The 144,179-nt window shown below is 48.6% G+C and overlaps 2 protein-coding genes and 1 pseudogene across 3 annotated transcripts; all 3 read left to right on the top strand.

The window, feature by feature from the left end:
* Window positions 1–14,768: 14,768 nt before the first annotated feature.
* On the top strand, window positions 14,769–16,316 carry LOC147083932 (uncharacterized; annotated as a pseudogene).
* Window positions 16,317–41,420: 25,104 nt separating this feature from the next.
* LOC147083933 (uncharacterized) lies at window positions 41,421–95,767 on the top strand. 2 transcript variants are annotated; one of them, XM_085980023.1, is made up of 2 exons: window positions 41,421–41,724; window positions 92,631–95,767. In XM_085980023.1, exon 2 carries the CDS (start codon window positions 92,720–92,722, stop codon window positions 93,224–93,226), a length of 507 nt encoding a protein of 168 aa, XP_085836149.1. In that variant the 5' UTR covers window positions 41,421–41,724; window positions 92,631–92,719; the 3' UTR covers window positions 93,227–95,767. The 2 variants fall into 2 exon arrangements, with proteins under 2 accessions (XP_085836149.1, XP_085836148.1); XM_085980022.1 differs by lacking the exon at window positions 92,631–95,767 and adding an exon at window positions 61,746–63,230.
* A 14,824-nt stretch (window positions 95,768–110,591) lies between these two features.
* On the top strand, window positions 110,592–111,579 carry LOC147083934 (uncharacterized). The gene has a single exon (XM_085980011.1). It carries the CDS (start codon window positions 110,679–110,681, stop codon window positions 111,384–111,386), a length of 708 nt encoding a protein of 235 aa, XP_085836137.1. The 5' UTR covers window positions 110,592–110,678; the 3' UTR covers window positions 111,387–111,579.
* The last annotated feature ends 32,600 nt before the right edge of the window (window positions 111,580–144,179 follow it).

A 144,179-nucleotide genomic window follows, 5' to 3' on the forward strand; every position in this document is an offset into this window, starting at 1 on the left:
AACCATGGGTTCGACCCTTGCTCTTGATTCTACCAGTTGATCCGCATGACGCCTTATCACATTGTTACCAATATCTACTGTGTACATCAGAGGTCCTTGTCTGGCCTGAATTGTTCCGGACTGCCATTTTTCGTTTCCATAGCCCCTTGCCAACACTGGTTGTCCTACTTCGAAACTTCGAGTGGACTTGTTATTAATATGCCGGAACTGTTTGTTTTCCACTTCCCTCCGCACATTTGGTTTTAACAAGTCCAACCTGGACCGCAACCTCCTGTTATAAAACATCATGGCAGGACTTTGGTTAGTCACTGCATGAGCGGCATTTCGATATGCCATTAGGAAATTGTCCACCTTGTGTTGTAACGGAATCTGATCATCGTTCATGGCCTTTATTGCCTTTTTGAATGTTTGGACAAATCTCTCGGCCAACCCGTTTGTCGCCGGATGATATGGGGCAGAGGTATAATGTTTCACCCCATTCTTCTTTAAGAATTTTTGGAATTCTTCCGACACGAACTGTGGTCCGTTCTCCGAACATATCTGTTCTGGCAATCCGTTCCTTGCGAATATTATTCTTAACACCGCAATTGTCTTTTCTGAAGTAGTGGTATTCATCTTGATCACTTCTGGCCATTTGGAATGTGCGTCCATCGCAATTAGGAACATGGAGTCCATGAATGGACCAGCAAAGTCAATATGTACGCGTTGCCATGGGGCTGAAGGCCATTCCCATGGGTGTAGCGGTGCGATCGGAGGTGCATTTTGCACTTTTTGGCACCCAGCGCAGCTTTTTGTCAACTCCTCTATCTGTTGGTCAATGCCCGGCCACCATACATAAGCCCTAGCAAGACTTTTCATCTTAACTCCCCCCAGATGACCTTCATGCAGTTCCTTTAGAACTCTTTCCCGTAACTTGGGAGGAATAATCACTCTTGTCCCGTACATCAAAGTACCATGGCAGACAGACAGCTGGTCTCGCCTTGCCGAGAATGCCGGTAACAGAGGATCACCATGTGTTGGCCATCCCTTCACTGTCACCTCGTAAACTCGGGACAGTGTCGGGTCATTCCTGGTTTCTCTTTCAATACTTGCATTGGTGACTGGTAAACATTCGATGATGGTCGAATGAAATAACTCCACAGGGTCAACTTTCGTCGTCTCTTCTGCTTCAGGTAGTGGCAGGTACGACAGGCCATCAGCATTGCCATGCTGCTTTGTACCTTTGAATTCTATTTGATATTGATGTGCCCCTAGGAAAAGGGACCATCTCTGGAGTCGCTGTGCTGTCATCACCGAAACACCTTTCTTAGGGTTAAAAATGGATACCAATGGCTGATGGTCTGTTAGAAGTGTGAATTTTTGGCCCTGCAGGTAATGATTAAACTTCTTCACTCCCCATACAAGGCTGAGAGCCTCCCTATCGATCTGCGCATAGTTGCGCTCAGCGGAGGTCAATGACCTGGATGCAAACGCGACTGGCCTTTCCGTGCCATTTGGCAACTTGTGTGAGAGTACCGCCCCAATACCATATGGAGAAGCATCACAAGCCAACCGAATAGGCAGTGTCGGGTTGAAGTGAGCCAACACTTCCTCTGAGGTGATCAATTCTTTGCTTTTGCGAAATGCCTTCTTACAGTTTTCGCTCCATTCCCATGGTACCCCCTTCTGTAAAAGAGCGTTCAGCGGGTGCAGTACCGTGGATAGATTCGGTAGAAACTTATGGTAATAGTTAATCAATCCCAGAAACGACCTCAACTGAGAGACATTATCCGGAGCGGGAGCCTTTACAACTGCCTCTATCTTGTCAGGAGACTTATGAAGCCCCTCCCGGTCAATGACATGACCACAGTACGAGATCCGCTTCTGAAAGAACTCACATTTCTGCCGATTAACTCTAAGTCCATACTCTTTCAGTCTGTTGAGCACCAGTTCCAAGTTTGCGAGGTGTTCTTCATCACCATCACCTGTAATCAGAATATCGTCCAGGTAACATTGTGTGCCTGGAATTCCCTGTAATACCTGCTCCATGGCCCTCTGCCAAATTGCCGGAGCCGATGCCACTCCAAAAACCAGCCTATTATACCGGTACAAACCTCTATGCATGTTGATCGTGAGGTACTGGCGTGACTCTTCATCAACCTCCATCTGCAAGTACGCCTGCGCCAGGTCTATCTTGGTGAAGTGTTTCCCGCCAGACAACGAAGCAAAAATATCCTCAATCCGCGGAAGCGGATACTGCACTGTGTGAAGCACCTGATTAACGGTGATCTTGAAATCTCCACAGATGCGAACCTTCCCTGGTTCTCCTGGCTTGTTGCTCGAAGGACGTTTCATAACGGGAACAATGGGCGTAGCCCACTCACTCCAATCTACCTTAGACAGTACACCTGAATGTTCTAGCGCTTCCAGTTCCGCTTCTACAGTAGGTCGTATTGCGTAGGGTACCGGTCTGGCTTTGAAAAATTTTGGTTGTGCATGTTCATCAATCTTGATGTTTGCCGTAATTCCTTTCAGTGTTCCCAGTCCTTGCTGGAACACCTCTTTAGCATCATCCAATATTTTGGACAATCGTTTAGGTTTGACATCTGTTTCCCCGGAATCTACCGTTAGTGCTTTTAAGGAGTGCCAGTCCATATTCATTTCCTAATCCACTCCCGTCCCAGTAGTGGTGGACCTCCTTCAGGTAGCACATATAAGTCCATTACTTGGCTTTCTTCGCCCTTGTGGACCACTTTTACCTCTATCTTTCCGATGGGGTACACTCTTTGCCCCGTGTATATTTTCAATATAATCTCCGTATCCCGTAGGGGAATATGTTGGAATAACCTTTTGTAATCTTTCTTATTCATGACCATCAATGCCGATCCAGTGTCCAATTCCATCTTTACTTGGACTCCTGCTATCTGAAGAGTGACCCAAATTGTCTGGAGATCTGCATCCTTACCAACGTTGTGTACTCTTAAGCTACCCAGTTCATTACTGCTAGCGTCTGAATCTGACTTCTGTTCATTCGAACTGGTCTTTGTCACCTTGTGCACCTTTATGTATTTTCCTTGCGGTGACTTTTTGTTGCTGGTCTTCTTTCCTGACCGGCATACTTTAGCTATGTGGCCAAGCCTGCCACACGTTCTGCATTCTTGGTTTTTAAACCAACACTGGTTCTGACGCAAATCAATATCTCTAAGGATATGGTGTTAAGGAAGCTAAAGGGATTGAAGGTGGACAAATCCCCAGGGCCTGATAACATGCATCCTAGGGTACTGAAGGAGGTGGCCCTAGAGATAGCGGATGCACTAAGGATGATTTTTCAGAATTCATTAGACTCGGGAACAGTGCCGATGGATTGGAGGGTAGCTAACGTTACCCCACTATTCAAAAAGGGGGGTAGGGAAAAAGCAGGTAATTACAGACCTGTAAGCCTTACATCAGTTGTGGGCAAAATGCTGGAGTCCATCATTAAGGATGAAATAGCGGAGCACTTAGCAAATGGGGACAGGATAGGACAGAGTCAACATGGATTTACAAAGGGTAAATCGTGCTTGACTAATCTATTGGAATTTTTTGAGGGAGTAACTGGTAGAATAGATGGGGGAGAGCCAGTAGATGTGGTGTACCTGGACTTCCAAAAGGCCTTCGATAAGGTCCCACATAAAAGATTAGCATGGAAAATTGAGGCTCATGGGATAAAGGGGAAAGTTTTGGCGTGGATAGGGAACTGGCTGTCAGATAGAAAACAGAGAGTTGGAATAAACGGCTCATTTTCTGAATGGCAGGCAGTAACAAGTGGGGTACCACAGGGATCTGTCCTGGGCCCCCAGCTGTTCACAATTTACATTAATGACCTGGATCAGGGAGTCGGATGCAGCATTTCCAAATTTGCAGACGACACTAAACTAGGAGGGGGGGTGGGCTCAGAGGAAGAGACCAGGAAGCTCCAGAGCGATTTGGACAGACTGGGCGATTGGGCGGATAAATGGCAGATGCACTATAATGTGGACAAGTGCGAAGTTATCCACCTTGGGTGCAGGAACGGGAGGGCAAATTATTATTTAAATGGCAATAGATTGGGAGAGGGGGAAGTACAGAGAGACCTGGGTGTTCTTGTACACCAGTCACTGAAGGCGAGCATGCAGGTGCAACAGGCGGTCAAGAAGGCAAACGGTATGCTGGCCTTCATAGCAAAAGGGTTAGAATACAGGAACAGGGATACCTTGCTGCAGCTGTACAGGGCACTGGTGAGACCACACCTCGAGTACTGTGTACAGTTTTGGTCGCCTCATCTGAGGAAGGATGTTCTTGCCATGGAGGGGGTGCAGCGGCGATTCACCAGGCTGATACCAGGAATGGCGGGAATGACCTATGAGGAGAGACTATGTAGTTTAGGGATGTACACACTGGAGTTTAGAAGATTGAGAGGGGACCTCATAGAAGTGTATAAAATTCTGACAGGTCTAGACAGACTGGATGCAGAAGGAATGTTTCCCTTGGCGGGTGAGAACAGAACTAGAGGACATAATTTAAGGATAAGGGCTAAACCATTTAGGACAGAGATGAGGGGGAATTTCTTCACTCAGAGAGTGGTGAACCTGTGGAACTCATTGCCACAGAGGGCAGTGTACGCCAGCTCATTAAATATATTTAAGAGGGAATTAGATATATTTCTACGGGCAAAAGGGGTTAAGGGTTACGGAGAGAAGGCGGGGACGGGATACTGAATTAAAGGATCAGCCATGATCTCATCGAATGGCGGAGCAGGCACGAAGGGCCGAATGGCCTACTCCTGCTCCTATCTTCTATGTATCTATGTATCTATGATCGTGTGTTGTCTTTCCACAATGATAACATTTTTCAGTACTCAAACCCAATTTATTTGTACTGTGTTCCGGTGACCGTAGCTGCATTACTGCCGTGCCTCTCGCTGCGGCTTCGTGTGCTGCTACCATAGTGACCGCTTTCTCAAGCGTCAGCTCATTCTCCTCGAGCAGTCGCTTTTGTGTATCTTCTTTTACTAATCCACACACAAATTTATCTCTTAGCGCATCTGTTAGTCCCGTTCCAAACTGACAGTACTTTGCTAGCTTACGCAATTCCATTAAATATTCAGCATTGCTTTCATCCTTCAGCTGCCTTCTGCTGTAAAATTTAAATCGTTCCGCTAGCATCAGCGGCATGGGGTTTAGATGATTTTTCAGGACAGTAACAATCTCCTCGAACGTCTTATCCGCCGGTTCATCTGGTGATAAAAGGTGTTTCAATTGCCCGTATGTCTTCGCACCCATTAAGTTCAATAAAGTTAGTGCTTTCTCTGCATCTGGGATTTTATTTGCTTTACAATAATTTTGTATGCGTTCTACATACATGGCCCAATCTTCGATGTCGCCATCAAAGGTACCAATGTTCCCATGTTTAGGCATCGTTGCAATTTATTTTATCCCAAGATGGCGGCTTCCCGCTCTTGTCTTCGTCCTCCACCTACAAAATGGTGGTTTTCCCGCGCTTGGCTGCAATGGCGTTTGGCGTGCCGCTGCTGCTCCCCTTTCCCAGCGGTTAGTAACTCCCCCGACGCTGTCTCCGCTTCACCGCGGCTCCCTCGGGCATTCGTGCTTCCCCGATGTCGCGCCTCGCAGCCCCTCTTGCAGCCCGGTTATTAGCACCGGCTGCGTTCGCCTTCACCGCGTCTCTCGCGCCTTCAGTCGCCCCAGACGCTGCGCCTTTTTGGCCCGAAAGCGGCCCGGCCCTTATCACCAGCCGCGATCGATGTTCCCGCGCTGCGCCTTTCGGCCCGAATGCAGCCCGGCCCTTATCTCCGGTCGCGATCGATCTCACCGCCCTTATTCCTCTGTCTTCCTCCCCCCATCTGTACAGCCAACGCGGCCGACTTTCTGTTCACGTCGCTGACCGGCTTACCCACTACCGAGGTAGAAAGAAGATAGCTGACTGCCGCTGATGGAGGTTTCGAGTTCAGGATGTCTTCTGCACTCCGGGTTCTCGATGCCTGCCGTGCGACGTGTCTTCCAGCAGGGTGATGAGGGTGGATGCCTCTCTTCAATGCCCGTTCTGTGGACGAAGCCGCCGTGGATGTAAACTGCTGCAGGGTAAGAATCGGACTTGTCGCCACTGTTAAGTCTGTGTGTTCCAGTTGTATTAAGATTAATTACTGACACAGACTACAAGAATAAAGTTCAACAGGTCTTTACTAGTTGGAGGTCAGGACTATACTAAATACAATATCACTACACAATACTTATATACCGGTGGTCACCACCGGTATTACGTATACAGCAGCCAGAGAAAGTAGTACATCTCTTAAGGTGGAACAGGCTTAAGTTCTCTTAAGGTGGAACAGGTTACATACACCACAATTGTTCCAATGTTTCCATTAGTCCCGGATCCATCCACTATTATGGCTTCTACTCCCCCGAAGGTTGAAAGATATACGGTTATTGATCTAAAAAATGCTTTTTACGCGATTCCAATCCATGTGGATTCACAGTACTTGTTCGCCTTCTCTTTTGAAGGCCGACAGTAAACTTGGACACAATTACCACAAGGTTTCGTTGATTCTCCGACCGTCTTTTCAAGGGAACTGCACAAATGTTTGGCCCCTTTGCAACTACCGGGAGGTTCAACTCTTGTACAATACGTGGACGACTTGCGTATTGCATCACCCACAGAGATGGATTGTCAAATGGATACAAATGTAGTATCAAAGGCAAAGATCCAATTTTGCAAAAAGCGTGTCACGTATTTAGGGCACATTCTGACACCAGATGAAAAAGTCCTGCTCTCAGAAAGGACCCAAACAATATCCCAATATCCAGAACCTACCACTAAAAGAGGGATACGAGCATTTTTAGGATTAATAAATTTCTGCAGGCAATGGATACCAAAAACCACCCATGGAAGAATAAATCAAAATTATGTACTCCAAGGCCAGTAGGAACGGCGGGAGGTTTTCCATTGATGGCAGTCACATCTGATGACTGTCTGATATGCGACTTAATGCATAAACAAGCCAAACTTACATACGCTTCTGATAAAAGGTGCAACTTGACAAGGCACAGAATACGACCCTGGTCCAAAGAACATTGCACCGGAACCGATAAATGCAAGAAATGTACCGAAGTAGAAGGTATACCAATAACAATCGTACCGCATTTCGAATGGTGTATAGAATCAAAAATTGGTGAAGTGGAGGTAGGGGCGCTTTTCCCCACATTTTGTGACACCATCATCTCCATAAATGGAAAGAGAGAGGGACAACACAATGAAACTATGTGGCCTACCAAACCCCATGATAAATCAAAAGGAACTACTAAATGTCTACAAACTTCAGAATGGAACCTAGAGAACCTAGCCAGACGATCATACCAGTGTTCTCCAACAGCACTTGAAGGGACTATGTGGGTGTGCAATCATACTGGGTACCCATATTTACCAAATAACTTTAAGGGAAGATGTGCTATAGCATTTATCATCCCAGCCTTCAGACTTGAAGATGAGATTCCGAGTGAAGACCCAACCTACAGTCAATGGAAAAAAAAGAAATTATGGAACTAATTTCGCCATGCGCAAACTCTTGGGCTCGGATCCTTTCAAAACACACCACCAAACCTGGTGGAACCGACTCCTAGGAGCTTTAATACCATCTTATGGAGTAATGATGGCATTAGATGAAATAAGAAATTTAGCACAGGATGTGGAAGATATTGCCAATGACATCGCCATGGCTTTGAAATTGATCAATAAGGAATTGGGCCAAATAAGAATGTTTGCCCTACAAAACAGAATGGCACTAGATTATGTTTTACATGCTCAAGGAGGAGCATGTGCAGTTATCGGAGCAGAATGTTGTACGGACATTAGTGATTTCTCAAAGCAAATCCAAAACGAAATTGATGAAATTGACAGAAAGGGAAAGGAGGCTGGAGACATTGACCACACAACGGGAAATTGTGGATGGGGAGCCGTTGTGTCTACTAGATGGACTATTTGGAGGACTGTTTAGAACAATATTGGAATGGGTCATTTGTCTGGTTGTCTCATACGTACTCGTCTCGGTGATAATTAACAGACTGATTAAGTGTGGATCAGGAGGTGAAAAGCAGATGGTTATAATCAATAAACCTCAAGGAAGTGTCAATGTCACACAGGATTGGACTAGGATTAATGTGGAAGAACTGCAAGAATTAGAGGAAGGTGATAGCATTTGCGAAGATTCGGCGTAGTACTAGGAAGAAATGAGACAAGAATGACGCATGCGTTTGGGCAAAGGAGGGCAAGAAACAGAAACTACAAGGGAGGACCCAACCCCTGGACATTGATATCGGGCTACCTTTGCCTGATTGTATGCTCATATTGTATATTGAAAATTACCCTGTCCAGTATGTAGAGAACAAAGTTGAGGTTATCATGTAATGATAAAAGGAGGGAAGGTTAAGTTAAATTAATCACACACTGCCGTACAAATGCCTTGCAAAGCATGATGGACTAGTTGACATGGGTTAAAAGTTTAAATGTTGAAAAAACTGATGCAAGGCTATTAAGATGCAGTAGGAGTAGATAAGAAGGAACAGAAGGAGCAGAATGTTCTACTCCCTAACCACACTCAAGGCGCATCCTGTAGATAAAAAAGAAAAAAAAGAACTGAACAATGTAGGAGGAATCGAAATATGCTTGACATAAGATAACTGGTGTAGCAATGTGAAACTCAAGCAAAACTTTGTAAAAAACAAGTGACTCACAGAACGCGTGATCGTCTAGTTTAATGTTTTCCCATGACTTGCAGTATATGAAAATGTATAAATGTTGCAGCTCCGTGGGTCTCGGGGCTCACTCTTGGGGAGGCATACACAAAGGGTTTCTCAGAGTGAGTCCAGGTACCGGATTACCTTAATCAAACTTTACTTATTTTACATGTTCTGACTTTGTGTATTAGTAAGAAAGTGATAGACTGACCGGCGTGTTTAGTCTCCTAAAGCAGCGAACCTTGATCCCCCATGGGAGGGGTAGATCCTCCTCAATGACTGCGAGGAGTTAACAGGTGAACCAATTTAGAGAGAGCTTTCCTCTGTATCTAACCTGTGCTGTTCCTGCCCTGGGAGTGTTTGATGGGACAGTGTAGAGGGAGCTTTACTCTGTATCTAACCTGTGCTGTACCTGCCCTGGGAGTGTTTGACAGGACAGTGCAGCGGGAGCTTTACTCTGTATCTAACCCGTGATGTACCTGCCCTGGGAGTGTTTGATGGGACAGTGAAGAGGGAGCTTTACTCTGTATCTAACCTGTGCTGTACCTGCCCTGGGGGTGTTTGATGGGACAGTGTAGAGGGAGCTTTACTCTGTATCTAACCCGTGATGTTCCTGCCCTGGGAGTGTTTGATGGGACAGTGCAGAGGGAGCTTTAATCTATATCTAACCCGTGCTGTACCTGCCCTGGGAGTGTTTGACGGGACAGTATAGAGGGAGCTTTACTCTATATCTAACCCGTGCTGTACCTGCCCTGGGAGTGTTTGACAGGACAGTGTAGAGGGAGCTTTACTCTGTATCTAACCCGTGCTGTACCTGCCCTGGGAGTGTTTGACAGGACAGTGTAGAGGGAGCTTTACTCTGTATCTAACCCGTGCTGCACCTGCCCTGGGAGTGTTTGACAGGACAGTGTAGAGAGAGCTTTACTCTGTATCTAACCTGTGCTGTACCTGCCCTGGGAGTGTTTGATGGGACAGTGTAGCGAGAGCTTTACTCTGTATCTAACCTGTGCTGTACCTGCCCTGGGAGTGTTTGATGGGACAGTGTAAAGGGAGCTTTACTCTGTATCTAACCCGTGATGTTCCTGCCCTGGGAGTGTTTGATGGGACAGTGTAGAGGGAGCTTTAATCTATATCTAACCCGTGCTGTACCTGCCCTGGGAGCGTTTGACGGGACAGTGTAGAGGAAGCTTTACTCTATATCTAACCCGGTCTGTTCCTGCCCTGGGAGTGTTTGACAGGACAGTGTCGAGGGAGCTTTACTCTGTATCTAACCCGTGCTGTACCCGCCCTGGGAGTGTTTGACAGGACAGTGTAGAGGGAGCTTTACTCTGTATCTAACCCGTGCTGTACCTGCCCTGGGAGTGTTTGATGGGACAGTGTAGAGGGAGCTTCACTCTGTATCTAACCCGTGCAATCAAATCAAATCAACTTTTATTGTCATTGTTAGTGCACAAGTGCAGTACAACGAAATGTAGGCTTGCGGCTCCCGAGAGTGTACATTTGGATTAAGACATTTAAACATTCAACATACATTTGGCTTGCAGTATATTAACATAAATATAACCATAATAAAGTGCATTGGCAGATGTGCAGGCTTTAGAGTTTATTTGTGGAGTTCAGTAGGATGACAGCCCTGGGAAAAAAGCTGTTCCTAAATCTGGTCATACGGGTGCGAATGCATCAGTAGCGTCTCCCAGATGGCAGGAGGGTGAATAGACTGTGGCTGGGGTGGGTAGGGTCTTTGATGATGGACCGTGACCTCCGTAGACAGCGTTTCTGGTATATGTGCTCTATGGTCGGTAGCTGGGTGCCGGTAATGCGTTGGGCAGTTTTGACTACCCGCTGCAGGGCTTTCCGGTCATCGTAGCTACAGCTGCCATACCATACTGTGATACAGTTTGTCAGGATGCTCTCTATAGTGCAGCGGTAAAAGTTAGAGAGGATCAGGGGTGACAGATTATATCCCTTCAGCCTCCTTAGGAAATATAGGCGCTGCTGGGCCTTCTTCACCAGAGAGGAGGTGTTGAGGGACCAGGAGAGGTCTTCCGTGATGTGGACTCCGAGTAACTTAAAGCTGTCCACCCTTTCCACCACAGCCCATTGATGTGGATGGGGGTGTGACTTCCACCTTTGGACTTCCTGAAGTCCACAATGATTTCTTTTGTTTTCTTGGTGTTAAGGGCCAGGTTGTTATCGGCGCACCACTTCACGAGATGCTGGACCTCCTCCCTGTAGGCTGACTCATCGTTGTTGGTGATCTGGCCTACTACCGTGGTGTCATCCGCAAACTTGATGATAGTATTGGAACCATTAACAGCCACACAGTCGTGTGCCTGCCCTGGGAGTGTTTGATGGGACAGTGTAGAGGGAGCTTTCCTCTGTATCTAACCTGTGCTGTTCCTGCCCTGGGAGTGTTTGACAGGACAGTGCAGAGGGAGGTTTACTCTGTATCTAACCCGTGCTGCAACTGCCCTGGGAGTGTTTGATGGGAAAGTGTAGAGGGAGCTTCACTCTGTATCTAACCCGTGCTGTACCTGCCCTGGCAGTGTTTGATGGGACAGTGTAGAGTAGAGCTTTATGCTGTTTCTAACCCGTGCTGTACCTGCCCCGCGAGTGTTTGATGGAACAGTGTAGAGGGAGCTTTACTCTGTACCTAACCCGTGCTGTACCTGCCCTGGGTGTGTTTGATGGGACAGTGTAGAGGGAGCTTTAGTCTGTATCTAACCCGTGCTGTACCTGCCCTGGGAGTGTTTGATGGGATAATACAGAGGGAGCCTATTGCCCATGATGCACGCTCCAATTACTTATCCGATGGTCCCAGCACTTGATCCCCCTGAAGATCCCTCCAATTATTGCCTCTGGCGCCCTTCCTGTTACAGGGAGTAGACTTGTTTCAGAGCACAAAGGAGGGAGATGGAATATCCTTGCCATATCCCAAACACCATTCCCACTAACCTTCTCTCTTTGCCAAAGCAGGATGGAGACACACTGAAATAAAGTGAGGGGAGACTTTCTGGAGTATAAAGCAAAAGGTAGAAATGGGGGCCTTTGAATCGTGGGACCTCACATTCAGAGGATGGGAGGGAGAATTTATCAGTGGTAATTTTGGGAGCCAGTGCTCCCTGCCTGGAGTCTCAGTACGCGGGAGCAGGGTTGGAGATGGGACTGATTGTACAACCTGCGTTCATGCCCAGTGAGACTGCACACCAGGAGCAGAGCCTGGTCATGTGACTCTGTAATACCTAGAGTGGGAGGGGTTTGGGCTGCTTTGTGACATGGTCCCTGGTTCCTTTCTGATGTCACCTGTAGACGGTTTACGCCCCTGGTTACACAGCATCAGTGGGAGTCAGTGTGGGTGGAGCTGGACATGGCAGCTGACACTGCCGGTGAGTCTAGTCCATATAAATAGGGGAAAGGAAAGAACAATTTAATATTAAGGTAAGTAATTCAACCTAATGTCATTAATTACAAATATATTCAAATTAAATCTAATCATAGTCACAAAAATTGTATTCAAATTACAGATTCTAGAATTAATAATAATCAGTTTTATGTTAAAGGATTCTTGGACTGAACAGTATCTGTGAAAAGTGGAGAGAGGAGTCGAATCATCGTCACACTAACTGGGACTGGATGGAGGTGGCTGGATTCACAGAGCCGATCAGGTGGGACTAAGACCCCTCCAGAGGTGAGAGTCTAACCAGCCACAGGGAGCTGTCTGACAGCTGCCAGAAGACTCGGCCTTTGATGCGACAAGTTGACCCGAGCTTAACTCGTGTGTGAAGCTACCTGGGAGTGCTTGACACTTACATGCAGAGGGATTTTTATTCTGCATTCTTACTATGCATTACCTGAGCTGGTGTACATCATTGGATAGTATCAGAGGAGCAGTACGCTGCATTTAACACATGCTGGATGTGGGTTGGCTGTGGTTGGTGAACCAATTTAGAGAGAGCTTTACTCTGTTTCTAAACCGTGCTGTACCTGCCCTGGGAGTGTTTGATGGGGCAGTGTAGAGGGAGTTTTACTCTGTATCTAACCCGTGCTGTACCAGCCCTGGGAGTGGTTGATGGGACAGTGTAGAGGGAGCTTTACTCTGTATCTAACCCGTGCTGTACCAGCCCTGGGAGTGGTTGATGAGACAGTGTAGAGGGAGCTTTACTCTGTATCTAACCCGTGCTGTACCTGCCCTGGGAGTGTTTGATGGGACAGTGTAGAGGGAGCTTTACTCTGTATCTAACCCGTGCTGTACCTGCTCTGGGAGTGTTTGATGGGACAGTGTAGATGGAGCTTTACTCTGTATTTAACCCGTGCTGCACCTGCCCTGGGAGTGTTTGATGGGACAGTGTAGAGGGGGCTTTACTCTGTATCTAACCCATGCTGTACCTGCCCTGGGAGTGTTTGATGGGCAGTGTAGAGTGAGCTTTACTCTATACCTAACCCTTGCTGTACCTGCCCTGGGAGGTTAATGGGGACAGTGTAGAGGGAGCTTTACTCTGTATCTAACCCGTGCTGGACCCCAGCTATTCACAATATATATTAATGACCTGGACGAGGGAACTAGATGTAATATCTCCAAGTTTGCAGATGACACAAAGCTGGGTGGGCGTGTGTGCTGTGAGGAAGATGCCGAGAAACTCCAGTATGATTTGTACAGGTTGGGTGATTTGGCAGAAGCATGGCAGATGCAATATAACATTGATAAATGCAAGGTTATCCATTTTGGTGTCAAAAACAGGAAGGCAGATTATTATCTGAATGGCAATAGATTGGGAGAAGGGGAAGTGCAATGAGACCTGGGCGTCCTTGTGCACCAGTCACTGAAAGTAAGCATGCAGGTGCAGCAGGCGGTTAAGGCAAATTTATGTTGGCCTTCGTACTGTGAGGGTTTGAGTACAGGAACAAGAATGTCTTGCTGCAGTTGTATAGGGCCTTGGCGAGACCACATCTTGAGTATTGTGTGCAGTTTTGGTCGCCTTATCTGAGGAAGGATGTTCTTGCCATGGAAGGAGTGCAGCGAAGATTCACCAGGCTGATACCTGGGATGGCAGGAATGATGTATGAGGAGAGATTGGGTCGATTAGGCTTGTACTCGTTGGAGTTTAGAAGAATGAGAGGGGATCTCATCAAAGCTTATAAAATTCTAACAGGACTAGACAGACTCAATGCTGGGAGGAAGTTCCCGATGGTCGGGGAGTCTAGAACCAGGGGTCACAGTCTAAGGATAAGGGGTAAGCCATTTAGGACAGAGATGAGGAGGAATTTCTTCACCCAGAGAGTGGTGAACCTGTGGAATTCTCTACCAAAGAAGGCAGTAGAGGCCAATTCATTAAATATATTCAAGAAGGAGTTGGATATGTTTCTTAAGGCTAAAGGTATCAAGGGCTATGGAGAGAAGGCAGGGACAGGTTACTGAATTTGGATGATCAGCCATGATCTCATTGAATGGCAGAGCAGGCTCGAGGGGCCGAATGGCCAACTCCTGCTCCTATCTTCTATGTTTCTATGTTTTCCTCACTGATTGCAGCTCTTAACCAACACCAACTTTACAAAGAAAGCCCCGTGTGGCAGCCTGGAGCTCAGGGGCCCAGCGCGCAGGCACGGGGGGAGGATGATTGACAGGGGCCCAGGGTGTGTGCTGAGCATGCGCGGTGCGGGCCGGGCGCTTGTGGAGCAGGAGAGGGTGGGGCCATGGGGCGCATGCGCGGTGTCAGCCACAACTCAATGCTGCGGCCGGAGTGCTTTCTGGAGCGCGGGGGTTTGTGGGTATTGCAGCCGCCATTACTGTTGATCCTTTCAACCAACCTGTGCAGAAGCTGGGGCCTGAAAATCAGCTTCACTGCCCCTGGGCTGGGAAAGGGGGACATGAGACAACATTCTCCCTCTTACACCTTTCTAAACTCCTTTTACAGAGTTTTAGAAGTGGAGCATTTACAGACAGGAAGCTCAGACCAAACATCATGTCAGGATCAGACAGAGTCGCTCGATTCATCAGGACCTGAATATCATCGGCCTTTGCACATGGAAGGAGAGAGCAGCGATCGCAGCGCAGACAAACCACACACGTGTTCTGTGTGTGGACTCGGATTCAGCCGATCGCCTGACCTGGCGAGACACGTGCACTGTCACACCGGGGAGAAACCGGGTAAAGGTGGGGATGGTGGGAATGGATTCAGTTCCCCGTCTACATCAGAAGTTCATCAGCACTGTCACACTGGGGACAGTCTGTTCACCTGCTCCATGTGTGGGAAGGGATTTGTTTATTCATTCCACCTGCTGAGACACCAGCTTGTTCACACTGATGAGAAACCATTTAAATGTTCTGACTGTGGGAAGAGCTTTAAATGCTCCGGGGACCTGAAGCAACACCAGCAACTTCACACTGATGAGAGACCGTTTACATGTTCTGACTGTGGGAAGAGCTTTAAATGCTCCAGGGTCCTGAAGCAACACCAGCAACTTCACACTGATGAGAGACCGTTTACATGTTCTGACTGTGGGAAGAGCTTTAAAAGCTCCAGGGCTCTGACCAGACACCAGCGAGTTCACACTGGGGAGAGGCCATTCACCTGTTCCATGTGTGGAAAGGGATTCTTGCAGTCCACCAAACTGCTGGCACACAAGCTTGTTCACACTGGGGAGAGGCCATTTCCCTGCTCTGTGTGTGGGAAGGGATTCACTCAGTCATCCAACCTGCTGATACACCAGCTTGTTCACACTGATGAGAGACCATTTAAATGTTCTGACTGTGGGAAGAGCTTTAAATGCTCCAGGGGCCTGAAGCAACACCAGCAACTTCACACTGATGAGAGACCATTTACATGTTCTGACTGTGGGAAGAGCTTTAAAAGCTCCAGGGCTCTGACCAGACACCAGCGAGTTCACACTGGGGAGAGGACATTCACCTGTTCCGTGTGTGGAAAGGGATTCTTGCAGTCCACCAACCTGCTGGTACACCAGCTTGTTCACACTGGGGAGAGGCCACTTCCCTGCTCCATGTGTGGGAAGGGATTCACTGATTCATCCAACCTGCTGATACACCAGCTTGTTCACACTGATGAGAGAGCGTTTAAATGTTCTGTCTGTCAGAAGAGCTTTAAAAGCTCCACAGACTTGAAGCAACACCATCTTGTTCATACTGATGAGAGACCCTTTAAATGTTCTGACTGTGGGAAGAGCTTTAAACGCTCCAATGACCTGCTGAGACACCAGCAAGTTCACACTGGGGAGAGGCCATTTCCCTGCTCTGTGTGTGGGAAGGGATTCTTGCAGTCCAACAACCTGCTGGCACACCAGCTTGTTCACACTGATGTGAAACCATTTACATGTTCTGACTGTGGGAAGAGCTTTAAAAGCTCTGGGGCTCTGACCAGACACCAGTGAGTTCACACTGGGGAGAGACCAATTCCCTGCTCTGTGTGTGGGAAGGGATTCTTGCAGTCCAACAACCTGCTGGCACACCAGCTTGTTCACACTGATGAGAGACCATTTATATGTTCTGACTGTGGGAAGAGCTTTAAAAGCTCCAATGACCTGCTGAGACACCAGCGAGTTCACACTGTTCTGTAGCGCAGGGCCCTGCAGACAGCTGGGGAGACATGAACGTGGAATGGATGAATGTTTTATAAATTCTTGTACTATTGTTTAATCTTTCAATCTGTTGTGCTGATGATTCCCTTGATTTGACTGTTCATGTTATTTTTGTTTTTCTCCTTATCACAGGCAATTGCCTATTAAAAGTCAACCATCACAACCAATAAAACCTGTAACATAACAAAAAAAGTTTAAAGGAAACTTAAATTAAATAAAAATTCTATTTTCGGTGGTGATGATGCACGCCAGTCCCTCCGGTACCCACTGGTCACGGAAGGCCTCGAGCGCGCCGGTGGACTGTTCATGTTATTACATTGAATGTACAGCACAGAAACAGGCCATTCGGCCCAACTGGTCCATGCCGGGGTTTATGCTCCACGCGAGCCTCCTCCGACATATCCTCCTATGTTTATCTGGCTTCTCCTTAAATACATCTATGTCGTTCACCTCAACTACTCCTTGTGGGAGTGAGTTCCACATTCTCATCACTCTCTGGGTAAAGAAGTTTCTCCTGAATTCCCTCCTGGATTTATTAGTGACTTTTATATTTATGGCCCCATAAAAATGATGAGATTCTGTTAAGCTGACCAGTATGTTGTTGTACTTTGTCTTTTTCTGATGAATGAAACATTACTGAGCCCCTGTACCCGTGTTATGGGATGAAGTGCCAGACAAGTGAAGGCACAACGTCTGGGTGTGAATCTGATAATAACCTCACGGACCGTATAGGAGTGATAACCAGATGGGCTTGTGGTTATAGTCTGGTCACAGATGGACTAAATTCCCTGAATTAGCAGGAGTTCAGGAGGCGGTCAACAGACGGGTCCAAACAATCCCATTTCCTGAGCGGTAACCAAGCTTGTGTATAAGAACAGGCCACATAAGCCGTTGTCAGTTGGAACAGACTCGAGAAGGTCGCGCGCGAATCCACTGTACTTCTATTCTCCAGATTGAGGGAATTATCACCCGATCTGTGTTATGCAGCGCTCTTAATAAAGCCTGGAGAGACAATTTGTGTTCTTGTGAGCTTGATTATCGGGTATCCGAAACCCTGGGACTCCCGATCATTAGAGTCAACCTCAGTGTGTGGAAAGGGATTCCCTGGTGTATCCCACCCGCTGACACACCAGAGTGTCCACATTGTGACTGTGGTGGGTCGATTCCACTGTTTCCAATGCCTTTAATCACATCCAGGACTGAAACGTGTTAATTCAGGCAACTGGGGCATGTTAATGTTAAAACCCCAATAACTGGGCTGGATTTAAAGATTATTCCCTGTTCTCTCAGTACCCGTGAGCAGAGAGAAGCTGATGTTATACAATCATAGAGCACAGTAGGATGCCTTTCGGCCCATCATGCTGGTGCTGGCTCTCTGAAAGAGCGATGCCCTGCTCTTTCATAAGAACATAAGAAATAGGAGCAGGAGTAGGCCATACGGCCCCTCGGGCCTGCTCCGCCATTCAATAGGATCATGGCTGCTCTGAATCTAGACTTACGTCCACTTCCCTGCCCTCTCCCCGTAACCCCTAATTCCCTTATCTGCTAGGAAAATGTCTATCTCCATTTTAAACTTATTTAATGTTGCAGCTTCCACAACTCTCTGGGGTAGCAAATTCCATAGATTTACTACCCTCTGAGTGAAGAAGTTTCTCCTCATCTCAGTTTTGAAATGGCAGCCCCTTATTCTAAGATTATGCCCCCTAGTTCTAATCTCACCCATCAGTGGAAACATCCTCACCGCATCCACCCGATCAAGCCCCCTCACAATCTTATATGTTTCGATAAGATCGCCTCTCATTCTTCTGAACTCCAATGAGTAGAGTCCCAACCTACTCAACCTTTCCTCATACGTCAACCCCCTCATCTCCGGAATCAACCGAGTGAACCTTCTCTGAACCGCCTCGAGAGCAAGTATATCTTTTCTTAAATATGGAAACCAAAACTGCACGCAGTATTCCAGGTGTGGCCTCACCAGTACCCTATATAACTGCAGCAAGACTTCCCTGTTTTTATACTCCATCCCCCTTGCAATAAAAGCCAAGATTCCATTGGCCTTCCTGATCACCTGCTGCACCTGCATACTAACTTTTTGTGTTTCACGCACCAAGACCCCCAGATCCCTTTGTACTGTAGCACTTCGCAGTTTCTCTCCATTTAGATAATAACTTGCTCTTTGATTTTTTCTGCCAAAGTGCATAACCTCACACTTTCCAGCATTACATTGCATCTGCCAAATCTCTGCCCACTCACTTAGCCTGTCTATGTCCTTTTGCAGGTTTTTTATGTCCTCCTCACTCACTGCTTTCCCTCCCATCTTTGTATCATCGGCAAACTTGGATATGTTGCACTCGGTCCCTTCCTCCAAATCGTTAATATAGATTGTAAAGAGTTGGGGTCCCAGCACTGACCCCTGCGGAACACCACTAGTTACTGATTGCCAGCCCGAGAACGAACCATTTATCCCAACAGCCCTGCAAATTTCTGCCTTTAATATATATCCAATTCCCTTTTGACTGCTACTATTGAATCTGCTTCTACCTCCCATTCAGGCAGTGCATTCCAGATCATCACAATTCGCCGTGTAAAAAAGTCTCCTCATTTCCTCTCTAGATTCTTTTGCCAATGATCTGAAATCTGTGTCCTCTCGTTACCGACCCTCCTGCCAGTGACAACAGCTTCTCCTTGTTTGCTCGATCAAAACCCCTCATAATTTTGAGCACCTCGATCAGAGCTCCACTTAACCGTCTCTGCTCCAAGTTATATTGCCATTGTTTTGTGAATTGTTGCTGTGATCAAGGTGCTGGATGTCCGTGCCTGGGGAATGGGACATTCTATCCTCGTGAGCACCGAGTGTCAGCATCCAGCAATCTCTGGTCAGGGACTGTCTTTTTAAACTGCCTCACCTGAGCTTTTTGACTCCCAGATTTCATTATTAATCATTTCAGAGTTTTTGCAGAGTGACCAAGGCTGAACAGATAAACGTGAGGTATTACATTTTGGTAGGAAGAATGGGGAGCTCACTTATCACTTGGAGGGTGCGAGTCTAGGTGGGGCAGAGGAACAAAGGGATCTCGGAGTACAAATACACAAATTACTAAAAGTTGCGACACAGGTTAGCAAGGCCATAAAAAAAGCAAACCAAGCACTAGGGTTTATTTCTAGTGGGATAGAATTGAAAAGTAGTGAAGTTATGCTAAACCTGTATCGAAACTTGGTTAGACCACACTTAGAGTACTGCGTACAGTTCTGGTCGCCATATTATAAAAAGGATATAGAGGCACTGGAGAGGGTGCAGAGAAGATTTATGAGTATCATACCAGAAATGCGAGGGTATACATATCACAGAATCACAGAAACCCCACAGTGCAGATAGAGGCCATTTCGGCCCATCGAGCCTGCACTGACACATATCCCACCCGATCCCCGTAACCCCACGTATTTAATCCCCCTAACACTAAGGGTCAATTTATCATAGCCAATCAACCTAACCCGCACATCTTTGGACTATCAGGAAAGGATGAACAGGCTGGGTCTCTTTTCTCTTGAAAACAGAAGGCTGAGGGGTGACCTAATAGAGGTCTTTAAAATTATGAAAAATGTTGATAGAGTGGATACAGAGAGAATGTTTCCACTTGTGGGGAAGAGCATAACTAGAGGCCTCAATATAAGATAGTCACCAAGAAATCCAATAGGGAATTCAGCAGAAACTTCTTTACCCAGAGAGTGGTGAGAATGTGGAACTCGCTGCCACAGGGAGTGGTTGAAGCGAATAGTATCGATGCATTTAAGGGGAGGCTAGACAAGCATATGAGGGAGAAGGGAATCGAGGGTTATGCTGATAGATTTAGATGAGGAAAGACGGGAGGAGGCTCGAGTGGAGCATAAACACCGGCATGGACTGGTTGGGCCGAATGGCCTGTTTCTGTGCCGTATATCTGATGTAATCCTATGTCAAGTATCCCAGCTGGCTTAGCTCCAGGCACTTTAGCTCAGTGGGCAGCACTCTCACCTCTGAGTCAGAAGGTCGTGGGTTCAAGTCCCAGTCCAGAGACTTGAGCATAAAAATCTAGGCTGACACTCCAGTACTGAGAGAGTGCTGCACTGTCAGAGGTGCCGTCTTTCGGATAAGATGTTAAACCGAGGCCCCCGTCTGCTCTTTCAGGTGGATGTAAAAGATCCCATGGCACTACATTGAAGAAGAGCAGGGGAGTTCTCCCCGGTGTCCTGGGGCCAATATTTATCCCTCAATCAACATCACTGAAATAGATTATCTGGTCATTGTCACATTGCTGTTTGTGGGAGCTTGCTGTGCACCAATTGGCTACCGTGTTTCCTACATTACAACAGTGACTACACTTCAGTGGTTCTTCATTGGATGTAAAGCACTCTGGGACGTCCTGAGGTTGAGGCGCTATATAAATGCAAGTCTTTCTTTCTCAGCAAGCGGGCGAGTGTCAGTGGTTGGAGGGAGGAGCTCAGTGTTGTCACTGAGTGGACACAGACAGATTGAAGCTAAAAGACAGAGAATGTTGAAGTTTGGAATGTTAACACCCAAAGTCAGGAGTTGGGCCCTTTGCCTAGATAAGGGAGGTGGTTGCTAAGAGACCCACAGACCTAATAACACTGCAAACTGCTCAGGCAGCAGACTTGTAACGTGTGAGGTCACGAGTGAGTTGATGCCCAGACAACAGAGGCTTGCGCATTCCTGAGGGAGACAAACTGGTTCTGTAACCGGGAGAACAGGTTGAGGGACCACGATAGGGTTCCCCTTGTCCTCACCTTTCACCCCACCCGCCTCCACATTCAACGGACTATCCTCCGCCATTTTCGCTGCCTCCAAAGTGATCCCACCACCAAACGCATCTTCCCCTCCCCTCCCCTTTCAGGATTCCATAGGGACCGCTCTCTCCAAGACACCCTAGTCCACTCCTCTATCACCCCCAGCACCCCTTCCCCTTCGCCTGGCACCTTCCCGTGCAAGCACAGGAGATGTAACACCTGCCCCTATACCTCCCCCCTTCCCACTGTCCGGGGCTGCAAACACCCCTTCCAGGTGAAACAGTGATTTACTTGTACTTCTTGCAATCTAGTATACTGTATTCGCTGCTCACGATGCAGTTTCCTCTACATTGGGGAGACCAAACGCAGATTGGGTGACCGCTTTGCGGAACACCTCTGTTCAGTCCGTAAGGGTGACCCCGAGCTTCCGGTCGCCTGTCATTTTAATTCACCGCTCCATTCCCACTCGGACCTCACCGTCCTTGGCCTCTTGTATTGTTCCACGGAAGCTCAACGTAAACTCGAGGAACAGCAGCTCATCTTCCGATTAGGCACTTTGCAGTCTTCCGGACTCAATATCGAGTTCAACAATTTCAGATCATAACCTCGGCCCCTATTACATTTTTACTTATATTTTTTATCCACCACTTTGCGGTTTCTCCCTTCCCCCCCCCCCTTTTTTCTCTCTCTCCCACATGGCAGCTGCCTCTCATTCTGCCAGAACATTTCACACCTAATCTGAGCCGTCTTTTGTCTCCACCATCACGTCTCGTCTTCAATACCTCTTAATGTCTCTTCACTTCTTTTGTTCTGTCCCAGCCCTGCCTTTCAATCTATTTCATTTCCTTTACAGTTTTGAAAAAGGGTTTGACCCGAAACATCGACTCTCATTTCTCTCCACGGATGTTGCCTGGCCTGCTGAGTTTTTCCAGCATTTTCTGTTGTTATTTTGGATTTCCAGCATCTGCAGTATTTTGCTATCGAACAGTTTGAGGGAGTCACCCTACGTGGGACGGCTCGTCCGAGGTGTTAACACAGAGGCAGCTGGGGAATGGGATGAGCAATGAATCATAGAATCATAGAAATTTACAGCACAGACAAGATCTAGGCCCCTCATAATTTTATACACCTCAGTTAAGTCTCCCCTCAGCCTCCTCTGTTCCAAAGAAAACAACCCCAGCCTCTCCAATCTTTCCTCATAGCTAAAATTCCCCAGCCCAGGCCACATCCTCGTAAATCTCCTCTGCACCCACTCTAGTGCAATCACATCCTTCCTGTAATGTGGTGACCAGAACTACACGCAGTATTCTAGCTGCGGCCTAACTAGTGTTTTATACAGTTTAAGCATAACCTCCCTGCTCTTATATTCTATGCCTCGGCTAATAAAGGCAAGTATCCTGTGTGCCTTCTTAACCACCTTATCTACCTGTCCTGCTACCTTCAGGGATCTGTGGACATGCACTCCAAGGTCCCTCTGATCTTCTGCATTGCTCAGTGTCCTACCATTTATAGTCTATTCCCTTGCCTTGTTAGCCCTCCCCAAATGCATTACCTCACACTTCTCCAGATTGAATTCCATTTGCCACTGTTCTGCCCACCTGACCAGTCCATTGATATCTTCCTGCAGTCTGCAGCTTTCTTCTTCATTATCAACCGCACGGCCAACTTTTGCATCATCTGCAAACTTCTTAATCATACTTCCTACATTCAAGTCCAAATCATTGATTTATACCACAAAAAGCAAAGAACCCAGTACTGAGCCCTGCGGACCCCCACCGGAAACGGCCTTCCAGTCACAAAAACACCCTTCGACCTAGGCCCAACCATCATCAGCTGTTTCATGAATGACCTTCCCTCCATCATAAGGTCAGAAGTGGGGATGTTCGCTGATGATTGCACACTGTTCAGCACCATTCAAGACTCGTCAGATACTGACGCAGTCTGTGTCCATATGCAGCAAGACCTGGACAACATTCAGACTTGGGCTGACAAGTGGCAAGTAACATTCGCACCACACAAGTGCCAGGCAATGACCATCTCCAACAAGCGAGACTCTAACCATCTCCCCTTGACATTCAATGGCATTACCATCGCTGAATCCCCCACCATCAACATCCTGGGGGTTACCATTGATCAGAAACTGAACTGGACCAGCCATATAAATACTGTGGCTACAAGAGCAGGCCAGAGGCTGGGAATTCTGCGGCGAGTGTCTCACCTCCTGACTCCCCAAAGCCTTTCCTCCATCTACAAGGCACAAGTCAGGAGTGTGATGGAATACTCTCCACTTGCCTGGATGAATGCAGCTCCAACAACACTCAAGAAGCTCGACACCATTCAGGATAAAGCAGCCCGCTTGATTGGCACGCCATCCACCACCTTCAACATTCACTCCCTCCACCACCGGCGCACTGTGGCTGCAGTGTGTACCATCTACAAGATGCACTGCAGCAACTCGCCAGAGCTCCTTCAACAGCACCTTCCAAACCCGCGACCTCTACCAGTTAGAAGGACAAGGGCAGCAGACGCATGGGAACATCACCACCTACAAGTTCCCCTCCAAGCCACACACCATCCTGACTTGGACCTGTATCGCCGTTCCTTCACTGTCCCTGGGCCAAAATCCTGGAACTCCCTTCCTAACAGCATTGTGGGTGTACCTACACCATATGGACTGCAGCGGTTCAAGAAGGCGGCTCACCACCATCTTCTCAAGGGCAATTAGGGATGGGCACTAAATGCAGGTCTAGCCAGCGACGCCCACATCCCATCAATGAATTTAAAAAAAAATGTTTTTAATTACCTTTTGTTTCTTGCCTTTGAGCCAAGTTTGGATCCAACTTGTCACTTTGCCTTGGGTCCCATGGGCTTTTACTGTCGTCACCAGTCTGCCATGTAGGAGCTTATCAAAAGCCTTGCTAAAATCCATATAGACTACATCAAACGCACGACCCTCATCGATCCTCCTTCTTACCTCCTCAAAAAATGCAATCAGGTTAATCATACTTCCTACATTCAAGTCCAAATCAGTGATTTATACCACAAAAAGCAAAGGACCTTGGAGTGCATGTCCACAGATCTCTGAGGGTAGCAGGCCAGGCACAAGGTGGTTAAGAAGGCATACGGAATGCTTGCCTTTATTAGCCGTGGCATAGAATACAAGAGCAGGGAGGTTATGCTTCAACTGTATAAAACACTAGTTAGGCCTCAGCTAGAGAACAGCTTGCAGTTCTGATCACCACATTACAGGAAGGATGTGATTGCACTAGAGAGGGTGCAGAGGAGATTTACAAGGATGTTGCCAGGAGTGGAGAATCTTAGCTCTGAGGAAAGACTGGATAGGCTGGGTTTGTTTTCCTTGGAACAGAGGAGGGTGAGGGGAGACCTTATTGAGGTGTATAAATTTATGAGGGGCACAGATAAAGTGGATAGAAAGGACCTATTTCCCTTAGCAGAGGGGTCAGAAACCAGGGGCACAGATTTAAAGTAATTGGTGGAAGGTTTAGAGGGGATTTGAGGGGAAATGTCTTCACCCAGAGGGTTGTGGGGGTCTGGAACTCACTGCCTGAAAGGGTGGTAGAGGCAGGAACCCTAACCACATTTAAAAAGTACTTGGATGTGCACTTGGGATGCTGTAACCTGCAGGGCTACGGACCAAGAGCTGGGAAGTGGGAATAGGCTGGATCGCTCTTTGTTGGCCGGGGCGGACACGATGGGCCGAAATGGCCTCCTTCCGTGCTGTAGCCTTCTATGATTCTATGAAACGGCCCTCAAAATAAGTCACGAATTACATCCTCCGTGGCGGTAACCGGTGGACTATCTCTCTTCATCCTTCTCTACCTGTCTGCGAGCTTCCCCACGGTTGATCACACCATCCTCCTCCAACGCCTCTCCTCCATTGTTCAGCCCAGTGGGACTTGTTGGTGTGATTACAGGATAGTCGCTGAGCCAGACCCCCGAAACAAGCTCGTGGAACAGGAAACATTGAGACGTCTGATTGATAGACTTTGTTTCACAAATCAATGGTAAAAGGTTGCTGTTGACAGTGGCAGGTGGGTGGTGGTGTTCCACAAGGATCAGTGCTGGGTCCACTGTTGTTCACAAGTTATATTAACGATTTAGACTTTGGAATCAAAAACACCATTTCTAAATTTGCGGATGACACCAACTTTGGGGAATAATCAGTACTGATGGGGACTGCAACACATTACAGGAGGACATTAATAAACTTGCAGAATGGGTATATAATTGGCAAATGAAGTTCAACACAGATAAACGTGAGGTATTACATTTTGGTAGGAAGAATGGGGAGGTCACTTATCACTTGGAGGGTGCGAGTCTAGGTGGGGTAGAGGAACAAAGGTATCTCGGAGTACAAATACACAAATCACTAAAAGTTGCGACACAGGTTAGCAAGGCCATAAAAAAAGCAGACCAAACACTAGGGTTTATTTCTAGAGGGATAGAATTGAAAAGTAGTAAAGTTATGCTAAACCTGTATCGAACCTTGGTTAGACCACACTTAGAGTACTGCGTACAGTTCTGGTCGCCATATTAGAAAAAGGATATAGAGGCACTGGAGAGGGTGCAGAGAAGATTTACAAGGATGATACCAGAAATACGAGGGTATACATATCAGGAAAAGATGAACAGGCTGGGTCTCTTTCCTCTTGAAAATAGAAGGCTGTGGGGTGACCTAATAGAGGTGGATAACGAATGTTCCCACTTGTGGGGAAGAGTATAACTAGAGGCCATCGATAGAAGATAGTCACCAAGAAATCCAATAGGGAATTCAGAAGGAACTCCTTTACCCAAAGAGTGGTGAGAATGTGGAACTCGCTACCACAGGGAGTGGTTGAAGCGAATAGTACAGATGAATTTAAGGGGATTACAACAGAAAATGCTGGAAATACTCAGCAGGCCAGACAGCATCCGTGGAGAGAGAAACAGAGTTAACGTTTCAGGTCTGGGACCCTTGATCAGTTCTGTTGTTATTTCAGATTTCCAGCATCCACAGTATTTTGTTATTGAATTTAAGGGGAGGCTGGACAAGCATATGAGGGAGAATGGAATAGAGGGTTATGCTGATAGATTTAGATGAGGAATGACGGGAGGAGGCTCGAGTGGAGCTTGGACTGGTTGGGCCGAATGGCCTGTTTCTGTGCCGTATGTCCTATGTAATCCAATGTAACATAGTAAAAACGTCCCAATCAGTTCACAGGAGCACCATCAGACCAAATTTAACACTGACTCACAAAAGAGATATTAGGACAGGTGACCAAAAGCTTGGTGAAAGAGGTAAGTGGTTGGGAACCTGTGCAGGGAGACAGAGGAAAGGGAAGCAAGGATAGAAGCAAAAGACAGGAAGGAGAAAAGCAAAAGTGGAAGTCGGAGAAATCAAGGGTGTAAATCAAACAGAGCCACAGTAAATAATAATTCTAAAAGGACTAAGAGTGTTAAAAAAATCAAGCCTGAAGGCTTTGTGTCTTAGTGCGAGGAGCATTCGTAATAAGGTGGATGAATTAGCTGCGCAAATAGATGTAAACGGATATGATATAATTGGGATTACGGAGACATAGCTCCAGGATGACCAAGTCTGGGAATTCAACATCCAGGGGTCTTCAATAATCAGGAAGGCGTTGCTGGTTAAAGAGGAGATTAACACAATAGTAAGGAAGGATATTAGCTCTGATGATGTGGAATCTGTATGGGTAGAGCTGAGAAATACCAAGGGGCAGAAAACGTTAGTGAGAGTTGTATACAGACCCCCAAACAGTAATGCTGAGCTTGGGGATGGTATTAAACGGGAAATTAGAGATGCGTGCAATAAGGGCACAGCAGTTATCGTGGGTGACTTTAATCTACATATAGATTGGGCTAACCAAATTAGTAACAATACTGTGGAGGAGGAATTCCTAGAGTGTATACGGGATGGTTTCCTGGACCAATATGTCGAGGAACCAACTAGAGATCAGGCCATCTTAGATTGGGTATTACATAACGAGAAAGGATTAATTAGCAATCTTGTTGTGCGAGACCCCTTGGGGAGGAGCGATCATAATGATAGAATTCTTCATTAAAATGGAGAGTGAAGTACTTGACTCAGAGACTAGGATCCTGAATTTAAATAAAGGAAACTACGATGGTATGAGGCGCGAGTTGGGTAGGATTGATTGGGGAATGTTATTCAAAGGGTTGATGGTGGATAGGCAATGGCAAACATTTAAAGATCGCATGAATGAACTACAGAATTTGTTCATCCCTGTGTGGCATAAAAATAAAACAAAAAAGGTGACTCAACCGTGGCTAACAAGGGAAATTAGGGATAGCATAAGATTCAAGGAGAGGCCATATAATTTGGCCAGAAAAAGCAGCAACCCTGAGGATTGGGGGCAGTTTAGGATTCAACAAAGGAGGACAAAGGGATTAATTAAGAGGGGGAAAATAGATTATGAGAGTAAGCTTGCAGGGATCATAAAAACTGACTGTAAAAGCTTCTATAGATATGTGAAGAGAAAAAGATTGGTGAAGTCCAGTGTAGGTCCCTTGCAGTCAGAATCAAGGGAACAAAGAAATGGCAGAACAATTAAATACATACTTTGGTTCTGTCTTAAAAAGGACACAAATAATGTCCCAGAGGTGTCGGGGAACATAGGGTCTAATGAGAGGGAGGAATTGAATGAAACCAGTATTTGTAGGGAAATGGTGTTAGGGAAATTGACGGCATTGAAGGCTGATAAATCCCCAGGCCCTGATAATCTACATCCTAGGGTACTTAAGGAAGTGGCCCTAGAAATAGTAGATGCATTGCTGGTCATCTTCCAAAATTCTATAGACTCTGGAACAGTTCCCATGGATTGGAGGGTAGCTAATGTTACCCCACTATTTAAAAAAGGTGGTAGAGAGAAAATGGGGAATTATAGACCGGTAAGTCTGACATCGGTAGTGGGGAAAATGCAAGAGTCCATTATAAAAGATGTAATAGCAGAGCACTTGGAAAACAGTGACAGGATTGGACAAAGTCAACATGGATGTACAAAAGGTAAATCATGCTTGACTAATCTACTGGAATTTTTCGAGGATGTAACTGGTAGAATAGATAAGGGAGAACCAGTGGATGTGGTGTAGTTGGACTTTCAGAAGGCTTTCGATAAGGTCCCGCATAAGAGATTAGCGTGCAATGTAAAAGCCCACGGGATTGGGGGTAAGGTACTGTCTTGGATAGAGAACTGGCTTGCAGACAGGAAGCTAAGAGTTGGAATAAACGGGTCTTTTTCCGAGTGGCAGGCAGTGACTAGTGGGGTACTGCAGGGATCGGTGCTAGGACCCCAGCTATTCACAATATATATAAATGATCTAGACGAGGGAACTAGATGTAATATCTCCAAGTTTGCAGATGACACAAAGCTGGGTGGGCGTGTGTGCTGTGAGGAGGATTCAGAGAAACTCCAGTATGATTTGGACAGCTTGGGTGATTGGGCAGATGCATGGCAGATGCAGTATAATGTGGATAAATGCGAGGTTATCCACTTTGGTGGCAAAAACAGGAAGACAGATTATTATCTGAACTGCAATAGATTGGGAGAAGGGGAAGTGCAACAAGACCTGGATGTCCTTGTGCACCAGTCGCTGAAGGTAAGCATGCAGGTGCAGCAGGCGGTTAAGGAGGCAAATAGTATGGCACCTCTGAAAGAGCAGCTCTCCCTCAGTACTTCCCTGGCGCATCAGCCTAGATTACGTGCTCAAGTCTCCAGAGCGGGACTCAAACCCATGACCTTCTGACTCTAGAGGTGAGAGTGTCACCCACTGAGCCGAGGCTGACCCCTCTTAAACTCCAGCCTAGTTACTGGGGTTATAATCAGCATCTTCAAACTGCCCCCTGCCCCCCCAACCCCGTAATTGCCTTTATTTACACAGAATAGTCCTTCAAGCGTCGATGCCTCTTGAGGTCCTTGGAGCTTTTGAAACACTTGTCACAGTCGGAACATTTAAACGGCCTCTCGTCAGTGTGAACCAGCTGGTGATCCCAGAGCGGAGGGACGAATAAATCCTTTCCCGCACTCGGAGCAGGTCAACGGCCACTCGCCAGTGTGAATTCGCTGGTGTTCCCGCAGAGAGGAGGGAAGAGTGAATCCTTTCCCGCACTCGGAGCACGAGAATGGCCTCTCGTCAGTGTGAACCAGCTGGTGTATCAGCAGGGTGGAGGAGACAGTGAATCCCTTCCCACACACGGAGCAGGTGAATGGTCTCTCCCCGGTGTGAACTCGCTGGTGTACCCGCAGGGTGCTTGATTGAGTGAATCCCTTCCCACACACGGAGCAGGTGAATGGCCTCTCCCCGCTGTGAACTCGCTGGTGTATTCGCAGGGAGACTGAATAACTGAATCCCTTCCCGCACTCGGAGCAGGTGAACAGCCTCTCCCCGGTGTGAACTCGCTGGTGTGCCCGCAGGGAGCCTGAATGAGTGAATCCCTTCCCACACACGGAGCAGGTGAACGGCCATTTCACGGAGTGACTGCGTTGATGAGTCTCCAGCTCGGAGAGGCAACTGAATCCTATCCCGCATTCCTGACATTTGCACGGACTCTCCTCGTTTTGGTTACACTTGTGCCTCCCCAGGCTGCACCTTCAGTTGAATCCACGTCCACACACAAGACACGTGTGCAGTTTGCCTGCATTCTGATTGCTGCTTTCCGCTTCCATATGTTGATGATATTCAGGTCCTGATGAATCGAGTGACTCTGTCAGATCTTCGTGTGAAGTTTGCGTTAAGCTGCCCGTCTGCAATTCCTCCCCTTGCAAGGGACAGTAAAAGAGATTTATATAAATAATTCATGTAAATACAGGAGAGAAAATAAAGAAAGACTGGCCTTTACACAGCACCTTTCACGACCAACGGTTTTACAGCCAATGAAGTACTTTTTGAAGTGTAATCGCTGTTGTAATGTGGGAAACACTGCAGCCAATTTGCATGATAAATAATGGCCAGGACACCGGGGATAACTCTGCTGCCCTTCTTCGAAATAATGGGATCTTTTATGTCCACCTGAACGTCTCTTCCGAAAGACAGCCCTCCGACAGTGCGGCGCTCCCTCAGTACTGCCGCTCCGACAGTGCAGCGCTCCCTCAGTACTGCCCCTCTGTCAGTGCGGCGCTCCCTCAGTACTGCCCCTCCGTCAGTGCAGCGCTCTCTCAGTACCGTCCCTCCGACGGTGCGGCGCTCCCTCGGCACTGCCCCAGAGCATCAGCCAAGATTTATGTGCTGAAGTCCCTGGAGTGGGGACTTCGAATCCACAACTTTCTGACTCAGGGTGCTACCAACTGGCTGGCTCGCAAGGTCTTTCACATCATTGCTAAAGTGCGGTGGCCGGGGGAATTGTCACTGTCCCTTTAATCAGAAGAACACACGAGAGTGGGGAGGGAGTCCCTTTAAATGTGGAGAGGGTGGGGTGTCCCTTTAAATGTGTAGAGGCGGGGCCGCGCATGCTCATTCGGCCCCCTCACCACAACACGAGGCTGCCACTGCGCCTGCGCGGGTCCTCTGGGGAGCAGAGGGAAGGCCTGGCCCGGGGAAGAGGCGGAATAAGCGGCCGGGGTAAAGTCACGTGTTTGGGGAATCGATTTAAATCGAGGTGAGGGGGGGAGCGGAGAGCGAGATTATAAAGTAAAATACAAGAAAAACCAAACCTGAGAGTCGGGCGGGCGGGACCTCCGCGGACGCCGAACGGAGTGGATTGAGCCACGCGGGGTGGCGGAGTGAGCCGGGGCAATGTGATTCTGACTGACGGGAGCTCTGACCAATAGGAAGAGGGCTGAGCTGGGAGGACTGAACTGCGCGGCCTGGTCCTCCAACCAATGGCGGCGCGGCTAGGGGGCGGGACCTGGGTCTCCAGCTCAGGTGCGCTGGGTCCGATTGTGACGCGCTGTCCCCAGGTGAGAGCAGCTCAGTCAGCACAGAGCTGGGGCTGGAATCTGGGAGAGGGGCCGCAGGCAGCGGGCCTGGCAAAGGGGCACAAGCTTCACAATACAAGCTGCTTTCAAATGCACAATTGTTTCCTACACACAGCCTTGGTCACTCTGCAAAGAATACTGTTTAACAATTCATCATAACTCCCCTGCTTTAGGAGAGGCGTAGAGTGCAAAAGCAAGGAAGTTATGATGAAACTGTGTAAAAGACTGGAGTCAGCTGTGGCTCAGTGGATAGCAGAGTCAGAAGGTTGTGGGTTCAAATCCCGCTCCAGGGACTTGAGCATATAAAGCGAGGCTGACACTCCCGTGCGGTGCTGAGGGCGCGCCGCACTGTCGGAGGGGCAGTACTGAGGGCGCGCCGCACTGTCGGAGGGGCAGTACTGAGGGAGCACTGCACTGTCAGAGGGGCAGTACTGAGGGAGCGCCGCACTGTCAGAGGGGCAGTACTGAGGGAGCACTGCACTGTCAGAGGGGCAGTACTGAGGGAGCGCCGCACTGTCGGAGGGGCAGTACTGAGGGAGCACTGCACTGTCGGAGGGGCAGCGCTGAGGGAGCGCTGCAGTGTCGGAGGTGCCGTCCTACGGATGAGATGTTAAACCAAGGCCCTCGTCTGCCCCCTCCGGTGGATGTAAAAGATCCCGTGGTGCTATTTCGAAGAAGTTATCCCCGGTGTTTTGAGCCCAATATTTATCCCTCAATTAACATGACGAAAAAACAGATTATCTGGTCATTATCACATTGCTGTTTGTGGGAGCTTGCTGTGTGCAAATTGGCTGCCGTGTTTCCCACATTACAACAGTGACTACACTTCAAAAGTACTTCATTGGCTGTAAAGCGCTTTGGGACGTCCGGTGGTTGTGAAAGGCAGTTAAGAAGGCAAATGGTATGCTGGCCTTCATTACAAGAGGATTTGAGTACAGGAGTAAAGAAGTCTTACTCCAATTATATCTTCTTCTTTCTTCTTAGGCAGTCCCTCGGAACCGAGGATGACTTGCTTCCACATTAAAAATGAGTTCTCAGGTGTAAGGGTAAACCGGGAGAGCTTCTTCTCCCCGAGACGGACCCTCTGATATAAAGGGTCAACTGGATCCATGTTTATCTGTAATTTAAACAGAGGTCTGGTCGTCTTCCGAGCTCTTTCCCCTAGAGGAGAGGGTAGAATGGGGTTCTTTAGTGTTAAATGGTTTCACCTGGGTCCATTGCTTCCATCGCATACCCATCGGTTCCTGTAGACAAACACACGTATCACTTGTCATTAATACAGTACATGGCCCCATCCAACGGGCCCCATTCCCTTTCTTCCGATAACTTGCGTCATTACTTGTTGACCTATTCTGGGCAACTCGTCTGGTTTAAGTCCAGCATTCTGCCTTTCTAGATCTTTAATCTGTTGTTGGTTCCTTACTACTTTATTTAGTGCTTGTACCTCCTGATTTAGTTGTACTAAGTATCGCCTTAATCTATCTTGCACTGGTCCTGGTCTTAAATACATATTTTGGTTCTGTCTTCACAAAGGAGGACACAAATAACCTCCCAGAGATGTCGGGAACATAGGGTCTGATGAAAGGGAGGAACTGATAGAAATCAGTATTTGTAGGGAAATGGTGTTAGGGAAATTGATGGGATTGAAGGCCGATAAATCCCCAGGGCCTAATAATCTACATCCTAGGGTACTTAAGGAAGTGGCCCTAGAAATAGTAGATGCATTGCTGGTCATCTTCCAAAATTCGATAGACTCTGGAACAGTTCCCATGGATTGGAGGGTAGCTAATGTTACCCCACTGTTCAAAAAAGGTGGTAGAGAGAAAACGGGGAATTACAGACCGGTAAGCCTGACATCGGTAGTGGGGAAAATGCTAGAGTCCATTATAAAGGATGTAATAGCAGAGCACTTGGAAAAAAGTGACCGGATCGGACAAAGTCAACATGGATTTACAAAAGGTAAATCATGCTTGACTAATCTACTGGAATTTTTTGAGGATGTAACTGGTAGAATAGATAAGGGAGAACCAGTGGATGTGGTGTATTTGGACTTTCAAAAGGCTTTCGATAAGGTCCCGCATAAGAGATTAGCGTGTAAAGTTAAGGCACATGGGATTGGGGGCAAGGTATTGACTTGGATAGAGAACTGGTTGGCAGACAGGAAGCAAAGAGTTGGAATAAACAGCTCTTTTTCCGAGTGGCAGGCAGTGACTAGTGGGATACCGCAGGGATCGGTCCTTGGACCCCTGCTATGCACAATATATATTAATGATCTGGACGAGGGAACTAGATGTAATACCTCCAAGTTTGCAGACGACACAAAGCTGGGTGGGCGTGTGTGTTGTGAGGAGGATGCTGAAAAACTCCAGGATGATTTGGACAGGTTGGGTGATTGGGCAGAAGCATGTCAGAGCAGTATAACATGGATAAATGCGAGTTTATCCACTTTGGTGTCAAAAACAGGAAGGCAAATTATTATCTGAATGGCAATAGATTGGGAGAAGGGGAAGTGTACCGAGACCTGGGTGTCCTTGTGCACCAGTCGCTGAAGGTAAGCATGCAGGTGAGGAAGGATGTTCTTTCCATGGAGGGAGTGCAGCGAAGATTCACCAGACTGATACCTGGGATGGCAGGAATGACGAATGAGGAGAGATTGGGTCGATTGGGCTTATACTCGCTGGAGTTTAGAAGAATGAGAGGGGATCTCATTGAAACTTATACATTTCTGACATGACTGGATAGACTGGATGCAGGAAGGATGTTCCCGATGGTTTCGGAGTCCAGAACCAGGGGTCACAGTCTAAAGATAAGGGGTAAGCCATTTAGGACAGAGATGAGGGGGAATTTCTTCACCCAGAGAGTGGTGAACCTGTGGAATTCTCTACCACAGAAGGCAGTGGAGGCCAATTCATTAAATATATTCAAGAAGGAGTTGGATATATTTCTTAAGGCTAAAGGGATCAAGGGATATGGGGAGAAGGCAGGGACAGGGTACTGAATTTGGATGATCAGCCATGATCTCATTGAATGGCGGAGCGGGCTCGAGGGGCCGAATAGCCTACTCCTGCTCCTATCTTCTATGTTTCTGTGAACTCCATGACCAGGCCCCTATAGGGAATAGGTATGCAGATCTAGCCGCAAAACTAGCTGCGGAAGAAATGCAACCAGAGGACGCGTTCAAAAACAAAATAAATATGGTCATGATAGTCAGTGGGGTACAGGAAGTGAACATAATGGAGCTCCAAGAAAATATTCGTAAAGAGCAAAAGGAGAAATGGAGACAAGCTGGCGCACAATTACAAGATGGAATTTGGAAATGGGGCCCCCGTAACCAGGTGGTGGCACCGGAATGTTGTAGACAACAACTGATTGGCGCTATACCATGGTGTAACACATACTGGCAGAAGTAACATGTTGCACCTACTGACACAGTACTGGTGGTGGCCAAAGATAGGTCGGGAAGTAGCGAAATATTGGCACCGCTGTATAATATGCACAAGAATAATGTAGGACAGAGATGTAGAGTTAGAGTAGCAAACCAACCCAGGCCCCAAGGATCCTGGGAAAACTTACAAATTGACTTTACCGGCCCCTTAGCGCAGGACCGGGGGAAGAAATATTGCCTGGTAATAATTGACCAATTTACCAGGTGGGTGGAAGCCTTTGCCACCCGAGACTGCTCTGCAAAAACAGTTGCACTAATATTGGCTACCGAGGTTATACCCCGTTGGGGAGTGCCTCTGCAAATTGACTCAGACAACGGCACTCATTTCACCGGCAAAATAATGAAAGAAATCTGTAAGCTGCTACATGTGACACAAAAATATCACAAACCATATCATCCCCAGAGCTCGGGGATGGTAGAAAGAATGAATAGGACACTGAAAAACGCGCTGACAAGAGTCATCCAAGAAACAGGGAAGGGATGGTCGGAATTATTACCCAGCATACTAATGAGGCTGCGAGCCACCCCAGGACGAACGACCGGACTGACCCCCTATGAACTAATGACAGGACGAGCTATGAGACTACCAGAGGATTTGGCTGGAGGGGTGGGAGAAGCAGGACCAGTACAAGATAGATTAAGGCGAAACTTAGTACAACTAAATCAGGAGGTACAAGCACAAAATAAAGAAGTGAGGAACCAACAACAGATTAAAGATCTAGAAAGGCAGAATGCAGGACTTAAACCAGACGAGTGGCCCAGAATGGGTCAACAAGTAATGACGCAAGTTATCGGAAGAAAGGGAATGGGGCCCGTTGGACGGGGCCATGTACTGTATTAATGACAAGTGATACGTGTGTTTGTCTACAGGAACCGATGGGTATGCGATGGAAGCAATGGACCCAGGTGAAACCATTTAACACTAAAGAACCCCATTCTACCCTCTCCTCTAGGGGAAAGAGCTCGGAAGATGACCAGCCCTCTGTTTAATTTACAGATAAACATGGATCCCGTCGACCCTTTATATCAGAGGGTCCGTCTCGGGGAGAAGAAGCTCTCCCGGTTTACCCTTACACCCGAGAACTCATTTTTAATGTGGAAGCAAGTCATCCTCGGTTCCGAGGGACTGCCTAAGAAGAAAGAAGAAGATATAATTGGAGTAAGACTTCTTTACTCCTGTACTCAAATCCTCTTGTATGAAGGCCAGCATACCATTTGCCTTCTTAACTGCCTTTCACGACCACCGGACGTCCCAAAGCGCTTTACAGCCAATGAAGTACTTTTGAAGTGTAGTCACTGTTGTAATGTGGGAAACGCGGCAGCCAATTTGCGCACAGCAAGCTCCCACAAACAGCAGTGTGATAATGACCAGATAATCTGTTTTATCGTCATGTTGATTGAGGGATAAATATTGGGCTGAAAACACCGGGGACAACTTCTTCGAAATAGCACCACGGGATCTTTTACATCCACCTGAGGGGGCAGACGGGGGCCTCGGTTTAACGTCTCATCAGTAGGACGGCACCTCCGACACTGCAGCGCTCCTTCATTACTGCCCCTCCGACAATGCGGCTCTCCCGCAGCACTGCCCCTCCGACAGTGCAGCACTCCCTCAGTACTGCCCCTCCGATGGAGCAGCGTTCCCTCAGCACCGCCCCTCCGACAGTGCGGCGCTCCCTCAGTACTGCCCCTCCGACATTGTGGCGCTCCCTCAGTACTGCCCCTCCGACAGTGCGGCACTTCCTCAGTACTGCCCCTCCAACAGTGCGGAGCTCCCTCAGTAATGCCCCTCCGACAGTGCGGCACTCCCTTAGTACTGCCCCTCCAACAGTGCGGAGCTCCCTCAGCACTGCCCCTCCGACAGTGCGGCTCTCCCTCAGCACTGCCCCTCCGACAGCGCAGCGCTGCCTCAGCACCACACTGGTGTGTCAGCCTCGCCTTATATGCTCAAGTCCCTGGAGCGGGATTTGAACACACAACCTTCTGACTCTGCTATTCACTGAGTCACAGCTGACTCCAGTCTTTTACACAGTTTCATCATAACTTTCTTGCTTTTGCACTCTACGCCTCTCCTAAAGCAGGGGAGTTATGATGAATTGTTAAACAGTATTTTTTGCAGAGTGACCCAGGCTGTGTGTAGGAAACAATTGTGCATTTGAAAGAAGCTTGTATTGTGAAGCTTGTGCCCCTTTGCCAGGTCCGCTGCCTGCGGCCCCTCTCCCAGATTCCAGCCCCAGCTCTGTGCTGACTGAGCTGCTCTCACCTGGGGACAGCGCGTCACAATCGGCCCCAGTGCACCTGAGCTGGAGAGGAGGCCCCGCCCCGCCCCCTTGCCGCACCGCCATTGGTTGGAGGACCAGGCCACCCAGTTCAGTCCTCCCATCTCAGCCCTCGTCCTATTGGTCAGAGCTCCCGTCAGTCACAGGCCGGGCCGGCCTCCATCCACCTGATTGGGCCTCTTCCTCTGATGACATCACAATCGGGCCCCAGCCCACCAGAAATAACTGGCAGTTAGAAAGATTACCTGTAATCATCTGACATTATTCTCTGACTATATAAGCTGTGACTTTATGCATCTCTTCACTTCACCTGATGAAGGAGCAGCGCTCCGAAAGCTTGAGATTTCAAATAAAACTGTTGGACTATAACCTGGTGTTGTGTGACTTCTTACAATCCTTTACTAGGACATTTTTTATTAATCCTGTCTCATTACACAGGACCAGATCTAAGATTGCCTGCCCCCTGGTTGGTTCAGTAACATACTGCTCAAGGAACCCGTCCCTAATGCACTCTATGAACTCTTCCTCAAGGCTGCCCTGCCCAATTTGATTTGTCCAGTCAATATGAAAGTTAAAATCTCCCATGATTATAGCTGTTCCCTTATTACAAGCCCCAACTATTTCCTGATTTATACTCCGACCAATAGAGTTGCAACTGTTAGGAGGCCTATAGACTACGCCCACTAGTGACTTTTTCCCCTTATTATTCCTTATTTCCACCCAAACCATTTCACTATCCTGATCCTTTGACCCAATATCATTTCTCACTATTGCAGTGATTCCATCCTTTAACACAGCCACCCCACCTCCTTTTCCTTCCTGTCTGTCCTTCCTAATAGTCAAATACCCCTGGATGTTTAGTTCCCAGTCATGGTCACCCTGCAGCCATGTCTCCGCAATGGCCACCAGATCATACCCATGTGTAGTTATTTGTACCGTCAACTCGTCTATTTTGTTACGAATGCTGCGTGCATTCAGATAAAGAACTTTTAAATATGTTTTGTGACAATTTATTCCTGCTTTTACCCCCTTTACTACTTTACCTTTATCTTGATATATTCTGTCCCTTCCTGACACGCTCTGGTTTTTAATTCCCCCACTGCTACCTTGCTCTATTGCCTTCTCCGCTGACATTTTTATTTTTCGCTCTCTTGAAACCTCCCCCCGACTAATTAGTTTAAAGCCCTCTCTACAGCCCTAGTTATTCGATTCGCCAGGATTCTAGTCCCAGCACTGGCCAAGTGAAGTCCGTCCCAATGGAACAGCACTCTCCTGTCCCAGTACTGGTGCCAGTGTCCCAAGAAGCAAAACCCATTTCTCCCACACCAGTCTTTGAGCCACGCATTTAACTCTCTGATTTTATTTACCCTAGCCAAATTTGCTCCTGAGGGCAGGTACATAAAAACATAAGAACATAAGAAGTAGGAGCAGGAGTAGGCCATACGGCCCCTCGGGCCTGCTCCGCCATTCAATAGGATCATGGCTGATCTGAATCGAGACTCACGTCCACTTCCCTGCCTTCTCCCCGTAACCCCTAATTCCCTTGTCTGCTAGGAAACTGTCTATCTCCATTTTAAATTTATTTAATGTTGCAGCTTCCACAGCTCTCTGGGGTAGCAAATTCCATAGATTTACTACCCTCTGAGTGAAGAAGTTTCTCCTCATCTCAGTTTGGAAAGGGCAGCCCCTTATTCTTAGATTATGCCCCCTAGTTCTACTCTCACCCATCAGTGGAAACATCCTCACCGCATCCACCCGATCAAGCCCCCTCACAATCTTATATGTTTCGATAAGTTCGCCTCTCATTCTTCTGAACTCCAATGAGTAGAGGCCCAACCTACTCAACCTTTCCTCATAAGTCAAACCCCTCATCTCCGGAATCAACCGAGTGAACCTTCTCTGAACTGCCTCGAGAGCAAGTATATCTTTTCTTAAATATGGAAACCAAAACTGCACACAGTATTCCAGGTGTGGCCTCGCCAGTACCCTGTATAACTGCAGCAAGACTTCCCTGTTTTTATACTCCATCCCCCTCACAATAAAAGCCAAGATTCCATTGGCCTTCCTGATCACCTGCTGCACCTGCATACTAACTTTTTGTGTTTCATGCACCAAGACCCCCAGATCCCTTTGTACTGTAGCACTTCGCAGTTTCTCTCCATTTAGATAATAACTTGCTCTTTGATTTTTTCTGCCAAAGTGCATAACCTCACACTTTCCAGCATTATATTGCATCTGCCAAATCTCTGCCCACTCACTTAGCCTGTCTATGTCCTTTTGCAGGTTTTTTATGTCCTCCTCACTCACTGCTTTCCCTCCCATCTTTGTATCGTCGGCAAACTTGGATATGTTGCACTCGGCCCCTTCCTCCAAATCGTTAATATAGATTGTAAAGAGTTGGGGTCCCAGCACTGACCCCTGCGGAACACCACTAGTTACTGATTGCCAGCCCGAGAATGAACCATTTATCCCAACTCTTTGTTTTCTGTTAGATAGGCAATCTTCCACCCATGCCAGTATATTACCCCCAATCCCGTGATTTCTTATCTTGATCAGTAATCTTTTGTGTGGAACCTTGTCAAATGCCTTTTGGAAGTCCAAATATACTACATCCACTGGTTCCCCTTTATCCACCCTGTATGTTACATCCTCAAAGAATTCGAGCAAATTTGTCAAACATGACTTCCCCTTCATAAAACCATGCTGACTCTGTCCTATTAAATTATGTTTATCCAAATGCTCTGTTACGGTTTCCTTAATAATGGACTCCAACATTTTGCCAACCACAGATGTTAGGCTAACTGCTCTATAGTTTCCAGCTTTTTGTCTACTTCCCTTCTTAAATAAGGGTGTTACATTAGCAGTTTTCCAATCTGCCGGGACCTTTCCTGAGTCCAGGGAGTTCTGGAAAATAATCACCAATGCATCCACAATCCCTACCGCCACATCTCTCAAGACCCTAGGATGTAGGCCATCAGGTCCGGGGGATTTATCCGCCTTAAGTCCCATTATTTTACTGAGTACCATCTCCTTAGTGATTTTAATTGTCTTTAGCTCCTCCCCCCCCATTGCCCCCTATACAGCACGGGTTAGATACAGAGTAAAACTCCCTCTACACTGCCCCATCAAACACTCCCAGGGCAGGTACAGCACGGGTTAGATACAGAGTAAAGCTCCCTCGACACTGTCCCATCAAACACTCCCAGGGCAGGTACAGCATGGGTTAGATGCAGAGTAAAGCTCCCTCTACACTGTCCCATCAAACACTCCCAGGGCAGGTACAGCACAGGTTTGATACAAAGTAAAGCTCCCTCTACACTGTCCCATCAAACACTCCCAGGGCAGGTACAGCACAGGTTAGATACAGAATGTCAGCCGTGGCTCAGGCGGCAGCACTCTCCCCTCTGAGTCAGAAGGTTGTGGGTTGAAGTCCCACTCCAGAGACTGGAGTCTAAAACTCTGTGCTGCCCCTCCAGTGCAGTGCTGAGGGAGTAAAGCCCAGTGCAGAGTAAAGTTCCCTCTGCACTGCTCCACGAACAGGCCTGAGCCCCAAACTCAGAAGAGCGCCCTCTGCTGCATTCCACTTGTCTCAGCAGCGAGAGAAGCAGGCGGCGGAAGTCCCGCCCCTCGGGCACCCTGATTGGTTGGAGGACCCACCGCCACCTCAGTCCTCCGAATTCCGCCCGCTCTCTCCCTATTGGTCGGAGCTCCCGTCAGTCACTGCCGTGGCGTTGATGACGTGCCCCAGTCCGGCTCCCTGCAGAAGACAAGAGGCTGCGGCCGCTCAATTCGCTCCGCTCGGTGCCGGGACGGTGCGGTTTGCAATTTCTTTTTATTTATCTCCCCGCCCGCGCTTCTCTCCGCTATATTAAAAAAAACCCTGATAAAACTCACTTTCCGCCGGTGACCCGTTCTCTCGCGGTTGCCCGGGCCTTCCCCAGAATCCGAGGCCCTGCGCAGGCGCGGTAGCGGCTCAACTTCGGGAGCGGGGCCCGGCGGCGCATGCGGCGTAGTGGGAGGGGGCGGGGCCTGTTCAGAGGGGGAGATTGATTGACAGGGGCCCAGGGGGGGGTGTTTGAGCATGCGCGGTGCGGGCCGGGCGCCTGTGGAGCAGGAGAGGGCGGGGCCATGGGGCGCATGCGCGGGGTCAGCTGCAACTTTAGAGTCACAAAGCGACCGAGTGTCTTCAAATCTCTCCCCTCCTCTTCTAATTTCCTGTAAAACCAGTTTATAAAAGTCATCACTGAAAGTACATAGAAGATAGGACCCTGGCCCAGGGCCTGATTGACGGGAGCTTCCGACCAATAGGGAGCGAGCGGGGCGGGGCTGGAGGAGCGAGCCGGCGGCGGGTCCTCCAACCAATCGGGGAGCCAGAGGGGCGGGACTTGCGCCGGCTGATTGGGACAGAAGAGGCTGACGGGAGATTTAATTTAAATTGATTTAATGTCCCGCCTGCTCCAACTGCCCGCTCTGGAACGTCACGACGTCGCCGGCGTGCACTGACTGACACTGAGCTCTCCACCAATGAGCGAGAGGAGGCGGAGCCTGGAGCACCGACCCAGGGGCTTTGGTCCTCCAACCAATCACGGCGAAGGAGGAGGCGGGACCTGCGATCGGTCCGCCGCCATTTTGTAAATTTCTCTCCACGGATGTTGCCTGACCTGCTGAGTTTTTCCAGCATTCTCTGTTGTTATTTTGGCCTGGTTAGAATCTGTGATCCTGGGAAAGTTTATTTTTTATGTTCCTTTTACAGCTCAAACTAATTTTATTTTACAGAAGATACTTGTTTTAAACATTGAAGATAGGAGCAGGAGTCGGCCATTCGGCCCCTCGAGCCTGCTCCGCCATTCAATGCGATCATGGCTGATCGTAAAAAAAGCAGTTTGATTTTAAATTGATGAAACAGAAACAAGAAACGCTGTGGAGCAAATGTGAGTAAAAATATTTTTTCTCCCTGAATTAATTTTTTTAATATAAATTTTCTGCGTTTTTAATTATTAATTTCAAGCCCTTTATTAAGAGAAATATGGACGTGGTGGGGGTTCTCTTAAAGGGACAGGCGCTCTCTTTTTCTATGAGATTTTCATTAAAGGGACCGCGTCCCCGTGGATGACCGATTTTAAAGGGACAGCATCTCCCTTTTTATAATAATGTATATTTAAGAGACTGACATTTAAATGAGAGCAAATCCCCTGCTCCCGTGAGTGCTTGGCGAGAAATCAGGTGCTGTTTGCACTCGCCCCCTCCCAATTCTCTGCCAAGGGAATCGTCGCTAAGCAAAAGGAAAAATAGCTGTCATATTGGGCAGAAACAACAAAAACCCAAAACAAACTCGATTGCTACTTGGCCCTAAACAGACAATACAACATGGCTGATTAACTGACCATGGTAAAGGATAGCAAACTGAGAAAAACCTTGACAATGTACAGACTTAGTGAACATAGCCTGGCGATCGAAAAAGGTAGACACAGGCAGACCCGGCTACCAAGAGAGGACAGGATATGCTCTCACTGCAGTCAGGGAGTGGTGGAGACAGAGATGCACTTCCTCACAGCTTGTAGAAAATATCAGGGCATAAGGGAGAATTTCTACCCAAAATTCACAAAAATATGCCCGGAATTCAGAAATTTGAATGACGACCAAAAACTCCCATGCCTACTAGGGGAAGAGAGAAATTGTGTAACCTTAGCGGCACACTATGTTACAGCTTGCCATAAACAGAGGGACAACCACTAAATATAAAAAAAAGAGTATATACAAATTATATGAATGTATATTTATACACTCAGGGATATATCTGTTTATACACTGTATGGATAGATCTGTATTTTTGTGTACAACCATGAATGTTTTTCGATGCTTTGGCAACATAAGATGTACCTTGTCATCATGCCAATAAAGCGATTTGAATTGAATTGACAGAAAGCAGAGAGTAGTGGTGAACGGTTGCTTTTCAGACTGGAGGGAGGTAAACAGTGATGTTCCCCAGGGGTCGGTATTAGGATCAATGTTCCCTCTTTTTTGAGGTGCGTGGCCCCTTTAACGGGCTGCACGGCCCATTCAAATTTCCGCGCATGCGCGTTTATTCCATTTATAGGGCGGTGAGCCGGCTGCGCGGGACCTCCAGACCGCTGCGTGGCCGTGCAACTTAACGTGAACATTGATTCGGACCACTGCTTTTTTTGATATATATCAATGACCTGGACTTGGGGATCCAGGGCAAAATTTACAGACGACACGAAACTCAGAAATGTAGCAAACAATGAGGATAGTAACAGACTTCAGGAGGATGTAGCCAGACTGGTGAAATGGGCAGAAACGTGGCAGATTAAATTTAATGTAGAGAAGTGTGAAGTGATTCATTTTGGTAGGAAGAATGAGGAGAGGCAATATAAACTAAATGGCCCAGTTTTAAAGAGGCTGCAGGAACAGAGAGGCCTCGGGGTGTATGTACACAAATCTTAGAAGGTGGCAGGACAAGTTGAGAAGGCTGTTAAAAAAAGCATACAGGATCCTTGACTTTATTAATAGAGGAATAGAGTACAAAAGCAAGCAGGTTATGCTAAGCCTTTATAAAACACTGGCTAGGCTTCCGCTGGGCACCACACTTTAGGAAGGATGTCAAGGCCTAAGAGAGGGTGCAGAAGAAATTTACGAGAATGGGACCAGGGATGAGGGACTTGAGTTACGTGGAGAGACGGGAGAAGCTGGGGTTGTTCTCCTTAAGCAAAGAAGATTAAGAGGAGATTTGACAGAGTTGTTCAAAATCAGGATGGATTTTGAGAGAGTAAATAAGGAGAAACCGTTTCCAATGGCTGAAGGGACAGAAACCAGATTTAAGGCGATTGGCAAAAGAACCAGAGGTGACATGAGGAAACAGATTTTTACACCAAGTTGTTGTGATCTGGAATGCGCTGCCTGAAAGGGCGGTGGAAGCAGATTCGATATTATAATTCAAAAGAGATTGAGATAAATACTTGAAGGGAAAACATTTACAGGGCTTTGGGGAAAGAGCAAGGGGAGTGGGATTAATTGGATCGCTCTTTCAAAGAGCCGGCACAGGCACGATGGGCCGAATGGCCTCCTTCTGTGCTGTATCATTCTATGATGCTATTCTACACAGACACACACACACATACAGTCAGACAGACACACAGACACAGATACTCACTAAAATACAGTCAGACACACACACACACATTTTTTCTGCATGAACTTTTATTATTAATTTCAAAGACTTTACGAAAAAGGCGGGAGTGGTGGGCGGAGGGCTCTTAAAGGGACAGGGACTCTCCTTTTCAATGTGATTTTAATTAAAGGGTCCGAGTCCCTCCTTGCCTGTGGAGGACCAATTTTAAAAGGACAGCGTCTCGAAATCAGGTGCTGTCTGCGTGTGAACCACCTCCTCCCAATTTCCTGCCAAGCGATCCCTGCGGGCACCACTCCACTCTAGGACTGGCTCATAGAATCATACAGCACAGAAGGAGGCCATTCAGCCCATCGTGCCTGTGCCGGCTCTTTGAAAGAGCTCTCCATTTAGTCCCACTCCCCTGCTCTTTCCCCATAGCCCTGAAAATGTTTCCCCTTCAAGTATTTATCCAATTCCCCAGTGAACGTTATTATTGACTCTGCTTCCACCGCCCTTTCAGGCAGCGCATTCCAGATCACAACAACTCGCTGCGTCAATAAAATTCTCCTCACCTCGCCTCTGGTTCTTTTGTCAATGACCTTATATCTGTGTCCTCTGGTTACCGACCCTCCTGCCACTGGAAACAGTTTCTCCTTATAAGCTACAGCTATACAAAGCCCTGGTTAGACCCCAGAGAGTCATAACGGCACAGAAGGCCATTCGGCCCATCGAGTCCGAGCCGGCTCTCTGTAGAACAATCCAGTCAGTCCCATTCCCCCGCTCTATCCCCGTAGCCCTGCAAGTTTATTTCCCTCAAGTGCCTATCCAGTCTCCCCTTGAAAACATTGAGTGTCTCCGCTTCCACCACTTCCGTCGGCAGCGAGTTCCAGGTCATCACCACTCGCTGCGTAAAAAAGTTTTTCCTCACATCCCCCCTGTATCTCTTGCCCAAAACCTTAAATCTGTGTCCCCTAGTCCTTGTACCATCAACTAGTGGGAACAGCCTTTCCCCGTCTAGCCTATCCAAACCCGTCATAATCTTGTACACCTCTATCAAACCAGCCCCCAACCTCCTTTGCTCTAATGAAAACAAATCCAGCTTCTCCAACCTGTCCTTGTAGCTAAGATCCCCCATTCCCGGAACCATTCTGGTAAATCTCCTCTGCACCCTCTCAAGGGCCTTCACATCCTTCCTAAAGTGTGGTGACCAGAACTGGACGCAATACTCCAGTTGTGGCCTAACCAGCGCTTTATAAAGGTTCAGCATAACTTCTCTACTTTTGTACTCAATACCTCTATTTATGAAGCCCAAGATCCCACATGCTTTGTTAACCACTCTCTCAATATGTCCCACCACCTTCAGGGAGCTACGCACATTAACTCCCAGGAACTCCCTGGAGCACTGTGTACAGTTCTGGGCACCGCACCTCAGAAAGGATATATTGGCCTTGGAAGGAGTGCAGCACAGATTGACCAGAATGTTACCCGGGCTTCAAGGGTTAGATTATGAGGAGAGATTACATAAACTAGGCTTGTGTTCCCTGGAATCTAGAAGGTTAAGGAGTGATTGAGGATTTTAGGATTTTGAAAGGAATTGGTAGAGTAGACAGAGAGAAACTTTTTCCGCCAGTGGGGCAGTCGAGGACAAGGGGACATCACCTTAAAACCAGAGCCAGGCCACTCAGGAGAGAAGTTGGGAAACACTTCTTCACACAAAGGGTGGTAGAAGTGTGGAACCCTCTCCCACAGAAAGCAGTCGATGCCAGCTCAATTAATCATTTTAAATCCCAGAGCGATAGATTTTTGCTAGACAAGGGAGCAAAGGGATATGGAGCCAAGGCAGGTGGGTGGAGTTAAGACACAGATCGGCCATGATCTCATTGAATGGCGGAACAGGCCGGAGGGGCTGAATGGCCTCCTCCTGTTCCCATGCTCCTATTTACTCTATCAAAACCCTTCATGTTTTGAACACCTCTATTAAATCTCCGCTGCACCTTCTCTGCTCCAAGGAGAACAATCCCAGCTTCTCCAGCCTCTCCACGTAACTGAAATCCTCTGTGTATTTGTCATGGGGCAGCAGGCTATAGCAAACAGCTTTTTTAAGATCATAAAAACAAAAAGGGGGCAAGAACTTTGCTGGGAGTGTACTATAGGCCCCCAAACAGTCAGGGGGAGATAGAGGAACAGATATGTAGGCAAATCTCAGAGAAATGTGCAAATAATAGGGTAATAATAGTGGGGGATTTCAACTTCCCCAATATTAACTGGGATAGTCAGAGTGTGAAACGCTTAGAGGGTGCAGAATTCTTAAAGTGCATCCAGGAGAGCTTTTTGAGCCAGCATGTAGAAAGTCCTACAAGAGAGGGGGCGGTACTGGACCTAATTCTAGGGAATGTGGCCGGGCAAGTGGTAGAAGTGTTAGTAGGTGAGCACTTTGGTGACAGTGACCATAATTCAGTGAGATTTAAGGTAGTCATGGAAAAGGACAGAGATGGACCGGAAATAAAGGTTCTAAATTGGGGGAAGGCCGATTTTAATATGATAAGGCAGGATCTGGCCAAAGTGGACTGGGATCAGCTACTTGTAGGAAAATCCACATCAGAGCAGTGGGAGTCTTTCAGAAAGGAAATAGAGAGAGTACAATGGCAACATGTTCCCGTAAAGGTCAAGGGTGGGACCAACAAGCCCAGGGAACCCTGGATGTCAAGGGATATATGAGAATGGATTAGGAAAAAAAGGGGGACTTTTGGCAGATACAAAGGACTAAAGACAGAGGAAGCCCTAGAGGAGTTTAAAAAGTGCAGGGGGAATACTTAAAAAAGAAATTAGGAGAGCGAGGAGGGGCCATGAAATAACACTGGCGAGCAAAATAAAGAAAAATCCTAAGGCATTTTATAAGTATATTAAGGGCAAGAGGATAACTAGGGAAAGAGTAGGGCCCATTAGGGACCAAAGTGGCAATCTGTGTGGAGCCAGAAGATGTAGGTGGGGTTTTAAATGAATTTTTTGCATCTGTGTTCACTATGGAGAAGGACGATGTAGACATAGTAATCGGGCAGGGGGACTGTGATATACTTGAACATATTAGCATCGAGAGGGAGGAGGTACGAGCGGTTTTAGCAGGCTTTAAACTGGATAAATCCCCAGGCCCGGATGAAATGTATCCCAGGCTGCTGTGTGAGGCAAAGGAGATTGCAGGGGCTCTGACACAAATTTTCAAAACCTCTCTGGCCACAGGGGATGAGCCAGAGGACTGGAGAACAGCTAACGTAGTACCATTATTCAAGAAGGGTAGCAGGGATAAACCAGGGAATTACAGGCCAGTGAGCCTAACATCAATGGTTGGGAAATTATTAGAAAAAATTCTGAGGGACAGAATTAGTCTCCACTTGGAGAGGCAAGGATTAATCAGGGATAGTCAGCATGGCTTTGTCAAGGGAAGATCATGTCTAACCAATTTGATTGAATTTTTCGAGGGGGTGACTAGGTGTGTGGATGAGGGTAGTGCAGTGGATGTGGTATACATGGATTTTAGTAAGGCTTTCGATAAAGTCCCACACAGGAGACTGGTCAAGAAGGTAAGAGCCCATGGGATCCAGGGTGCCTTGGCACATTGGATCCAAAACTGGCTTAGTGGCAGAAGGCAGAGGGTGATGGTCGAAGGTTGTTTTTGTGACTGGAAGCCTGTGTCCAGTGGGGTACCGCAGGGATCGGTGCTGGGTCCCTTGCTGTTTGTGGTCTACATTAATGATTTGGATGTGAATGTAAAAGGTATGATCAGTAAGTTTGCAGATGACACGAAAATTGGTGGGGTGGTAAATAGCGAGGAGGGTAGCCTCAGTCTGCAGGACGATATAGATGGGTTGGTCAGATGGGCGGAACAGTGGCAAATGGAATTTAACCCTGAAAAGTGTGAGGTGATGCATTTTGGAGGGACTAACAAGGCAAGGGAATACACAATGAATGGTAAGACCCTAGGAAAGACAGAGGATCAGAGGGACCTTGGTGTGCATGTACATAGATCCCTGAAGGCAGCACAATAGGTGGATAAGGTGGTTAAAAAGGCATATGGGATACTTGCCTTCATTAGCCGAGGCATAGAATATAAGAGCAGGGAGGTTATGATGGAGCTGTACAAAATGCTGGTTAGGCCACAGCTGGAATACTGTGTGCAGTTCTGGTCGCCACACTATAGGAAGGATGTGATTGCATTGGAGAGGGTGCAGAGGAGATTCACCAGGATGTTACCTGGGCTGGAGCGCTTCAGCTATGAAGAGAGACTGGACAGGCTGGGGTTGTTTTACTTGGAGCAGAGAAGGCTGAGGGGGGACCTGATTGAGGTGTACAAAATTATGAGGGGCATAGATAGGGTAAATAGAAAGGAACTTTTCCCCTTAGTAGAGGGGTCAATAACCAGGGGGATAGTTTCAAGATAAGGGGCAGGAGGTTTAGAGGGGATTTGAGGAAAGACTTTTTCACCCAGAGGGTGGTTGGAATCTGGGACTCACTGCCTGAAAGGGTGGTAGAGGCAGGAACCCTCTCAACATTCAAGAAGCATTTAGATGAGCACTTGAACCGCCATAGCATACAAGGCTACGGACCCAGTGCTGGAAAATGGGATTAGAATAGACAGGGCTGGATGGCCGGCGCAGACGCGATGGGCCGAAGGGCCTCTTTCTGTGCTGTATAACTCTATAAGAAGCAGGAGCACGCCATTCGGCCCTTCGAGCCTGCTCCGCCATTCAATAAGATCATGGCTGATCTTCTACCTCATCTCCACCTTCCCGCCCGATCCCCATACCCCTCGATTTCCCCATGAGTCCAAAAATCTATCGATCTCAGCCTTGATTATACTCAATGACTGAGCCTCCACAGCCCTCTGGGGCAGAGAATTCCAAAGATTCACCACCCACCAGGAGGACACCGGGGCTGAGAAGGTCTCATTATGGGGACGGAACCATCGAATGAAACAGCACAGAAGGAGGCCATTCGGCCCACCGTGCCTGTGCCGGCTCTTTGGTCGAGCTCTGCGATTAGTCCCACTCCCCCCTGCTCTTTCCCCCTCGCCCTGTAAATGTCTCCCCTTCAAGTATTTACCCACTTCTTTATGAAAGTTACGATTGAATCTGCTTACACCGCCCTTCCAGGCAGCGCGTTCCAGATCATAACTGGCTGTGTTTACAATCTGTTTCCTCATGTCGCCTCTGGTTCTTTTGCCTGAAATCTGTGTCCTCTGGTTACCGACCCTCCAGCCACTGGAAACAGTTTCTCCTTATTTACTCGATCCAAACCCTTCCTGGTTTTGACCCCCTCTATCAGATCTCCCCTTAACCTTAGCCGGGCAGGTGGAAGGGGTATCAGTGGGAGAGCATTGTGGGGGTAGTGATCATAAAAACATAGAAGATAGGAACAGGAGTAGGCCATTCAGCCCTTTAATGAGATCATGGCTGATCATCCAAATTCAGTACCCGGTCCCTGCCTTCTCCCCATATCCCTTGATCCCTTTAGCCTTCAGAAATATATCCAACTCCTTCTTGAATATATTTAATGAATTGGCCTCAACTGCCTTGTGTGGCAGAGAATTCCACAGGTTCACCACTCTCTGGGTGAAGAAATTCCTCCTCATCTCAGTCCTAAATGGCTTACCCCTTATCCTTAGACTGTGACCCCTGGTTCTGGACTCCCTGACCATCGGGAACACCCTTCCTGCATCTAGTCTGTCCAGTCCTGTTAGAATTTTATAAGTTTCAGTAAGATCCCCTCTCATTCTTCTAAACTCCAGCGAATATAAGCCCAATCGACCCAATCTCTCCTCATACGTCATTCCTGCCATCCCAGGTATCAGTCTGGTGAATCTTCGCTGCACTCCCTCCATGGCAAGAACATCCTTCCTCAGATAAAGCGACCAAAACTGCACACAATACTCAAGGTGTGGTCTCACCAAGGCCCTGTACAACTGCAGCGAGACTTCCTTGTTCCTGTACTTGAACCCTCTCGCTACGAAGGCCAACACACACGCCCACCCAGCTTTGTGTTGTCTGCAAACTTGGAGATATTACATCTAGTTCCCTCGTCTAGATCATTAATATATACTGTGAATAGCTGGGGTCCGAGCACCGATCAGCGATATCGCTCTAGAATTCTTTAAAATAGGCTTTGCAGACTCAGCAAACCTTATTTGCTTTGCTGTTTTTTGGCTGACGAAATAAAAGTTATTTTTTGGGCTGCAGGTATTTAATTGAGTTAGTTCCTGCTTGCTGTCAGTCCTGGCCCCTGGTTCTGCCCATTCCTGCACCTCATTGGCTGACACGCCGCGGTCAGTCGACACCACGAGGGGATCTCGATGGTCGGGGAGTCCAAAACCAGGGCTCACAGTCTAAGGATAAGGGGTAAGCCATTTAGGACAGAGATGAGAAGGAATTTCTTCACCCAGAGAGTGATGTGCTGTGAGGAGGATGCCGAGAAACTCCAGTATGATTTGGACAGGTTGGGTGATTGGGCAGAAGCATGGCAGATGCAGTATAATATGGATAAATGTGAGGTTATCCACTTTGGTGGCAAAAAGAGGAAGGCAGATTATTATCTGAATAGCAATAGATTGGGAGAAGGGGAAGTACAATGAGACCTGGGTGTCCTTGTGCACCAGTCGCTGAAGGTAAGCATGCAGGTGCAGCAGGCGGTTAAGAAGGCAAATGGTATGTTGGCCTTTGTAGCGAGAGGGTTTGAGTACAGGAACAAGGATGTCTCGCTGCAGTTGTACAGGGCCTTGGTGAGACCACAGCTTGAGTATTGTGTGCAGTTTTGGTCACCTTATCTGAGGAAGGATGTTCTTGCCATGGAGGGAGTGCAGCGAAGATTCACCAGGCTGATACCTGGGATGGCAGGAATGATGTATGAGGAGAGATTGGGTTGATTGGGCTTATACTCGCTGGAGTTTAGAAGAATGAGAGGGGATCTCATTGAAACTTATGAAATTCTAACAGGACTAGACAGATTAGATGCAGAAAGGATGTTCCCGATGGTGGGGGAGTGCAGAACCAGGGGTCACAGTCTAAGGATAAGGAGTAAGCCATTTAGGACAGAGATGAGGAGGAATTTCTTCACCCAGAGTAGTGGTGAACCTGTGGAATTCACTACATAGAAACATAGAAGATAGGAGCAGGAGTAGGCCATTCGGCCCCTCGAGCCTGCTCCGCCATTCAATGCGATCATGGCTGATCATCCAAATTCAGTACCCTGTCCCTGCTTTCTCCCCATACCCCTTGATCCCTTTAGCCTTAAGAAATATATCCAACTCCCTCTTGAATATATTTAATGAACTGGCCTCCACCGCCTTCTGTGGTAGAGAATGCCACAGGTTCACCACTCTCTGGGTGAAGAAATTCCTCCTCATTTCTGTCCTAAATGGCCTACCCTTTATCCTGAGACTGTTTCCCCTGGTTCTGGACTCCCCGACCATCGGGAACATCCTTCCTGCATCTAGTCTGTCGAGTCCTGTTAGAATTTTATAAGTTTCAATGAGATCACCTCTCATTCTTCTAAACTCCAGCGAGTACAAGTCCAATCGACCCAATCTTTTTTTTAAATTCATTGATGGGATGTGGGCGTCGCTGGCTAGGCCTGCATTTAGTGCCCATCCCTAATTGTCCTTGAGAAGATGGTGGTGAGCCGCCTTCTTGAACCGCTGCAGTCCATATGGTGTAAGTACACCCACAATGCTGTTAGGAAGGGAGTTCCAGGATTTTGTCCCAGCGACAGTGAAGGAACGGCGATACAGGTCCAAGTCAGGATGGTGTGTGGCTTGGAGGGGAACTTGTAGGTGGTGATGTTCCCATGTGTCTGCTGCCCTTGTCCTTCGAAGTGGTAGAGGTCGCGAGTTTGGAAGGTGCTGTTAAAGGAGCTTTGGCGAGTTGCTGCAGTGCATCTTGTAGATGGTACACACTGCAGCCACAGTGCGCCGGTGGTGGAGGGAGTGAATGTTGAAGGTGGTGGACGAAGTGCCAATCAAGCGGGCTGCTTTATCCTGAATGGTGTCGAGCTTCTTGAGTGTTGTTGGAGCTGCACTCAACCAGGCAAGTGGAGAGTATTCCATCACACTCCTGACTTGTGCCTTGTAGATGGTGGAAAGGCTTTGTGGAGTCAGGAGGTGAGACACTCGCTGCAGAATTCCCAGCCTCTGGCCTGCTCTTGTTGCCACAGTATTTATATGGCTGGTCCAGTTCAGTTTCTGATCAATGGTAACCCCCAGGATGTTGATAGTGGGGGATTCAGCGATGGTAATGCCATTGAATGTCAAGGGGAGATGGTTAGTCTCGCTTGTTGGAGATGGTCATTGCCTGGCTCTTGTGTGGTGCGAATGTCACTTGCCACTTGTCAGCCCAAGTCTGAATGTTGTCCAGGTCTTGCTGCATATGGACACGGACTGCGTCAGTATCTGACGAGTCTCGAATGGTGCTGAACAGTGTGCAATCATCAGCGAACATCCCCACTTCTGACCTTATGATGGAGGGAAGGTCATTGATGAAACAGCTGAAGATGGTTGGGCCTAGGACACTGCCCTGAGGAACTCCTGCAGTGATGTCATGTGATTGAGATGAATGAACTCCAACAACCACAGCCAACTTCCTTTGTGCTAGGTATGATTCCAACCAATGGAGAGTTTTTCCCTTGATTCCCATTGACTTCAGTTTTGCTAGGGCTCCTTGATGCCACACTCGATCAAATGCTGCCTTGTTGTCAAGGGCAGTCACTCTCATCTCACCTCTTGAGTTCAGCTCTTTTGTCCATGTTTGGACCAAGGCTGTAATGAGGTCAGGAGCTGAGTGGCCCTGGCGGAACCCAAACTGGGCGTCAGTTAGCAGGTTATTGCTGAGTAAGTGCCGCTTGATAGCACTGTCGACGACACCTTCCATCACTTTGCTGATGATTGAGAGTAGACTGATGGGACGGTAATTGGCCGGGTCGGATTTGTCCTGCTTTTTGTAGACAGTACATACTTGGGCAATTTTCCACATTGCCGGGTAGATGCCAGTGTTGTAGCTGTACTGGAACAGCTTGGCTAGGGGCGCAGCTAGTTCTGGAGCACAAGTCTTCAGTACTATTGCCAGAATGTTGTCAGGGCCCATAGCCTTTGCAGTATCCAGTGTCTTCAGCCGTTTCTTGACATCACGTGGAGTGAATTGAATGGGCTGAAGACTGGCATCTGTGATGCTGGGGACCTCAGGAGGAGGCCGAGATGGATCATCCACTCTGCACTTCTGGCTGAAGATAGTTGCAAATGCTTCAGCCTTGTCTTTTGCACTCACGTGCTGGGCTCCACCATCATTGAGGATGGGGATATTTTTGGAGCCTCCTCCTGTTAACTGTTTAATTGTCCACCACCACTCACGACTGGATGTGGCAGGACTGCAGAGCTTTGATTTGATCCGATGGTTGTGAGATCGCTTAGCTCTGTCTATCGCATGTTGCTTCCGTTGTTTGGCATGCAAGTAGTCCTTGCTTTTGCACTCTACGCCTCTCCTAAAGCAGGGGAGTTATGATGAATTGTTACAGTTTTTTTTGCAGAGTGACCAAGGCTGTCTGTAGGAAACAATTGTGCATTTGAAAGCAGCTTGTATTGTGAAGCTTGTGCCCCTTTGCCAGGCCCGCTGCCTGCGGCCCCTCTCCCAGATTCCAGCCCCAGCTCTGTGCTGACTGAGCTGCTCTCACCTGGGGACAGCGCGTCACAATCGGCCCCAGCGCACCTGAGCTGGAGAGGAGGCCCCGCCCCCTTGCCGCGCTGCCATTGGTTGGAGGACCAGGCCGTCCAGTTCAGTCCTCCCAGCTCAGCCCTGTTGCTATTGGTCAGCGCTCCTGTCAGTCAGAATCACATTGCTCTGGCTCACTCAGCCATCCCGCGCGGTTCAATCGGCTCCGTTCGGCGTCTGCGGAGATCCGGCCCGCCCGAGTCTCAGGTTTGGTTTTTCTCATATTTTACTTTATAATCTCGCTCTCCGCTCCCCCCCCTCACCTCGATTTAAATCGATTCCCCAACACTTTACTTTACCCGGCCGCTGATTCCGCCTCTTCCCCAGATCCGGGCTTCCGTCTGCTCCCCGGAGGCCCCGGCAGGCGCACTGGCAGCTTCGTGTTGTGGTGAGGGGGCCGAATGAGCATGCGCGGCCCCGCCTCTCCACATTTAAAGGGACACCCACCCCCTCCACATTTAAAGGGACACCCACCGCCTCCACATTTAAAGGGACTCCCTTCCCCCCCCCCCTCATGTCCTCTACTGTGGAGGAGGAATTCCTGGAGTGTTTACGGGATGGTTTCCTGGACCAATATGTCGAGGAACCAACCAGAGATCAGGCCATCTTAGACTGGGTATTATGTAACGAGAAAGGATTAATTAGCAATCTTGTTGTACGAGGCCCCTTGGGTCGGAGTGATCATAATATGATCGAATTCTTCATTAAGATGGAGAATGAAGTTGTTGACTCAGAGACTAGGGTCCTAAATTTAAATAAAGGAAACTACGATGGTCTGAGGAGCGAGTTGGGTAGGATTGATTGGGGAATGTCACAAAAAGGGTTGACGGTGGATCGGCAATGGCAAACATTCAAAGACCGCATGGATGAACTACAGAATTTGTTCATCCCAGTTTGGCATAAAAATAAAACAAAAAAGGTGACTCAACCGTGGCTAACAAGGGAAATTAGGGATAGCATAAGATCCAAGGAGAGGACATATAAATTGGCCAGAAAAAGCAGTAAACCTGAGGATTGGGAGCAGTTTAGGATTCACCAAAGGAGGACAAAGGGATTAATTAAGAAGGGGAAAATAGAATATGAGAGTAAGCTTTCAGGGAACATAAAAACTGACTGTAAAAGATTTTACAGATATGTGAAGAGAAAAAGAACATAAGAAGTAGGAGCAGGAGTAGGCCATACGGCCCCTCGGGCCTGCTCCGCCATTCAATAGGATCTTGGCTGATCTGAACCTAGACTCACGTCCACTTCCCTGCCCGCTCCCCGTAACCCCTAATTCCCTTATCAGCTAGGAAACTGTCTATCTGTGTTTTAAATTTATTTAATGTTGCAGCTTCCACAGCTATCTGAGGTAGCAAATTCCATAGATTTACCACCCTCTGAGTGAAGAAGTTTCTCCTCATCTCAGTTTTGAAACGGCAGCCCCTTATTCTAAGATTATGCCCCCTAGTTCTAGTCTCACCCATCAGTGGAAACATCCTCCCCGCATCCACCCGATCAAGCCCCCTCACAATCTTATATGTTTCGACAAGATCGCCTCTCATTCTTCTGAATTCCAATGAGTAGAGGCCCAACCTACTCAACCTTTCCTCATAAGTCAACCCCCTCATCTCCGGAATCAACCGAGTGAACCTTCTCTGAACTGCCTCGAGAGCAAGTATATCTTTTCTTAAATATGGAAACCAAAACTGTACGCAATATTCCAGGTGTGGCCTCACCAGTACCCTGTATAACTGAAGCAAGACTTCCCTGCTTTTATACTCCATCCCCCTTGCAATAAAAGCCAAGATTCCATTGGCCTTCCTGATCACCTGCTGTACCTGCATACTAACCTTCTGTGTTTCATGCACCAGGATCCCCAGATCCCTTTGTACTGTAGCACTTTGCAGTTTCTCTCCATTTAGATAATAACTTGCTCTTTGATTTTTTCTTCCAAAGTGCATAACTTCACACTTTCCAACATTATATTCCACCTGCCAAATTTCTGCCCACTCACTTAGCCTGTCTGTGTCCTTTTGCAGGTTTTTTATGTCCTCCTCACTCGCTGCTTTCCCTCTCATCTTTGTATCGTCGGCAAACTTGGATACGTTGCACTCGGTCCCCTCCTCCAAATCGTTAATATAGATTGTAAAGAGTTGGGGTCCCAGCACTGACCCCTGCGGAACACCACCAGTTACTGATTGCCAACCCGAGAATGAACCATTTATCCCAACTCTCTGTTTTCTGTTAGATAGCCAATCTTCCACCCATGCCAGTATATCACCCCCAATCCCGTGACTTTTTATCTTGTGCAGTAATCTTTTGTGTGGCACCTTGTCAAATGCCTTTTGGAAGTCCAAATACACCACATCCACTGGTTCCCCTTTATCCACCCTGTTTGTTACATCCTCAAAGAATTCGAGCAAATTTGTCAAACATGACTTCCCCTTTATAAAACCATGCTGACTCGGTCCGATTAAATTATGCTTATCCAAATATCCTGTTACTGCTTCCTTAATAATGGACTCCAACATTTTACCAACCACAGATGTTAGGCTAACTGGTCAATAGTTTCCAACCTTTTGTCTACCTCCCTTTATAAATAAGGGTGTTACATTAGCAGTTTTCCAACCTGCTGGGACCTTGCCTGAATCCAGGGAGTTTTGGAAAATTACCACCAATGCATCCACAATCCCCACCGCTACCCCTCTCAAGACCCTAGGATGTAAACCATCAGGTCCAGGGGATTTATCCGCCTTAAGTCCCATTATCTTACCGAGTACCATCTCCTTAGTGATTTTAATCGTGTTTAGCTCCTCCCCCCCCCCCCATAGCCCCCAGTTTGTCCAGTGTTGGGATATTTTTAGTGTCCTCTACTGTAAAGACTGATACAAAATATTTGTTCAGCGTTTTTGCCATCTCCATGTTCCCCACTACTACTTTCCCGGTCTCGTCCTCTAAGGGACCAACATTCATTTTAGCCACCCTTTTTCTTTTTATATACTCCCAGGGCAGGTACAGCACAGGTTAGATACAGAGTAAAGCTTCCTGTACACTGTCCCATCAAACAATCCCAGGGCAGGTACAGCACGGGTTAGATACAGAGTAAAGCTTCCTGTACACTGTCCCATCAAACAATCCCAGGGCAGGTACAGCACGGGTTAGATACAGAGTAAAGCTTCCTGTACACTGTCCCTTCAATCACTCCCGATTGGTTGGAGGACCCGTCGCCACCTCAGTCCTCCAAGCTCCGCCCGCTCTCTCCCTATTGGTCGGAACTCCCGTCAGTCACCGCCGTGGAGTTGATCACGTGCCCCAGTCCGGCTCCCTGCAGAAGACAAGGGGCTGCGGCCGCTCAATCCGCTCCGCTCGGTGCCGGGACGGTCCGGTTTGTATTTTCTTTTTATTTTTCTCCCCGCCCGCGCTTCTCTCCGCTATATATAAAAAAAACCTCATAAAACCCACTTTCCGCTGGTGATCCAGACTCTCGCGGTTGCCCCGGCCGACCCAGAATGCGAGGCCCTGCGCAGGCGCGGTAGCGGCTCATCTTCGGGAGCGGGGCCCTGTGGCGCATGCGGAGTAGGGGGAGGGGGGCGGGGCCTGTTCAGAGCCTGTGCTCACCTTGGAGCGGCGCATGCGGAGTAGTGGGAGGGGGCGGGGCCTGTTCAGAGCCCTCGCTCACCTTGGAGCGGCGCATGCGGAGTTGTGGGAGGGGGCGGGGCCTGTTCAGAGCCTGCGCTCACCTTGGAGCGGCGCATGCGGAGTAGGGGGAGGGGGGCGGGGCCTGTTCCGAGCCCACCTCCAACAATGAGAACAATAACAACTTGTATTTCTATAGCACCTTTAACGTAGGAAAACATCCCAAGGCGCTGCACAGGAGTATTGTAAGACATTGAAAAATGTGACCCCGAGCCACAGAAGGAGAAATTAGGGCAGATGGCCAAAAGCTTGGTCACAGAGGTGGGTTTTGAACAGCCATGATCTCATTGAATGGCGGAGCAGGCTCGAGGGGCCGAATGGCCGACTCCTGCTCCTATTTTCTACGAAAGAGAGGCGGAGAGGTTCAGGGAGGGAATTCCAGAGCTCAGGGCCGAGGCAACAGAAGACACGGCCACTGATGGTGCAGCGATTATAATCAGGGATGCTCAAGAGGGCAGAATTGGAGGAACGCAGATGTCTGGGGGGGGGGGGGGGGGGAGGTTGATTTCTTTGGAACCGAGGAGGCTGAGGGGAGACCTGATTGAGGTGTAGAAAATTATGAGGGGCCGAGATAGGAAGGACCTATTTCCCTTGGCAGAGGGGTCCACAACCAGGGGGCATAGATTTAAAGTAATTGGTCGGAGGTTTAGAGGGGAGTTGAGGAGAAATGTTTTCACCCAGTGGGTGGTGGGGGTCTGGAACTCACTGCCTGACAGGGTGGTAGAGGCAGAAACTCTCATCACATTTAAAAAGTACTTGGATATGCACTTGAAGTGCCGTAACCTACAAGGCTACGGACCAAGTGCTGGAAAGTGGGATTAGTGTGGATAGCACATAATCGGCCGGCACGGACAAGGTGGGCTGAATGGCCTCCTTCTGTGCTGTAATTTTTCTGTGATTCTATCGCGGGGGGCGGGTGGTTGTGAGGCTGAAGGGAATAACTAAGATAGGGAGGGGCGAGGCCATGGAGGGATTTGAAAACAAGGATGAGAATTTTGAAATCGAAGCATTGCTTAACCGGGAGCCAATGTAGGTCAGTGAGCACAGGGGTGATGGGTGAACGGGACTTGGCGTTGAGTTACGACACGGGTAGTTTTGGATCACCTCAAGTTTACATAGGGTAGAATGTGGGAGGCCAGCCAGGAGTGCGTTGGAATAGTCGAGTCTTGAGGTAACAAAGGCCCGGGTGAGGGTTTCAGCAGCGGATGAGTTAGGCAGGGCTGGAGACGGGCCATGTTACCGAGGTGGAAATAGGCGGTCTTTGTTATGCTGCGGATATGTGTTCGGAAGCTCATTTCAGGGTCAAATATGACACCAAGGTTGTGAACAGTGTGGTTCAGCCTCAGAGAGATGTTAGGGAGAGGGATGGAGTCAATGGCTAGGGAACAGAGTTTGTGGCAGGGACTGAAAACAATTGCTTTAGTCTTCCCAATATTTAATTGGAGAAAATTTCTGCTCACCCAGAACCGGATTTGAGATCGTGGAGGGGTCGAGAGAAGTGGTGGTGAGGTAGAGCTGGGTGTCATCAGCGTACATGTGGAAACTGAAGCTGTGTTTTCAGATGATGTCGCCAAGGGGCAGCATTTAGATGAGCAGGTAAGAGCCCATGGGATCCAGGGCAATTTGGCACATTGGATCCAAAATTGGCTTAGTGGCAGGAGGCAGAGGGTGATGGTCGAAGTTTGTTTTTGTGACTGGAAGCCTGTGTCCAGTGGTGTACCGCAGGGATCGGTGCTGGGTCCCTTGCTGTTTGTAGTGTACATTAATGATTTAGATATCAATGTAGGAGGTATGATCAGTAAGTTTGCTGATGACACGAAAATTGGTGGAGTGGTAAATAGCGAGGAGGGAAGCCTCAGGCTACAGGACGATATAGACGGATTGGTCAGATGGGCAGAACAGTGGCAAATGGAATTTAACCCTGATAAGTGTGAGGTGATGCATTTTGGGAGGACTAACAAGGCAAGGGAATACACAATGAATGGTAGGACCCCAGGAAGGACAGAGGATCAGAGGGACTTAATTCTTATATAAGAACATAAGAAGTAGGAGCAGGAGTAGGCCATACGGCCCCTTGGGCCTGCTCCGCCATTCAATAGGATCGTGGCTGATCCGAATCTAGACACGTCCACTTCCCTGCCCTCTCCCCGTAACCCCTAATTCCCTTATCTGCTAGGAAACTGTCTATCTCCATTTTAAATTTATTTAATGTCGCAGCTTCCACAACTCTCTGGGGTAGCAAATTCCATAGATTTACTACCCTCTGAGTGAAGAAGTTTCTCCTCATCTCAGTTTTGAAAGGGCAGCCCCTTATTCTTAGATTATGCCCCCTAGTTCTACTCTCACCCATCAGTGGAAACATCCTCCCCGTATCCACCCGATCAAGCCCCCTCACAATCTTATATGTTTCGATAAGATCGCCTCTCATTCTTCTGAATTCCAATGAGTAGAGGCCCAACCTACTCAACCTTTCCTCATAAGTCAACCCCCTCATCTCCAGAATCAACCGAGTGAACCTTCTCTGAACTGCCTCGAGAGCAAGTATATCATTTCTTAAATATGGAAACCAAAACTGCACGCAATATTCCAGGTGTGGCCTCACCAATACCCTGTATAACTGCAGCAAGACTTCCCTGCTATTATAGTCCACCCCCCTTGCAATAAAAGCCAAGATTCCATTGGCCTTCCTGATCACCTGCTGTACCTGCATACTAACTTTCTGTGTTTCATGCACCAGGACCCCCAGATCCCTTTGTACTGCAGCACTTGGCAGTTTCTTTCCATTTAGATAATAACTTGCTCTTTGATTTTTTCTGCCAAACTGCACAACCTCACACTTTCCAACATTATATTCCATCTGCCAAATTTCTGCCCACTCACTTAGCCTGTCTATGTCCTTTTGCAGGTTTTTTATGTCCTCCTCACTCACTGCTTTCCCTCCCATCTTTGTATCGTCGGCAAACTTGGATATGTTGCACTCGGTCCCCTCCTCCAAATCGTTAATATAGATTGTAAAGAGTTGGGGTCCCAGCACTAACCCCTGCGGAACAGCACTAGTTACTGATTGCCAACCCGAGAATGAACCATTTATCCCCACTCTCTATTTTCTGTTAGATAGCCAATCTTCCACCCATGCCACTATATTACCCCCAATCCCGTGATTTTTTATCTTGTGCAGTAATCTTTTGTGTGGCACCTTGTCAAATGCCTTTTGGAAGTCCAAATACACCACATCCACTGGGACCTTGGTGTGCATGTACATAGATCCCTGAACGCAGCAGGACAGGTCGATAAGGTGGTTAAAAATGCATATGGGATACTTGCCTTCATTAGCCGAGGCATAGAATATAAGAGCAGGGAGGTTATGATGGAGCTGTACAAAATGCTAGTTAGGCCACAGCTGGAATACTGTGTGCAGTTCTGGTCGCCACACTATAGGAAGGATGTGATTGCATTGGAGAGGGTGCAGAGGAGATTCACCAGGATGTTACCTGGGCTGGAGTGCTTCAGCTATGAAGAGAGACTGGACAGGCTGGGGTTGTTTTCCTTAGAGCAGAGAAGGATGAGGGGGGACCTGATTGAGGTGTACAAAATTATGAGGGGGATAGATAGAAAGGAACTTTTTCCCCTAGTAGAGGGGTCAATAACCAGGGGACATAGATTCAAGGTAAGGGGCAGGAGGTTTAGAGGGGATTTGAGGAAAAACTTTTTCACCCAGAGGGTGGTTGGAATCTGGAACTCACTGCCTGAAAGGGTGGTAGAGGCAGGAACCCTCACAACATTCAAGAAGCATTTAGATGAGCACGTGAAACGCCATAGCATACAAGGCTACGGACCCAGTGCTGGAAAATGGGATTAGAATAGACTGGGCTTGATGGCCGGCGCAGACACGATGGGCCGAGGGGCCTCTTTCTGTGCTGTACAACTCTATGACTCTAAATAGGAGGGGCCCAAGGATAGATCCTTGGGGGACACCAGAGGTAACGATGCAGGAGCGGGAAGAGAAGCCGTTGCAGGTGATTCTGTGGCTACGATTAGATAGATAAGAATGGAACCAGGCGAGTGCAGTCCCACCCAGCTGGACGACGGTGGAGAGGCGTTGGGAGAAGGATGGAGTGGTCAACCGTGTCAAAGGCTGCAGACAAGTCAAGAAGGACGAGTAGAGATAGTTTACCTTTGTCACAGTCACAAAGGATGTCATTTGATGAGACGTTGATGAGACTTGATTTGACTTCAGGGCCAAGTCAGTGAGGTGGATTGGGCTGTTTCTGGCCTGCTGGTTATTGTGGGCATGGCTGGACACCAGTGGGACCGGCTCGACCCTGTTTGTTCTTTGAGGCAAAATAAGCCAAAAAAAATTCCTGCTTCCCCACTTACCCTTTCTACACTCCTTTTACAGGGTTTTAGAAGTGGAGCATTTACTGACAGGAAGCTCAAACCAAACATCATGTCAAGATCTGACAGAGTCGCTCGATTCATCAGGAACTGATTCAGTCGCTCCTCCAATCTGTTGGCACCCCCGTGAGTTCACACAGGGGAGAGAACTTTTAAATGTTCTGAAAGAGCTTCAAAATCTACAAATACATGAAGCGACACCAGTGGCCCCACACTGGGGGAAACCCAGGCCCCGTGTGTGGGAAGGGATTCACTCAGCCATCCGCTCCAATGATACACCAGCAAGTTCGCACTAGGGAGAGACCTTTAACCCGCTCCGTGTGTGGGCAGGGATTAATTGCACCCTCCGTGCTGCTGAGACACCAGCTTGTCCACACGGATTAGAGACCGTTGACCTGCTTCGTTATTTTGAAGCGATTCTCTCATTCTGCCACCCTCCTGAGACACCAGCTTGTTCACAGTGATGAGAGACCGATTAAATGTTCTGACTGTGGGAAGAAAATTAAAAGGTCCCAGGATCTGAAGAGACACCAGCTGGAGAGAGCAGGAGAGATTCTGTTCACCTGCTCCGTGTGTGGGAAGAGATTAACTCGGTCCTCGAATCTGCTGGCACACCAGCGAGTTCACACTGGGGAGAGGCCAGTGAAACATTCCGACTGTGGGAAAAGCTTTCAAATGTCCCAGGAGCTGAAGGGACACCAGCTGGAGAGAGCAGGAAAGAGGCCATTCACCTGCTCCGTGTGTGGGAAGAGATTCACTCGGCCCTCCAACCTGTTGAGACACCAGCGAGTTCACACTGATGAGAGACCATTTAAATGTTCTGACTGTGGGAAGAGCTTTAAAACCTCTGGGGCTCTGAAGGAACACCAGCGAGTTCACTCCGATCAGAGACCATTTACATGTTCTGTCTGTGGGATGAGCTTTAAAAGCTCCAGGAATCTGAGCGTACACCAGCAAGTTCACACTGAGGAGCGACCATTTAAATGTTCTGACTGTGGGAAGACCTTTAAATGTTCGAAGGGCCTGAAGAGACACCAGCTGGAGAAAGAAGGAAAGAGACCATTCACCTGCTCCGTGTGTGGGAACGGATTCACTCGGTCATCCAGCCTACTGACACACCAGCAAATTCACACTGGGGAGAGACCATTCACCTGCTCCATGTGTGGGAAGGGATTCACTCAGTCATCCCACCTACTGAGACACCAGCGAGCTCACATTGGTCTGTAGCGCAGAGCCCTTTAGACAGCTGGGGTGACATGAACATGGAATGGATGAATGTTTTATAATTCTTGTACTGCTGTTTAATCTTTAAGACTGTTGTGCTGATGATTCCCTTTGTTTGACTGTTCATGGTGTTACATAGAATGTACAGCACAGAAACAGGCCACTCGGCCCAACTGGTCCATGCCGGTGTTTATGCCCCACACCCACCCTACTTCAATTAACCCGATCAACATATCCTCCCATTCCTTTCTCCCTTGTGTGGCTTCCTCATAAATCCATCTGTGCTGTTCACCTCAACCACTCCCTGTGGTAGCGAGTTCCCCATTCTCACCATTCTCTGGGTAAAGAAGTTTCTCCTGAATTCCCTCCTGGATTTATTAGTGACTTTTATATTTATAGCCACATAAATATGATGAGATTCTGTTAAGCTGACCAGTATGTTGTTGTACTTTGTCTTTTTCTGATGGATGAAACATTACTGAGCCCCTGTACCCGTGTTATGGGATGAAGTGCCAGACAAGTGAAGGCACAACGTCTGGGTGTGAATCTGATAATAACCTCACGGACCGTATAGGTGTGATAACCAGACGGGCTTGTGGTTATAGTCTGGTCACAGATGGACTAAATTCCCCGAATTAGCAGGAGTTCAGGAGGCGGTCAACAGACGGGTCCAAACAATCCCATTTCCTGAGCGGTAACCAAGCTTGTGTATAAGAACAGGCCACTTAAGCCGTTGTCAGTTGGAACAGACTCGAGAAGATCGCGCGCGAATCCACTGTACATCTATTCTCCAGATTGAGGGAATTATCACCCGATCTGTGTTATGCAGCGCTCTTAATAAAGCCTGGAGAGACAATTTGTGTTCTTCTGAGCGTGATTATCTGGTATCTGAAACCCTGGGACTCCCAATCATTAGAGTCAACCTCAGTGCGTGGAAAGGGATTCCCTGGTGTATCCCACCTGCTGACACACCAGAGTGTCCACATTGTGACTGCGGTGGGTCGATTCCACTGTTTCCGATGCCTTTAATCACATTCAGGACTGAAACATGTTAATTCAGACAACTGGGGCTTGTTAATGTTAAGAGCCCCCAATAACTGGGCTGGATTTAAAGATTATTCCCTGTTCTCTCAGTACTAGTGAGCAGAGAGAAGCTGATGTTATAGAATCATAGAGCACAGTAAGATGCCTTTCAGCCCATCATGCTGGTGCTGGCTCTCTGAAAGAGCGATGCAATTAGTCCCACTGCCCTGCTCTTTCCCCACACCTCTGCAAATTTCTGCCTTTAGTATATGTCCAATTCCCTTTTGAAAGTTACTATTGAATCTGCTTCCACCTCCCATTCAGGCAGTGCATTCCAGATCATCACAATTCGCTGTGTAAAAAAAGTCTCCTCATTTCCTCTCTAGATTCTTTTGCCAATGATCTGAAATCTGTGTCCTCTCGTTACCGACCCTCCTGCCAGTGACAACAGCTTCTCCTTGTTTGCTCGATCAAAACCCCTCATAATTTTGAGCACCTTGATCACAGCTCCACTTAACCGTCTCTGCTCCAAGTTATATTGCCATTGTTTTGTGAATTGTTGCTGTGATCGAGGTGCTGGATGTCCGTGCCTGGGGAATGGGACATTCTATCCTCGTGAGCACCGAGTGTCAGCATCCAGCAATCTCTGGTCAGGGACTGTCTTTTTAAACTGCCTCACCTCAGCTTTATGACTCCCTGATTTCATTATTAAACATTTCAGAGTTTTTACAGACTGACCAAGACTAAACAGATAAATGTGAGGTATTACATTTTGGTCGGAAGAATGGGGAGGTCACTTATCACTTGGAGGGTGCGAGTCTAGGTGGGGCAGAGGAACAAAGGGATCTCGGAGTACAAATACACAAATTACTAAAGGTTGCGACACAGGTTAGCAAGGCCATAAAAAAAGCAAACCAAGCACGAGGGTTTATTTCTAGAGGGATAGAATTGAAAAGTAGTGAAGTTATGCTAAACCTGTATCGAACCTTGGTTAGACCACACTTAGAGTACTGCGTACAGTTCTGGTCGCCATATTATAAAAAGGATATAGAGGCACTGGAGAGGGTGCAGAGAAGATTTACAAGGATGATACCAGAAATGCGAGGGTATACATATCAGGAAAGGATGAACAGGCTGGGTCTCTTTTCTCTTGAAAACAGAAGGCTGAGGGGTGACCTAATAGAGGTCTTTAAAATTATGAAAAACTTTGATAGAGTGGATACAGAGAGAATGTTTCCACTTGTGGGGAAGAGCATAACTAGAGGCCTCAATATAAGATAGTCACCAAGAAATCCAATAGGGAATTCAGCAGAAACTTCTTTACCCAGAGAGTGGTGAGAATGTGGAACTCGCTGCCACAGGGAGTGGCTGAAGCGAATAGTATCGATGCATTTAAGGGGAGGCTAGACAAGCATATGAGGGAGAAGGGAATCGAGGGTTATGCTGATAGATTTAGATGAGGAAAGACGGGAGGAGGCTCGAGTGGAGCATAAACACCGGCATGGACTGGTTGGGCCGAATGGCCTGTTTCTGTGCCGTATATCCGATGTAATCCTATGTCAAGTATCCCAGCTGGCTTAGCTCCAGGCACTTTAGCTCAGTGGGCAGCACTCTCACCTCTGAGTCAGAAGGTCGTGGGTTCAAGTCCCAGTCCAGAGACTTGAGCAAAAAAATCTAGGCTGACACTCCAGTACTGAGGGAGTGCTGCGCTGTCAGAGGTGCCGTCTTTCGGATGAGATGTTAAATCGAGGCCCCCGTCTGCTCTTTCAGGTGGATGTAAAAGCTCCCATGGCACTACATTGAAGAAGAGCAGGAGAGTTCTCCCCGGTGTCCTGGGGCCAATATTTATCCCTCAATCAACATCACTGAAATAGATTATCTGGTCATTGTCACATTGCTGTTTGTGGGAGCTTGCTGTGCACCAATTGGCTGCCGCGTTTCCTACATTACAACAGTGACTACACTTCAGAAGTACTTCATTGGCTGTAAAGCGCTCTGGGACATCCTGAGGTTGTGAAAGGTGCTATATAAATGCAAGTCTTTCTTTCTCAGCAAGAGGGTGAGTGTCAGTGGTTGGAGGGAGGAGCTCAGTGTTGTCACTGGGTGGACACAGACAGATTGAAGCTAAAAGACAGAGAATTCTGAAGTTTGGAATGATAACACCCAAAGTCAGGAGATGAGCCCTTTGCCTCGATAAGGGATGTGGTTGCTAAGAGACCTACAGACCTAATAACACTGCAAACTGCTCAGGCAGCAGACTTGTTGCAACGTGTGAGGTCACGAGTGAGTTGGTGCCCAGACAACAGAGCCTTGGGCATTCCTGAGAGAGACAAACTGGTTCTGTAGCCGGGAGAACAGGTTGAGGGAGTCACCCTACGTGGGACGGCTCGTCTGAGGTGTTAACAGAGTCAGCTTGGGAATGGGATGATCAATGAATCATAGAATCATAGAAATTCACAGCACAGAAGGAGGCCATTCGGCCCATCTTGTCCGTGCCAGCCGACAAAGAGCTATCCACCCTAATCCCACTTTCCCGCACTTGGTCCGCAGCCTTGTAGGTTACGGCACTTCAAGTACATATCTGTTAGGGTGAAAATTATTTCGCTTAAAGCAGCAACATAAAGAATAAAAGAATGTCTTGTAAGAAGTGAACTTGTAAATAAGAAACAAGACAAAACAAACTCAGCTTAAGAGGGGGCGGCTGAGCTCGGGACACAAACTGTAATTCCCCCTTAGGCTTTACAACATTCGCTGCCCTCATTTTGTGTTAAATTCACAAAGCTTCCATCTTTGTCCCATGAGGATTCCCCATAGTGTGTCTAAGTGCTGTTGTGGTGGGCAAGGGGCAGGAATTAACTGTTTGTGTCTGTTCCCATTAAAACCATTGTGCTTGACATTAATTGAATTGAGGAATAGTTGACATTTTTAAGTAGTTTCTTGCCAGATTGAGGGTAGGCAAGATAATTGATAGAAGGCCTCCAATCAAATTACATCAGTGCCCTTCAGCCAGTCAGATTAATGTGTTCAAATGAGGCAAAATAAAATTAACAGTTACTGAATGTGGGAAACACTAAATATTTCACATTTATTCAGTGGTGCAGCCTTCTGCAAACTATTTGCTGGAAGCCCTTTGGATGTATTAATGTAATTCTACTATTCTATGATGCAAAGTCGATGAATCAGAATTGTGTGTATTGATGAGTTACAGTAATTGGTAGCTGCAAAACTGCCCATTTTGTAATTAACCATTAAAAAGTGCCCAAAGTTCTGGAAGGTTCCATCTCATTTTATGTTGCCAAACTAGTATCCTGTGAGGACCGGGGAGTTGTTGCTGGGGGAGCGAGATTGGTTGAAGACACCTGTGTGTAATATTTTGCTATAATGTATAAAAGAAGTTTCAATACCTTGTTGCTAAGGGAACGTGATTGGGTGAGGACAAGAGAATTGTTGCTGGGGGAGAATGTTGTCAATTTCTGTCCTGGACTCAGTGATGGCTTTTGGAAACTCCTTTCACCGGCTGTGAGAAGGGCAGGATTGACAGACGGGGAAACTCAAACCAAACTTCACATCGAGATCTCAGAGAGTCACTCCATTCATCAGGACCTGAAATTCATCGGCCTTTTGAGTGTGGAAGGAGAAATGTTTGGGAGGTAAGTAGCACGGAGTCCAGTTCTACGGAGTACTGCGTCTACAGAGTACTTAACTCGGGAATTGGGTGAGTGAGTGAATTCGATGAGGTGGGGGTAAGAGGGGCTGCTTGATACGTGAAAAAATATAAACAACTCGGGTTTAATTAGGACTGTGGGCTAAGTTACAGTAAAGACCTAAAGCATATAGCTAAATGTAATAAATTAAACAAGGTTATTACCTAGATTAAAAACTATTAATAGACAATTGGTTATTTCAAAACTTGAAAACCTAATTAGTTAAATAAAATACAATAGAGATGGCCGGGCAGGTGATGTGTTGCAGCTGTAGCATGTGGGAGCTGGTGGACCCCAGTGTGATCCACAGCAACCACATAGAGTCATAGAGGCACAGAAGGAGGCCATTCGGCCCATCGAGTCCCTGCCAGCTCTCTGTAGAGCAATCCAGTCAGTCCCACTCCCCCGCTCTATCCCCGTAGCCCTGCAAGTTTATTTCCCTCAAGTGCCTATCCAGTCTCCCCTTGAAAACATTGAGTGTCTCGGCTTCCACCACTTCCGTCAGCAGCGAGTTCCAGGTCCTCACCACTCGCTGCGTAAAAAGGTTTTTCCTCACATCCCCCCTGTATCTCTTGCCCAAAACCTTAAATCTGTGTCCCCTAGTCCTTGCACCATCAACTAGTGGGAACAGCCTTTCTCCGTCTTGCCTATCCAAACCCGTCATAATCTTGTGCACCTCTATCAAATCACCCCTCGACCTCCTTTGCCCTAATGAAAACAAATCCAGCTTCTCCAACCTGTCCTTGGAGCTAACATCCCCCATCCTCAGAACCATTCTGGTAAATCTCCTCTGCACCCACTCAAGGGCCTTCACATCCTTCCTAAAGTGTGGTGACCAGAAGTGTCTGCAGCTCGAGGAACTTCGGCTCAGAGTTAGAGTGATAGAGTTATACAGCACAGAAAGAGGCCCTTCGGCCCATCGTGTCCGCACCGGCCATCAAGCCCTGTCTATTCTAATCCCATTTTCCAGCACTTGGTCCATAGCCTTGTATGCTATGGCGTTTCAAGTGCTCATCTAAATGCTTCTTGAATGTTGTGAGGGTTCCTGCCTCTACCACCCTTTCAGGCAGTGAGTTCCAGATTCCAACCACCCTTTGGGTGAAAAAGTTTTCCCTCAATTCCCCTCTAAACCTCCTGCCCCTTACCTTGAAACTATGCCCCCTGGTTATTGACCCCTCTACTAAGGGGAAAAGTTCCTTTCTATCTACCCTATCTATGCCCCTCATAATTTTGTACACCTTAATCAGGTCCCCCCTCAGCCTTCTCTGCTCTAAGGAAAACAACCCCAGCCTGTCCAGTCTCTCTTCATATCTGAAGCGCTCCAGCCGAGGTAACATCCTGGTGAATCTCCTCTGCACCCTCTCCAATGCAATCACATCCTTCCTATAGTGTGGCGACCAGAACTGCACACAGTATTCCAGCTGTGGCCTAACTAACATTTTGTACAGCTCTATCATCACCTCCCTGCTCTTATATTCTATGCCTCGGCTATTGAAACCAAGTATCCCATATGTCTTTTTAACCACCTTATCTACCTGTCCTGCTGCCTTCAGGGATCTATGTACATGCACACCAAGGTCCCTCTGATCCTCTGTCCTTCCTGGGATCCTTCCATTCATTGTGTATTCCCTTGCCTTGTTAGTCTTCCCAAAATGCATCACCTCACACTTTTCAGGGTTAAATTCCATTTGCCAATTTTCTGCCCATCTGACCAATCCGTCTATATCGTCCTGTAGCCTGAGGCTTCACTCCACCAGTTTTCATGTCATCTGCGAACTTACTGATCATACCTCCTACATTCATATCTAAATCATTAATGTACACTACAAACAGCAAAGGACCCAGCACTGATCCCTGCGGTACACCACTGGACACAGGCTTCCAGTCACAAAAACAACCTTTAACCATCACCCTCTGCCTCCTGCCACTAAGCCAATTTTGGATCTAATGTGCCAAATTGCCCTGGATCCCATGGGTTCTTACCTTCTTGACCAATCTCCCATGTGGGACTTTGTCAAAAGCCTTACTGAAGTCCATGTAGACCACATCAACTGCACTACCCTCATCCACACACCTAGTCACCCCCTCGAAAAATTCAATCAAATTGGTTAGACAGGATCTCCCCCTGACAAAGCCATGCTGACTATCGTTGATTAATCCTTGCCTCTCCAAGTGGAGACTAATTCTGTCCCTCAGAATTTTTTCCAATAATTTCCCTACCACTGATGTTAGGCTCACTGGCTTGTAATTTCCTGGTTTATCCCTACTACCCTTGTTGAATAATGGTGCTACGCCAGCTGTCCTCCAGTCCTCTGGCACCTCCCCTGTGGCCAGAGAGGTTCTGAAAATTTGTGTCAGAGCCCCTGCAATCTCCTCCCTTGCCTCACACAGCAGCCTGGGATACATCTTGTCTGGGCCTGGGGATTTATCCACTTTTAAGCCCACTAAAACCACTAGTACCTCCTCCCTCGCAATACTAATTTAAGTATATCACAATCCCCCTGCCTGATTTCTATGCCTGCATCGTCCTTCTCCATAGTGAACACAGATGCAAAATATTCATTTAAAACCTCACCCACATCTTCTGGCTCTACACACAGATTGCCACTTTGGTCCCTAATGGGCCCGACTCTTTCCCTGGTTATCCTCTTGCCCTTAATATACTTATACTTTATTTTGCCCGCCAGTGATTTTTCATGCCCCCTCTTCGCTCTCCTAATTGCTTTTTTAAGTACCCCCTGCACTTTCTATACTCCTCTAGGGCTTCCACTGTTTCTAGTCCTTTGTATCTGCCAAAAGCCTCCCTTTTTTTCCTAATCCATTCTTGTATGTCCCTTGACATCCAGGGTTCCCTGGGCTTGTTGGTCCCACCCTTGACCTTTACGGGAACATGTTGCCATTGTACTCTCTCTATTTTCTTTCTGAAAGATTCCCATTGCTCCGATGTGGATTTTCCTACAAGTAGCTGATCCCAGTCCACTTTGGCCAGATCCTGCCTTATCATATTAAAATCGGCCTTCCCCCAATTTAGAACCTTTATTTCTGGTCCATCTTTGTCCTTTTCCATGACTACCTTAAATCACACCGAATTATGGTCACTGTCACCAAAATGCTCTCCGACTGACACTTGCCCGGTTACATTCCCTAGAATGGTCCAGTACCGCCCCCTCTCTTGTAGGACTTTCTACATGCTGGCTCAAAAAGCTCTCCTCGATGCGTTTAAGAATTCCACACCCTCTGAGCCTTTCACACAGATGAATGCTGGAGGAGGGGTGTGTCTGAAGTAAAAAGGCGGAGGTTGTGAATATTTATTTTATATTTAATACTATTTTCTAAAGTATTGTCTTATTTTAAATTAAATTGAAATGGGTTTATTTTTTGCTTTGAGGTGCCTGCTGTACATGGTCCATGTCTCTGAGGCATACAGGAGGGCGGGTATCACTACTGCTCTGTAGACCATGAGCTTGGTGCCGAGTTTGAGGTCCTGGTCTTCAAACACTCTCTTCCTCAGGCGACCGAAGGCTGCACTGGCACACTGAAGGCGGTGTTGGACTTTGTCGTCGACGTCTGCCCTTGTTGATAGTAGGTGCCCGAGGTATGGAAAGTGGTCCACGTTGTCCAAGGCCTTGTCGTGGATTTTGATAATCGGGGGGCAGCACTGTGTGGCGGGGGCAGGTTGGTAGAGGACCTTTGTCTTACGGGTGCGCTCCGCCAAACTGAAGAAGCTCCGCTCGGGGCCCGCATCCATGGACTCTCAGGTTTGGATTCCCCTTTATTCTCTGCCCCACTCTGATCTCAATCGGATCTGGGGGAAAACTCACTTTCCCTCACTGATTGCGGCTCTTCACCAACACCGACTTTACAAAGAAAGCCCCGCGCGGCAGCCTGGAGCTCGGGCCCAGTGCACAGGCGCGGGGGAGGATGATTGACAGGGGCCCAGGGTGTGTGCTGAGCAACAGAAAATGCTGGAAAAACTCAGCAGGCCAGGCAACATCTGTGGAGAGAGAAATCGAGTCAACGTTTCAGGTCGAAACCCTTCGTCAGGACTGAGAGGAAACCCAGGAAATGAAACAGATTAAAAGGCCAGTTTGGGGCTGGGAAATGGGGATGTAAGAACAAAAGAGAAGTGAAGATCGGACCAGTAAAGAGACAAAAGACGGCTCGAGATGTTTATTAAATGGATGCAGTGTGAAGTGTTCTGGCAGAATGAGAGACAGCTGCCATGTGGGAGAGAGAAAAAGGGGGAAGGGCCAAAACAAAGGGGTGGATAAAAAATATATAAAAATGTAATGGGGGCCGAGGTTATGATCTGAAATTGTTGAACTCGATATTGAGTCCGGAAGGCTGTAAAGTGCCTGATCGGAAGATGAGGTGCTGTTCCTCGAGCTTACGCTGGGTTTCCGTGGAACAATGCAAGAGCCCGAGGACGGTGAGGTCTGAGTGGGAATGGGGCGGTGAATTAAAACGACAGGCGACCGGAAGCTCGGGGTCACCCTTACGGACTGAATGGAGGTGTTCCACAAAGTGGTCACCCAATCTGCGTTTGGTCTCACCAATGTAGAGGAGACTGCATCGTGAGCAGCGAATTCTCTCTGGATCCACTCTATCAACATTTTTCATAATTTTAAAGACCTCTATTAGGTCACCCCTCAGCCTTCTTTTTTCAAGAGAAAAGAGACCCAGCCTGTTCATCCTTTCCTGATATGCATACCCTCGCATTTCTGGTATCATCCTTGTAAATCTTCTCTGCACCCTCTCCAGTGCCTCTATATCCTTTTTATAATATGGTGACCAGAACTGTACGCAGTACTCTAAGTGTGGTCTAACCAAGGTTCAATACAGGTTTAGCATAACTTCACTACTTTTCAATTCTATATACCTCTAGAAATAAACCCTAGTAACAACAGACAATGCTGGAAAAACTCAGCAGGTCAGGCAACATCCATGGAGAGAAATTTGAGTTGACGTTTCGGGTTGGACCCTTCTTCAATACTGGAAAGAAAAGAAACTAGATCGAAGGCAGGGCTGCGATCGGACAAAAGAATAAAAGAAACAAAAGAAGTAAAAGAGATTAGAAGCTAGACGAGATGGTAATAGGCTGGGATTGGGTGTAAAGTGTAATGGCAGGGCAAAAGATAGCTGCCAGGTGTGAGAGAGAAACAAAAGGAAAGGGGGGGGGGGGAAAGGAGTGGAACAATTACAAGAGAAAATGAAATGGGGGCCGGGCTTATGATCTGAAATTGTTGAACTCGATATTGAGTCCGGAAGGCTGCAGACTGCCTTCCGGACTCAATAGGGTTCCCCTTGTCCTCACCTTTCGCCCCACCAGCCTCCACATTCAACGGATCATCCTCCGGCATTTCCGCTACCTCCAAAGTGATCCCACCACCAAACGTATCTTCCCCTCCCCTCCCCTTTCAGCATTCCGCAGGGACCGCTCCCTCCGAGACACCCTAGTCCACTCCTCTATCACCCCAAACAGCCCTTCCCCTTCGCCTGGCACCTTCCCGTGCAAGCGCAGGAGATGTAACACCTGCCCCTATACCTTCCCACTGTCCAGGGCCCCAAACACCCCTTCCAGGTGAAACAGCGATTTACTTGTACTTCTTGCAATCTAGTATACTGTATTCGCTGCTCACGATGTGGTCTCCTCTACATTGGGGAGACCAAACGCAGATTGGGTGACCGCTTTGCGGAACACCTCCGTTCAGTCCGTAAGGGTGACCCCGAGCTTCCGGTCGCCTGTCATTTTAATTCACCGCTCCATTCCCACTCGGACCTCACCGTCCTTGGCCTCTTGTATTGTTCCACGGAAGCTCAATGTAAACTCGAGGAACAGCACCTCATCTTCCGATTAGGCACTCTGCAGCCTTCCGGACTCAATATCGAGTTCAACAATGTCAGATCATAAGCCCGGCCCCCATTTCATTTTCTCTTGTAATTGTTCCACTCCTTTCCCCCCCCCCCCTTTCCTTTTGTTTCTCTCTCACACCTGGCAGCTATCTTTTGCCCTGCCAGTACACTTTACACCCAATCCCAGCACACTTTACACCCAATCCCAGCCTGTTACCATCTCGTCTAGCTTCTAATCTCTTTTACTTCTTTTGTTTCTTTTATTCTTTTGTCCGATCGCAGCCCTGCCTTCGATCTAGTTTCTTTTCTTTCCAGTTTTGAAGAAGGGTCCAACCCGAAACGTCAACTCAAATTTCTCTCCACAGATGTTGCCTGACCTGCTGAGTTTTTCCAGCATTGTCTGTTGTTATTTCGGATTTCTAACATCTGCAGTATTTTGCTATCGAAATAAACCCTAGTGCTTGGTTTGCTTTTTTTATGGCCTTGCTAACCTGTGTCGCAACTTTTAGTGATTTGTGTATTTGTACTCCGAGATCCCTTTGTTCCTCTACCCCACCTAGACTCACACCCTCCAAGTGATAAGTGACCTCCCCATTCTTCCTACCAAAATGTAATACCTCACATTTATCTGTTCAGCCTTGGTCACTTTGCAAAAACTCTGAAATGTTTGATAATGTAATCAGGTAGTCAAAAAGCTGAGGTGAGGCAGTTTAAAAAGACAGTCCCTGACCAGAGATTGCTGGATGCTGACACTCGGTGCTCACGAGGATAGAATGTCCCATTCCCCAGGCACGGACATCCAGCACCTCGATCACAGCAACAATTCACAAAACAATGGCAATATAACTTGGAGCAGAGACGGTTAAGTGGAGCTGTGATCGAGGTGCTCAAAATTAGGAGGGGTTTTGATCGAGCAAACAAGGAGAAGTTGTTGTCACTGGCAGGAGGGTCGGTAATGAGAGGACACAGATTTCAGATCATTGGCAAAAGAATCGAGAGAGGAAATGAGGAGACTTTTTTTACACAGCGAATTGTGATGATCTGGAATGCACTGCCTGAATGGGAGGTGGAAGCAGATTCAATAGTAACTGTCAAAAGGGAATTGGATATATACTAGAAGCAGAAATTTGCAGGGCTGTGGGGAAAGAGCAGGGCAGTGGGACTAATTGCATCGCTCTTTCAGAGAGCCGGCACCAGCACGATGGGCCGAAAGGCATCCGACTGTGCTCTATGATTCTATAACATCAGCTTCTCTCTGCTCACTAGTACTGAGAGAACAGGGAATAATCTTTAAATCCAGCCCAGTTATTGGGGGCTCTTAACATTAACAAGCCCCAGTTGCCTGAATTAACATGGTTCAGTCCTGGATGTGATTAAAGGCATCGGAAACAGTGGAATCGACCCACCGCAGTCACACTGTGGACACTCTGGTGTGTCAGCGGGTGGGATACACCAGGGAATCCCTTTCCACACACTGAGGTTGACTCGAATGATCGGGAGTCCCAGGGTTTCAGATACCAGATAATCAAGCTCACAAGAACACAAATGGTCTCTCCAGACTTCATTAAGATGCTGCATAACACAAATCGGGTGATAATTCCCTCAATCTGGAGAATAGAAGTACAGTGGATTCGCGCACGATCTTCTCGAGTCTGTTCCAACTGACAACGGCTTAAGTGGCCTGTTCTTATACACAAGCTTGGTTAGCGCTCAGGAAATGGGATTGTTTGGACCCGTCTGTTGACTGCCTCCTGAACTCCTGCTAATTCAGGGAGTTTAGTCCATCTGTGACCAGACTATAACCACAAGACCGTCTAGTTATCACACCTATACGGTCCATGAGGTTATTATTAGATTCACACCCAGACGTTGTGCCTTCACTTGTCTGGCACTTCATCCCATAACACGGGTACAGGGGCTCAGTAATGTTTCATTCATCAGAAAAAGACAAAGTACAACTACATACTGGTCAGCTTAACAGAATCTCATCATATTTATGTGGCTATAAATATAAAAGTCACTAATAAATCCAGGAGGGAATGCAGGAGAAAATTTTTTACCCAGAGAGTGGTAGAATGGGGAACTCGTTACCACAAGGAGTGGTTGAAGTGAACAGCACAGATGGATTTATGGGGAAGCCACACAAGGGAGAAAGGAATGGGAGGATGTGTTGATCGGGTTAATTGAAGTAGGGTGGGTGTGGGGCATAAACACCGGCATGGACCAGTTGGGCCGAATGGCCTGTTTCTGTGCTGTACATTCTATGTAACACCATCTAAGGATAAGAGGTAAGCCATTTAGGACAGAGATGAGGAGGAATTTCTTCACCCAGAGAGTGGTGAACCTGTGGAATTCTCTACCACAGAAGGCAGTAGAGGCCAATTCATTAAATATATTCAAGAAGGAGTTAGATATATTTCTTAAGGCTAAAGGGATCAAGGGATATGAGGAGAAAACAGGGACAGGGTACTGAATTTGGATGATCAGCCATGATCTCATTGAATGGCAGAGCAGTCTCGAGAGGCCGAATGGCCGACTCCTGCTCCTACCTTCTATGTTTCTATGAACAGTGAAACAAAGGGAATCATCAGCAGAACAATCTTAAAGATTAAACAGCAGTACAAGAATTTAAAAAACATTCATCCATTCTATGTTCATGTCACCCCAGCTGTCTACAGGGCCCTGCGCTACAGAACAATGTGAACTCGCTGGTGTGTCAACAGATTCGAGGACCAAGTGAATCCCTTCCCACACACAGAGCAGGTGAACGGTCTCTCCCCAGTGTGAACTCGCTGGTGTCCGTTCAGATTCCTGGAGCTTTTAAAGCTCATCCCACAGACAGAACATGTAAATGGTCTCTGATCAGAGTGAACTCGCTGGTGTTGCTTCAGATCTTCAGAGGTTTTAAAGCTCATCCCACAGACAGAACATTTAAATAGTCTCTCATCAGTGTGATATCGCTGGTGTTTCAGTAGGTGGGATGACTGAGTGAATCCCTTCCCACACACGGAGCAGGTGCATGGCCTCGCCCCAGTGTGAACTTGCTGGTGTCTCACCAGGCTTGATGACCAAGTGAATCCCTTCCCACACACGGAGCAGGTGAATGGTCTCTCCCCAGTGTGAACTCGCTGGTGTCCGCTCAGATTCCTGGAGCTTTTAAAGCTCATCCCACAGACAGAACATTTAAATGGCCTCTGATTGGAGTGAACTTGCTGGTGTTCCTTCAGAGCCTCAGAGGTTTTAAAGCTCTTCCCACAGGCAGAACAGTTAAATGGTCTCTCATCAGTGTGAACTCGCTGGTGTCCGCTCAGATTCCTGGAGCTTTTAAAGCTCATCCCACAGACAGAACATGTAAACAGTCTCTCATCAGTGTGAACTTGCTGGTGTATCAGTAGGTGGGATGACCGAGCGAATCCCTTCCCACACACGGAGCAGATGAATGGCCTCTTTCCTGCTCTCTCCAGCTGGTGTTCCTTCAGCTCCTGGGACATTTGAAAGCATTTCCCACAGTCGGACTGTTTCACCGGCCTCTCCCCAGTGTGAACTCGCTGGTGTGCCAGCAGATTCGAGGACCGAGTGAATCTCTTCCCACACACGGAGCAGGTGAACAGAATCTCTCCTGCTCTCTCCAGCTGGTGTCTCTTCAGATCCTGGGACCTTCTAAATCTCTTTCCACAGTCAGAACATTTAATCGGTCTCTCATCACTGTGAACAAACTGGTGTCTCAGGAGGGTGGCAGAATGAGAGAATCGCTTCAAAAACATGGAGCAGGTCAACGGTCTCACATCGGTGTGGACAAGCTGGTGTCTCAGCAGCACAGAGGGTGCAATTAATCCCGTCCCACACATGGAGTGGGTTAAAGGTCTCTCCCTAGTGTGAATTTGCTGGTGTATCATCGGAGCGGATGACTGAGTGAATCCCTTCCCACACACGGAGCCGGTGAACGGGCTCTCCCCAGTGTGTAGCCACTGGTGTCTCTTTGGGTACTTGTAGATTTTGAAGCTCTTCCCACACTCGGAACATTTAAAAGGTCTCTCATCAGTGTGAACTCTCTGGGGTGCCAGCAGATTGGAGGAGCGATTGAATCAGGTCCTGATGAATTGAGCGACGCTGTCTGTTCTTGACGTGATGTTTGGTCTGAGCTTCCTGTCTGTAAATGCTCCACTTCTAAAACCCTGTAAAAGGAGTGTAGATAAAATTCAACACAGAAAAGTGTGAGCTGATACATTTTGCTCGGATGAGGAGAGAAAATACCTGCTAAATGGTGTAATTTTAAAGTGGGTGCTACAAGGGAGCTTGTGCTCAATTCTTTAAAGGTGGCGGGACAGGTTAACAAAGCAGTTAATAAAGCTCATGGGGTCCTGGGCTTTATAAATAGAGGCAGAGAGTACAAAAGCCAGGAAGTTATGCTAAACCTTTATAAAACACGAGTTCAGCCCCAGGGCAATATTGTGTCCAATTCTGGGCAGCACACTTTAGGAAGGATGTGAAGGCTTTGGAGAGGGTGCAGAGATATTTACTAGAATGGTTCCAGGGATGAGGGATGACAGTTCCGTGGATAGACTGGAGAAGCTGGGGTTGTTCTCCTGAGAGCAGAGAAGGCCAAGATGAGATTTGATAGGCGGTGAAAATCATGAAGGCTTTAAATAGTAAATAAAGAGAAACTGTTTCCAATGGCGGAAGGTCCAATCACAAGAGGGCTCGGATTGAAGGTGATTGGTCAAAGAGCCAGAGGCGACGGGAGGAAAAACTTTTCTTCTGCAACGGGTGGTTCGGATTTGGAATGCACTGCCTGACAGGGCAGTCAACACAGATTCAACAGTAACACAACAAGTTAGCATGTAGGTACAGCAAGGAATTAGGGAGGCTCATGGAATGTTGGCCTTTATTGCAAGGGGAATGGAGTATAACAGTAGGGAAGTCTTGCTACAACTGTACAGGGCGCTGGTGAGACCGCACCTGGAGTACTGCGCACAGTTGTGGTCTCCATATTTAAGGAAGGATGTACTTGGATTGGAGGCAGTTCAGAGAAGGTTCACTCGGTTGATTCCTGGGATGAAGGGGTTGACGTATGAGGAAAGGTTGAGCAGGTTGGGCCTGTACACATTGGAGTTTAGAAGAATGGGAGGTGATCTGATTGAAACATGTAATATTCTGAGGGGGATTTATTCGGCGGCCCACACTGTGCCTGCACAGGACACACACCGGCCGTGCTGTGATCGCTGCTCTCTCCTTCCACGTGCAGAAGCTGATGATATTCAGGTCCCGATGAATAGAGCGACTCTGTCAGATCATGGTCTGAGCTTCCTGTCTGTAAATGCTCCACTTCAAAAACCCTGTAAAAGGAGTGTAGAAAGGGGTAAGAGGGAGAATGTTGCCTCATGTCCCACTTTCCCAGCCCAGGGGCAGTGAAGCTGATTTTCAGGCCCCAGCTGCTGCACAGGTTGGTTGAAAGGATCAACAGTAATGGCGGCTGCAATCCCCACAAGCCCCCGCGCTCCAGAAAGCGCTCCAGCCGCTGCGCTGAGTTCTGACTGACCCCGCGCATGCGCCCCATGGCCCCGCCCTCTCCTGCTCCACAGGCGCCCGGCCCGCACCGCGCATGCTCAGCACACACCCTGGGCCCCTGTCAATCATCCACCCCTGCGCGCTGGGCCCTGGGCCCCTGAGCTCCAGGCTGCCGCACGGGGCTTTCTTTGTAAAGTCGGTGCTGGTTAAGAGCTGCAATCAGTGAGGGAAACATAGAAACATAGAAGATAGGAGCAGGAGTAGGCCATTCGGCCCCTCGAGCCTGTTCCGCCACTTAATGAGATCATGGCTGATCATCCAAATTCAGTACCCTGTCCCTGCCTTCTCCCCATATCCCTTGATCCCATTAGCCTTAAGAAATATATCTAACTCCTTCTTGAATATATTTAATGAATTGTCCTCCATTGCCTTCTGAGGTAGTGAATTTCACAGGTTCACCACACTCTGGGTGAAGAAATTCTTCCTCATCTCAGTCCTAAATGGCTTGCCCCATATCCTTAGACTGTGACCCCTGGTTATGGACTCCTCAGCCATCGGGAACATCCTTCCTGCATCTAGTCTGTCTAGTCCTGTTAGAATTATACAAGTTTCAATGAGATCCCCTCTCATTCTTCTAAACTCCAGCGAGTATAAGCCCAATCGACGCAATCTCTCCTCAGACGTCATTCCTGCCATCCCAGGTATCAGCCTGGTGAATCATCGCTGCACTCCTTCCATGGCAAGAACATCCTTCCTCAGATAAGGCGACCAAAACTGCACACAATACTCAAGGTGTGGTCTCACCAAGGCCCTGTACAACTGCAGCAAGACATCCTTGCTCCTGTACTCAAACCCTTTCGCTATGAAGGCCAACATACCATTTGTCTTCTTAACCGCCTGCTGCACCTGCATGCTCACCTTCAATGACTGGTGCACAAGGACACTCCGGTCTCGTTGCACTTCCCCTTCTCCCAATCTATTGCCATTCAGATAATAATCTGCCTTCCTGTTTTTGCCACCAAAGGGGATAACCTCACATTTATCCACATTACGCTGCATCTGCCATGCTTCTGCCCAATCACCCAACCTGTCCAAATCATACTGAAGTTTCTCGGCATCCTCCTCACAGCACACACGCCCACCCAGCTTTGTGTCATCTGCAAATTTGGAGATATTACATCTTGTTCCCTTGTCTAGATCATTAATATATATTGTGAATAGCTGGGGTCCTAGGACCAATCCATGTGGTACCCCACTAGTCACTGCCTGCCACTCAGAAAAAGACCCGTTTATTCCAACTCTTGGCTTTCTATCTGCCAACCAGTTCTCTATCCAAGTCAATACCTTGCCCCCCAATCCCACGTGCCTTAACTTTACACGCTAATCTCTTATGTGGGACCTTATCAAAAGCCTTCTGAAAGTCCAAATAGACCACATCCACTGGTTCACCCTTATCTATTTTACTAGTTTCATCCTCAAAAAATTCCAGTAGATTAGTCAAGCACGATTTACCTTTTGCAAATCCATGTTGACTTTGTCCGATCCTGTCACTGTTTTCCAAGTGCTCTGCTATTACGTCTTTTATAATGGACTCTAGCATTTTCCCCACTCCCGATGTCAGGCTTACCGGTCTGTAATTCCCCATTTTCTCTCTACCACCTTTTTTGAATAATGGGGTAACATTAGCTACCCTCCAATCCATGGGTACTGTTCCAGATTCCATCGAAAACCCAGCAGCTTCTCCTCCATCTCCACTCCAGCTCAAACTGCTGCAACAAAAAGACCTACACAGGCGGCCAGGGACCGACTTCCATCACCTGCAATAAAACTCTTCCCGACAGCCGCTGACTAATGGCGGCCGCAGCACCCACAATTCCCCACGCCCCAGAAACTGCTCTATCCAACGCGCTGATTTCCCCGTTGTGAGTGCGCATGCTCCCCGGGGCCGTGGGCCATTCTGGGAGCCTGGCTCCTGTCCTTTGTCCCGAGTCGGACTCGGTGGAGCCAGCTGAAGAAACCGGGAAGCGCTGCACGCTGGGTTTCCTGGTGCCGGGGCTCTGGCCGCACATCCGCCGGGCCCGGCCGCTCTGATTCTGATTGAGGTTTTTGATGAGGTAACAGAGGGGGTTGATGAGGGCAATGCGGTTAACGTGGAGTACATGGAATTCCAAAAGGCGTTCGACAGCGTGTAAAGTTAAGGCACATGGGATTGGGGCAAGGTATTGACTTGGATAGAGAACTGGTTGGCAGACAGAAAGCCAAGAGTTGGAAGAAACGGGTCTTTTTCTGAGTGGCAGGCAGTGACTAGTGGGGTACTGTAGGGATCGGTCCTTGGACCCCAGCTATTCACAATATATATTAATGATCTGGACGAGGGAACTAGATGTAATATCTCCAAGTTTGCAGACGACACAAAGCTGGGTGGGCGTGTGTGCTGTGAGTAGGATGCTGAGAAACTCCAGTATGATTTGGATAGGTTGGGTGATTGGGCAGAAGCATGGCAGATGCAATATAACGTGGATAAATGCGAGGTTATCCACTTTGGTGTCAAAAACAGGAAGGCAGATTATTATCTGAATGGCAATAGATTGGGAGAAGGGGAAGTGCAACGAGACCTGGGTGTCATTGTGCACCAGTCGCTGAAGGGAAGCATGCAGGTGCAGCAGGCGGTTCAGAAGGCAAATGGTATGTTGGCCTTCGTAGCGAGAGGGCTTGAGTACAGGAACAAGGATGTCTTGCTGCAGTTGTGCAGGGCCTTGGTGAGACCACATCTTGAGTATTGTGTGCAGTTTTGGTCACCTTATCTGAGGAAGGATGTTCTTGCCATGGAAGGAGTGCAGCGAAGATTCACCAGGCTGATACCTGGGATGGCAGGAATGATGTATGAGGAGAGATTGGGTCGATTGGGCTTGTACTTGCTGGAGTTTAGAAGAATGAGAGGGGATCTCATTGAAACTTATAAAATTGTAACAGGACTACACAGACTAGATGCAGGAAGGATGTTCCCGATCGTCAGGGAGTCCAGAACCAGGGCTCACAGTCTAAGGATAAAGGGTAAGCCATTTAGGACAGAGATGAGGAGGAATTTCTTCACCCAGAGAGTGGTGAACCTGTGGAATTCTCTGCCACAGAAGGCAGTAGAGGCCAATTCATTAAATATATTCAAGAAGGAGTTAGATATATTTCTTAAGGCTCAAGGGATATGGGGAGAAGGCAGGGACAGGGTACTGAATTTGGATGATCAGCCATGATCTCATTGAATGGCGGAGCAGACTCGAGGGGCCGAATGGCCTACTCCTGCTCCTATCTTCTATGTTTCTATGTGCCCCCAGGTATTTAAAGAGGCAGTGCCTCTCTCTTTCTGTATCATGTAAGAGCAGGGAGATTCTGCTTGAACTGCACAAAACACCAGTTAGTCCACCGCGTGCAGTTCTGGTCGTCCCCATTGCAGGAAAGATGTGACTGTGCTCGAGACGGGAGATTTACGAGGATGTTGCCAGGACCAGAGAATTTCAGCTGCATGGAAAGATTGAATACATAGAAACATAGAAGATAGGAGCAGGAGTAGGCCATTCGGCCCCTCGAGCCTGCTCCGCCATTCAACGAGAACATGGCTGATCATCCAAATTCAGTACCCTGTCCCTGCCTTCTCCCCATATCCCTTGATCCCTTTAGCCTTAAGAAATATATCTAACTCCTTCTTGAATATATTTAATGAATTGGTCTCCACTGCCTTCTGTGGTAGAGAATTCCACAGGTTCACCACTCTCTTGGTGAAGAAATTCCTCCTCATCTCTGTCCTAAATGGCTCACCCCTTATCCTTAGACTGTGACCCCCTGGTTCTGGACTCCCCTGCCATCGGGAACATCCTTCCTGCATCTATTCTGTCTAGTCCTGTTATAATTTTATAACTTTCAATGAGATCCCCTCTCATTCTTCTGAACTCCAGCGAGTATAAGCCCAATCGACCCAATCTCTCCTCATACGTCATTCCTGCCATCCCAGGTATCAGTCTGGTGAATATTCGCTGCACTCCCTCCATGGCAAGAACATCCTTCCTCACATAAGGTGACCAAAACTGCACACAATACTCAAGGCGTGGTCTCACCAAGGCCCTGTACAACTGCAGCAAGACATCCTTGTACTTGTACTCGAACCCTCTTGCTATGAAGGCCAACATACCATTTGCCTTCTTAGCCGCCTGCTGCACCTGCATGCTTACCTTCAGTGACTGGTGCACAAGGACACCCAGGTCTCGTTGCACTTCCCCTTCTCCCAATCTATTGCCGTTCAGATAATAATCTGCCTTCCTGTTTTTGCCACCAAAGTGGATAACCTCGCATTTATCCACATTATACTGCATCTGCCATGCTTCTGCCCAATCACCCAACCTGTCCAAATCATACTGGAGTTTCTCGGCATCCTCCTCACAGCACACACGCCCACCCAGCTTTGTGTCATCTGCAAACTTGGAGATATTACATCTCGTTCCCTCGTCTAGATAATTTATATATATTGTGAATAGCTGGGGTCCTAGGACCGATCCCTGCGGTACCCCACTAGTCACTGCCTGCCACTCGGAAAAAGAGCCGTTTATTCCAACTCTTTGCTTCCTGTCTGCCAACCAGTTCTTTATCCAAGTCAGTACCTTGCCCCCAATCCCATGTGCCTTACACGCTGTTCTCTTATGCGGCACCTTATCAAAAGCCTTCTGAAAGCCCAAATACACCACATCCACTGGTTCTCCCTTATTTATTCTACCAGTTACATCCTCAAAAAATTCCAGTAGATTAGTCAAGCACGATTTACCTTTTGTAAATCCATGTTGACTTTGTCCGATCCTGTCACTGTTTTCCAAGTGCTCTGCTATTACATCTTTTATAATGGACTCTAGCATTTTCCCCACTACTGATGTCAGGCTTACCGGTCTATAATTGCCCGTTTTCTCTCTACCACCTTTTTTGAATAGTGGGGTAACATTAGCTACCCTCCAATCCATGGGAACTGTTCCAGAGTCTATCGAATTTTGGAAAATGACCAGCAATTCTGTCCCTCTAGTGCTACTTGTCTCTCCCAATCCTCTCTTCACCTTGTTTCTCCTCTCTAATGTTTCATCCTGGTGCCCATCCCCCTGTCAAATTAATTTAAACCCTCCCCCACAGCACTAGTTAACCGTCCCATGAGGACATTGGTCCCAGCTCCGTTGAGGTGCAACCCGTCCACCTTGGACAGGTCCCTCCTGCCCCAGAACTGGTCCCTCCTGCCCCAGGAATCTGAAGTCCTGCAATATTTCTCTTTCAGGTACTTATCCAATTCCCTTTTGAAAGCGGTGATTGAATCTGCCTCCACCACCCTTTCAGGCAGTGCATTCCAGATCCTAACCACTCGCTGTGTAAAAAAGTTTTTCCTCATGTCACCTTTGGTTCTTTTGTCAATCACCTTAAATCTGTGTCCTCTGGTTCTCGACCCCTCTGCCAATTGGAAGAGTTTCTCTCTATCTACTCTGTCCAGACCCCTCTTGATTTTGAACACCTCTATCAAATCTCCTCTCAATCTTCTCTGCTCCAAGGAGAACAACCCCAGCTTCTCCAGTCTATCCATTTAACTTTAGTCCCTCATCCCTGGAATCATTCTCGTAAATCTTTTCTGCACCCTCTCTAAGGCCTTCACATCCTTCCAAAAGTGCGGTGCCCAGGATTGGACACAATACTCCAGTTGAGGCCGAACCAGTGTTTTATACAGCTTCATAATTTAACACTTTTGTACTCTATACCTCTATTCATGAATCCCAGGTTCCCGTAAGCTTTTTTAACTGCTTTCTCAACCTGCCCTGCCACCTTCAATGATTTGTGCACATATACCCCCAGGTCTCTCTGTTCATGCACCCACTTTAGGATTGTACCCTTTAGTTTATATTTCTTCTCCTCATTCTTTCTACCAAAATGTATCACTTCACATATTTCTGCATTAAATTTAATCTGTCACGTGTCCGCCCATTCCACCAGCCTGTCTATGTCCACTTGAAGTCTATCACTATCTTCCTCACTGTTCACTATACTTCCAAGTTCTGTGTCATCTGCAAATTTTGAAATTGTGCCTTGTACACCCAAGTCCAAGTCTTTAATATATATCAAGAAAAGCAGTGGTCCTAGAACCGACCCCTGGGGAACACCACTGTGTACCTTCCTCCAGTCCGAAAAACAACCGTTCACCACTACTCTCTGTTTCCTGTCACTTAGCCAATTCCCTATCCATGCAGCCACTGTCCCTTTTACTCCATGGGCTTCAACTTTGCTGGTAAGCCTATTATGTGGCACTTTGTCAAACGCCTTTTGGAAATCCATGCACACCACGTCAACCACATTGCCCTCATCAACCCTCTCTGTTACCTCATCAGAAAACTCCATCAAGTTGGTTAAACACGATTTGCCTTTAACAAATCCGTGCTGGCTTTCCTTAATTAATCCACACTGTTCATTTTGTCCCTGATTTTTGTTTCTAAAAGTTTCCCCACTACCGAGGTCAAACTGACTGGCCCGTGGTTGCTGGGTTTGTCCTTACAACCTTTTTTGAACAAGGGTGTGACATTTGCAATTCTCCAGTCCTCTGGCACCACCCCAGTTTCTAATGAGGATTTGGAAGGTTATGGCCAGTACCTCCGCAATTTCTTCCTTCACTTCCCTCAGCGTACTAGGATGCTTCCCATCCGGTCCTGGTGACTTATCTACTTTAAGTACAGCCAGCCTTTCTAGTACCTTGTCTTTATCAATTTTGTCCCATTCAGTATCTCCTCTACCTCCTCCTGCACTATGTCTATGGCAGCATCTTCTTCCTTGGTGAAGACAGATGCAAAGTACTGATTTAGTACCTCAGCCTCACCCTCTGCCTCCGTGCGTAGGTCTCCTTTTTGGTCCCTAATCGGCCCCACCCCTCCTCTTACTACCCATTTACTATTTATCTGCCTAAAGAAGACTTTTGGATTACCCTTTATGTTAGCTGCCATTCTATTCTCATGCCCTCTCTTTGCCCCTCGTATTTTCTTTTTCACTTCTCCTCTGAACTTTCTATATTTAGCCTGATTCTCAGATGTATTCTCGACCTGACATCTGTCATACGCGCTCTTTTTCTGCTTCATCTTACTCCCTATCTTTTTCATCATCCAGGGCACTCTGACTTTAGTTGCCCTACATTTCCCCTTAGTGGGAATGTACCTTGACTTTACCCGAATTATTTCCTCTTTAAAGGCAGCCCATTCTTCCTCTACAGTTTTTCCTGCCAATCTTTGATTCCAATTTACCCGGGCCAGATCCATTCTCATCCCACCGAAATTGGCCTTGCCCCACAGTGCAGTGGATGCGCTCTAGACTGCACTCTCCCCCCGAGGTGTCGTCACCCTCACCGGGATTCAGCACTGAAAACTGGTTTGAGAGCGCCGCACTCCCGGGGGATTCCTGCACTGCCTTGCCTCCTCAAACCCTGCTGGGCGGCCACCCAGTTACAATTCCCACAAACTCTCTGTGGCTGCGGGGTGACCACCTCCTGGAACGTGCGCTCCAGGAAACTCTCAGCCTCCCGTCTGCCCGGCAGTGACTCCAGCCGCTCCCCAAGCTCAGAGACCCCGAGCTCGAGTTCCAGCCACGGGAGGCGCTACCTGCACACGCGGTTCACCAGGACACGTGAAGCGTCCCGGAGTTCCCGCATGGCACAGGAATTGCAGCCATCGGTCCCATCGTTTGGCTTAAAATCTGTCTACTTAAGCTATAGATATATATGATGTGAGGTTAGTGTCCCCTTCCCCCTGTTTATTATTCAATCAGTGATTGTCCCTTTGCCAGGCCCGCTGCCTGCGGCCCCTCTCCCAGATTCCAGCCCCAGCTCTGTGCTGACTGAGCTGCTCTCACCTGGGGACAGCGCGTCACAATCGGCCCCAGCGCACCTGAGCTGGAGAAGAGGCCCCGCCCCCTTGCCGCACCGCCATTGGTTGGAGGACCAGGCCGCCCAGTTCAGTCCTCCCAGCTCAGCCCTCTTCATATTGGTCAGCGCTCCCGTCAGTCAGAATCACATTGCTCCGGCTCACTCCGCCACCCCGCGCGGCTCAATCCGCTCCGTTCGGTGTCCGCGGAGGTCCCGCCCGCCCGACTCTCAGGTTTGGTTTTTCTCGTATTTTACTTTATAATCTCGCTCTCCGCTCCCCCCTCATCTCGATTTAAATCGATTCCCCAACACTTGACTTTACCCCGGCCGCTGATTCCGCCTCTTCCCGGGCCCGGCCTTCCGGCTGCTCCCCGGAGGCCCGGCGCAGGCGCACTGGCAGCCTGGTGTTGTGAGGGGCCGAATGAGCATGCGCGGCCTCGCCCCTCCACATTTAAAGGGACACCCAACCCCTCCACATTTAAAGGGACACCCAACCCCTCTACATTTAAAGGGCCTCCCTCCCCCTCCATATTTAAAGGGACTCCCTCCCCCCTCTCGTGTGTTCTACTGATTAAAGCGACTGTGACAATTCCCCCAGCCACCGCATTTTAGCAAGGATGTGAAAAACCTTGAGAGCCAGCCAGTGGCTCAGTTGGGAGCACGCTCGTCTCTCAGTCAGAAAGTTGTGGGTTCAAAGTCCCCACTCCAGAGACTCGAGCACATAAACATTAGGCTGACGCTCCAGGGCAGTGCCAAAGGAGCGCCGCACTGTCGGAGGGGTGGTGTCCTGTTGGAGGGGCGTGAAATAAAGAATAGATTTGCCTTCCAAAGCTAGGCTTTATTAACTTTAAAATCTGCAGCACATCTTTCCACATCCAGTCCCAACCAAAGCTGGAAAAGAACTGAATTTAAGGTGGCCACCACACATCATGTGACATCAACTACCAATGAGATTACAACATATATCCCAAGGCAGTTAACAAACAACCAATCACAATACTTTTACTAAACAAGGAATAATCACCACATTCACCCCTCCTTTTAAAATATACTCCAACCTAAATAACCTTTACAACTTATAATTAATTATTTACAACTAAAACTATGCACAACAAGAGTATAACTGTTTACATGACACAATACTAAGTGAACAACAACAAATAATAACATTGCACATAAGTATTAAGTATCTCTCAACTAAAACAATATAATATAATATTTCAACAATTTTAAAACATTACTATCAATTTAAAAGTCCATTTTCAATCGGTCGACCGGATATCTTGTTCGTGTCGACCTTCTTAACCTTGGTGAAATTCCTTGCCCTCCCACACCAGAAGGCACAGAAGTATCTTCAGCAGGAAGGCTATCCATATCCCAATTTTCAACGGTTTCCGGATTAGAAATCCCATCAGAAAGTAAACTGGGACGGTCATAAACATCCATCAAGGGCTGACTAATAGAAGTATAATTATCTGCAATCGGATTGGAGACATTCGTAGTATCTGTAACAGCATCCACATTATCTAAATCATGACTATTGTTAATATCCTCAGAAGAGGGCTGGCCACCACAAGGAGCCAAGTCTTTAATTGAAACGGTACTTTCTTTCCCATCTTGGAATCGAATATGAGCATATTGGGAATTTGCCTCCAACAGCTCCACCTCCTCCACTAAAGGATCATATTTTGACAATCTAACATGGCGTCGAAGCAGCACAGGTCCCTGCATAGTAAGCCATGAAGGTACCGAATATCCCGTAGTAGATCTCCGCGGATAGTTAAAGAGCCTTTCATGGGGGGTCACATTAGTAGCCGTTGAAAGCAATGATCTAATGGAATGTAGGGCATCAGGCAGTACCATTTCCCACTGTGTATTCTTAAGGTTCCGGGATGTCAAAGCCAACATAACTGCCTTCCAGATCACCCCATTGTATCGTTCGCACTGTCCATTACCCTGGGGATTATACGGGGTAGTTCTACTAGTAGAAATTCCCCGACTCTGAAGGTATTCCTTCAACTGGGAAGACATAAAAGAACTTCCCTGATCCGAATGGATATACGCAGGCATCCCAAAGATGACAAAAAGTTGAGTCAGACATTTGATAACTGTAGCAGCTGATACATCTGCACAAGGAAAAGCAAAAGGGAACCTTGAAAACTCATCCACAACAGTAAAAATATCGGTTTTGAGTAGTTGAAGGAAGAGGCCCCTTAAAATCGACGCTCAAACGTTCAAAAGGAGAAGTAGCCTTTATAAGATGAGCTCGTTGAGGCTTAAAGAAATTCGGTTTACACCGAGCGCAGATAGAACATGATGAAGTCATCCGCTTGACGTCTTCAACTGAAAAGGGCAAATTCTTACTGCGTACGAAGTGTATCATCCTCGTAACCCCAGGATGACATAAGGCATTGTGAAGATTAATAAGCGTATCTCCGTGAATCACAGAACAATAAGCCCTCGACAGTGCATCAGCAGCAACATTATCCTTCCCCGGACGATAAACTATGTCAAAATGGTAACATGCCAACTCAATCCTCCATTTCATTATTTTATCATTTTTGATCTTTCCAAAATGTTTAACATCAAACATAAAGGACACAGATTTTTGATCAGTTACCAACGTGAAATGTCGCCCCGATAAATAATGTCTTTATTTACGCAATGCTTCTACTATTGCGTATGCCTCTTTCTCTATTGAAGAATGTCTTTTTTCGCTATTGTTCAAAGTACGTGAGAAAAGGCCACAGGTCTTCCATTTTGGTTCAGAGTAGCCCCAATTGCAAAATCAGAAGCATCCGTCTCGATCACAAAAGGAACCTGCTCATCAATAGAATGCACAACTGCTCCTAAAATATCCTTTTTAAAATTCTCAAAACATGTCCTGGCCTCCCATGATAGAGGATATGTCGTAAGCCGAATAAGAGGCCGGATCTTCCGTGAAAAATTTGCAATCCAATTAGAATAATAAGAAAACAGTCCAACAACTCGTTGCAAAGCCTTAGAATTAGTAGGACACGGTAAATCAATCAATGGTCGCAGACGTTCTGGATCTGGTTTAATCTTGTTTCCCGAGATAATATACCCCAATAGATTTACCTCAGCAGTCGAAAAGATACATTTCTCTTTATTAAAAGTTAAACCAACTTTTTCCGCAGCTTGAAGGAATCTTTTTAAATTAGAATCATGCTCCACTCTTGATTTGCCACACACTGTGATGTCATCTAAGTATGAAAAGGTGTCAGAGAGGGAGTTATCACTTATAAAAGCATCCATTGCCCGTTGAAAACAAGCAACACCATTAGTAACACCAAATGGTATTCGGCAAAACTGATACAGCTTTCCACCAGCCTCAAAGGCCGTATATGGTTGATCCTTCTTAACAATAGGAATCTGATGATAAGCACTCTAAGTCAATAGTGCTAAAAACCTTATACTGAGATACTTTATTGATAAGCTCATCAATCTTAGGCAAAGGGTACGCATCTAATTGAGTATACCTATTAATAGTTTGAGAATAGTCTATCACCATTCGTTTCTTGTGTCTCTCGTTAGTCGTGACAACTACCTGTGCTCGCCAAGGCGAACAACTAGGTTCAATGATTCCTTCCAATAAGAGACGTTGAACTTCAGAATTAATAAATTCTCTATCCTGACTACTATATCTTCTTGACTTGGTAGCAATTGGCTTACAATCCGGCATCAAATTGGAAAAAAGTGATAATGGAGAAATGGATAAAGAGGTTAATCCACAAATAGATAAAGGTGGCTTAGTCCCTCCAAATGAAAGACTAAGAGACTCGTGTAACTGAAGCACATCATGTCCAATCAAAATATCCGCACAGAGATTAGGCAAAACAGATAGGCGTATATCAGTATACGTATTACCTAGAAGAATCATTTTCACAAAGCAACAACCAGCTATTTGTGAAGTAAGGGTCGTCTGAGCCATACACACCTGATACGTAACAGGCGAAATTTTCAAATACTTCTCCTTCGCAAACTGAAGACTTATAAAACTCTCAGTACTGCCCGTATCTATAAGGGCCTTCACTTCCAACCCATTAACTTGAGCCGTAACTATAGCTTTGTTTAGGCCATGAGCAAATGCAGCAGAAATTGATGCAATAAACGCCCTATCTAAAGGCTGAATAGTCACAGAGGAGGAGGTGGTAGAGGAGGGCCCTCCCACACCAGGAGAGGAGGAGGTAATTGAACCTGATGATTTGCACACACGTGCATAATGACCTCTCTTGCCGCATTTACTACACACAGCCTCCCGAGCAGGACACTTCAGACGAGGGTGCCGGATATTCCCACAAAAATAACACTTCTGAATCCTAGAGGCAACAGCCGCCGAAGTAGAAACAGTTTCAGAATCTAGTAAACCACTCCCATTAAGTCTACATAATTCCTTTTCATCCGAAACTGCCGAAACCATAGTCGCAGGCCGATTAAAAAGAGCATAAGAATCCGAACTTCTCTGAGACACATCCAATGTAGAAGCTTGCTCAAAAGCACTTTTAAGATCCAAAGTCTTATTTTCTAACAACCGCTGACGAATTGATCTAGACAGTAATCCATTAATAAAAGCATCCCGTACCGATTCTTCCTTATATTCTTCAGCCGTCACGGCCTTATAATTACAGTTAACACTAAGGCACCGAAGTGCTTGTAAATAAGTATCCAAAGATTCTCCCACCTGCTGCCTACGGGCAGATAGAAGGTGACGTGCGAATACCTCATTCTTTGGTTTAACAAAAATCTTTTCCAATGTAGAAATAGCCACTTCATAAGTTTTACAGTCCAAAATATATTTATATACATCCGGAGCAATGTAGTTGATCAGCATATTCAGCTTATTTAGAGACTCTTGATCCAACACGCCCAAAAAGTTTTTAAATGTACAATACCAATGTTTCCATTTATCATCCACTCCAGCAGAATTGGGGTCAGCCTTGAATCGTTCTGGTTGAAGATATCGCTCCATTCTAACATAAAGTTAATAAATTGAAATAAAGAATAGATTTGCCTTCCAAAGCTAGGCTTTATTAACTTTAAAATCTGCAGCACATCTTTCCACATCCAGTCCCAACCAAAGCTGGAAAAGAACTGAATTTAAGGTGGCCACCACACATCATGTGACATCAACTACCAATGAGATTACAACATATATCCCAAGGCAGTTAACAAACAACCAATCACAATACTTTTACTAAACAAAGAATAATCACTGAGGGAGTACTGCACGGTGGGAGGGGCAGTACTGAGGGAGTACTGTCGGAGGAGCAGTACTGAGGGAGCACTGCACTGTCGGAGGGGCAGTACTGAGGGAGCGCCGCACTGTCGGAGGGGCAGTACTGAGGGAGCACTGCACTGTCGGAGGGCTGTCTTTCGGATGAGACGTTCAGGTGGACATAAACGATCCCAGTATTTCGCAGAAGGGCAGGAGAGTTATCCCCGGTGTCCTGGCCATTATTTATCATGCAAATTAGCTGCAGTGTTTCCCACATTACAACAGCGACTACACTTCAAAAAGTACTTCATTGGCTGTAAAACCATTGGTCGTGAAAGGCGCTGTATAAAGGCCAGTCTTCCTTTATTTTCTCTCTTGTATTTACATTAATTACTTATATAAACCTGTTTTACTGTCTCTTGCAAGGGAGGAATTGCAGACGGGCAGCTTAACGCAAACTTCACATGAAGATCTGACAGTCACTCGATTCATCAGGACCTGAATATCGTCGACATATGGAAGCGGAAAGCAGCAATCAGAGTGCGGGCAAACTGCACACGTGTCTTGTGTGTGGACGTGGATTCAACCGAAGGTGCAGCCTGGGGAGGCACAAGTGTAACCAAAGCGAGGAGAGTCCGTGCAAATGTCGGGAATGCGGGAAGGGATTCAGTTGCCTTTCCGAGCTGGAGACTCATCAACGCAGTCACTCTGTGAAATGGCCGTTCACCTGCTCCATGTGTGGGAAGGGATTCACTCAACAATCCGACCTGCTGAGGCACCGGCGAGTTCACACCGGGGAAAAGACGTTCGCCTGCTCTCACTGTGAAAAGAGGTTTAACCAGTCTTTCCACCTGTTGATACACGAGCGTCTTCACACCGATGAGAGACCTTTTCAGTGCTCCGACTGCAAGAAGGGCGTCAGAAGATCCAGCGACCTGATACAGCACCAGAGAGTTCACACTGGGGAGAGGCCATTCACCTGCTCCGTGTGTGGGAAGGGATTCACTCCTCCACCCTGCTGAGACACCAGCTAATTCACACTGACAAGTGGCCGTTCACCTGCTCCGACTGCGGGAAAGGATTCACTCGTCCCTCCGCTCTGCGGGAACACCAGCTGGTTCACACTGACGAGAGGCCGTTCTCCTGCTCCGAGTGCGGGAAAGGATTCACTCGTCCCTCCTTTCTGCGGCTGCACCAGCGAGTTCACACTGACGAGAGGCCGTTCTCCTGCTCTGAGTGCAGGAAAGGATTCACACGTTCCAACTCTGCGGGAACACCAGCTGGTTCACACTGACGAGAGGCCGTTTAAATGTTCCGACTGCGACAAGAGTTTCAAATGCTCCAAGGGCCTGGAGATACATCGACGCAACCACACCGGGGAGAGGCCATTCAGCTGCTCTCACTGCGGGAAGAGGTTTACGCGCTCATCCAATCTTCTGAAACACCAGCGCACCCACACCGGGAAGAGGCCGTTCCCCTGCTCAGTGTGTGAAAAGGGATTCACCAGTTCATCTCACCTGCTGAGACACCAGCGAGTTCACACCTGAGCGCACTGGTCCCATTCTGCAGTCAATCACATGAAGGACTGTTCTGTGTTAATAATGGCAATTACGGGGTTGGGGGGTGGGGGGCGGTTTGAAGATGCTGATAATAACCCCAGTAACTAGGCTGGAGTTTAAGAGGTGTCAGCCTCGGCTCAGTGGGCGACACTCTCACCTCTGGAGTCCCACTCTGGAGATTTGAGCACGTAATCTAGGCTGACACTCCAGGGCAGTACTGAGGGAGAGCTGCTCTGTCAGAGGTGCCATCTTTCGGATGCGACGTTAAACCACTGCCCCGTCTGCCCTCTCAGGTGGGTGTAAAAGATCCCGTGGCCGCTATTTTGAAAAACGGAAGGGAGAAAGGATCTCGACTCGGAAGATCAGGAAGTAGATGTGAAACTGTAATGTCGCTTGAAATGATTGTAAGACTGAATTTAACTGACTAATAATTGTGTTTTGTAGGTAACAGAGCGTGGGAAAAACCAGTACGAATCCAGTATGAGGTGATTTTGGTGGTGCCTCCTGTGTCACTACCACCACAACTACCATGCTTTACGGGTCTAACAGGACCTGTCCCATCAACCAACACGTTTTTAAGTACGAGCTGCACAGTTATGTGGCACAATTCAGACCCGACATTCCCCTATTGTTTGAGGGTTTCAGTGAGCTCATGATACGACTGAACTCCTCCCTAAAGCATTTTTTATGTTTTGGAGCAAGACAACTGGAGAATAGATATTGAAATTGAAAGCATAAAGGACAACACACACTGGTGGGATATTGGGCTTAATACATCAGCATGCCCTTAGGCTCGTATTATTTCACACGCTCTGGTTGTTCTCCAACTTGTAATGATTTTGTATTTGAGATATGTAACCCATGTAGTAAAACTTTGAACTATGTAAGATCAGAAGTTTGTTTAAGATCTACCCAGTTAAACACAAATGTCACAAGGTAGGGAGTCAAAAATTGTTAGGACTAATAAGACAACATAGGGACAAACATGGAAATTCCTCATTGGATTAGGATAATTTCCCATGTACTGGTCATATCCCAACTTGTAGTAATGATGTGCTTACTATTCTACACCTGTTACCTGAAACACCTAAAGTCCAATGCCCAATCACATTTAAATATGATCACAGCCCAGAACATGTTAGAGTGACATAAACGGAAGAAAAATAATCCATATGTAAGATTTTAGTTTTGAGGGGTCGGCAAATGCCTCGCCCTCAAGGTAGGGATATGTAGGATACGGTGTACCTGTAGGATTTAGTAAACATTATTAAGATTCGATAACCATTTTTATATAACTATAATAATGTGAAATTGTATGTTAAGATCCTAAAAGCCTGTATAAAATGGAGAATGGCTGAGCGCAAAGCAGGATGGGATTATGCCAACCTGACTAAAAACCTGTTTAAAATTACTGAAGTAATGGAATGTTGTGCTAAGTTTATGGAGATGAGGAATTCAGCAATATTATGCTTAAAGAGATAAAAACTAGAGAGATAGATAAGAGTTGGAGACGTTCTTCATTGGTCCAGCTATCGGATGGACAGACTGTTTTGTCAACATTCTAGGAAGTGTTCTGTGAAAAGTGAACATCTGAGATAAGGGTACTTTGTAATGTAGGGAGAAAAAGTCAGAGGGATCAAACAAGGTCATAAGATGGGTAACGAGGGAGCAAGACTTTTTACCAGGTGTTAGAGGGTTAATTACTGCCACGTCGGCAAAACGAGAGGGAAAAGGGTATAAAGATACAGGTTTTGAACATCGAAAGCAGCGCACCGTGTAACCAGAGATTGATAGGAGCTTCGGTCAACAAAACACAGCAAGATCCCAAGGAAGCGCGCATGGGTCAATGAAACACAGCAAGATACATCAGGAGACTTGCGCCGCGCTCACTCGGAAGGAATGCCGGGGTTTGAACCAACAGACTGTGACTATCTTCTTGTTAAGTACTACTTCTTTGTACTGGATGTTTAATGCTTAATAAACCTGTTTTACTGATACACAATATACCTGGACCCAGAGTGGTTTGTGTAGTCACAGACTGTTTTACTGATACACAATATACCTGTACCCAGAGTGGTTTGTGTAGTCACGGACTGTTTTACTGATACACAATATACCTGGACCCAGAGTGGTTTGTGTAGTCACGGACTGTTTTACTGATACACAATATACCTGGACCCAGAGTGGTTTGTGTAGTCACGGACTGTTTTACTGACACACAATATACCTGTACCCAGAGTGGTTTGTGTAGTCACAGACTGTTTTACTGATACACAATATACCTGGACCCAGAGTGGTTTGTGTAGTCACGGACTGTTTTACTGATACACAATATACCTGGACCCAGAGTGGTTTGTGTAGTCACGGACTGTTTTACTGATATACAGTATACCTGGACCCAGAGTGGTTTGTGTAGTCACGGACTGTTTTACTGATACACAATATACCTGGACCCAGAGTGGTTTGTGTAGTCACGGACTGTTTTACTGATATACAGTATACCTGGACCCAGAGTGGTTTGTGTAGTCACAGACTGTTTTACTGATATACAGTATACCTGGACCCAGAGTGGTTTGTGTAGTCACGGACTGTTTTACTGATACACAATATACCTATACCCAGAGTGGTTTGTGTAGTCACGGACAAAATATTATATCAGCTGTTGAAAGCTACATCAGTCATCGTGAAAATGCTGGAATCCATTGTTAAGGAAGTGGTATCAAGTCACTTAGAAAATCATAACATGATTAGGCAGAGTCAACATGGTTTTATCAAAAGGAAATCGTGTTTGACAAATTTATTAGAGTCTTTTGAGGATGTAACTAGCAGGGTAGTTAGAGGGGAACCAGTGGATGTAGTATATTTGGATTTCCAAAAGGCATTCGATAAGGTGCCACATAAACGGTTATCACACAAGATTAGGGCTCATGGGGTTGGGGGTAATATAGTAACATGGATACAGGACTGGTTAACGGACAGAAAACAGAGAGCAGGGATAAACAGATCTTTTTCAGGTTGGCAGGCTGTATCTAGTGGGGTGCCGCGTGGATCAGTGTTGGGGCCTCAGCTATTTACAATCTATATTAATGACCTAGATGAAGGGACCGAGTGTAATGTATCCAAGTTTGCTGATGATACAAAGCTAGGTGGGACAGTAAGCTGTGAGGAGCCTTTGGACCTTTTGCCAATCACCTTAAATCTGTGTCCTCTGGTTCTCGAGCCTTCCGCCAATGGGAACAGTTTCTCTATCTACTCTGTCCAGACACCCTCACGATTTTCAACACCTCCATCAAATCTCCTGTCAACCTTCTCTGCTCCTAGGAGAACAACCCCAGCTTCTCCAGTCTCCCCACATAACTGAAGTCACTCATCCCTGGTACCATTCTGGTCCATCTCCCCTTAACCTTCTCTGCTCTAAGGAGAACAACCCCAGCTTCTCCAGTCTCGCCACATAACTGAAGTCCCTCATTCCTGGAACCATTCTGGTAAATCTTTTCTGCAGCCTCTCTAAGGCCTTCACATTCTTCCTAAAGTGCGGTGCCCAGAATTGGACATAATAAGAAAGAAAGACTTGCATTTATAGGAACATAAGAAATAGGAGCAGGAGTCGGCCATTCGGCCCTTCGAGCCTGCTCCGCCATTCAATGAGATCATGGCTGATCTTCTGCCTCAACTCCATTCACCGGCCCTATCGTCATATCCCTTGATGCCCTTACTAGTCAGAAAGCTATCGACTTCTGTTTTGAATATACCCAATGACTGAGCCTCCACAGCCCTCTGGGGTAGAGAATTCCAAAGATTCACCACCCTCTGTGTGAAGAAATTTCTTCTCATCTCAGTCCTGAATGGCCTACCCTTTATCCTGAGGCTGTGGCCCCTGGTTCTAGACTCTCCAGCCAAGGGAAACATTCTCCCAGCATCCACCCTATCAAGCCCTGTAATAATTGTGTATGCTTCAATGAGATCCCCTCTCATTCTTCTGAGTTCAAGAGAATACAGGCCTAGTTTACTCAATTTCTTCTCATACGACAGTCCCTCCATCCCAGGAATCAATCTTGTGAACCTTCGTTGCACTCCCTCTATGGCAAATATATCCTTCCTTAGGTATGGAGACCAAAATTATACACCGTACTCCAGGTGTGGTCTCACCAAGGCCCTATATAATTGGAGGCAGCATTGGTGGTAACTCTCCAGTGCATTGAGGTGCACTGGAGAGGTACCACCAACGCTGCCTCCGCAAGATCCTGCAAATTCATTGGCAAGATAGACGCACCAACGTCAGTGTTCTGGCTCAGGCCAACATCCCCAGCATTGAAGCTTTGACCACGCTCGATCAGCTCCGATGGACGAGTCACATTGTCCGCATGCCCGATACGAGACTCGCAAAACAAGCGCTCAACTCGGAGCTCTGGCACGGCAAGAGAGCCCCAGGTGGGCAGAGGAAATGCTTCAAGGACACCCTCAAAGCCTCCTTGAAAATTTGCAACATCCACACTGATACCTGGGAATCCCTGGCCCAAGACCGCACAAAGTGGAGGAAAAGCATCCGAGAAGGCACCGAACACCTCGAGTCTCTTCACCGGGAGCAAGCGGAAGCCAAGCGCAAGGAGCGCATGTCAACTCAAGCACCCCACCCACCCACCCCTTCGACCACCGCCTGCCCCACCTGTGACAGAGACTGCAGGTCCTGCATTGGACTCATCAGTCACCTGAGAACTCATTTTTAATGTGTAAGCAAGTCATCCTCGGTTCCAAGGGACTGCCTAAGAAGAAGATATAACTGGAGTAAGACTTCCTTACTCCTGTACTCAAATCCTCTTGTAATGAAGGCCAGCATACCATTTGCCTTCTTAAATGCCTTTCATGACCACCGGATGTCCCAAAGCACTTTACAGCCAAGGCAGTACTTTTGAAGTGGAGATCACCTTTTACAGAAGGTAAGTACTGTAGAAAATATAGGGACAGTGATCTCCTGGACGATTTTCGATCGCCTAGATGGGTTGGAGAGGAATTTCCCAGATATTTTTCTCCCAAATTGGCCATTGGGTTTTTATCTGTTTTTTTGCCTCTCCCAGGAGATCACATGGGTTTGGGAGGGATGTCGAGTGATAGAAGATTTGAGGTTAGGATCAGATCAGCCATGATCTTATTGAATGGCGGAGCAGGCTCGTGGGGCCGATTGGCCTACTCCTGCTCCTATTTCTTATGTTCTTATGTCACTGTTGTAATGTAGGAAACGCAGCAGCCAATTTGCGCACAGCAAGCTTCCACAAATAGCAATGTGAAAAGGGCCAGATAATCTGTTTTTTCGTCATGTTGACTGAGGGATAAATATTGGGCTCAAAACACCGGGGATAACTTCTTCGAAATAGCACCATGGGATCTTTTACGTCCACCTGAGGGGGCAGACGGGGGCCTCGGTTTAACGTCTCATCCGTAGGACGGCACCTCCGACAGTGCAGCGCTCCTTCAGTACTGCCCCTCTGACAGTGCGGTGCTCCCTCAGTACTGCCCCTCTGACAGTGCGGCGCTCCCTCAGTACTGCCCCTCCGACAGTGCGGCGCTCCCTCAGTACTGCCCCTCCGACAGTACGGCGCTCCCTCAGTACTGCCCCTCTGACAGTGCAGCGCTCCCTCAGTACTGCCCCTCCGACAGTGCGACGCTCCCTCAGTACTGCCCCTCCGACAGTGCGGCGCTCCCTCAGTACTGCCCCTCCAACAGTGCGCCGCTCCCTCAGCACTGCCCCTCCGACAGTGCGGCGCTCCCTCAGTACTGCCCCTCTGACAGTGCGATGCTCCCTCAGTACTGCTCCTCCGACAGTGTGGCGCTCCCTCAGTACTGCCCCTCCGACAGTGCGGCGCTCCCTCAGTACTGCCCCTCCGACAGTGCGGCACTCCCTCAGTACTGCCCCTCCGACAGTTCGGTGCTCTCTCAGTACTGCCCTTCCGACAGTGCGGCGCTCCCTCAGTACTGCCCCTCCGACAGTGCGGCGCTCCCTCAGCACAGCCCCTCCGACAGTGCGGAGCTCCCTCAGTACTGCCCCTCCGACAGTGCAGCGCTCCCTCAGTACTGCCCCTCCGACAGTGCGGCGCTCCCTCAGTACTGCCCCTCCGACAGTGCGGAGCTCCCTCAGTACTGCCCCTCCGACAGTGCGGCGCTCCCTCAGTACTGCCCCTCCGACAGTGCGGCGCTCCCTCAGTACTGCCCCTCCGACAGTGCGGAGCTCCCTCAGTACTGCCCCTCCGACAGTGCAGCGCTCCCTCAGTACTGACCCTCCGACAGTGCAGCACTCCCTCAGCACCGCACTGGAGTGTCAGCCTCGCTTTATATGCTCAAGTCCCTGGAGCGGGATTTGAACCCACAACCTTCTGACTCTGCTATCCACTGAGCCACAGCTGACTCCAGTCTTTTACACAGTTTCATCATAACTTCCTTGCTTTTGCACTCTACGCCTCTCCTAAAGTAGGGGAGTTATGATGAATTGTTAAACAGTTTTTTTTGCAGAGTGACCCAGGCTGTGTGTAGGAAACAATTGTGCATTTGAAAGAAGCTTGTATTGTGAAGCTTGTGCCCCTTTGCCAGGCCCGCTGCCTGCGGCCCCTCTCCCAGATTCCAGCCCCAGCTCTGTGCTGACTGAGCTGCTCTCACCTGGGGACAGCGCGTCACAATCGGCCCCAGCGCACCTGAGCTGGAGAGGAGGCCCCGCCCCCTTGCCACGCCGCCATTGGTTGGAGGACCAGGCCGCCCAGGTCAGTCCTCCCACCTCCGCCCTCGTCCTATTGGTCAGCGCTCCCGTCAGTCACAATCACATTGCTCCGGCTCACTCCGCCACCCCGCGCGGATCAATCCGCTCCGTTCGGCATCCGCAGATGTCCGGCCCGCCTGACTCTCAGGTTTGGTTTTTCTCGTATTTTACTTTATAATCTCGCTCTCCGCTCCCCCCTCACCTCGATTTAAATCGATTCCCCAACACTTGACTTTACCCCGGCCGCTGATTCCGCCTCTTCCCCGGGCCCGGCCTTCCGTTTGCTCCCCGGAGGCCTCGCGCAGGCGCACTGGCAGCCTGGTGTTGTGGTGAGGGGTCCGAATGAGCATGCGCGGCCCCGCCTCTCCACATTTAAAGGGACTCCCTCCCCCTCCTCATTTAAAGGGACACGCACCCCCTCCACATTTAAAGGGATACCCACCCCCTCCACATTTAAAGGGACACCCACACCCGCCACATTTAAAGGGACACCCACACCTCCAAATTTAAAGGGACACCCACTTCCTCCACATTTAAAGGGACTCCCTCCCCCCCTCTCATGTGTTCTTCAGATTGAACAAAGAAGAAACATAAAGATAAGAACAGGAGTCGGCCATTTGGCCCCTCGAGCCTGCTCCGCCATTCAATGAGATCATGGCTGATCATCCACATTCAGTACCCTGTCCGTGCTTTCTCCCCATATCCCTTGATCCCTTTAGCCTTAAGAAATATATTTAACTCCTTCTTGAATATGTTTAATGAATTGGCCTCTACTGCCTTCTATGGTAGAGAATTCCACAGGTTCACCACTCTCTGGGTGAAGTAATTCCTCCTCATCTCTAAGTCTAAGGATAAGGGGTAAGCCATTTAGGATAGAGATGAGGAATTTCTTCGCCAACAGAGTGGTGAACCTATGGAATTCTCTACCACACAAGGCAGTTGAGGCCAATTTTTGTTTTTTTACTCATTGATGGGATGTGGGCGTCGCTGGCTGGTTAGGCCTGCACTTAGTACCCATCCCTAATTGCCCTTGAGAAGATGGTGGTGAGCTGCCTTCTTGAACCGCTGCAGTCCATATGGTGTAGGTACACCCACAATGCTGTTAGGAAGGGAGTTCCAGGATTTTGGCCCAGCGTCAGTGAAGGAACGGTGATACAGGTCCAAGTCAGGACGGTGTGTGGCTTGGAGGGGAACTTGTAGGTGGTGATGTTCCCATGCGTCTGCTGCCCTTGTCCTTCTAAGTGGTAGAGGTCGCAGGTTTGGAAGGTGCTGTTGAAGGAGCTTTGGCGAGTTGCTGCAGTGCATCTTGTAGATGGTACACACTGCAGCCACAGTGCGCCGGTGGTGGAGGGAGTGAATGTTGAAGGTGGTGGATGGAGTGCCAATCAAGCGGTCTGCTTTATCCTGAATGGTGTCGAGCTTCTTGAGTGTTGTTGGAGCTGCACTCATCCAGGCAAGTGGAGAGTATTCCATCACACTCCTGACTTGTGCCTTGTAGATGGTGGAAAGGCTTTGGGGAGTCAGGAGGTGAGACACGCGCCACAGAATTCCCAGCCTCTGGCCTGCTCTTGTAGCCACAGTATTTATATGGCTGGTCCAGTTCAGTTTCTGATCAATGGTAACACCCAGGATAGGATGTTGATAGTGGGGGATTCAGCGATGGTAATGCCATTGAATGTCAAGGGGAGATGGTTAGAGTCTCGCTTGTTGGAGATGGTCATTGCCTGGCACTTGTGTGGTGCGAATGTTACTTGCCACTTGTCAGCCCAAGTCTGAATGTTGTCCAGGTCTTGCTGCATATGGACACGGACTGCGTCAGTATCTGACGAGTCTCGAATGGTGCTGAACAGTGTGCAATCATCAGCGAACATCCCCACTTCTGACCTTATGATGGAGGGAAGGTCATTGATGAAACAGCTGAAGATGGTTGGGCCTAGGACACTGCCCTGAGGAACTCCTGCAGTGATGTCATGTGATTGAGACGAATGAACTCCAACAACCACAGCCAACTTCCTTTGTGCTAGGTATGATTCCAACCAATGGAGAGTTTTCCCCTTGGTTCCCATTGACTTCAGTTTTGCTAGGGCTCCTTGATGCCACGCTTGATCAAATGCTGCCTTGATGTCAAGGGCAGTCACTCTCATCTCACCTCTTGAGTTCAGCTCTTTTGTCCATGTTTGGACCAAGGCTGTAATGAGGTCAGGAGCTGAGTGGTCCTGGTGGAACCCAAACTGGGCGTCAGTTAGCAGGTTATTGCTGAGTAAGTGCCGCTTGATGGCACTGTCGACGACACCTTCCATCACTTTGCTGATGATTGAGAGTAGACTGATGGGACGGTAATTGGCCGGGTTGGATTTGTCCTGCTTTTTGTAGACAGGACATACTTGGGCAATTTTCCACATTGCCGGGTAGATGCCAGTGTTGTAGCTGTACTGGAACAGCTTGGCTAGGGGCGCAGCTAGTTCTGGAGCACACATCTTCAGTACTATTGCTGGAATGTTGTCAGGGCCCATTAGCCTTTGCAGTATCCAGTGTCTTCAGCCGTTTCTTGACATCACGTGGAGTGAATTGAATGGGCTGAAGACTGGCATCTGTGATGCTGGGGACCTCAGGAGGAGGCCGAGATGGATCATCCACTCAGCACTTCTGGCTGAAGATAGTTGCAAATGCTTCAGCCTTGTCTTTTGCACTCACGTGCTGGGCTCCACCATCATTGAGGATGGGGATATTTTTGGAGCCTCTTCCTCCTGTTAACTGTTTAATTGTCCACCACCACTCACGACTGGATGTGGCAGGACTGCAGAGCTTTGATTTGATCCGATGGTTGTGAGATCGCTTCGCTCTGTCTATCGCATGTTGCTTCCATTGTTTGGCATGCAAGTAGTCCTGTGTTGTAGCCTCACCAGGTTGACACCTCATTTTTCGGTATGCCTGGTGCTGTTCCCGGCATGCACTCTTCGTTAAACCAGGGTTGATCTCCCGGCTTGATGGTAATGGTAGAGTGTGGGACATGCCGGGCCATGAGGTTACAGATTGTGGTTGAATACAATTCTGCTGCTGCTGATGGCCCACAGCGCCTCATGGATGCCCAGTTTCGAGTTGCCAGATCTGTTCGAAATCTGTCCCATTTAGCACGGTGGTAGTGCCACACAACACGGTGGAGGGTATCCTCAACATGAAGACGGGACTTCGTCTCTACAAGGACTGTGCGGTGGTCACTTCCACCAATGCTGTCATGGACAGATGCATCTGCAACAGGTAGATTGGTGAGGACGAGATCAAGTAGGTTTTTCCCTCTTGTTGGTTCCCTCACCACCTGTCGCAGACCCAGTCTGGCAGGTACTCCCACAGTGCTGTTAGGGAGGGAGTTCCAGGACTTTGACCCAGCGCCGATGAAGGAATGGCAATATACTTCCAAGTCAGAATGGTGTTTGACTTGGAGTTGGTGGTCATAGAGTCATAGAGTTATACAGCACAGAAAGAGGCCCTTCGGCCCATCGTGTCTACACCGGCCATCAAGCCCTGTCTATTCTAATCCCATTTTCCAGCACTGGGTCCGTAGCCTTGTATGCTATGGTGGTTCAAGTGCTCATCTAAATGCTTCTTGAATGTTGTGAGGGTTCCTGCCTCTACCACCCTTTCAGGCAGTGAGTTCCAGATTCCAACCACCCTCTGGGTGAAAAAGTTTTTCCTCAAATCCCCTCTAAACCTCCTGCCCCTACCTTGGAACTATGCCCCCTGGTTACTGACCCCTCTACTAAGGGGAAAAGTTCCTTTCTATCTACCCTATCTATGCCCCTCATAATTTTGTACACCTCAATCAGGTCCCCCTCAGCCTTCTCTGTTCTAAGAAAACAGCCCCAGCCTGTCCAGTCTCTCTTCATAGCTGAAGCGCTCCAGCCCAGGTAATATCCTGGTGAATCTCCTCTGCACCCTCTCCAATGCAATCACATCCTTCCTATAGTGTGGTGACCAGAACTGCACACAGTATTCCAGCTGTGGCCTAACTAACGTTTTGTACAGCTCCATCATAACCTCCCTGCTCTTATATTCTATGCCTCGGCTAATGAAGGCAAGTATCCCATATGCCTTTATAACCACCTTATCTACCTGTCCTGCTGCCTTCAGGGATCTATGTATTCTATCAGGTGTTCCCATGCACCTGCTGTCCTTGTCCTTCTAAGTAGAAGAGGTTGTCAGTTTGGGAGGTGCTGCCGAAGAAGCCTTGGTGAGTTGCTGCAGTGCATCTTGTAGATGGTACACACTGCAGCCATGGTACACCAGTGGTGGAGGGAGTGAATGTTTAAGGTGATGGATGGGATGCCAATCAAGTGGGCTGCTTTGTCTTGGGTGGTGTCGAGCTTCTTAAGTGTTGTTGGAGCTGCACTCATCCAGGCAAGTGAGAGTATTCCATTACACTCCTGACTTGTGCCTTGTAGATGGTGGAAAGGCTTTGGGGAGTCAGGTGGTGAGACACTCGCCGCAGAATACCCAGCCTCTGACCTGCTCTTGTAACCACAATATTTATGTGGCTGGTCCAGTTAAGTTTCTGGTCAATGGTGACCCCCAGGATGTTGATGGTGGGGAATCTGGTGATGGTAATGTTGTTGAATGTCAAGGGGAGGTGATTAGATGTTCGCTTGTCAGAGATAGTCATTGCCTGGCCCTTGTGTAGTGCAAATGTTACCTGCCACTTATCAGCCCAAGCCTGAACGTCGTCCAGGTCTTGTTACATGCGGGCATGGATTGCTTCATTATCTGAGGAGTTGTGAATGGCACTGAACACTGTGCAGTCATCAGCAAACATCCCTACTCCTGACCTGATGATGGAGGGAAAGTCATTGAAGAAGCAGCTGAAGATGGTTGGGCCGAGGACACTGCCCTGAGGAACTCCTGCAGCGATGTCCTGGGGCGGTGATGATTGACCTCCAACCACCACAACCATCTTCCTTTGTGCTCGGTCTGACTCCAGCCAGTGGAGAGTTTCCCCCCGATTCATTAGCATTGAGGTAATAGTGAGAGTAATAGAAATATAGAAACATAGAAGATAGGAGCAGGAGTAGGCCATTCGGCCCCTCGAGCCTGCTCTGCCATTTAATGAGATCATGGCTGATCATCCAAATTCAGTACCCTGTCCCTGCTTTCTCCCCATATCCCTTGATCCCTTTAGCCTGAAGAAATATATCTAACTCCTTCTTGAATATATTTAATGAATTGGCCTCCACTGCCTTCTGTGGTAGAGAATTCCATAGGTTCACCACTCTGGGTGAAGAAATTCCTCTTCATCTCTGTCCTAAATGGCTTACCCCTTATCCTTAGACTGTGACCCCTGGTTCTGGACTCCCCCGCCATCTGGAACATCCTTCCTGCATCTAGTCTGTCCAGTCCTGTTAGAATTTTATAAGTTTCATTGAGATCCCCTCTCATTCTTCTAAACTCCAGCGAGTACAAGCCCAATCGACCCAATCTCTCCTCATACGTCATTCCTGCCATCCCAGGTATCAGCCTGGTGAATCTTCGCTGCACTCCCTCCATGGCAAGAACATCCTTCCTCAGATAAGGCGACCAAAACTGCACACAATACTCAAGGTGTGGTCTCACCAAGGCCCTGTACAACTGCAGCAAGACATCCTTGTTCCTGTACTCGAACCCTCTCACTACGAAGGCCAACATACCATTTGCCTTCTTAACCGCCTGCTGTACCTGCATGCTTACCTTCAGCGACTGGTGCACAAGGACACCCAGGTCTCATTGCACTTCCCCTTCTCCCAATCTATTGCCATTCAGATAATCTGCCTTCCTGTTTTTGCCACCAAAGTGGATAACCTCGCATTTATCCACATTATATTGCATCTGCCATGCATCTGCCCAATCACCCAACCTGTCCAAATCATGCTGGAGTTTCTCAGCATCCTCCTCACAGCACACACACCCACCCAGCTTTGTGTCATCTGCAAACCTGGAGATATTACATCTAGTTCCCTCATCTAGATCATTAATATATATTGTTAATAGCTGGGGTCCAAGGACTGATCCCTGCGGTATCCAACTCTCCCCATATCCCTTGATCCCTTTAATCCCATGGTAGTTTTCTAAGGGCCAATTAATTTTGTCCCGGATTATTGTCTCTAAAAGTTTCCCCACCACCGACGTTAGGCTGACTGGTCTGTAGTTGCCGGGTTTATCCCTCTCCCCTATTTTAAACAGGGCTGTAACATTTGCAATCCCCCTGTCCTCTGGCACCACCCCCATGTCCAAGGAGGATTGGAAGATTGTGGCCGGAGCCTCCGCAATTTTCACCCCTCCTTCCCTCAGTAACCGAGGACAAATCCCATCCGGACCGGGCGACTTTTCTACTTTGAGGACTGCCGACCTTTGAAGTCCCTCCTCTTTATCTATTTGTATCCTATCCAGTATCGCTCCGGCCTCCTCCTTTACTGCTACATTGGCAGCATCCTCTTCTCCAGTGAAGACAGATGCAAAGTTCTCATTTAGTTTTTAGTAATTCTCCAGTCCTCTGGCACCACCCCAGTTTCTAATGAGGATTTGGAAGGTTATGGCCAGTACCTCCGCAATTTCTTCCTTCACTTCCCTCAGCGTACTAGGATGCTTCCCATCCGGTCCTGGTGACTTATCTACTTTAAGTACAGCCAGCCTTTCTAGTACCTTGTCTTTATCAATTTTATCCCATCCAGTAGCTCCTCTACCTCCTCCTTCACTATGTCTATGGCAGCATCTTCTTCCTTGGTGAAGACAGATGCAAAGTACTGATTTAGTACCTCAGCCTTACCCTCTGCCTCCGTGCGTAGGTCTCCTTTTTGGTCCCTAATCGGCCCCACCCCTCCTTTTACTACCCATTTACTATTTATATGCCTATAGAAGACTTTTGGATTACCTTCTATGTTAGCTGCCATTCTATTCTCATGCTCTCTCTTTGCCCCTCGTATTTTCTTTTTCACTTCTCCTCTGAGCTTTCTATATTTAGCCTGATTCTCAGATGTATTCTCGACCTGACATTTGTCATACACGCTCTTTTTCTGCTTCATCTTACTCTCTATCTCTTTCGTCATCCAGGGAGCTCTGACTTTAGTTGCCATACATTTCCCCTTAGTGGGAATGTACCTCGACTGTACCCGAATTATTTCCTCTTTAAAGGCAGCCCATTGTTCCTCTACAGTTTTTCCTGCCAATTTTTGATTCCAATTTACCCGGGCCAGATCCATTCTCACTCCACTGAAATTGGCCTTGCCCCACAGTGCAGTGGATGCGCTCTAGACTGCACTCTCCCCACCGAGGTGTCGCCACCCTAGCCGGGATTCAGCACTGAAAACCGGTTTGAGAGTGCCGCACTCCCGGGGGATTCCTGCACTGCCTTGCCTCCTCAAACACTGCTGGGCGGCCACCCAGTTACAATTCCCACAAACTCTCTGTGGCTGCGGGGTGACCACCTCCTGGAACGTGCACTCCAGGAAACTCTCAGCCTCCCGTCTGCCCGGCACTGACTCCAGCCACTCCCCAAGCTCAGAGACCCTGAGCTCGAGTTCCAGCCACGGGAGGTGCTTCCTGCACACACGGTTCACCAGGACACGTGAAGCATCCCGGAGTTCCCGCATGGCGCAGGAATTGCAGCCTTCGGTCCCATCGTTTGGCTTAAAATCTGTCTACTTAAGCTATAGATATATCTGATGTGAGGTTAGTGTCCCCTTCCCCCTGTTTATTATTCAATCAGTGATTGCCCCTTTGCCAGGCCCGCTGCCTGCGGCCCCTCTCCCAGATTCCAGCCCCAGCTCTGTGCTGACTGAGCTGCTCCCACCTGGGGACAGTGCATCAAGAAGGAGTTAGATATATTTCTTAAGGCTAAAGGGATCAAGGAATATGGGGAGAAGGCAGGGACAGGGTACTGAGTTTGGATGATCAGCCATGATCTCATTGCATGGTGGAGCAGGCTGGAGGGGGCCGAATGACCTACTCCTGCTCCTATCTTCTATGTTACTGCTAATGAGAGGGAGGAACTGAAAGAAATCAGTATTTGTAGGGAAATGGTGTTAGGCAAATTGATGGGATTGAAGGCCGATAAATCCCCAGGGCCTGATAATCTACATCCTAGGGTACTTAAGGAAGTGGCCCTAGAAATAGTAGATGCATTGCTGATCATCTTCCAAAATTCGATAGACTCTGGAACAGTTCCCATGGATCGGAGGGTAGCTAATGTTACCCCACTTATTCAAAAAAGGTGGTAGAGAGAAAACGGGGAATTATAGACCGGTAAGCCTGACATCGGTAGTGGGGAAAATGCTAGAGTCCATTAGAAAAGATGTAATAGCAGAGCACTTGGAAAACAGTGACAGGATCAGACAAAGTCAACTTGGACTTACAAAAGGTAAATCGTGCTTGACTAATCTACTGGAATTTTTTGAGGATGTAACTGGTAGAATAGCTAAGGGAGAACCAGTGGATGTGGTGTATTTGGACTTTCAGAAGGCTTTCGATAAGGTCCCGCTTAAGAGATTAGCGTGTAAAGTTAAGGCACATGGGATTGGGGGCAAGGTATTGACTTGGATACAGAACAGGTTGGCAGACAGGCAGCAAAGAGTTGGAATAAACGTCTCTTTTTCCGAGTGGCAGGCAGTGACTACTGGGGTACCGCAGGGATCGGTCCTAGGACCCCAGCTATTCACAATATATATAAATGATCTAGACGAGAGAACTAGATGTAATATCTCCAAGTTTGCAGACGACACAAAGCTACGTGGGCGTGTGCGCTGTGAGGAGGATGCCGAGAAACTCCAGTATGATTTGGACAGGTTGGGTGATTGGGCAGAAGCATGGCAGATGCAGTATAATGTGGATAAATGCGAGGTTATCCACTTTGGTGGCAAAAACAGGAAGGCAGATTATTTTCTGAACTGCAATAGATTGGGAGAAGGGGAAGTGCAACGAGACCTGGGTGTTCTTGTGCGCCAGTCGCTGAAGGTAAGCATGCAGGTGCAGCAGGCGGTTAAGAAGGCAAATGGTATGTTGGCCTTCGTAGTGAGAGGGTTTGAGTACAGGATCAAGGATCTCTTGCTGCAGTTGTACAGGGCCTTGGTGAGACCACATCTTGAGTATTGTGTGCAGTTTTGGTCGCCTTATCTGAGGAAGGATGTTCTTGCCATGGAAGGAGTGCAGCGAAGATTCACCAGACTGATACCTGGGATGGCAGGAATGACGTACGAGGAGAGATTGGGTCGATTGGGCTTATACTCGCTGGAGTTTAGAAGAATGAGAGGGGAGCTCATTGAAACTTATAAAATTCTAACAGGACTGGACAGACTAGATGCAGGAAGGATGTTCCCGATGGTCGGGGAGTCCAGAACGAGGGGTCACAGACTAAGGATAAGGGGTAAGCCTTTTAGGACAGAGATGAGGAGGAATTTCTTCACCCAGAGAGTGGTGAACCTGTGGAATTCTCTACCACGGAAGGCAGTAGAGGCCAATTCATTAAATATATTCAAGAAGGAGTTGGATATATTTCTTAAGGCTAAAGGGATCAAGTGATATGGGGAGAAGGCAGGGACAGGGTACTGAATTTGGATGATCAGCCATGATCTCATTGAATGGCGGAGCAGGCTCGAGGGGCCGAATGACCTACTCCTGCTCCTATCTTCTATGTTTCTATGTTTCCCTCACTGATTGCGGCTCTTAACCAACACCGACTTTACAAAGAAAGCCCCGCGCGGCAGCCTGGAGCTCAGGGGCCCAGCGCGCAGGCGCGGGGGAGGATGATTGACAGGGGCCCAGGGTGTGTGCTGAGCATGCGCGGTGCGGGCCGGGCGCCTGTGGAGCAGGAGAGGGCGGGGCCATGGGCGCATGCGCGGGGTCAGTCACAACTCAGCACGGCGGCCGGAGCGCTTTCTGGAGCGCGGGGGCTGGTGGGGATTGCAGCTGCCATTACTGTTGATTCTTTCAACCAACCTGTGCAGCAGCTGGGGCCTGAAAATCAGCTTCACTGCCCCTGGGCTGGGAAAGAGTGACATGAGACAACATTCTCCCTCTTACCCCTTTCTACACTCCTTTTACAGGGTTTTAGAAGTGGAGCATTTACAGACCGGAAGCTCAGACCAAACATCACGTCAGGATCTGACAGAGTCGCTCGATTCATCAGAACCTGAATATCATCGGCCTTTGTACATGGAAGGAAAGAGCAGCGATCACAGCGCAGACAAACCGCACACGTGTTCCGTGTGTGGACTCGCCTTCAGCCGATCGCTTGACCTTGCGAGACACGTGCTCCGTCACACCGGGGAGCAACTGGGTAAAGGTGGGGACAGCAGGAAGGGATTCAGTTCGCCATCTGCGTCAGATGTCCATCGGCGCAGTCAACCTGGGGACAGTCCGTTCACCTGCTCCGTGTGTGGGAAGGGATTTGTGTATTCATGCAACCTGCTGAGACACCAGCAAGCTCACTCTCATGAGAAACCATTTAAATGTTCTGACTGCGGGAAGAGCTTCAAATGCTCCAAGGATCTGAAGCAACACCAGCTTGTTCACACTGATGAGAGAGCGTTTAAATGTTCTGACTGTGGGAAGAGTTTTAAAAGTACCGGGGCTCTGACCAAACACCAGCGAGTTCACACTGGGGAGAGGCCATTTCCCTGCTCTGTGTGTGGGAAGGGATTCACTGATTCATCTAACTTGCTGATACACCAGCTTGTTCACACTGATGAGAGACCATTTACATGTTCTGACTGTGGGAAGAGCTTTAAAAGCTCCGGGGCTCTGACTAGACAACAGCAAGTTCACACTGGGGAGAGGCCATTTCCCGGCTCTGTGTGTGGGAAGGGATTCACTCGGTCAGCCTACCTGCTGAGTCACCAGCGAGTTCACACTGTTCTGTAGCGCAGGGTCCTGTAGACAGCTGGGGAGACATGAACGTGGAATGGATGAATGTTTTATAAATTCTTGTGCTGCTGTTTAATCTTTCAATCTGTTGTGCTGATGATTCCCTTGATTTAACTGTTAATGTTATTTTTGTTTTTCTCCTTATCACAGGCAATTGCCTATTAAAAGTCAACCATCACAACCAATAAAACCTGTAACATAACAAAAAAAGTTTAAAGGAAACTTAAATGAAATTAAAATTCTATTTTCGGTGGTGATGATGTACGCCAGTCCCTCCGGTACCCACCGGTCGCGGAAGGCCTCGAGCGCACCGGTGGACTGTTCATGTTGTTACATCGAATGTACATCACAGAAACAGGCCATTCGGGCCAACTGGTCCATGCCGGGGTTTATGCTCCACACGAGCCTCCTCCGACATATCCTCCTATGTTTATCTGGCTTCTCCTTAAATACATCTATACCATTGGCCTCAACTACTCCCTGTGGTAGCGAGTTCCACATTCTCATCACTCTCTGGGTAAAGAAGTTTCTCCTGAATTCCCTCCTGGATTTATTAATGACTATTATATTTATGGCCCCGTAACTATGGTGAGATTCTGTTACGCTGCCCAGTATGTTGTTGTACATTGTCCTTTTCTGATGAATGAAACATTACTGAGCCCCTGTACCCATGTTATGGGATGAAGTGCCAGACAAGTGAAGGCACAACGTCTGGGTGTGAATCTGATAATAACCTCACGGACCGTATAGGTGTGATAACCAGACGGGCTTGTGGTTATAGTCTGGTCACAGATGGACTAAATTCCCTGAGTTAGCAGGAGTTCAGGAGGCGGTCAACAGACAGGTCCAAACAATCCCATTTCCTGAGCGGTAACCAAGCTTGTGTATAAGAACAGGCCACTTAAGCCGTTGCCAGTTGGAACAGACTCGAGAAGATCGCGCACGAATCCACTGTACTTCTATTCTCCAGATTGAGGGAATTATCACCCGATCTGTGTTATGCAGCGCCCTTAATAAAGTCTGGAGAGACAATTTGTGTTCTTGTGAGCTTGATTATCTGGTATCCGAAACCCTGGGACTCCCGATCATTAGAGTCAACCTCAGTGTGTGGAAAGGGATTCCCTGGTGTATCCCACCCGCTGACACACCAGAGTGTCCACAGTGTGACTGCGGTGGGTCGATTCCACTGTTTCCGATGCCTTTAATCACATCCAGGACTGAACCATGTTAATTCAGGCAACTGGTGTCAGGGTTGGGGAGCCACGGGGCCGTGTAGATACGAGGCCGTGCTCTCCGGGCAAGGTAGGTTCTGAACCCAAGTGCAGAAACCAGGCTAGAGGCAGGTATACAATCTTAAGGAACAGTACTTTATTCATTACTTAACTAGATTCACACATAACTCGATTCATACAAGGAACACAACAGCATACGTAAGAACTCGAGACAAGAACAATATACATAGAACTCGAGACAAGTTACAAAACGGCTAGTCAAGAATAGGAACTCAGGACAGCTTCCATGAGGCAACCTGCTTGTCCATACTGAGCTGGGATAAGCTTACCACAAGCGCAACCAGCTTGCCGAGATGAGACTCGAGACAAGCTATCACGAGGGGCTGCCGCAGGGGTAACAGGCTTATCAATACAAAGCTCAAGACAAGCGCCAGCATGGCAACACGCTAGTCCAGCCCAGCACCTTATCAAGACTAAGAACAACAAGAACACAGACTTAGTTACATCTTAAATACAGAGCTCGAGAGAACCATGGCAACCAGCTAGTCAAAGCCAGGAGCCACAGAGCGAAGGCTAGTCCCTGGATCCCCGGTTAGGACTGAGCAAGGAGGGAAGCAACCACAGAGCTTATATACCAAGAAAACCAGGTGAAACCCATGAGCAGCTAACAGGCCGTTAAGAATTAACACAGGAGGCTAGGAACAATTAACAAAGGGCTAGAACCAAACAAGTGAAGGTGCCATCTAGAGGCTACAGAAGAAACTGACTGGCACCCTCACAGGAGCTCATTCTGGACCTTGCTCTCTGAGGAGCAGGTTGTGCTGCTGCTGCTGCTGCTGTGTGGGAGGTGGTGGTCGCCTTGGCCTGGGAATGGAGGGGAAGGAGTGACCCCAGGCCACCACTACCAGCAACCATCCATCTACATTCAACCACCTACATCTACCGAGGTGCCTGGGGAGAGAGGAGGAGAGGACAGAGGAGGAGGCCAGCATTACAACTGGAGAGGCCTTCCATCACTGCCTCCCAATTTGGCCTCCAGTCCAGGAGATGGAGAGAGGGGAGAGGAATACCACTCAGCTCCAACTTGGAAGGAGGGGAGGAGCTGCATCTTTCAACATCTGCAGGTGGGTGTTTTTGTGCATTCCCCTAAAGACTTTGCATTCTAGGCGGGGGGAGGAAAGAAGACGGGCCGGAAAGCCTGGCCTGGGTTGGCTGGAGCCTGCCCAGGTGAAGCTTTTTCCCTTACATTGAGAAGACCTGGTGTGGGGCTGAGCCTGGGCTTTCTCCAGCCTACCCAGGCGAAGACATCTTCTCCCCCTGCCCGAAGACCATCTGCCTAAGACTTTGTTTTTCCATCGGGGAGTGCACCCTGCCGACACCCACCCACCGAATACCACCTTGAGTGGGGACCCTGCCTTTGCGGCCCCCCCTCCTTCCCACCCCCCCTCTCTCTCTCTCTTTGTCCTCTCTTTGCCTCTCTGAAAAGGCACCTCCTTTTAAATCTACTAATTGCCTATTGAGCAGAGGGAAGGAAGGCCCCTCTCCCATTTAACTCCATCAAGGGGAGAGGCGGGCCAGTTACTTTAAACTCCCTCTGCTCAAGGGAAGACTTTTTACATTACCAAGGCCATTAACACCGTAGGGCCTGTGACTTGGGGTGTGTGTAGCTCTTTGAAGAACCACCCTACTATGGCTTCCACATCTGCGGTGGTGACGGGGTCGGCAAGAACCTATGCGGTGGTGGTGACCAAAGCCATGGCTACTCCCGCTTCTGCTGCTGCCCCGTCGCCGTTCCGACTCATAACAAAGAAGCTTGGGGTGAAGAGCTACACCCACCCCAACATGACCATCGAGGCATGCATGAAGGCCATGGCTGGGGTTGTCAGCCCTCCAGCCATACTCGCCACCTCGAAAATGTATGGGAAGGCTGTGTTCTTCCTGGAGTCGGAGCGGGCGGTGGCCCTGGCCATCACCAAGGGGCTCACCGTGGACGGGACCTTCCTGCCAGTGGACCCTCTAGAGGCCACCGCGCAGAGGGTCGTGTTATCGAACGTCCTGCCCTACATCTCGAGTGAGCTCCTCCTCCCCCACTTGCTCCAACTTGGGGAGGTGAGGTCGGGGATCACGCCGATCCCGCTTGGATTCCGGGAAGCCAGCCTTCGCCATGTCTTCTCCTTCTGGCACCAGGCCTTTGTTCAGCTGGCGCGGGAGGGGGAGACTGACGGGGCTTTTTCAGTCCTCCATGAGGGGACCCTTCACCGCGTCTTCTGGACGACGGACGGTGTGCGGTGCCACGCCTGCAAGGAGGTGGGGCATATACGAAAAAACTGCCCCGCCTCCAAGGCCGCCAGGTCGTCTGGCGTGGCCAAGGCTGGCGCCGCCGCCACTCCTCCCCCCGGGTCTGGCCGTGCCCCCCCCAAACAAATACTACCGGGGTGCGGTCGTCGTCGGAGGTCGATGCCATCCAGGCCTCCAGTGAGGGGGAGGAAGTGTGTCCGGTCGGGAAGAGGGCGCGGAAAAATAAACATCGTGAGGTGGGCCCCCCCAGGGAGGGCGTGCCCCTGGATATGGAGCCCCTGACACCTGAGCGCGTTACCGCGTTAATCAGGGAGGGCGAGAGTGGGAGGGACCTCGTGCCCGAGCCTGTGGCCGCGACCGCCGAGGTGGGAGCGCCAGAACCTGCGGCCGGGCTCGGGCCCGAGGGACCCGACGAACCTGCTCCACCGGAGGGAGCAGGGGAGGCCCCTGCAGAAATGGAGGTCTCCCCCTATCCCTCCACTTTAAAAAGAAGGCGCGACCCCCAGGAGGAGGAGGAGGACCAGGAGGAGGAAGGTCCCTCCGGTCAGGGGGAGTCGTCGCCCGCCGCGGGTACTGCACCCCACCCCACCGCTGTCACCATCGTGAGCGATCGGCAGGGGTCGCCTGTCCCTGGGGAGGCTGAGGCAGAGGTGTCTGCCCAGCTCGTGCCTCCCGGGGATGGGGACGAGACCCTGCCCGTGGGGGGGGGTCGCGGAACAACCCGCGGCCGAGATCGATCCCCTTTCGGTGGCGTTACCCCTCGACGAGTCGGGCGGCTTGGAGTCTGGGTCGGGCGAGCTCGCGGAAGATGAGCTCGCCCAAAGCGGCCCGGACTTTTCCCAGGTGCTGCTCGACCTCGTCGAGGATTTTACAAGAAATACCCCTTCTGCTGGGTCGGAGGCCGGTGGCGCGGTAGAGGAAGGCCCTCTGTCTGTGTCTCTGGCGCCGGGCGACTTGGAGGAGATCGGATTTACATATTCTCCGGTCTCTCCGGTCTCTCCGGTCGTTCCGGCGCCTGGGGCGGAGGGGGGCTCCGAACCGCCGCCGTCTTCTGGCTCGGCGCCCCTGCAGGAGCCCAGGGAGGAATCCTCCGCCACCGATCCTGGGGGTGGGATCCGGGCGGAGGCGGGGCCGGCCGTTGCGGCCGAGCCGTTCACTGCACTCTGCGTGACGGATGGGTCGGCCGCCGGTGGCGACCCCCCGGAGGAGGACGGGGACGTGGTGGTGGGGGCGGAGGACGACTGGGATTCCATCGCCGATGAGGCGATGGATGACCTCCCGTCCCTCGCCGGGACCCCCCTCATTCCCATCGAGGAACTCCGGGACTTTGTGGCCACGTGCCAGGGTCGTCACAGGATTCGGGTGGCCCTTGACAGATGGCCGGACCTGGCGCTGCTCGTCGGGTCGGCCCGCACCGCCGTCAAAGCCATGGACGCGGGCGCGGGAGTGAGCCCGCTCGGGCTGCGTCAGCTCCGGTGTTTCCTCACTGGGCTGCTAAGGGAGTGGCGGTTGACTAGCGGCCGCTCTCCCTTCCCCCGTTAGATTTCAGTAGAGGTTGATCTATGCTTCTGAGATGAAGATAACCATAGCCAGCCTCAACATCAACGGCAGCAGGGAAGCTAGCCGCAGATTTAATAACTTTTCGGTCCTTCGGGACGGGAAGTATGCGGTGTGCTTCCTGCAAGAAACCCACACCATTCCGGGAGATGAGGCCACGTGGCTCCTGGAGTGGCAAGGAGGGGTCAGCATGAGTCACCTCTCCAGTGCTTCCAGTGGGGTGGCTATCTTGCTGGCCCCGCATTTTCAGCCGGAGATCTTGGGGGTCAAGGAGCTCGTGCCGGGCCGCTTGCTCCAGGTCACTGTTCGCCTGGGGGGCGTGCCGCTCCATCTAGTGAACGTGTACGCCCCTGGGGCCGGTGCGCAGCAAGCGCGCTTCTTTGAAGAAGTGTCCACTCTTCTGGGCTCCATCGACGCGTGCGAGTGCATCATCCTTGGGGGGGATTTTAATTGTACCCTCGAGGCGAGGGACCGCACGGGCACCCTGCCATGCCCGGCGGCGATGGAGAAGTTGAGTTACCTGGTCGGATCCCTCGACTTGGTGGACGTCTGGCGAAATCTCCATCCCGACTCCAGCGCCTTCACTTGCGTGAGGTCTGGGAGAGGAGCATCCAGAATCGACCGCCTCTACATTTCCCGGGCATACGTCTCCTGCGTTCCGGCGGCTTCCATGCGGCCGGTGCTGTGCACGGACCACCACCTGGTGTGGGCGGAGCTCGTTCCGCGGCGCGCACGGTGGGGTCCGCGTATTGGCACTTTAACAACCTGCTGCTGGAGGACGCACGGTTCCGGGATTCGTTTAGTCGGTTCTGGGCCGGCTGGAGAAGGAAGCGGGGGGGCTTCCCCTCCTTGAGGCTATGGTGGGATGTGGGCAAGGCTCACATCCATCTCTTCTGTCAGGAGTACGCGAAGGGGTCGACCAAGAGGCAGGAGGCCCGGGTCGGGCAGTTGGAGAAGGAGGTGCTCGACCTGGAGTCCCGTCTCGGTCAAGTCTTCGAGGACCCGGCCCTGCGGATGGTGTACGAAGAGAAGAAGGGCGCGCTGAAGGACCTGCAGCTTGTCGGGTCCCGAGGCGCGTACGTGAGGTCGCGGATCCAGTTCCTGCGGGACCTGGACCGCGGCTCCCCCTTCTTCTACTCGCTGGAAAAAAGACGGGGGGGTCCGTATGCAGCTCTTGGAGCTGCTGGCCGACGACGGATCTCTGGTCTCGGATCCGGAGGGAATCCGTGCGGAGACCTGCGCTTATTACGGGGCTCTGTTCTCTCCGGATCCGTCCAGCGAGGATGCGCGCAGAGTTTTGTGGGAGGACCTGCCAAAGGTCGGCCTGGAGGACGCCGATAAATTGGACGCTCCTCTGAGTCTGGAGGAGCTGACCGGCGCCCTCCGCCAGCTCTCTAGGGGAAAGTCCCCGGGGCTGGACGGGCTGACCGTGGAGTTCCACAGGGCGTTCTGGGATGTCTTGGGGGGCGACTATGCGCGGGTCCTGGGGGAAAGTTTGGCGACCGAGGAGATGCCCCTCTCTTGGCGCAGGGCGATTATTGTCCTGCTGCCTAAGAGGGGTGATCTCCGCCTCCTTAAAAACTGGCGCCCGGTCTCCCTCCTCAGCACGGACTATAAAATTTTTGCCAGGGCTATGTCTGCTCGCCTAGGCGCCGTGCTGGCCCACATGATCCACCCCGACCAGTCCTACACGGTCCCGGGCCGGACCATCCATGATAACATCCATCTGGTCTGGGACCTGGTCCACCATTCCCAGAGGGCTGGTCTGTCGGTCGCCTTCCTTTCCCTGGATCAGGAGAAGGCGTTCGACAGGGTGGATCACAAGTATCTCTTCGGGACTCTGCGCGCATTCGGGTTCGGGACGCATTTTGTCACCCGGATCCGACTTCTGTACGCTGCCGCGGAGTGTCTGATTAAAGTTAACGGGTCCTTGACGGCGCCCCTTTGCTTCGGGAGGGGGGTGCGTCAGGGATGCCCCATGTCCGGCCAGTTATATGCCGTTTGCGTAGAGCCTTTCCTGCGCCTCTTGCGGAAGAGGTTGACGGGACTGGCTCTGCAAGGGCTGGGCATGGAGGTGGTCCTCTCGGCTTACGCTGATGACGTGCTCCTCACGGTCATGGATCCCGCTGGCTTGCGGAGGATGCGGGAATGCCAGCAGATTTACTCGGACGCATCCTCTGCCAAGATCAACTGGGAGAAATGTTCTGGACTCCTGGTGGGTCAGTGGCGGGTGGACTCCCTGCCGGAGGAGTTCAGGCCCTTCACCTGGAGCACCACGCACCTCCTCTACTTGGGAGTCTACCTCAGCCCTGCCGAGGATGCCTGGCCGGCGAACTGGCAAGAGTTGGAGGCCAAAGTCACCACTCGCTTAGGACGCTGGACAGGATTGCTCCGAGTGTTGTCCTACAGGGGTTGAGCGATGGTCATAAACCAACTGGTGGCCGCCATGTTGTGGTACCGGTTCGTCACTTTGATCCCTCCCCCTGCGTTTGTCGCCAAGATACAGAAGAAGCTCGTCGACTTCTTCTGGGGCAAAAGGAAGCACTGGGTCTCTGCCGCAGTTCTGAGTCTCCCGCTAAGGGAGGGCGGTCAGGTGTGGGTGTGCCTCCGCACCCAGGCTGCGACTTTCCGTCTTCAGACGCTGCAGAGATACCTGTACGTCGAGAATCCTCCGAGATGGTGTGCGCTGGCGACGTATTTTTTCCGCCAGCTGCACTGCCTCAATTACGACGTGCAGCTCCTGTTTTTGGAAGTGGGCGGCAGGCGTGCCAGCCTGCGGGAGCTGCCTGTCTTCTACCAGGAACTGCTATGGGTTTGGAACTACATCGCCTCCAGGCGGAGCTCTCCCCTCCGGGAGCCGCTGTTCAGGAATCCGCACCTCCACGTCCGCGAGTTCGGGTGGCTGGCGGAACGCAGGGCTGTGCCTGGCAGGGTGACTAGAGTCGGGTCCTACTCGATGGTGGAGGAGCGGGCTGGATGGCGCCGGAGGAGTTGGCGCGGCGCATGTCTTGGGACAACGTCCGGCTCGCGGTCGATGCCATCGAGGCGGTGAAAGCGACGCTGCACCCCGGCGCCACGAGGTGTATCAAGGCGGCTCAAGCGCGTGGGGCGATCCCGCCCGAGCTTTCGCCCGTTCGGACGGAATTCCTTATCGGTGCCCTGCCCCGAAACCCCCCTCGGGTACCGGCGCCTCACAACTTGAGCCGTCTCGAGGAGATGCCCTCCATGCCTTTTCATTCTGCATGGAGGGGTTTCCTGTACGGGCTGCTCCTGCACACCTTCCACTTTGTCATCTTCGCCTGCCGTCCGGGCCGTTTTGCCTTCCGGCGGAGGCGGAGGTCCCCAATGGAGGGCTCTCTCTGCGGGAGTCCTCCCTTGTTCTATTGGGGACTTGGCCTGGAGGGTGTTGCACAGAGCAGTCCCATGCAATATATTGTTAAATAGATTCACGGACACCCAGACCGCCTGTTTGTTCTGCGGCCTGGAGGAGTCCGTTTTCCATGTTTATGTTCAATGTGTGAGGTTGCAGCCCCTCTTCCATTATTTGAAGGGGCTGCTCCTCGATTTTTGGTTGCACTTCAGTCCCACGCTCTTGATCTACGGTCACCCGGTGCGGAGGGGAGCGGGCAGGTTCGAGGACCTCCTCGTGAGTCTGCTCCTGGGCCTGGTGAAAAAAGCCATCAATTGGTCCAGGCAGCGGGCGGTCGAGGGGGTCATCCGGCCAGATTGCCTCCCTCTCTTCCGTGGCCATGTTCGCGCCCGGGTGGCCCTGGAGATGGAGCACGCGGTGTCCGCTGGCGCGCTCGAGCACTTCCGTGACCGGTGGGCGCCACGGGGACTGGAGTGCATAATTGGATTAAACGACCAAATTTTTATTTGATTTGTTAAGCTTTATTTAAAGATTTATTAGAGTTTTAGTTACAGTTATTTGTTCAATTTATTTTGGTCCTACAAAAGAGGAACCAACAAGTGAAGGTGCCATCTAGAGGCTACAGAAGGAACTGACTGGCACCCTCACAGAAAGTAAATTAGCAAAAAATATAAAAACAGATAGTAAGAGTTTTTATAGTTATATAAAAAGTAAAAGGGTGGCTAAAGTAAATGTTGGTCCCTTAGAGGATGAGACTGGGAAATTAATGGTGGGAAATATGGAGATGGCAAAAACACTGAATGAATATTTTATATCAGTCTTTACAGTAGAAGACACTAAGAATATCCCAACACTGGACAAACAGGGGGCTAAAGGCGGGGAGGAGCTAAACACGATCAAAATCACTAAGGAAGTGGTACTCGGTAAAATAATGGGACTCAAGGCGGATAAATCACCTGGACCTGATGGCTTACAACCTAGGGTCTTGAGGGAAGTGACGGTAGGGATTGTGGATGCATTGGTAATAATTTTCCAAAACTCCCTGGACTCGGCAAAGGTCCCGGCAGACTGGAAAACTGCTAATGTAACACCCTTATTTAAAAAGGGCAGTAGACAGAAGGCTGGAAACTATAGACCGGTTAGCCTAACATCTGTGGTAGGTAAAATTTTGGAGTCCATTATTAAGGAGACAGTAACAGGACATTTGGATAATCATAATTTAATAGGACAAATTCAGCATGGTTTTATGAAGGGGAAGTCATGTTTGACAAATTTGCTGGAGTTCTTTGAGGAAGTAATATATAGGGTGGATAAAGGGGAACCAGTGGACGTAGTGTATTTAGACTTCCAAAAGGCATTTGACAAGGTGCCACACAAAAGATTATTGCTTAAGATAAAAAATCACGGGATTGGGGGTAATATTCTGGCATGGATAGAGGATTGGCTATCTAACAGAAGGCAGAGAGTTGGGATAAATGGTTCATTCTCATACTGGCAATCAGTAACTAGTGGTGTTCCGCAGGGGTCAGTGCTGGGTCCCCAACTCTTTACAATTGAGGAAATCTACATGATACAAGGGGTTAATTTCAAGTGCTTGCTGGGTAAAAGTTTTCAGACTTGACACTGGGCAAGTGTCGATGTGTAACTAGAGCTATTGCACGTACTTAAATTACAGCCAAGAACAGATGTCTGCCCACTTAATGAGAATGTAGAAGTGAAACAATGGGTTCCTTTGAAGTAACCACTGACCTGACAACTCGTGACCGTAAGCAAACCTACCCTCCCAATACATGATTAAGATTAAAGAGGACCTCCGGTTACATGATTCATGCCCTGTTATAGATTAACGGTTGACTTATGTGTCCAGGATCCTTCTGTCAATACGTCATAAGACCTGATGATTAATCTAATATGTATCCTGATAGAGGAACAAAGGAATGTCAATCAAACTTGTTTGTTACACTGTATAAATATGGAACGCTTACGCTGTATCATTGGAATAGTAGCCTCACCCCTTAAGTGGAGGTGCTGATTCCCCTTGCAAGAAGTGAAATAAAAGGCCTGTCCGTCTGACGAATCCAAGTGTGTATTGAGTCGTTACCCAGAGCTAAGAAGTAAGGCACTTCTACAATTTGGAGGTTCCACCGAGATGGCTTGCTGTACCAATTGGTGAGTTAACAGACGCCGAGTACGTTGCTCGGTTGGGAAAATCCCATCGGCCGAAGGTGGTGTTTTGCCACATTTTTGGGACTTTCCCTGCCAGAAGCATAGCTGCGCATAGTCTGTTTATTCCATTGGACAGTACTGCCATCGGGTAATTGACTCACAAGGTTCGGAGGTTAAACTGCCGTTGTGACTGCTTCCCTTTCAGAAACAGAACAGAGGACCAGCCATGAGGCGCTGACGCCCCGCGAACAGGATCGTGCAGAAAAGGACTGTATAAAGGTACCAGAGAGAGAAGGTTAAGTCAGGAATTTGATTAACTAAGGAGCTAGCGATTTATTGGAAATTGAACTAGCAAGGTTCCAGCTTGCTGAGAGAGAAGGTTAAGTCAGGAATTTGATTAACTAAGGAGCTAGCGATTTATTGGAAATTGAACTAGCAAGGTTCCAGCTTGCTGAGAGAGAAGGTTAAGTCAGGAATTTGATTAACTAAGGAGCTAGCGATTTACTGGAAATTGAACTAGCAAGGTTCCAGCTTGAAGTTAGTTGGGACAAATTGAAGGCCCTTTTTGCCAAAGATTTGGCTAAAGGGAGTAGGGTAGAGGGAGAGCGAGTGGGTGAAGTTAGCTGGGACAAATTGAAGGCCCTTTTTGCTAAAGATTTGGCTAAAGGGAATAGGGTAAAAGGAGAGAAGAGTGGGCGATTGTCTGAAACACAGTGTCAATGTTTAATGTTTATGAGAGTGAGTATTTAACTACTTGTTATTATCAATCAACTTTGCAGCTTTGTCCAGTAAGGCTGCATAGGTTGGGGATTTAGTAACACTTTGGTTATTGTTTAACAAGTGTATTGTTTATTGTTATATGTATTAATGTTTAGTCATGTCTGATCTGTAGAGGCGTCCCACGCAGATCATAGATTGTTACGAAATTGTTGTATGTTTTAACTAAAATATTTAAGCTGAAAAAAAACTGCAGAAGGGGTTGGAAAAGACCCAAGCCGGGGAAGTGAGTCCCGCGGCAGAATGTATGGTTGAGAAAATAGTGATGTCTTTTACATGATCCACTAAGCTATTGTGGATTCAGTATTTTCCCCAGTTAGAAATACCTTCCACGAGGGTTGAGAACCCTCGAGTTTTAAAGCATAAGGATATGTCTTAATGTGTTGTAAATATTTTTTTAAAAACCTTGTTGCTGTCAGTTGACTAAATTCAGTTGGGAAGTGCTGAGTTTCAGTCACCTAGCCTCAGGCCGGTTATTAAGAGGGCAAATGCCCCACGTGAAGGCCGGGACCATAAAGTAGGCGCCGAAACTCTAAAGGCACTCGGAGTGACAAATGGTCAAGGACTTTGTGACACTGATTTGAAGTAAAGACCAAGAAGATTGGATGTGACTGTAATTTTGATACGTATGTATAGTTTATTAATCTGATCTGTAGGGGCGTACAACGCAGATCACGGATTGTCACGGGAGTTTAGATTGTTTTAAGTGAACCATTTAAGCTGCTAAAATGGGTGCTAGCACCAGTAAGCCACCCGAGAAAGGCACGCCAACAGCCTTTATGTTAAAGAACTGGTCAATCATCCATTGATCACCTACCGAACTGGTCCAAATGGACTGTAAATAAGACTAGACCCTTTCCCTCAGATGGTTCATTTAACATAGAAAGAATTACTTGCCTCGAGGAATGTTTAACGGACAAGAGAGAAATAGAGAACAGCCAGATAAAAAGACTGCCTCTATGTTTGTTGAGTCAGAAGAAAAAAAAAAAATTACCCCAAAGAAACACCTTTCTCCTCTATTATGGTAGGATAACAAGGTAACTATAGAAGGATGAATAGAGGGGAATATAGAGGAAGACGTGGTAGAGTAAGAGGGTATGGATGATCTGGTAATTGTTACAATTGCGGACAACCCGGACATTGGGCAAACCAATGCCCTGCGAAAAATCGTCAGAACCAAACCTCCAATAATGGACCTCCGTTAGAGAATAAAGGTCCTAATTTCACTGTCCATAACCCTTTTTCGGACCAGTCAGGAGGTTACCCTACAAACGGACAGGGATTTAGGAGAAATAGAGATCAGAATTACTGACTGACACCAGCAGCCCCAGGCGCCACAGACCACCAAATGCCCGTTGTTTCTTTAAATTCACGCAGCGAACCTGAAATTAAAATGCAAATAGCTGGGAGACCTATGTCATTTTAGTAGATACAGGAGCAACCTTTTCGGTGTTAGGGAAAGGATATTCTGAAGGAATGCCTATTAATGGGAAAAAGACCCCGATAGCTGGATTGGCTGGAATACTACAACGCTTGAATCAATCGACTCCCCTCACAGTAAAAGTAGAAGAATTTGAGGAAGAACACTCCTTTCTGTTATCAGGAGATGTCTCTATGAATTTATGTGGAAGAGACTTGCTGTGCAAAATGAATGCTACAATTATTTGCTCCCCATCAGGAGTAACGGTAGAAATCCAAGTAGATAAGGCATATGCGTACCCAGTAACAGAAATAAAACACCCTGTTCTTTACGCATGGGAAATTGCCGACCCAAGTTTGAGTCCCAAACTTGTCAGTCTGTTAGGAGCATGAGGATTCATTACAAGCTCCATAAAACAATACCAGGAATCCCTGAAACTAGGGATATGGCATTCAAAATTGCACTGCACGGCCTGCTATGACAAAACAGGACAAGATTATCAGCCGTTTTTAAATTTAAAATACCTCCTAACTATTAGACTGCACAGCCTTATAAAGTTACAATTAATCCAGCTGCACCATTACCCAAAAGGTCACAGTATCCATTGTCAGAGAAAGCAGAAAAAAGGAATTGAGCCAGTGATGGAATCATTGTTAAAACAGGGAGTTAACGCCGGATAGAATAAAGGTCGTTGGCAACATATCGTTGCCAAAAACTAAAAGAGAAATGAAGCATTTTCTAGGAATGACTGGCTATTGTAGACAATGGATATTGAACTATTCAGAAATAACCAGACATGAGCATGACAAATTTGGAAAATTCGCGGTTACCTGACTTCCTCGGGAACCCAGATTAAAAATGCACAAGAAGTGCAAAATCTTTTACTAGCTATTCAGAGACGTAAACAGATTGCAATTATTAAGTGCCAAGCGCACACGGGGCATTTAGACAAGGTTGCGCTTGGAAACGCTGCTGCAGATAGCGCTGCTAAGTCAGTAGCTATATCAAGTACTGAACGACAAGTTTCAGCCTTCCCTGTTAGGGAAAAGCCAGAGATACCGCAGCCCCCGTCCTTAGATGATGTGCTGACCCATCAAGATAGGGCCAGTTCTGATGAAGTAAAGGAATGGGTTGTTAATCATTGTTTTAAAAACACTGACGGCTTATGGGTTCATCATGACGGCCGCATGGTGGCACCCAAATCATTACTATCACCAATTGCCCGATGTGTTCATAAATTCACCCATGCAGGCAAAGGGGGGATAGCGGACTATATCCTCAAGACCTGGTATGCACCAGGAATCTCAAAATTGGCAAAACAAATTTGTGAAAATTGTATTATCTGCCAGACCATGAATGCAGGGAAAATAAATAAGGTACAGCCCGCATCCCACCCAAACCCCATGGGCCCTTTTGTACACTTGCAAATGGATTTTATTGAACTACCTGTGTGTATGAGCTTTAAATATGTATTAGTTATTGTTGATATGTTTTCAAGATGGATTGAAGCGTTTCCTTGTAGAAAGAGTGACGCCACTACTGTTGCTAAATGTTTATTGAAGGACATTGTACCTCGCTTTGGGATACCAGCAAAACTGTCAAGTGACAATGGGTCCCATTTTACGGGAACAGTGATTAAGGAACTATGCAAAGCCTTACAGATTAATCAGCACCTCCATTGCAGTTATCATCCACAGTCGGCTGGACTAGTGGAAAGATATAACGGGATGCTGAAAAATAAGCTTGCAAAACTGTGTAAAAAAACTGGACTTAAATGGGTTGATTTATTACCCATAGCTTTAATGACAATGCGGTCTGCTAACAACAGAACTACAGGATTGTCGCCTCACAAGATTGTCATGGGAAGACCACAGAGATTGCCCTTTTCGGCACCTTTAACAGCTAAACAAATGGACATCCATAAAATGGAGGAAGATATGTTGAGTTATTGCATTGCACTAACCAAATGCATTTCTAGTTTCCATCAACAGGTGAAGGAAGCCCAGGTCGATCCCGCTGAAGGAAAGTGCCATACTTTCGAGCCAGGAGATAACGTCTACATAAAAATCTTCAAACGAAAGAATGGCCTTCAACCCAGATTTGAGGGACCCTTCCAAGTACTCCTGACCACAAACACCGCTGTAAAAGTAAAGGAGCGACCAACATGGATACACGCGTCCCATTGTAAGAAGGCATCAGTCGAAGACAATACACTGCCAAGATGAACTGGATTTGGACTCTAATAAGACTGTTCCCTTTGTTAACGATAATTGAAACTGCCATATGGATTTACCCAGATCCTCTGCAAGGCAAACCATGTATAAAAGAATGTGTACTTTTAACCAAAAATCTCTTTTATATTATATGTTATAATGAGACCATGAAAGTCCAGCTCCAGGACCATACAATGCAGGTACCCCCGTATCAACCCCTAAATCTTAGGGTAAGACAGGGTAAGATAGTAGAAGAAGATAGTGGACAAAGGCTTGATAAGCTATGGGTCACATGCCCTGATACTGTATTACCAAGTGACAGAACTGCGAATGGAGGGGTTATCTGCAATGGTAATTCAAGGGGAGGACTGGCCCTGACAGCTAAGTCAATGTTTTGTGATAATCCTTTTCATAACTATCATCAAGTTATCTGTACGCTAAAAGACAGAACCTTGCCAACTGCTGGATATGCAGCCACATCCCTGTGCATGCAGAGGGTGGAATACCTCTAAGGCCCATTCCCTTCGAAATAGAAGAGATGGTAGGGTGGTTATTACAGTCTAATACTACCTGGAATAAGGAGGCAGCCAGTACATTTCAGACCCAAAATAGTTTAAACCCAGATCAGTTGGAAAATGAATGGAAAGATGCAGGATACAACCTTATAAAATTTGAAGGGTGGTTTCATCCCCAATATGATAATCGAAGGAATCCAGGAGTCTATTAGTGACGTCAATGGGAACCGTAAATAAAACAAAAGGAGAAGTCTGTCTGGTAAATGACAATGGAGAAGGATTGATGGTTGGATGGAGTGAGTGCAAATGTAACTACACTTTGACTAAAACTGCTACTAAACCACCGGGTGCAGTCGAATGGCCCTATTGGGGACGGTAGAACCTGTCCACAGTACAAAATTTGACTAGTAAAAAAATCTGGAAAGGAGAACACGGAATAGGAATGATGCACCAGATATGGAACAAATTTGAAGCCTATAACACCTATTTCATCTGTGGGCATAGAGCATACCCCTGGTTACCACAAAAATGGACTGGGTCATGTTATTTGGGATATGTAGTGCCTTATATACATCACATTTCGTCTTTGGATAGCCACCCTGGGACACGAGCAAAACGAGCCATTACAGAAACTGAAAGGTTCTTTGCTATAGCATTTCCCTGGTATGGAACAGGGAAGCTAGCAAGAAAATCTATAAAAATGGCAGCAGTGTTGGAACAAATAGCCAATGATACTGCTGATGCTCTTAGTGATGTAAACACAGAAATGATGGCTTTGCGCACTGTTGCCTTACAAAACCGCATGGCTCTGGACTATTTGTTGGCAAAAGAAGGGGGCACATGTGCAATCATAAAAACCGAATGTTGCACCTATATCCCAGATAGCTCAGAGAATATCACCAACCTGGTAAACCACATAAAGGAGGCTGTAGAGAAACTACGTCAACCTGAACCGTGGTCCATGTGGGATTGGATTTCAGGGTGGGGAGGAGCACTAGGAAAGCAAATTTTGGAAGCCTTAATCGCAATTGTGATGATAATAAATTTAATTAGTTTATTGATTGGTTGTTTAAAATTATTGTGTACAAAAGTCTTTTCCTTATTAACGTCAACTCCTCCAGTACCAATGATGTCTGAATATGAGGATATTAAGGGTGAGACCTTTGATGTAGAGTTTCTTAAACTTAGCGAAATAGATTGTCCTTAGAAAGGACAAAAGGGGGGAATGAGGAAATCTACATGATATAAGGGGTTAATTTCAAGTGCTTGCTGGGTAAAAGTTTTCAGACTTGACACTGGGCATGTGTCGATGTGTAACTAGAGCTATTGTACGTACTCGGACTACAGCCAAGAACAGATGTCTGCCCACCTAATGAGAATGTAGAAGTGAAATAATGAGTTCCTTTGATGTACCAATGACCTGATAACTTGTGACCGTAAGCAAAGCTAGCCTCCCAATATATGATTAAAGAGGACCTCCGGTTACACGATTCATGCCCTGTTATAGATTAACGGTTGACTTATGTGTCCAGGATCCTTCTGTCAATATGTTATTTCTACCTGATGATTAATCTAAAATGTATCCTGATAGAGGAACAAAGGAATGTCAATCAAACTTGTTTGTTACACTGTATAAATATGGAACGCTTACGCTGTATCATTGGAATAGTAGCCTCACCCCTTGAGTAGAGGTGCTGATTCCCCTTGCAAGAAATGAAATAAAAGGCCTGTCCGTCTGACGAATCCAAGTGTGTATTGAGTCATTACCCAGAGCTAAGAAGTAAGGCACTTCAACAACACACGCACCGATTGGCCCGGCGGCACACGCCAGCAACCCGGCATACGATTGCTCGAGCTCGAGGTCACTCTGTCGCTAATGAGCGGATAATGAGATGCTAATGAGCGGAACGTTGAAGGTTTTTGGGATACCGCGGGCGTGATTTTAGCCCGGCCAAAACGTAAATACGCTTAAAACCGTCTCGGAAGCATAAGCTTTCTTTGGAGGTAACGCGCGCGTAGGTACGCCCTGTAACTTTCGAGCGCATAGCCCCCAGACGCACACGCAATGACAGACAGACAGACAGAATGACAGAATGACAGACAGATGTACCGATTTATATATATAGATATAGAATAGATAGATAGATAGATACATACATACTAGCTGGGGGGGCCCAGCGTTGCCAAGGCTTTTTTGTAAAACGGCAGTTTACAGGGCCGCGCGGTTTACGGCTGGCCGCTGCCGCTCCCCCGCTCTGTGTCTCGGGCCGAGCGGTTGTCAGGCCCAGCCCGAGTGACCCCAACTCACCTCCCGCTCTGGTGGGCCGGGAGCGGGATACTGTGCCGGAGCCGCAATGTGGGGGTTTGTTGTGCTGGTGCTGTCGCTGTCGGTATTAAAAAAATGGCGGCGAAGTTTCGGGAGGCTGCAGGATTAGGCCCGCCCACACACAGAATGAAACGCCCCCCGTGATGCACCGATTGTTCAACCATCAGGTCACTGAACTGTAGGATTGGTCAACCATCACGTCACTCAACGCTAATGAGCAGTAGGATTGGTCAACCGCTAATGAGCGGATTATTGAACGTTTTTTGTACACTGTCTGAACAATTTTTGTCTGACCAGAAAGTAAATATGCCTATGACACTCCCCTGATCATCAGCTTTGTTTTGATATAACACATGTGTTGGAACGCTCTATAACTTTTGAGTGTATAGCGGACAGACAGACATACAGTCATGCAGACAGACAGACATACAGACAGACAGATATACAGACATACAGACAAACCAACTCCTTTATATATATAGACTAGCTGGGGGTGCCCGGCGTTGCCAGGGCTTTTTTGGGCTGTGCGGTTTACGGCCGGGCGCTGCCGCTGCCCCGCTCTGTGTCAGTCTTTCCCTCCCTGACCCTCTCTCTCTCCCTGCCCCTCTCTCTCCCTGCCCCTCTCTCTCCCTGCCCCTCTCTCTGTCCCCTCTCTCTCTACCCCCTCTCTCTCCCGGCCCCTGTCTGTCCTCTCTCTCTCTCCCTCCGTCTCTCTCCCTCTCCCCCTCTCCTGTCCCTCCCTCCCTCCCTCCCTCCCCCTCTTTTGGCACCCGGGGAAGGGCTTGGAAAATTGAGCCCGGCCGCGGCGGACATGCGCGGCCTAGCACTTCAGGCCCGGCCGGGCTCTCGGGCCGAGACTGACCCCAGCTGAGCTCCCAGTGCGGCCGGCAGCTGCTCCGCGGGCCGCGCAGTTTACGGCCGGCCGCTGGCGCTCCCCCGCCCGCTCTGTGTCTTGGGCTGAGCGGTTGTCAGGCCCGGCCCGAGTGACCCCAACTCACCTGCCGCTTCGGCGGGCCGGGAGCGTGATCCGGAGCCACAATGCGGGGGTTTGTTGTTGGTGCTGTCGCTCTGGGGATGAAAAAAATGGCGGCGAAGTTTCGGGAGGCTGCAGAATTAGGCCCGCCCACACACGAAATGAAACGCCCCCCGTGACGCACCGATTGGTGAACCATCAGGTCACTGAACTGTAGGATTGGTCAACCATCACGTTAGTCAACGCTAATGAGTGGTAGGATTGGTCAACGGCTAATGAGCGGATTTTTTCCAGTTTTTTGAAAGTTTTTGGTCTACTGTCCGAACAATATTTGTCTGACCAAAAAGTAAATATGCCTATGACACTCCCCTGATCATCAGCTTTCATGTGATATAACATATGTGTAGGTACGCTCTATAAATTTTGAGTCTATAGCGGACATACAGACAGACGGACAGACAGGCATATATATATATAGTCTAGCTGGAGTGCCCGGCGGTGCCGAGAGTTTTTTGAGGGCATGTTGTTGTGAAAAAAGTAGAGGAGAGAGAGGGGGGGAGGAGGGGGGAGGAGAGAGAGGGGGGAGGAGAGAGAGGGGAGGAGGGGGGAGGAGAGAGAGGGGGGAGGAGAGAGAGGGGGGAGGAGAGAGAGGGGGGAGGAGAGAGAAGGGGGGAGGAGAGAGAGGGGGAGGAGAGTGAGGGGGAGGGGGGAGGAGAGAGAGGGGGGAGGAGAGAGGGGGAGGGGGAAGAGAGGGGGGGAGGAGAGAGAGGGGGGAGGGGGGAGGAGAGAGAGAGGGCGGGGAGGGGGGAAGAGAGGGCGGGGAGGGGGGAGGAGAGGGGGGATGTGGGGGAGGAGAGAGGGGGGAAGGGGGAGGGAGAGAGAGGGGAGGTGGGAGGTGAGGGGGGAGGAGGAGAGGGGGGGAGGAGAGGGGGGGAGGAGAGAGAGTGAGAGGGAGCCCGGCCTTGGTGTGCCGGAGGCCCCGTGCGCGGCGTAGCGGTCAGGCCCGGCTCGAGTGACCCAGCCTCCATTCCGCCCTGCCAGCCTTCAGGAAGATGGAGGCAATGGCTCTGCGGAGCTCCATACCGCCCCGCCAGCCTTTACGAAGATGGCGGCGATCGTGGGCCGCTTGTTTGTAATCGGGGCCAGCGGTACGGGCGGTGCCTAGCTCAGGGGTGGCTGGCAAGAACAGGCTGAGGCTTCGAGGCCTGCAGGCGGGGTAACCCTCCAAGGTTGCACCGCCCGGCAGAGGCAGCGAGTCAAGAGCATAAAAATAGGGTGAAAGATTGGAAAATTAATGAGCTTAGAAAATATATTTACAAATTAATTTACTTTTTTTAAAAACAATTTAATTGTGTTACTTAATGCGGTGGGTGCCCGCGTTCGGCATTAAAAATATGGCGGCAAAGTTTCGGGAGGCTGCAGGTTTAGGCCCGCCCACACACAGAATGAAACGCCCCTGGTGACGCACCGATTGGTCAACCATCAGGTCACTGAAGTGTAGGATTGGTCAACCATCACGTCACTCAACGCTATCCCCTGTAGGATTGGTCAACCATCACGTCACTCAACACTATCCCCTGTAGGATGCCCCGCCCACACACGCAATGAAACGCCCCCGTGACACACCGATTGGTCAACCATCACGTCAGTCAACGCTATCCCCTGTACGATTAGTCAACCATCACGTCACTCAACGCTATCCCCTGTACGATTGGTTAACCATCATGTCAGTCAACGCTAATGAGCGGAGTTGTCCGTTTTTTGATCGTTTTTTGTATACTGTCCGAACAATTTTTGTTAGACCAAACAGTAAATACACCTATGACACTCCCCTAATCATAAGCTTTCTTTTGATATAACATATGTGTAGGTATGCTCTATAATGTTTGAGTGTATAGCGGACATACGGTCAGACAGACACCACGACCCGTTTATATATATAGACTAGCTGGAGTGCCCGGCGGTGCCGAGGGTTTTTTGAGGGCATGTTGTTGTTAGAAGAGAGAGAGAGAGCGACTGGGGGGAAGAGAGAGAGAGAGCGACTGGTGGGAAGAGAGAGAGAGAGCGACTGGGGGGAAGAGAGAAAGCGATTGGGGGAACAGAGAGAGCGACTGGGGGGAAGAGAGAGAGCGACTGGTGGAAGGGAGAGAGCGACTGGGGGGAAGAGAGAGAGCGACGGGGGAAGAGAGAGCGACTGGGGGGAAGAGAGAGCGACTGGGAGGAAGAGAGAGAGTGACTGGGGGGAAGAGACAGAGCGACTGGGGGGAAGAGAGAGAGCGACTGGGGGGAAGAGAGAGAGCGACTGGGGGAAGAGAGAGCGACTGGGGGAAGAGAGAGAGCGACTGGGGGAAGAGAGAGTGCAACTGGGGGGGAGAGAGAGAGCGACTGGGGAAGAGCGAGAGTGACTGGGGGGAAGAGAGAGAGCGACTGGGGGGAAGAGAGCGACTGGGGGGAAGAGGGAGAGCGACTGGGGGGAAGAGAGAGAGCGACTGGGGGGAAGAGAGAGCGCGACTGGGGGAAGAGAGAGCGGCTGGGGGGAAGAGAGAGCGATTGGGGGGAAGAGAGAGAGCGGCTGGGGGAAGAGAGAGAGTGGCTGGGGAAGAGAGAGGGCGACTGGGGGGAAGAGAGAGAGCGACTGGGGGAAGAGAGTGAGCGACGGGGGGAAGAGAGAGAGTGACTGGGGGAAGAGAGTGAGCGACGGGGGGAAGAGAGAGAGTGACTGGGGGGAAGAGAGAGAGTGACTGGGGGGAAGAGAGTGAGCGACTGGGGGTAGAGAGAGCGACTGGGGGGAAGAGAGAGAGCGACTGGGGGGAAGAGAGAGCGACTGGGGGGAAGGGAGAGCGACGGGGGAAGGGAGAGCGACGGGGAAGAGAGAGAGTGACGGGGGAAGAGAGAGAGTGACTGGTGGAAGAGAGAGAGCGACTGGGGGAAGAGAGAGAGCGACTGGGGGAAGAGAGAGAGCGACTGGGGGGAAGAGAGAGCGATGGGGGGAAGAGAGAGAGCGACTGGGGGGGAGAGAGAGAGCGACTGGGGGAAGAGAGAGAGCGACTGGGGGGAAGAGAGAGAGCGATGGAGGGCAAGAGAGACAGCGACTGGGGGGAAGAGAGAGCGACTGGGGGGAAGAGAGAGAACGACTGGGGGGAAGAGAGAGCGACTGGGGGGAAGAGAGAGAGAGAGAGACTGGGGGAGAGAGAGAGAGAGAGAGTGACAACAAAAACCCAAAGCAAACTCAATTGCTACTTGGCCCTTAACAGACAATACAACATGGCTGATTACCTGACCATGGTAAAGGATAGCAAACTGAGAAAAACCTTGACAATGTACAGACTTAGTGAACATAGCCTGGCGATCGAAAAAGGTAGACACAGGCAGACCCGGCTACCAAGAGAGGACAGGATATGCTCTCACTGCAGCCAGGGAGTGGTGGAGACAGAGATGCACTTCCTCACAGCTTGTAGAAAATATCCAGGCATAAGGGAGAATTTCTACCCAAAATTCTCAAAAATATGCCCGGAATTCAGAAATTTGAATGACGACCAAAAACTCCCATACCTACTAGGGGAAGAGAGAAATTGTGTAACATAGTGGCATAGTGGTTAGCACTGTTGCCTCACAGCGCCAGGGACCCGGGTTCGAATCCGGCCTCGGGTGACTGTCTGTGTGGAGTTTGCACATTCTCCCCGTGTTTGCGTGGGTTTCCTCCGGGTGCTCCGGTTTCCTCCCACAGTCCAAAGATGTGCGGGTTAGGTTGATTGGCTGTGATAAATTGACCCTTAGTGTTAGGGGGATTAAATACGTGGGGTTACGGGGATAGGGTGGGATTGGTGTAGGGGTTACGGGGATCGGGTGGGATATGTGTCGGTGCAGGCTCGATGGGCCGAAATGGCCTCCATCTGCACTGTGGGGTTTCTGTGATTTCTGTGATTAGCGGCACACTATGTTACAGCTTGCCATAAACAGAGAGACAACCACTAAATATAAGAAAAGAGTATATACAAATTATATGAATGTATATTTATACACTCAGGGATATATCTGTTTATACATTGTATGGATAGATCTGTATTTTTGTGTACAACCATGAATGTTTTTCCATACTTTGGCAACATAAGATGTACCTTGTCATGCCAATAAAGCGATTTGAATTGAATTGAATTGAATTGACTGGGGGAGAGAGAGAGAGAGAGACTGGGGGGAAGAGAGAGAGACAGAGAGAGAGGGAGAGAGAGAGAGACAGAGAGAGAGGGAGAGAGAGGGAGAGAGAGGGAGAGGGAGAGAGAGGGAGAGAGAGACAGAGAGAGAGAGGGAGAGAGAGACAGAGAGAGAGAGGGAGAGGGAGAGAGACAGAGACAGAGGGAAGGAGAGAGAGAGGGAAGGAGAGAAAGGGGAAAGGGGTGGGGGGAAAGGGGGTGGGGAAAAGGGGGGGAAAAGGGTGGGGAGGGGGGAGGGGAGGGTGGGGAGGGAGGGGGGAGGGGAAGGGGGAGGGAAGGGGGTGTGTGGGAGGGGGGAAAGGGGGGTGGGAAGGGGGTATGGGGGAAGGGTGGGGAAGGAGGGGGGATGGGGGAAGGAGGGGGGAGGGGAGGGAGAAAGGGAGGGGGGAGCCAGCAGACTCTCTCCACTCTGCCAGTGTTGAGAGTTGCGCTGCCGGCGGCGGTTCGAGAAGGCTAGGCCCCAGGGCCTTGGGCACCCGCACTGACATGGCCCAGCCGAGCGCAGCGCCCCAGTCAGCCCGAGCTCCGCAGCCGCCGTTCTGCCACAGGCCACAAAGTCCCCGAGCCCAGCGCCGGCGATGGCTCCGTGGAGCTCCGTGCCGCCCCACCAGCCGAGCGCAGCGCCCCGGGCAGCCCGAGCTCCGCAGCCGCCATTTGGCAGCAGGCCACAAAGCACCCAAGCCCAGCGCCGGCGATGGCTCCGCGCCGCCCCACCAGCCTTTAGAAAGATGGCGGCGGTGGCTACGCTCGGCTCAGACCCGCCCGGCCAGCCTTTAGAAAGATGGCGGTGATCGTGGCCACTTGTTGAGCAGGACAGGAGGTGCCTAGCTCGGGCATGGCTGGGCAACAGAGGCCGAGGCTTCGAGGCCTGGAAAAACGGTGATAGGTAGGAAAATTATAGAGGTTAGAGAAAAGATTTACAAATTAATTAACTTTTTTGAAAAACAATTTGTGTTTTAAAAGCAACTTTTTTTTTTGCTGGAAATCTAGATTTGAAAAGAAACACGCAGAAAGTGGGAAAAGAAATGAAGAGTTTGGAATCAAGATGGCGTCCACTCACCTCAGCTCAGAACGATTAGGCCCGCCCACACATGCATCGATTGGTCAACCGTCAGGTCACTGAACTGTAGGATTGGTCAATCGACACGTCACTCGACTCTAGGATGGCCCGCCCGCACACGCAATGAACCCGCCCCCGTTACGCAGCGATTGGTCAACCTTCACGTCACTCAATGCTAATGAGCGGATAATGAGCAGAATTTTGAACATTTTTTTGTATACCGTCTGAACAATTTTTGTCTGACCAAAAAGTAAATACGCTTATGACCATTCCGGAATCATAAGCTTTCTTTTGATGTAGCACATGTAGGTACGCTCTATAACTTTTGAGTGTATAGAGGACATACAGACAGATGGAAGGACAGACAGACAGACAGACAGAAGAGCTCTTTTATTTATATAACTATAGATAATAATAATATAGATAGATAGATAGATAGATAAGATAAGATAAGATAAGATAAGATAGAAGAAGATAACTGAGACATTGATTGTCACTCCCGGGCACTAGGACCCAGTTGGAAGCCCCGTCCACTCTATGGTCCTATACTAAGATGGTCGCGCATGCGCTCGGTTACACACAGTCGGAATGGCGTCGCACTGGAACGTTCCGCCCTCCTTTACAAAGATGGCGGCCGTTAACCTGGGCCTGCTCGCGGAAGAAATCCCCCCAGCTGCAAACACGGGATCTTCAGGTTATTATTCAGGGCTTGCGGTCTACACCAGTTGTTTATGAAATCTTCCCAACCATCCACCGGTCCATTACTCCCCTGCGGGTCTGATTTTTACCCGCTGTGGAATTGCTCAAATGGCTTCTGTTCCTCCGTCTGTCGGTCTCCAGTACCGTACTGCGCATGCTCAATGTAAGCCCCCCCCCCGCTTTCGCGCATGCACGCTGGGCTGCTGTAGATGCAGTATGATGTGGATACATTTTTTAATTCATGTATGGGATCAGGGCGTTGCTGGATGGCCCAGCATTTATTGCCCATCCCTAGTTGGCCTTGAAAAGGTGGTGGTGAGCCGCCTTCTTGAACCGCAGTAGTCCGTGTGGTGAAGGTGTGGTGTATGTAACCTGTTCCACCTTAAGAGAACTTAAGCCTGTTCCACCTTAAGAGATGTACTACTTTCTCTGGCTGCTGTATACGTAATACCGGTGGTGACCACCGGTATATAAGTACTGTGTAGTGATATTGTATTTAGTATAGTCCTGACCTCCAACTAGTAAAGACCTGTTGAACTTTATTCTTGTAGTCTGTGTCAGTAATTAATCTTAATACAACTGGAACACACAGACTTAACAGTGGCGACGAGTCCGATTCTTACCCTGCAGCAGTTTATATCCACGGCGGCTTCGTCCACAGAACAGGCGTCGAAGAGAGGCATCCACCCTCATCACCCTGCTGGAAGACACGTTGCGCGGCAGGCATCAAGAACCCGGAGTGCAGAAGACATCCTGAACTCGAAGCCTCCATCAGCGGCAGTCAGCTATCTTCTTTCTACCTCGGTAGTGGGTAAGCCGGTCAGCGACGCGAGCAGAAAGTCGGCCGCGTTGGCTGTACAGACGGGGGGAGGAAGACGGAGGAATAAGGGCGGTGAGATCGACCACGACCGGAGATAAGGGCCGGGCCGCATTCGGGCCGAAAGGCGCAGTGCGGGGACATCAATCGCGGCTGGTGATAAGGGCCGGGCCGCTTTCGGGCCAAAAAGGCGCAGCGTCTGGGGCGACTGAAGGCACGAGAGCCGTGGTGAAGGCGAACGCAGCCGGTGCTAATAACCGGGCTGCAAGAAGGGCTGCGAGGCGCGACATCGGGGAAGTGCGAATGTCCGAGGGAGCCGCGGTGAAGCGGAGACAGCGTCGGGGGAGTTACTAACCGCTGGGAAAGAGGAGCAGCAGCGGCACGCCAAACGCCATTGCAGCCAGTGGGTGAAGACCGCCAAGCGTGGGAAAACCGCCATTTTGTAGGCGGAGGACGAAGACAAGAGCGGGAAGCCGCCATCTTGGGATAAAATAAATTGCAACGATGCCTAAACATGGGAACATTGATACCTTTGATGGCGACATCGAAGATTGGGCCATGTATGTAGAACGCATACAAAATTATTGTAAAGCAAATAAAATCCCAGATGCAGAGAAAGCACCAACGTTATTGAACTTAATGGGTGTGAAGACATATGGGCAATTGAAATACCTTTTATCACCAGATGAACCGGCGGATAAGACGTTCGAGGAGATTGTTACTGTCCTGAAAAATCATCTAAACCCCACGCTGCTGATGCTAGCGGAATGATTTAAATTTTACAGCAGAAGGCAGCTGAAGGATGAAAGCAATGCTGAATATTTAATGGAATTGCGTAAGCTGACGAGGTGCTGTCAGTTTGGAACGGGACTGACAGACGCGCTAAGGGATAGATTTGTGTGTGGATTATTAAAAGAAGATACACAAAAGCGACTGCTCGAGGAAAATGAGCTGACGCTTGAGAAAGCGGTCACTATGGCAGCAGCACACGAAGCTGCAGCGAGAGGCATGGCAGTAATGCAGCTACGGTCACCGGAACTCAGTACAAATAAATTGGGTTTGAGTACTGTAAAATGTTATCGTTGTGGAAAGACAACACACGATCAGAACCAGTGTTGGTTTAAAAACCAAGAATGCAGAACGTGTGGCAGGCTTGGCCACATAGCTAAAGTATGCCAGTCAGGAAAGAAGACCAGCAACAAAAAGTCACCGCAAGGAAAATACATAAAGGTGCACAAGGTGACAAAGACCAGTTCGAATGAACAGAAGTCAGATTCAGACGCTAGCAGTAATGAACTGGGTAGCTTAAGAGTACACAACGTTGGTAAGGATGCAGATCTCCAGACAATTTGGGTCACTCTTCAGATAGCAGGAGTCCAAATAAAGATGGAATTGGACACTGGATCAGCATTGACGGTCATGAATAAGAAAGATTACAAAAGGTTATTCCAACATATTCCCCTACGGGATACGGAGATTATATTGAAAACATACACGGGGCAAAGAGTGTACCCCATCGGAAAGATAGAGGTAAAAGTGGTCCACAAGGGCGAAGAAAGCCAAGTAATGGACTTATATGTGCTACCTGAAGGAGGTCCACCACTACTGGGACGGGAGTGGCTTAGGAAAATGAATATGGACTGGCACTCCTTAAAAGCACTAACGGTAGATTCCGGGGAAACAGATGTCAAACCTAAATGATTGTCCAAAATATTGGATGATGCTAAAGAGGTGTTCCAGCAAGGACTGGGAACACTGAAAGGAATTACGGCAAACATCAAGATTGATGAACATGCACAACCAAAATTTTTCAAAGCCAGACCGGTACCCTATGCAATACGACCTACTGTAGAAGCGGAACTGGAAGCGCTAGAACGTTCAGGTGTACTGTCTAAGGTAGATTGGAGTGAGTGGGCTACGCCCATTGTTCCCGTTATGAAACGTCCTTCGAGCAACAAGCCAGGAGAACCAGGGAAGGTTCGCATCTGTGGAGATTTCAAGATCACCGTTAATCCGGTGCTTCACACGGTGCAGTATCCGCTTCCGCGGATTGAGGATATTTTTGCTTCGTTGTCTGGCGGGAAACACTTCACCAAGATAGACCTGGCGCAGGCGTACTTGCAGATGGAGGTTGAAGAAGAGTCACGCCAGTACCTCATGATCAACACGCATAGAGGTTTGTACCGGTATAATAGGCTGGTTTTTGGAGTGGCATCGGCTCCGGCAATTTGGCAGAGGGCCATGGAGCAGGTATTACAGGGAATTCCAGGCACACAATGTTACCTGGACGATATTCTGATTACAGGTGATGGTGATGAAGAACACCTCGCAAACTTGGAACTGGTGCTCAACAGACTGAAAGAGTATGGACTTAGAGTTAATCAGCAGAAATGTGAGTTCTTTCAGAAGCGAATCTCGTACTGTGGTCATGTCATTGACCGGGAGGGGCTTCATAAGTCTCCTGACAAGATAGAGGCAGTTGTAAAGGCTCCCGCTCCGGATAATGTCTCTCAGTTGAGGTCGTTTCTGGGATTGATTAACTATTACCATAAGTTTCTACCGAATCTATCCACGGTACTGCACCCGCTGAACGCTCTTTTACAGAAGGGGGTACCATGGGAATGGAGCAAAAACTGTAAGAAGGCATTTCGCAAAAGCAAAGAATTGATCACCTCAGAGGAAGTGTTGGCTCACTTCAACCCGACACTGCCTATTCGGTTGGCTTGTGATGCTTCTCCATATGGTATTGGGGCAGTACTCTCACACAAGTTGCCAAATGGCACGGAAAGGCCAGTCGCGTTTGCATCCAGATCATTGACCTCCGCTGAGCGCAACTATGCACAGATCGATAGGGAGGCCCTCAGCCTTGTATGGGGAGTGAAGAAGTTTAATCATTACCTGCAGGGCCAAAAATTCACACTTCTGACAGACCATCAGCCATTGGTATCCATTTTTAACCCTAAGAAGGGTGTTTCGGTGATGACAGCACAGCGACTCCAGAGATGGTCCCTTTTCCTCGGGGCACATCAATATCAAATAGAATTCAAAGGTACAAAGCAGCATGGCAATGCTGATGGGCTGTCGCGCCTGCCACTACCTGAAGAAGAAGAAACGACGAAAGTTGACCCTGTTGAGTTATTTCATTCGACCATCATCGAGTGTTTACCAGTCACCAATGCAAGTATTGAAAGAGAAACCAGGAACGACCCAACACTGTCCCGAGTTTATGAGGTGACAGTGAAGGGATGGCCAACACATGGTGATCCTCTGTTACCGGCATTCTCGGCAAGGCGAGACCAGCTGTCCGTCTGCCATGGTACTTTGATGTACGGGACAAGAGTGATTATTCCGCCCAAGTTACGGGAAAGAGTTCTAAAGGAACTGCATGAAGGTCATCTGGGGGGAGTTAAGATGAAAAGTCTTGCTAGGGCTTATGTATGGTGGCCGGGCATTGACCAACAGATAGAGGAGTTGACAAAAAGCTGCGCTGGGTGCCAAAAAGTGCAAAATGCACCTCCGATTGCACCGCTACACCCATGGGAATGGCCTTCAGCCCCATGGCAATGCATACATATTGACTTTGCTGGTCCATTCATGGACTCCATGTTCCTAATTGCGGTGGACGCACATTCCAAATGGCCAGAAGTGATCAAGATGAATACCACTACTTCAGAAAAGACAATTGCGGTGTTAAGAACAATATTCGCAAGGAACGGATTGCCAGAACAGATCTGTTCGGACAACGGACCACAGTTCGTGTCGGAAGAATTCCAAAAATTCTTAAAGAAGAATGGGGTGAAACATTATACCTCTGCCCCATATCATCCGGCGACAAACAGGTTGGCCGAGAGATTTGTCCAAACATTCAAAAAGGCAATAAAGGCCATGAACGATGATCAGATTCCGTTACAACACAAGGTGGACAATTTCCTAATGGCATATCGAAACGCCGCTCATGCAGTGACTAACCAAAGTCCTGCCATGATGTTTTATAACAGGAGGTTGCGGTCCAGGTTGGACTTGTTAAAACCAAATGTGCGGAGGGAAGTGGAAAACAAACAGTTCCAGCATATTAATAACAAGTCCACTCGAAGTTTCGATGTAGGACAACCAGTGTTGGCAAGGGGCTATGGAAACGAAAAATGGCAGTCCGGAACAATTCGGGCCAGACAAGGACCTCTGATGTACACAGTAGATATTGGTAACAATGTGATAAGGCGTCATGCGGATCAACTGGTAGAATCAAGAGCAAGGGTCGAACCCATGGTTGCGACAGAGACAACTGTGGAAGACGTTAATGAACCTGAAGCATCTACCTCAGCAGGGACTGTACCTGATGATGACGTCCAATACATAGGAAACCAACAAGAAGAGTCACCTCAGCAACAAGAATCAGAGACCACTGAAAGGCGTTATCCAGACCGAATCAGAAGGCCTCCTGAGAGACTGAACCTTTGAACTGTTTATACCTGAAGTTATATATGTATATATGTTATGATGTTATGTTAAATGGGGATATGACTATTAAGCTAAAAAGGGAGGATTGTGGTGTATGTAACCTGTTCCACCTTAAGAGAACTTAAGCCTGTTCCACCTTAAGAGATGTACTACTTTCTCTGGCTGCTGTATACGTAATACCAGTGGTGACCACCGGTATATAAGTATTGTGTAGTGATATTGTATTTAGTATAGTCCTGACCTCCAACTAGTAAAGACCTGTTCAACTTTATTCTTGTAGTCTGTGTCAGTAATTAATCTTAATACAACTGGAACACACAGACTTAACAACTACTTCATTTGCGGCCCTTAAATCATGTACTAATCTCCAATCATTATTTTGCTTAGGAACTAGAAATATGGGTGTGTTGCACGGGGAGGAGGTGGGTACTAAAATTCCTTGTTGTAAATAATCCTTCAGCATTGGTCTAATGCCATCTCTAGCCTGCAGTTTCATCGGGTATTGTGGAATGGCTGGCAATCGAGTCCCTGGTTTTAAATGGATTCTGTATGATTCAGCGTTTTTAGCGAATCCTACTTGGTTAGGATGTATTGCCCATACAGCAGGATCTATTCCCTCTGTCAGGTTATTATTAACCCCCTCTTCCATTTTTAAGGGAACCGTGGATCGATCCGGGTGCATAGAGCACATATACCAGAAACGCTGTTTACGGAGGTCACGGTCCATCATCAAAGACCCTACCCACCCCAGCCACAGTCTGTTCACCCTCCTGCCATCTGGGAGACGCTACAGATGCATTCGCACCCGAACGACCAGATTTAGGAACAGCTTCTTTCCCAGGGCTGTCATCCTACTGAACTCCACAAATAAACTCTAAAGCCTGCACATCTGCCAATGCACTTTATTATGGTTATGTTTATGTTAATGTATTACAAGCCAAATGTATGTTGAATGTTTAAATGTCTTAATCTAAATGTACACTCTCGGGAGCCGCAAGCCTACATTTCGTTGTACTGCACTTGTGCACTAACAATGACAATAAAAGTTGATTTGATTTGAGAGAGGATCGATGCCAGGCGTAGGGGCCAATCGCATAACCAAGCAAATGTGTGCTCATCTAGCTGGTGAAATCCTGGTTCAGCATTGATTGGTAGTTTTGACAGAACTCTTTGAACCATAGGCCCGAGATTTTTGGCCGGAAAACCTAGGTTGACATGCAGGGTGATATGGGGGGCCCTATTACAACCTTGTTGGTAAAGACTCGTATCTCCTGATGCTAGCTGAACCCAGGCGGCAGTTCCTTCCCTTCCTGCAAAGTATCCCCAGACTTCAAGAGTATGCTGTGTCCCAATAAAAGGTTTGAAAAAATCTTCCAGAACCTGATCCTTCCCAGTTTTATCATATGCTAGTGTACAATGTAAAGGTGATCTCGGGTTTATTTGTTCTGTAAAAACTTGAGACTGATTAGTTTTACAGCACAGTGATCCAAGGGACAGGACAAGCTTTTCTTTCTCATCCTCTCCTAAGTCCAAAGCCCACCATTGCGGAGAATACCTTTCCGCTTGGGAAGGCATAAGACTCCTTTCCTCCTGATCGATTGATAATCCTTCCTTATTACATTTGATCGCTACTCCCAATTTACACAATAGGTCCCGGCCGAGGACATTAAACTCTATGGGGGAGAAATTGGGTGAGTAGCGCCACCTGTTAGCGCCTAAAGAGGCAGTCAGTGGCTGTAGCGCCACTGGCTGCGTCTCCGGCGATATTCAGTAGGGGCGCTAATGGTGGCGTTAGGCATTTGTGCTGCGCCGCCACCGATGACGTCATCGGTGTGTGCAGCGCCCCATTCATGCCCCGTTCACGATATTTGGTAGCGAATGCCGCAGTTGCGCCGCTCGCTACCCGTGCCCGGTTCACGGGGCCTTACTGTGCCGGCAGCGGCGCAAGTTAAGGTGGAGGTGCGGGGCAGCCGCTTTTTCGGCGGCCGCCTGCCAGCACCTCCGTCCCCCGGCCTCCTAACCCCCCCCGCCGTGGCATTGCCGGCTGTTTCCCGAGAGCCCGGCACGTCTCCTTGGTGCCGGGCTCATTTGCCGGCACTCGCGAGCGGGGATCGCGCTGTTGCAGGCACCTCCCCCTTAACAGTGGGAGGAAGGCCTGCAGTACCGCAGCGTGCCGTGCCGTAGCATGTGGCGCTGCGGCACGTTGCGCTGCGATAATCAGTTTCAGCGCCCTGAGGGACACGGAGCGCCTCGAGCCTCGCCCCGTGTCCCTCGAGTGGCAATGAAACTGAATTTCTGGCGATCGGTATCACTCCGATCGCTGCACTAAATCCTGCGCTCAGGCGACTTTTGCGCCACTTTGGCGCCCCAACCCAATTTCTAGGCCTATATCCTTTGTTTTTAGGAATTGGTGGGGGTGACGATGCCTGCTGCTTCCACCTTTACTTCTTTTGAGATTTCATTAGTAACCATAGTTCCTGAGAAGCCCCAAAGATTTTTAACTTTTCCTGTGCCAGGGATATCCAAATCCTTCCCTGAGATGGATGAGTATGTGGCTCCGGTATCCACTAAAAAGGCCAAATCTTGTCCTTCAATCCGTAAAAATACATATGGCTCCAACTTGGCATTCGCCGTAAATTGGGGAAATTGTTTGTCTATTAGTGACGCGGTGTCAGTGTCACTCGAGGTTCCCGAGGGT

The sequence above is a fragment of the Somniosus microcephalus genome, unplaced genomic scaffold (genome assembly GCF_052327205.1).
Source record: "Somniosus microcephalus isolate GS21.2 unplaced genomic scaffold, FLI_Smic_1.0 scaffold13, whole genome shotgun sequence".
Classification (NCBI taxonomy): Eukaryota; Metazoa; Chordata; class Chondrichthyes; order Squaliformes; family Somniosidae; genus Somniosus; species Somniosus microcephalus.

Coding starts and splice junctions, on each gene's coding strand:
- LOC147083933 (XM_085980022.1), top strand. CDS start 62,417: ATGTCCCAGGAGCTGAAGGGACACCAGCTGGAGAGAGCAGGAAAGAGG.
- LOC147083934 (XM_085980011.1), top strand. CDS start 110,679: ATGGAAGGAAAGAGCAGCGATCACAGCGCAGACAAACCGCACACGTGT.